A 123713-nucleotide genomic window follows, 5' to 3' on the forward strand; every position below is an offset into this window, starting at 1 on the left:
TTGTCTAGGGTCACACAGCAAAGGCCCTTTTAATGACCTTGCAGAAAGCCTGAGAATTTCTGTCTCTGAGGGAGAGTCTCAGTGTTGCTGGGATGCGGTGAACTCCTGGGCTCCAGGGGGAGATGCGACCCGGGGTGCAGAGGGGCTGAAGGATGCTGAGACGGAGCCTTCGTGGGTCAACACGAATGACCACAATGAGCTCTTCTCGGCCTTGACCCCCCGGCTGATGTCCATGAGCCTCTCAACCCTGGCCTTTCCTCAGATCCTCAGGCCCACTCAGGACCTTGTGGAAGCCCTTCCCTCCGCCTGTGGCCACTCGCTTCATCCCTCTGATCTTGGCTCCCAGGTCACTTCCTCAGCCCCGAGTCACAGCAAGGTCGCCACGCCCCCTCCATCTCCCATCCGGTGGGGCCCTTCCCTGCAACTCGCTGCTCCACAGCCACCCTGGCTCTGCTGAGTATGCAGCTCCCACCAGGTGGGACAGGCTCCCAGCACCCAGGAAGGCCCACAGCAAGGGTGCCACACACATTTGCTGAAGATTGGGTCTCGCTGAAGTTTTCTCCAGCTTCTTGCCACCACACCCTTTCCGGGGGCGACTACGCACTTCCCTCCGGAGGGCCTCCCCCCACCTACTCAGCTGGATTCCAGCGCCTGGAACACTCTAAGCTCATAGCTGACCCCTGCTGGGGACCCTGGCACTCAGCCAGAGTCAAGTTAAACATTGGTGGTTGGGAAGTTCCCGTCATGGCTCAGCGGGTTTATGAACCCGATTAGTAACCATGAGGATGCAGGCTGGGTCCCTGGCTTCACTCAGTGGGCTAAGGATCTGGCATTGCCGTGAGCTGTGGCATAGGCCACAAATGGGGCTCGGATCCCGTGTTGCTGTGGCTGTGGTGTAGGCTGGCAGCTACAGCTCCAACTGGACTTCTAGCCTGGGACCCTCCATATGCTACAAGTGCAGCCCTTAAAAGAGGAAAACAAAAAAATTGGTGGGCCATGCCAAGGATGCCACCCCACCCCCTCACCTCCTCCAGGAAGCCTTCCTGAAGCTGAGTCAGTGTCCCCAAGCACTGAGAGACTGTCTGTTGGCCCTTTTCTGAACTGGATGTGCCTGAGAGCAGGGCCCTCAGGGAAGATGGGGTCCACCTGGGGCTGGATCCCAGCAGACTTCAGATGTTTGCAAAAGAAAGGCATGAATGGATGGCCACTTGTGGCCGAGAGAGGCCAGAGCCATCAGCTCAGGTGGCAGGTGCCTGGTGGGATCTGGTTCCCTTGGACAAAGGCTGGTGCAGGGGGCAGGTGAATAAATCATGAGAGGCCTGGAGCAGGGCGGGGGCAGGACCAGTGACCTCATTCTGGGAGGTGAGGAGCAGGCAGCTGGGCGGTAAGCGGGCCGGGGGCATAACAAAGGGGCATGAGAGGCCTGGAGGCTGCCTGCCCACCCCTTTTCCCTGAGAAGCAGAAGCTGGGTGGGGGGTGCTGGCAGGAGGTGGGGAGGTGAGGAAGGGCAGAGGTACCAGCGGCTCTGGGTGGGGAGGAGAGGAAGAGCTGGGGCAGGGCTGGGGGATGCTCTTCCCAGAATCCAGGAGCCATCGTGGGAGAGGGGATGGTGGGATATTAGGAAGAGCGAAGAGGGACAGACCGACAGACAGTGTGGAAGTCTCACAACAGAGGGAGGGAACCCTCAAAGAGACAGGCAGAGACACAGCTGGACAGAGGGTAGCGGGCGGCGGGGGTAGAGCAAAATTGCAGGTGTGACACACACCGAGGGATCCCCATGGAACAGGGGGCGCAGGAGGGGCAGAGAGAGACACAGAACCAGAGGGGGGCGGGGATGCGAGGCGATGCAGAGCCCATGAACGAGCAGGAGGCCTGGAGGGCTGCATGCTGGTCTGGTTGGTCAGGGAAGGCTAGGATTTCAGGGAGGAGCGTGTGAGCAGCCTGGGGAGCCAGGAAAGACAGGGGTCTCAGAGAGCCCTTGGCCCCATCAGCCTGGGGAGGGAGGCACAGGGAGAAGCGTTGCAGGACCCTCGGGGGCCACACCCACAGCTGCCCACTCAGCCGCCATCCTGCATCCCGCCTCCCGCATCCCACAGGAACAAGGAGAGCGGAGTGGGGCAGTGCCCCTCAGCCAGCAGGAGGTGCCAAGCCCCCATCTCCATGGCCCTGGCCGAGGGCCCGGCCGATGACAGCATCCCCACTGGGGACCCCAACCTCTCTGCGGGGGCTCCAGGGCCTAGCCAGGCCCCTGCCAGCCCAGTGGCCAGGCGGCGGGCCCTCCTGCGGGAGCTTGAGGCCCAGGTGCAGGCCGCCTACGGGCAGGTAAAGGGGGCAGGGGTGGGGGGGTGTCCTCAACTGAGGGGCCACAAGGGGACAGAGGGGACCCCTGCCCCAACCGGGGCCCTGTAGGTCAAACCCAGGGCTGAGCCCAGCGAGGGGACCTCAGACGTGCATGCCGACAGACAGGTCAGCGGATCACTCAGCTGCCAGGAGGGAGGCTGGCATCCTCCCCACCTCCGCCTTCTGAGCCCCGCTTCCAGCCCACAGAGCCCAGAGTCAGCTGCCCCCAAGTACAAGGGTGAGGGGGCAGGTCCAGGCAGGGGTGCCAAGGGCAGGCAGGCTAGGCCGATGCTCCGAGGTGAGGGCAAGGCCACGGGCAGGGAGGGCAGAGGCTTCCTGGGCATCTTCGGTTCTTGGGGGAGACATAGCCCAGCCCACCTGACACACTGGGCACCTGGCTTCCTCTTCCAGGTCCAGGCCCCACTTCTGAAGACCTTAAACCTCTCCTGGTCGGGAGTGATTAGGGGCAGGGGTGGGGGGAGAGGGTGCTGGAGAGGGGGTGGCTGGAAGACCCTCGGGAGTGAGCGTGGGGAAGCTGCGCCTTCCAGGGGGGCCTTGTGCCCCGAGGGGCCCCCCTCACCAGCAGAGATGCTCAGAGATAATCCCGGATTAGGACCCAAGCCCCTGTGCCCAGGGCTCCCCGCCTGCCCACCCGCCCCCAATCTTCCCCACAAAACCCCGGGAAAATCCCCTGCAGTGCTCCTTGCTGGGAGTGGCAGAGGGCTGGTGGGAGCGCACGGCATCTGCTGAGGCCCAGTCCCGGGCCGCCCCTGGGGCTCCAGGCCTGGCATGGTTCCAGGGCCCATGGGAAACTGTGCCAAGCGTCCCCGACAGCGGGCACCTAAGGTAGGAGACTAAGGGGGCAAAGCCAAGGCCAGGAGGCCATGTGGGCCCTGGGAGGGTCTGTTGGGCTTGGCAGAGCCTGGGTGAGGGCTGGGCTGGGCTTCCAGGTCGGCACAGGAGAGGGATCGAGAGGGTGGTACCCACCGCCGCGGACCCAGATTTTCCGGGGACCTATCCTGGTCTCGGCTCCTGCAGACCACTGCCCCCCACCCCCGATGCCTCGCATTGCTCATCAGATCCCCTGGCTGCCTGTCCGGCGGTCCATCCCTGCTGCTGCCCCCGCCCTCTGCCCATCAGTCCTGGCTCGGGAGACTCAGACCATGAGCTCAGGGAGGGTCTCCAGCTGACGCTGGCTTTCTGAGTGACCGTGGCTAGATTTTTGGCCTTTTCTGGGCCTCAGTTTGCCCAACTGAACTGTAAGAGGGTGGAAGCTTCCAGCCTAGTGTGTTGATGGCGAGGATCCACCATCCCGTTCGGGGTTCAAAGACAGAGAGGCGGATGAGCAGGGGTGGAGAGCGGTCACTGCCCCCTCTCATGGCCGGCTCTGCTGCAGGACCGCTGGCAGTGGCCCAGATCCCCCCCAGGGGGCTCCCGCCACAGCCCGGGCCCCGGCCCCGGCCCCAGCCCCAGCCCCAGTCCCGAGGAGCAGGGGGACCCTGGGCCGGGCGTCCAGGGCTACTCGGTGCTCAGCAGCCTGGTGGGGCCAGCCTGCATCTTCCTGCGGCCCAGCATCGCCGCCACCCAGCTCGTATGTACAGTCACCGCCTGCCTGCCGCCCACCCATCACCCCTGCTCTCTCCTTTTGCCTCTCTTTGAGTCGGGGGAGAGGACTCAGTGGGGCTCTCAGAGCAAAGGCACACAGATACGGGGCGGCGGGGGGCAGCGAGGGGAGAAAGAGACACGGGATCAAACACAGGGAAGACCCTGTGAAACACACCAGGAAAGGGAGAAAGGGGGACAGAGTGTGACCCAGAGAAAAGGCAGTGACGGCCACCAAGGGGGTGAACAGGGAGGGGGCAGGGCCCCAGGAGAGGGATGCAGAGAGACCAAGAGAGACTTACAGAGATGCTGAGGGCCCCATGGCCAAGCCCGAGATTCTACCCAAGTCCAGATCCACCTCTGGCAGGTGGAGCCCCAGGCCCCAGAAGCGGGTGGGTGTGGGGGGCTGGGAAGGGGGCCCAAGACCCCCAGGCCATCAGCAGGAATGCGGGGAGGCCCCAAGCCTGAGCAGTGTCAGACCCAGGCCCTATGCCTGCATGTTGTGGGGGACCGAGTGGGCCCCAAAAAACCAGAAGGAAGGGGGGCAGCTACCTGGGTGGCCCAGGGAATTGTCAACCCCTCTGTGTCCCCTCAGGACCGGGAACTGCGGCCAGAAGAGATCGAAGGTAAAGGGTTGGGGAAAGTACCAGAGTTTCTGGAGCGGGGGGCATGGGGTGGGGGCCTGAGCCGTCTCCAGGAGGAACTGGGAGCAAGAAGGTTGCCGGGGATTGTGCGAGGAGATGCAGACAAGACTGAGCAGGGAGGGGCTGAGAGAACCCCCAGCTGTCAGTTCCCTGGTCACATTTGCCAGGAGGGTCATTGAGGGAACACCAGATGCCCACTGTGTGCCCGGCCCTGTGCTGAGCACTGGGTAACGAGAGGACATGACCTGTGTCCCCTTGAGACAGACATCCGTAAGCCAACCACAAGGACAAATGGTGCGAGTGTTCTCACAGAAGTGGGCTGGAGGGAACTGACCTGAGAGGGGAGACCTCCTTGAGCAGGTGACATAGGACCATAGAGGAGGGGAGAGTGTTCCAGAATGCGAGCTCCATACGATCAAGGGTTTGCTTCTCCCTCTCCCTTCCTTCTTCCTTCCTTCTCTCTCTCTCTTTCTCCTTTCTTTCTGCCTTCCTCCCTCCCTCCCCCACTTTGTTCTTTCCTTTCCCCTCCTTTCTTCGGTTCATATTTTTCTTTCTTCACTACTATGTCCCTAGCACCTAGAGCAGAGCTTGGCACAAGTGGATATTCCTTAAATATTTGCAGGAACAGTATGCCCAAAGGCCCCTGAGGCAGCATAGAGAGATGGGTATTTAGGAAGAGAGGATTGGACCAAGGGGAGAAGGTCCAATCCGGGCTGGAGGCCAAGGGATGCGGTGGAAGGACTGACTCCGCCCTGCCTGGCAGAGCTGCAGGCCGCCTTCCAGGAGTTTGACCGAGATCGGGACGGCTACATCGGCTACCGGGAGCTGGGAGCCTGCATGCGCACGCTGGGCTACATGCCCACCGAGATGGAGCTCATCGAGATCTCACAGCAAATCAGTAGGTGCCCGAGTCCTGCCCCACCCCCGGTTCTCCAGTGGCCATGGCCATGGCCAGGGCCGCTGGACAGCCCAGGGCACAGAGGTGTCTACCCAGGTTGGCCCCCGGCATCCGGGACCTTGGTCACTCTCGAGGCAAGCTCTCTGCCCCTAGAGAGTCGCACCATCCCCTACAAGGCGGGTGGCTTAAGGACCATCAAGCCTGGTTTTTTTGGCCACGCCCATGGCCTGCAGAAGTTTCCAGGCCAGGGATCCAACCCGCACCACAGTAGTGACAATGCCAGATCCTTAACCACTAGGCCACCAGGGAACTCCCATCAGGCCCATTTGGTAGATGAGGAAACTGAGTCTGAACGGTTACGTGACTTTCCTAAGGTCACACAGCCAGGTCATCGGAGCCGGGACTTGAACCCAGCTGAACTCTTCGGGAGACGCAGCCTGTGAGACCCAGGGGGCGGGAAAGGCCGTCTAGTGGGGCGTGGAAGAGGGACACAAGCCAGAAGGGAAAGGGGGCGGGCACAGGAGGGCCGGGGCTGGGCAGGGGGCTCTGATGGCCCAGGGTCTCTGACGGGCGGGCCCCTAGGTGGCGGGAAGGTGGACTTTGAAGACTTTGTGGAGCTGATGGGCCCCAAGCTGCTGGCGGAGACCGCGGACATGATTGGCGTCCGGGAGCTGCGGGACGCCTTCCGGGAGGTGCGGCCGCCGCGGGTGGGCGGGGGCGGCGTGGCCGCGGGTGAGCGAGGGGCCGCGTGAATGAGCGCTTCGGGCCCTGACCCGATGCCACAACCCGCCCTGCCACAGTTCGACAGCAACGGGGACGGCTGCATCAGCTTGGGGGAGCTCCGGGCCGCCCTGAAGGCCCTGCTGGGAGAGCGCCTCAGCCAGCGGGAGGTGGATGAGATCCTCCGTGACATTGACCTCAACGGGGATGGCCTGGTGGACTTTGAAGGTACTGCCCACCACTCACCACACTTCGACCACACACCGGGGGAGGGCACTAACAGAGAAAGACCATGATGCGGTTGGTACTGGTGTGTGCCAGGCCCTGTCTAAGCACACCCATGTTCTCTCCCAGGTAATCATCAGGAGAACTCTGGCGGAAGGAATCTTATTATCCCCAGAAAGTCAGTTCTTAGGAAAGGGGGGATACTTAGCAAAAGTGGATAGAGCCAAGCTCTGAATCCAAGCAGCCTATCCATAACCCAGCTCTTCCTCTATGCTTTGTTCCCAACAGAGGGAAAACAAGGATTAAGTAATAATAGGAAGCCAAGGAAAATCAGTATGTAGAAACTCTCCAAGGTAGGCCTCAAAATGTTCCTGAGCTTCCTAGTGGCCAAAGCAAAGAGGGAAATAGATTCAGTTACAAGATTTTTTACTTTTTATTTTTTAATCCATAAGAGAGCCCCTCTTCCTGGCTTATTCTCTACCGGATTCAGCGGACTCCCTTGCAAGCCCTGCCTTTAACCACACTTTCTCCCACCCCAAGGCCAGTATATTAGCCTCACTCCCGAGGGGTCCAGAGAGCAGACCTGAAACACTGGCTTTGTCCTGGCAGAGTTTGTGCGAATGATGTCTCGCTGAGCCTGCACAGAAGCTGGGGGCAGGAGACAGGACCAGAGCCACGGCCTGCCAGTGGATTTCTGGAAGCCCATCACCTCCAGCTGGGATCCTCCTTCTCTCCTCCCCACCCCCGCCTGTGTGCAACTCCTGCCCTCACCCCCGCCCCAACTCCTCCACCAAGCCTCCTTGCCCTTTCTGTTTCTCTGACAATAAAGCATCTTCCGCCCGGGGGAGGTAGCTTCTTCCCAGGGAAACTAAATGACACATCTCATCACTCCAACCCTCCCATGGTCTTCGTTACCCCATTTTCCAGACGGAGGAACCCCAGAGCCCAGAGTCTCAGCAACGTGCTAGAGGTCACACAGCTCCACAGCCATCTCTCCCCTCCAGGCCACACAGCACATGCTGCTAGATTATTCTTCCTCAAATGCCACTTGCACTTTGTCATACTCCTATTTACAAACTGGCCGTGATCCCCTATGGCCTCCAGGCTGATCCAGCCCATTGGCCTGGCACCCGAAGACTCCAGGAGGAACTGGCCTAAAGTCACGCACATTAGGATTAAGATGATGTGGACTTGAGCCAGGCCTGGGGACTATAAAATCACAGTGACAACAAGAAAAGGTGCCTCGGGTCAGTGGATGCAGGACAGACCTCAGCCTCTTGCGGCACTGCCTGACCAGCTCCCATTCCCACCTCCTGGGAGGGAGAATGCGCCTGACCTCCAGGTCAGGAAGGGGTAGGAGATTTCAGTGCTTGTGCCTGGTCCTCTCCATCATTGCCTTGAGACAGAGCGGGTGGGCAGCCACTGGTGCCCTGCCCAGCCTAGAGCTTGGACCCGAGGTGCCAGGGCTGGCTGCAGCAGCCTCAGCACCACTTGCCTGGCAGATCACAATTAATCTCTAATCCTCAATTAAGTGATCTCTCCCGTCAGTCTGGCAGGGCTGGGCATAAGGAGGAGTTGCCCCAGCTTGCCTGGGAGCCATGGTTCACCCTCCCTCCTGCCACCCTCCACGGGCTGGCACAGATGGCATTGCTGCCTGAAAAGAACCTGTCCCCTCTGCAGGAGCCAGGGGGAGTGATGGCCATGTGCCAGGGGAAGAGCAGACCCTACTCAAGGTCAGCCTCCCACCGCCACTGGCCCCAGCTTGGCAGGCTCTGTGGTTGGAGTCAGGGAGGGAGGGTTGGTTGCCGGGGGAGGGGGGGGTCTTACTTGGCTGCAGAGTGTCTGTTGGCCTCAGAAGTGCTCGCAGCTCCCCCAAATCTCATGCATACCCTCCCAGCCCCAAAGGGATGCTAGCCCAGGTACCAGGGCTGGGAAGGAACAGTAAGCAGGCAGCAAGAGGGGCGAGCCAAGAGCCCCTTCCCTGCCTGAAGGGGGAACCTGCCACCCAGCTCCTTTGACTGCTGCCAGCTGGAGCAGGCCAGGGCTACAGGATCTCCTGGTTTTCCCAGAGAAGCTGTCAGTGAGCTTTTTACACAGTCTAACTTACTTGGTTGGAATATCACATACATTCAGTTAACGTGTATAAATCTTATGTGAACACCTCAGTGAATTTTTCACCTGTGCACACCTGGGTAACTGGCAGCCAGATAAGGATATTTTATTTTATTTTTAAGTAGTTTTAGGTTTACACACGTACTTCAAAGACAGGGAGGGAGTTCCTGTGCATCCCACACCCAGCTTCTCCTATGTGTTAGTGGATCAAGGTTCTCCAGAGAAACAGGACCAATAGGAGGGGTGTGTGTGTGTGTGTGAAGATAGTTACTGTAAGGAGTTCCCACTGTGGCTCAGGGTAATGAACCCAGCTAATATCCAAGAGGACACCAGTTGGATCCCTAACCTTGCTCAGTGGGTTAAGGATCCGGCGTTGCCGGGAGCTGTGGTGTAGGTCACAGACGCGGCTCAGATTCTGCGTTGCTGTGGCTGTGGTATAGGCCGGCAGCTGCAACTCCCATTCAACCCCTAGCCTGGGAACCTCCGTATGCCGCAGGTATGACTCTAAAAAACAAAAAGATGAAATTAGATTGAAAAGATATTTACTGTAAAGAATCGGCTCAGACAGTCATGGGCGCTGAGTGGTCCCAAGATCTGCAGTCAGCATGCTGCTATCCTGGAGACCTGGTAATGTAGCTCCAGTCTGGCCCCAAGGCCTGAGAGCCAGAAAAGTCGATGTTGCAAGTTCCAGTCTGGGGACAGGAGAAGCCCGATGGCCCCGCTCAGCAGTCCGGCAGGCAGAATTCCCTCTCCTTCAGCCTCTTTGTTGCATCCAGGTCTTCAGCCCTCACTGGGAAGAGCAGTCTGCTTGACTCAGTCTACAGATTCGACCAACGTTAATCTCATCCAGATGCAACCTCACAGACACACACAGAATCACGTGTGACCAGAGGGCTGGGCCCCCTGCGACCTAGTCTAGATGACACATAAAATTGACCATGATACGCTATTCACCTCTTACATTAGAGAGGTAACTTTGTCACTGTCAATGAACTAATACGGATACGTTGCTATGAACTCAAGTTCACAATTGATGCAGATTTTATCACTTTTCCGCTGCTTGTCCTTCTTCTGTTCCAGAATGCCATCCAGGACACCATCCTACCTTAGGCATCACATCTCCTTAAGGCTTCTCTTGTTTGGGATGGTTTTACAGATTTTCCTTTTTTAAAAAAAGTATTGTTCCTGCTGTGGCGCAATGGGATCCATGGCATCTGGAGCATTGAGACGCAGGTTTGATCCCCAGCCCGGCCCAATGGGTCAAGGATCCAGCATTGCCGCAGCCATGGCATAGGTTGCAACTGTGGTTCGGATCTGATCCCCAGCCAGGGAACTCCATGTGCTGAAGGGTAGTCAAAAAAGAAAATAAAAAGAAAAATTGTCTTTGGAGGAGGACTGGTCGGATATGTTATAGAATGTCCCTAAATTGGGATTTGTCAGATGTTTTTCTCATGACAATTCGTCTTGGATTATGGGTCTGGGGAAGGAAAACTACAGAAGTGAAATCCTCTTCTCAGCCCAGCATATCCAGGGTGACTTCTCTCCACAGGCCAGCACTAATGAGGGGAACTTGATCACCTGGTGGAGTTGGTCAGGTTTCTGTACAGTCAGATTACTCTTTCCTGCTGTGGCTCAGCGGGTTAAGAACCTAACACAGTGCCTGTGAGGATGTGGTTCAATCCCTAGCCTTGCTCAATGGCTTAAGGATCCGGCATTGCCGCAAGCTGTGGTGTAGGTTGCAGGTGTGGCTCAGATCCGGTGTTGCTGTGGCTGTGATGTAAGCCAGCAGCTGCAGCTCTGATTCCACCCCTAGTCCGGGAACTTCTATATGCCGTGAGTGTGGCCGTAAAAAGAAAGAAAAAAATATTTCTGTATGTAACCAACTGTATTTATGTCAAGCTAAACATGAGCTCCTATTGAGAGCTCCAACTCCAATCCATTAGCCCATGGACTATTCTAACCTCCTTCCCTTGCTACCTGTAACTCCTCATTCCAACAGTGAGAAGCCATTCGTTCTACACTTATTTAATTTTGAATTCCAGTGTACGTGTGCAGTGGTTTCAGAATTGTCAACCCATCCCCCATGGGAAACCGCGTCATCAACCAGGGTCCAGTGCTTACGTGCAGATCTTTTTGTCTTTGTTCCTCCAGACTCCACTGATTTCCAGATTAGCACCTGATTCCCCCACCCCCTTCAGTGAGGCTGTTCCTACATTTGCAATACAGCTAGATTCTTTTGTCATATTCTGCTTTCCACCCTCGGATCGCCTGACCTTCTAAATGAAAAAGTTTACTCTTTGGTAACTGTCAAGGTCTTGCATGTACCATTACAGCATCATACATAATCACTTCATGCCCCCCCATCCCCTCTGCTCCCCCTGTTCAATTTTACCCCTCCCCCCTCTACCCAGCACCCCCTCACCCCAGCACCCTTGGCAACCAGTCATTTTTTTTACCTTCTGTATCAATTTGCCTTTTGCGGAATGCCGTACATTTGGGATCATACAGTATGTGGCTTTTTCAGACTGGCTTCTCAGCACTGTGTCTATATCTTTTCAAGGCTATAGATAGATGATTTCCTTTTATTGCTGAATAATAGTTGATTGTATGGCGACTGCTCAGTTTATCTGTCCATTCACCTGTTGAGTGGTGCCTCTCTGGGAAAACTTCTGTGATGTCACACTTCCCCTAAGTTCCAATGCTCCCTGTCCCAGTCTCCACATTGCCTTAGTCCATTGTGTGCTTTTGCTTCCCTGTCTGTCTCTCCTTGAGACTAGGAGCTCCTGGAGGACAGAAGCCATGGCCAGTTCACTTCCATATCAGTGTCCAGCATAAAGCCGAAGATGGGGGATGGAATCAAAATGTTTGCTGAATGAACGAATGAATGAATGTCCTGGACATGACCGGTACACAAAGCCAGAGAGGTTTTGAGAAGTAGCCTGGGAAAAAAGGGTTACGGTTTGGAGGAGAGTCTAAGATCTCAGGTTGTGAGGAATGAGATTTGAGGAGAGGGGTCTGGATAGAGAAATGGATAGGGAAGAGGAGAATGAAACATAAGCATTTTATGACTATTCGTTTAATCCACACAACAATCCTAGGAGATGGTTGTTCCTAGCGTCCCCATTTCACAGATGAGGAAGTTGAGGCCTAGGGAGGTAACTTGCCCAAGGGCAAGTGGGGGTGGGGGCTGAGGGTGCGATTAGACCCATCAGTCTGACCCCAGATGCTGCTGTAGTCCCTGATCCAGGACCGTCCGTGGTACAGAACCCGGGATGCCGTAAGTATTTAAGATTAGCTGTTCCCGCTATTATCATTATGGGGCACCGGCGTGGGGCCTTGGGGGAGGAGGGCAGGTTGAGGTCCAGGTAGTTGGAAGAGGGGCAGGACCCGAGGTCCAGGCAATTGCGAGGAAGAGGCGTGTCAGCAGCATTGGTGAGGGGTCCGTTGCCATGGGAACAAACGAGGCCCTAAGAGGGCGCATGCGCGGGTCGGGGACAGGTTGTTGAACCGGTGAAAGGTGACGTAAAAGCGCACGGGGTGGGGCGCAGGGCTGGGAACGTCAAAGCCCTGCGTCCTCCCGCACTCGGAGCGGCGGAAAGGCGCGCGCGCGCGCGCGGCAGCGGCGGCGACGGCGGCGACGACAGCAGCCCCAGCTGAACCGGGACGGCAGCGGAAAGGTGACGTACAAAGCAACGTGAGTGAGGCGTGAGGACGACAACCGCGCCCGGGAAGCCCCGCCGGGCTCGAACCGCGGCGGACCGGACCCAGGTCCGGCTTCCGAGGCTCCGCCTCTCGCGTTTTGGGACTAATCGGATTGAGAGCGCGCCGGCCCGGGCCGCGAACTCGCCAATTGCGGAGGGCATCGACCACTACCCAATCCGGAGCAGACAGGTGCGAGGTCCGGAAGGCGGAGACCAATCAGAAGCGGTTGCGGCCTGTTGGGGCCGGCCTCGGCCAATGACAAGGCCCGAGTGACGTCTTCGCGCACCAATCAGGAGTGAAGGAGCCTTCGTGCCCGCCCGCCCTTCCGGCCTGAGCTCTATTTACCAGGGGCGTGCTGCCGGCTTGCCAATCAGAGCGCAGCTAAGCGGCCAGGCAGCCAACCCGGGAGGAGCGGCCGGCCGGCGTCTGCCGCACCCAGGAGTTGGGGATGTCCTACAAACCCATCGCCCCCGCCCCCAGCAGCACCCCGGGCTCCAGCACCCCTGGGCCCGGCACCCCGGTCCCTACAGGTGAGGATCCAGCTCCACCCCTGCTCGCCTGTCCGGGCGGTGGAGGTCTCGAAGAGAGGACGGCCTGAGTTCTGCAGTAGTGGGCCTGCCGGCTACCCTCGCTGAGCCTCAGTTTACTGGCCTGTGATGTGGGCGTGGTCACGTAGGGCTTGTTGGTGAAGCACAGGGGGAGGGGTTTGTCCTGAAGTTTAGCAGCGTGAAGCCAAGCATCCCTTTGGAGGTAATCGGGCGAATCTGGTCCGGGGCTTGGAGCGCCGGGACGAGGCGTCCCTACCCCGCGCTGACCTCTCACTCGCGCCTGTTGCAGCTGGAAGTGTCCCATCGCCGTCGGGCTCGGTGCCGGGAGCTGCTGCTCCTTTCAGACCTCTGTTTAACGACTTTGGACCGCCCTCCATGGGCTATGTGCAGGTGAGTGGAGCCTAGGATCTTCCATAGGATTGCCTGTGGAGGAGGACTGGAGCCCCCCTCTTGGCCTGAGCTCACTGCCGTGTTCTCCTTTGACACAGGCAATGAAACCACCTGGCGCCCAGGGCTCCCAGAGCACTTACACGGACCTGCTGTCGGTCATAGAGGAGATGGGCAAAGAGATCCGACCCACCTATGCTGGCAGCAAGAGTGCCATGGAGCGCCTGAAGAGAGGTGAGTGAGGCCAGGCCCACCACCCCTGCCCAGGAGACTTAACACTGGGAAGGAAAGACAGGTGGAGGCCACCTGAGCCAAGCGTAGACTAGGGCCAGTATCACTGTCCACAGAGGCATTTTGCAGTGAATTGCAGCCGAGTCCGTTTCCAGGGAAGGTCCAGAGAATTTGTATTTCACCGGGGCAAATTTGAGCATTAACCGAACCTCTGATCTCATCCAGGCCCCCATTAGGTCATAGTCCCTTTCACTGAAAGGAAAGGGGAGTAGGGAGGGAGGGGGGTCTTCCTCTGGAGGGGGGTGTGGGGCTATGGAGGGTCACTGAGGCCTCATCTGTTCCTTTCCCATCCTCACCCCAGGCATCATCCATGCCCGGGCCCTAGTCAGAGAGTGCCTGGCAGAGACAGAGCGGAACGCCCGCACGTAACAGGACTCGACTCCTCCTCGGCGTCTGGACCTTTCCTGGCCACTGCAGAGCACCTGCTTCTCCCTGGCCTTCACCCCGAGTTGCACTTCCCATCCTGGGCTTCCTGTCCTGTGTCCTTTGGTGGGTGCCCTCCAGGAACCAGTGGGCGGCTCTCACTCCAGTCGGCAGCAGTAACTGGAACCCCCAAAAGAGGGAGCAGTGAGGTCCCTGGGAGTCCCACCCATGACCTGCCAACAGTGTTGATCCAGCTGGGGCTTTCTCCTTTCTGTGGCCCCACCGCTCAGCACTTACCCAGGACTTACCGTTTTCCCAGACCCCTTCTCCCCCCAGCAGAGCCTCAGAAGGCCTGTCGCCTCCCTGCCTCGTCTCCTAGGCCATAACTCTTTTCTCGGTGTGTCTTTTGCTAAATATGCCCTTTTTGTATAAATAAAAGATAATTTGGAGTTGTTCTCTCAGCTTGTAGTCTTTATGAGTCTGCTGCGTCTAGTAAGTCTGGGTGGGCCAGGAAGGAGGGCAAAGAGGAGACTCGGGGTGGTGCACTGGGTGGGAGAGAGGTCCACTGAGCCCAGCTTTGCCTTGCCTCCACTGTCCATTGACCTTGGTGGGACCCTGCCCTTGTCTGCCGCTGCCCCCTGCCTCTTCCACCTGTAAGTAGTAGAGAGGGTTGAGCTCCAGTGGCTGAAAGCCCTGCCCTCCTTCACAGTCATGCCACCAGGGGGCAGCGCAGGGCCTTGGCTGCCTCCACAGCTGAGGGCACTGCCTCCAGCCTGAGCCTAGAGGGTTCTTCCTCTGAATTAGCTGGTAATGGTGAGGCCCGGCAGGATGGAAGTGCCCTTTCACTTAAGCCATGCCCTCACATGCCTTAATGCCCTAAGGTCCTAAACTCCAAATCCGCCCTGGAGGCTCTGAATACACCCCACCTCAGCCCCCAGAGGGGAAGGGCACTGCTGCTTTCCAACACGGGAAGACCCAGCCGGTTCGGTTGGGTGCTGCTGCTGCGTTACTCTGTCCCAGTGCTCTTTAGGTAACTGGGTGTGGTCCCACAAGCCCAACCTTCCGTTATCTCCGCGGTTGCCCCGGGTCTGGCTGTCGTTGGCCAGCCCTGGGGACCCGGAAGGTAGAGGTGAAGAAAGCCACGGGCTCTACTCAGGGACTAGCCTAAAGATTGGGAATGACTGCAGGACCCTTCTTGGGTGTGTCCCTAGAGGTCTGGGCGCTGGAAGCCCAGCAGCTCCGCAGAGGCAAGTCAGAGACCGGTTTCTGCCCAGACTTTGGACATTTCCCCCACCCCGGGTCCCAGGTTTCAAAGGCCTGGAAAGTTGGGGATGGGACGCTGTCACATTTTCTTAACACCAGAGAGGGCTGGACCAGGGCGAAGGTTGGAACCGAGAGTGCTTTGGGGGTGCCAAAGGACACAGCGGGAGCAAAAAGCGCCAGCATTTGGAGAAGGGCCTCCTCCTCCACTGCCTTGGGGAAGGAAGGCTGGGGCCGCCCTCCTCTGCCGCGGGCGGGGCTGCCCGGACCCCGCAGGGGTGGGCAGGGCCGGCCGGGCCCAGGAAGGGGGCGGGGCGGCCGCAGTGACGCGGCGGGCGGCGGGGAGGGACCGCAGGGGCGCCGGCGGGCAGACCGGGAGAAAGGTCGGGGCCATGGGCCCGCGCTGCGCCTCCAGAGGGTCCGGCCACTGCTGGAATCCGAGGCCGGGGCTGGGGGCGCTCCGGCCTCCAATCCACGACACGTCCGCCCCCGCCCGGACCGGGTGACGGGCGCCCGCCCTAAACTAGAGGTGAGCCGGGACGCTGGCGGGAGGGCCAAGAGCACCGCGGGGAACGGGGACGCCGGGGAGCAGAGGGAAGTGGGGACCACGGGGCCTCTCGCTCGCTCAATGGGGGTGGTGGCTGTAGCGAAACCGGGGCGCAGGTGGATGGAGCGGGTCTCTCAGGACGGGGGCCCGTGGGATACTTTTGCCTCAGCCCGAAGAGGGGTCAGCCTCGGGGAAGGATGATGGGCTGCACAGACGAGTGTCCGGGGTCCAGGAAGGATGCTGGGAAGGGGAAAGTTGAGGACCGGTTGCCGGCCAGGGTAGGGAAGATAGATCTAGGGGGCCGAGGTGTTAGGTGTCTGGTCTTTGAAGGTAGGTTCGTGTGCGAGGGGGTGGGGAACACTGATCGAGATGCCGAGAGGAGGGGCGAACAGGGCTGCTCCGCGGAGAGATACCCCCGGGGGACAAGGTTCTAAGCGGACGCCCAAAAGTGGGGGACACGGAACCACACCGACTCGAGGAAAGGGATGCAGGGGGCGGGCCCCGAGGGGCCAGCTGTGGAAAACGGACCCGGAAGGAGGGGCCCGGGGGTGTCCAGGGGGGGATCCCCGAGGGATGCTGTTCCAAGAGGGCTTAGGATGCGGCCCGAGATGTGCTGCTGGCTTGCCAGCCCGCCGGCCTGCGCCCGCGGCTCTGGGGGGCCCGCGTCAGCCCGCGGTTGCCATGGCGATGGGCGGGCGGGGGGCGGGGGCTGCGCGGAAAAAGAGGTCAGCGCTCAGCCTCGCGGCGGCTCCGGGTCCCCCGCGGTGCTGGCTGCAGAGCTGGGCTCGCCGCTGCCTCCCCTGTGGCGGGCCCGGGCATGGGGTCCCCCGGCCCAAGCCCCTCGGCCCGCGCGCAGGGCTCGGGCCCGCGCGCCGCCGCCCCGCACTGACGGCCGCACGGTGCCCTGCGCCAGGAGGAGCGGAGGCCGCGCGCGGCCGGCTGAGCGCCTTCAGGATGCTCATCAAGGAGTACCACATTCTGCTGCCCATGAGCCTGGACGAGTACCAGGTGGCCCAGCTCTACATGATCCAGGTGAGGGCGGTAGGAAGAAGGAGACGAAAGTCGGGGGTCATGCTTGATGTCGGGTAACCGCAGGAGCGGGCAGGCCGCACCTGGGACAAGGGACCAGGCCCAGCTCAATCCCCCTCCAGTCTAGCTCTGGGGTTTGGAAGGACTCAGAGGTGGGAGAAGGAGAGAGAGGTTCCCTAGTTGGATGCAGGGCAAGGGGTGGTAGAGGTTAAGGACTGGGAGAAGAGGGTAGAGGGCCTAGTGGCACCTCCCCCCGCCCCAGTGCCCAGCCCCTGCTGTCCACATCTGATCTCTTTTAATCCTCCTTAGCATCTGTAATCCTTCAGGAGTAGGGAAAGGAGCACAGGAGGAGGCAGGAGTGGGAGGCAGAAAGTGAGGAGGGGTCCCAGGTGGTAGGGAAAGTCTGGGAGGGGGTTCCCAGAGCGTGAAGGATCCTGGCAACCCCAGGCCCCAAAACTGTGACAGAGAGGGGCAGGCCGGAACCCCAGAGGGCGAGGTCTGGGCTAAGATGAAGCCGGTGAGGATCTGGGTTTGGGCCCGGAGGGAATGAGCTGGGCGGCTCTCCGGGAGGGGAGATGGTAGGTGCCTGTTCCAGGTGTGCTCCTGGGAAATGTGGGCCCAGTGTCTGCCCAGGTGAGGGGGCCAGAACCCAGCGGCCCCAGAGGGGTGAGTGGTTCAAACTCCAGAGCTGTAGAAGGGCAAGATCTGAGTGCTCTCAAACTATAAGGGGTGTGGCAGGAGTTGGTGTTGGGGTCCTGGAAAGATGGACCGCTTTTACTCTCCTTGAGTCTTCCAGCCCCTTCACCCCCTTCCACCCCCCCTTGACTACTTCTCCACCTCACCTCTGCTCAGCACCCTCCATCCCCTCAGGTCATGGTCAAGTTATTTTCTCAAAGGGGCCTTCCCTGGCCCTGCTAACAAAATTGCAACCCTCCCTCTATCCCCTTCACTCTTTTTAGCGCTTTTCACCTTCTAATCGACCTTATAATTTGCTTTTGTCTGTTATCTGTCCTGTGTCTCCCTCCCCCCTGGAATGTAAGTCCCACCAGGGCAGGCAGGAGTCTTTGTTCCGTAATCAGCAGATCCCAAATAATAGCATCCGAAACAAAGCCTGGGATGGAGCCGACGATACATACTTGAATGACAGAGTCCTGGCCTGCAGAACCCCCGTAGGGGACTGCACAGCTGGGGACGGGACAGCGGCTGTCATCCTGACCCCAGAGCTGCAGGGGACCAGGATCAGGTTTCAGAGTTAAGAAGGCTGGGACTAGGGCCTTAGAGCTGCACAGGAGGGCAGGCCTGGCCAGGGATCCCTTCCCAGGGGCTGCGCTGGGGCTGAGCTGCCCTTCTGCTCCACCTGGGCTGCAGAAAAAGAGCCGAGAGGAGTCGAGTGGCGAGGGCAGTGGCGTGGAGATCCTGGCCAACCGTCCCTACACAGATGGGCCCGGCGGCAGCGGGCAGTACACGCACAAGGTGTACCACGTGGGCTCCCACATCCCAGGCTGGTTCCGGGCCCTGCTGCCCAAGGCCGCCCTGCAGGTGGAGGAGGAGTCCTGGAACGCTTATCCCTATACTCGGACCCGGTGAGTGGCCGGGGCAGGCCAGGGGCCATGAGAGGAACAGCCCTAGTGGACACAGCATGACCCTCAGCCCTGCCCTCTGCCCAGGTACACCTGCCCCTTTGTGGAGAAATTCTCCATCGAAATAGAGACCTATTATCTGCCTGATGGGGGGCAGCAGCCGAATGTCTTCAACCTGAGCGGGGCTGAGAGGAGACAGCGCATCCTGGGTGAGGCCTAGCGCCTAGACCTAGCAGGAACCCCTGGAGCCCCTCTCGGGCCCCTTGCCACCTCGACAGGTGACAAGTCCCTGGCTCTCTGCGGGCCTAGGCTTCTTGTGCCCTGAGGGAAGGGGTGGCAGGGGCCGGAGGTGGCTGATGTTGCTCAGTGCTGCCGGCATCTCCTCAGATACCATCGACATCGTGCGAGATGCAGTGGCCCCCGGCGAGTACAAAGCAGAAGAGGACCCCCGGCTGTACCGCTCGGCCAAGACGGGCCGAGGACCACTGGCTGATGACTGGGCACGCACGGCGGCCCAGACGGGGCCCCTCATGTGCGCCTATAAGCTGTGCAAGGTTGAGTTCCGCTACTGGGGCATGCAGGCCAAGATTGAGCAGTTCATCCATGATGTCGGTGAGCACCCAGCCACGGCAGGTTCCGTTTACCAGGCAGGCACCAAGTTGGGTGTTTGCGCCAGGGATGCTCCGGTCTAACTGGGGCCTTGGAAACATAAGCATCATTTCTATTTGGTGTGGTGAGCACCGAGGCAGAGGGGAGTGGCACAGCCTAGCCTGGGGTCAGCGGAACCTGGCCTGAGGGCAGGCGAGGGTCCAGAGGGCAAGAAGCTGGCACGTGATCTCTGAGGTCCATGCCAGCTCTGACATTCAGAGATGCTGCTTCTCATTCATTAAGATTCTAAGACTTGGAGTTCCTGCTGTGGCACAGTGAGTTAAGGATCCTGCATCGTAACTGTGTGGGTTTTTTTTGTTTGGTTGGTTTGGTTTAGTTTGGTTTGGTTTGGGTTCTTTTTTTTTAGGGCCGCCCCTGCAGCATGAAGTTCCCAGGCTAGAGGTCAAATCGGAGTTGCAGGAGCCACAGAACTGCAGGATCCAAGCTCTGTCTGGGAGCTACACTGGATCCTTAACCCACTGAGCAAGGCGAGGAATGAACCTGCATCCTCATGGATTCTGGTTGGGTTCTTTACTGCTGAGCCACAGTGGGAACTCCTGGCATGGCAACTGCAGCTCAGATTCCATCCCTGGCCTTGGAGCTTCCATGTGCTGCTGGTGTGGCCAAAAAAGAGAAGAACAACCCCAAAAAGATTCCAAGACTCTCCAATGTCCTGTGGGTCAAAGGACTTAAGACTCGTAGGAGGGTTGCCAGCTCTCCCTGGCAACACGCTAAGGGGTGCAGGCCAAAGTTGTGACGTGTCATTTTCCCAGAGCCCCCCTACTGCCAGCTCCCAGTCCCATTCTCTGGCCCTGGTATCCAGAATGCTCTATTTCATGCCCCCCAAAAACTAACCCCACAGCTCCTATGGCTCTGCTCTGCCCCACCTCCTAGGTCTGAGGGCAGGCTACCTGCAGATAGAAGGACCGGGGGCATCCAGGGACCTGGGTTCCCCTGCACCACAGCTCTCATGGGACCTCCAGTGAGCTACTCCCCAGATATGAAAAGCTGATATTGATCACAATAGGCCAGATCCTCCGCTAATCACTTTCCATGCACGACCTCCTGTAGCGCCCATGTCCCTCAAGGTAAGACTATTAATATTCCCATTTTACAGATGAAGAAATTTAGCTTGGAGAGGGATATAGGTGCCTCGCCTTACATTTGGAAAAAGGCCAAAAAGCACAAATAAGAAAATGAAGTTCACCCGCATAGAACCACCACGAAGATTCTGATGTATTTCCTCCCGGTTTATAGTTATAATGCAGTCATTATGCCTTTATTTCCTAGATAGTGAAGTTTCTAACCTTATTCCCCTGCTTAAGAGGAAAATATCCCAGAATGGGTATCGCCACAACGATACCGTCATTCACTAAGCGCCAGCACTTCCATTAACTATTAACACCTTCATTAACCATCAACAATTTCATTAACTGTTAACGCCTTAATTGCTAACGCCTCTGAAGAAGTCGGCAGGAAGCCAGCTGAAAGAAAGCAAGAACACACATTGGTCCCAGCCTCCCAAGGGTGCTGGGGTGGGCTCAGTGCTCAGAGTTGGGGTGTCTGGAGGGATAAAAGGCAGCGGGCAGGCAGGGAGGTCGGGCAGGCTGACAGAAACCACCGTTTCCCCTCCATCTCCTGGCCAGGGCTCACCCTGCCCTACTCTGTGGCTCTGGGTGGGTGGTGTGCCCAGAGAAGCCATTACCCAAACTCAAGGGCTGGGCATGTGGCTGCAGCAGCCGGGGGATGGCGGGGGAAGGGCATGGTTCTGACGCCTGGGCACCTACAGGTCTGCGTCGGGTGATGCTCCGGGCCCACCGCCAGGCCTGGTGCTGGCAGGACGAGTGGACAGAGCTGAGCATGGCTGACATCCGTGCCCTGGAGGAAGAGACTGCTCGCATGCTGGCACAGCGCATGGCCAAGTGCAACGCGGCCAGCGAGGGGCCTGAGGCCCAGCCCCCGGGGAAGCCAAGCACAGAGCCCCGGGCTGGGGCCAGCCATGCTGGCACCCCCGATGGGCCCGAAGCCCCCCCTGGCCCCGACGCTTCACCCGACGCCAGCTTTGGCAAGCAGTGGTCCTCGTCCTCCCGTTCCTCCTACTCCTCCCAGCACGGAGGTGAGGCTGGGGCTCAGCGACGGGAGGGACCGGCCCTCAGGCGGGACTCCCAGGCTGAGGCGGACGTGGCCCTGCAGGGGGCGTGTCTCCCCAGAGTTTGTCCGAGTGGCGCATGCAGAACATCGCCCGAGACTCCGAGAACAGCTCTGACGAGGAATTCTTCGATGCCCACGGTCAGCCACGGTAGCCCTGTTGGAGTTGGGGGCAGGGGGTGTCTCTGGGAAGCTCCCGCCACCCTGTGACACAGCCCCTGGGCCCTTCAGAAGGCTTCTCGGACAGTGACGAGGTCTTCCCCAAAGAGATGACCAAGTGGAATTCCAACGACTTCATCGATGCCTTCGCCTCCCCAGTGGAGGCTGAGGGGGCCCCAGGTAAAGCTCCTGCATCGCGTTGCCAGCCGCCAGCAGCCTGCCTGCAGTGGGGACCTGGAGAACAACTCATTCCTAAATTTAATGGGGTCCTACGATGAATGTCCATCCAGAAAGGGTGCTCCTTAAATGCACAGACGAATAATGGATGGGTGGATGGATGGAGTGTATTCGGGTTTCAGACACAGCCCAAAGAATGCAGGAATTAATCTGGAGTCCAGGAAGGCTTCACTGGGAGGTGGGGTCTAAGCTGGATTTTGAAGAATGGGACCAGCTCTGTGCAAAAGAACTTTCTGTAATGACGGAAATGTTCTCACCACCGGCCGCATGGGGATATCAAGCACGTGAAAGCTAGTGTGACCGAGGAACTGAATTTTGTATTTTAATTCATTTCAATTTAAATGCGCCCATGTGGTTAATGGCTACCATACTGGACAGAGCAAGCTTAGAATTTTCGAGGCAAACAGGCAACTGGGGGCGAGGCATCCGCATCAGCAGCAGGACCCGCCCAGAAATGTGCAAAGACCTTGGGAGAGTCAGGGGACAGAGGAGGTCAGAGGAGGCTGGGGGGCAGGGTGGGGATGCTCAGGCAGACAGCGAAGCAGGGGCGCCTGGAGGGCCAGGTGGGGGCATCCCCAGAGACTCCCTCCGTCTCTTCCACTGGCTTTCCCCATCCTACAGACCCTAGTACCGAGGCCACCAGAGACATCGGGGATGGGAGCCGAGCACCCAGGGACTCAGAAGTGAGTATGCTTGGCTACCCCACCTCTCTGTTCTGCCCGCCCCCTGGTGACTGCTCTGACATCCCTGGTGCCCCTTTGTGCCCCGCAGGGCCTGGATGGAGCCGGGGACCTCGGGACTGAGACATGCCCAGTCCATGCCCTCTTCCTCATCCTGCACAGCGGCAACATCCTAGACTCGGGTCCCGGAGACACCAACTCCAAGCAGGCGGACGTGCAGACACTGAGCCTAGCCTTTGAGGCCGTCACCCGCGTCCACTTCCCCGAGGCATTGGGCCACGTGGCGCTGCGCCTGGTGCCCTGCCCGCCCATCTGTGCTGCTGCCTATGCCCTTGTCTCCAAGTACTGGTCGGGGAGGAAGGGTGGGGGGGTCACATGGGGTCCCCGAGGTGTGGACAGCCACTTGGAGGCTCCTGGGACCAGAGAGGCCCCATGGGGGGAGGGGGAGGAGGCCAGGAAGCCAGCTGCCTGGGCCAGTCGCCCACTCAGCTGGACCTCAGCTTCTAGTCAATGGCTCCATCACAAAGGCCCCATGGTGCGGGACTTGCCAGCAGGCCAAGGGGATTTCGACAGGGCAGTGGAGGGCCTGGAAGCTCCCCACCCATCCGTTATGTCCCCTCCTTCTACAGCTTGAGCCCCTACAGCCATGATGGTGACAGCCTGTCCCGCTCCCAAGACCACATTCCACTGGCTGCCCTGCCGCTGCTGGCCACCTCATCCTCCCGATACCAGGGTGCCGTGGCCACCGTCATCGCTCGCACCAACCAGGCCTACGCCGCCTTCCTGCGCTCATCTGAGGGCGCCGGCTTCTGCGGGCAGGTCAGGAGTTCTGTTCCTGGGCAGCTGCTGCTGGAGCCCCCCTCCACCTGCCTCCGCTGCTGCCCCTCCTGATGGCACTGCCCTCTCGCCCAGGTGGTGCTGATTGGGGACGGCGTCGGTGGGATCCTGGGCTTTGACGCGCTCTGCCACAGTGCCAGCGTGGGCACTGGGAGCCGGGGTAGCAGCCGCCGAGGAAGCATGGTCAGTGTAGCTGGTGCCCGCCTCCCCAGGAAGGGAGTGTCTCTTCTGCTCTAGGTCTTGAGCTGCCCCTGGAATCTGACCTCTCTCCAGCTGTCCTCTGCTGCCTCCTTCCATCCACTCCGGGGCTTTGGCGCTGGGGCGCTGCTCGCTGGCTTTGTTTGCATCTCTGCCCCACCCCCCATGCTTCTTTCCTCACTTCCAAATAAGTAGAAATCCATTGTCTCCAGTCCTAAGGAGGTTTCTGTCCTCTATTCCAACTAGACCAACGAGCTGCTCTCTCCAGAGGTCGGCCCAGTGCGGGATCCCCTGGCTGACGGGGCGGAGGGGCTGGGCCGCCTCAGCCCAGAACCCTCAGCCCTGCCCGCCCAGCGCAGCCCCAGCGATGTGGCCAGTCCTGAGCCTGAGGGCTCTCAGAACAGGTGACGTTCTGACCCCGTCAACCCTACACTGGGCTTGTGCTGCGCTGCAGAGGCCTTGGCACTGAGTGCCCCACCTCCACCCCCAGCCTGCAGGCAGCCCCCGCAGCCACCTCCTCCGGGGAGCCGAGACGGGCAAGCACAGCCTCCTGTCCACCCACTGCCACCTCTGAGGCTCCTGATGGTCCCACCAGTGCCGCCCGTCTAGACTTCAAGGTCTCCGGCTTCTTCCTCTTTGGCTCCCCTCTGGGCTGGTGCTGGCTCTGCGTAAAACCGTGATGCCCGCCTTGGAGGGTGAGCCCTGGGGTTTCGGGGAGGTGGGGGAGGGGGGCACGACTCATTCTTCATCCGCCCCTCCCCCACCTCCTCCAATCTTCGGCTCCCCTGAAACACCGGCGTTAATGCCACTCCCCACTGTACAGATTAAATGGCCTGGCTAGAGAGGGGACCCTGAGCCCCAGAAAGAAGGGGACTTGCCGGAGTTCCCGTTGTGGTGCAGTGGTTAATGAATCCGACTAGGAATCATAAGGTTGCGAGTTCAATCCCTGGCCTTGCTCAGTGGGTTAAGGATCCCATGTTGCCGTGAGCTGTGGTGTAGGTCGCAGACGCAGCTCGGATCCTGCATTGCTGTGGCTCTGGTGTAGGCCAGCGGCTACAGCTCTGATTAGACCCCTAGCCTGGGAACCTCCATATGCGGCAGGAAGCGGCCCTAGAAAAGGTAAAAAGACCAAAAAAAAAAAAAAAAAAAAAAAAAAAAGGGAACTTGCCAAGGCTATTTCCCAAAATGAACCAGGAGGAATGCATACCCACAGATGCGCTTCCTGAGAAGGGGTCCAACAGGCTGGGAAATGCATCCTCTTGAACTGCTCAGCAAATTGAGGCTCTGATCTGTGTTTAGCCAAGAGACCCGTCTCACTTTGAGCAGGACGTCCAGGGAATGTAGTCCCAGAAGCGCTAGTTAGGGGTCACACAGCATGTCAGGGTACCGCTTTCCACAAGCCCTACCTCCCAGTATGCCCAGCTGAATGCACTGCTCCCTTTATCTTCTGGGTACCAGTGGCCCAGATGCGCCCAGCCTGTGAGCAAATCTACAATCTCTTCCACGCGGCCGACCCCTGCGCCTCCCGCCTTGAGCCTCTGCTGGCCCCCAAGTTCCAGGCCATCGCCCCACTGGCCGTGCCCCGCTACCAGAAGTTCCCCCTGGGAGATGGCTCGTCCCTGCTGCTGGGTATGCCTCCAACCAAAATAAAGGGGAGGAGGAGGAGGGCACCAACACTGAGGGGTGGGCATGGCCCACACACTGGGACTCTGCGTCACCACTCCCAGGACCAGGAAGCCTTCCCCTGGCCCCTTGCACGGTCTGGAGCCCCAAGACCCTCTCACGTTCTCTGCCCAGAAGTGGGAGGCATTGGTGATGACTGGGCTAGAGAGAGGAGGTAGGGACCCTGTTGGAGAGCAGCCACCCTCCACTGGGGGGCGCTTCTGTGTCCACGTGTAGGGGTACATTGTGCCTCCCCGTGCGCTTGTGTTCTGTACTGGTGTGTGCGTGCAAGTGAGTATCTGTTTGGCCCCAAGAGACAAGTGGGCCCTGGGTTGGTGTGGCAGTGGTAGGCATTCTGGCAGGAATGCAGCTGGCCGTTGGGGTGAGCTAAAAGGAGAACCCCCCCTTCATGTCCACCCAGATGTGGACCTGATTGGGGGTGGGGGGGCGAGCTGTCCTGGAACCCTGGGTGGGAAGACGGGAGGGTGACCTGGCCCAGCCAGCCACTGAAGTTGTCTCTCTACCTGCAGCGGACACTCTGCAGACCCACTCAGGCCTCTTTCTGGAGGAGCTGGAGATGTTGGTGCCCTCAACACCCACCTCTGCCAGCGGTGCCTTCTGGAAGGGCAGTGAACTAGGCAGTGATCCGCCAGCCCAGCCAGCTGCCCCCAGCACCACCAGTGAGGTGGTTAAGAGTAAGTCAGCCAGCCCCCCAGCCCCCCCCGGGGGGGGCTGCACTTATTCCGCCCTCAGAGCCCAGCGGAAACCCTTGCCCCCGGCACTTGCTCTGGAACTAGAGAACCCCAGCATCCAACTCCAGACCCAGCAAAGAGCGGGCTTGGTGGAAAAGAGGGAGGGAAGAGCACTAGGGGCCAGACAGGTGGGCACGGAGTCGGAGGCCACCCCTGGCTCACCACCCACCATGGCCGTGCAGTCCTGGAGCGCTGGTGGGGGACCAAGCGGATTGACTACTCACTCTACTGCCCTGAGGCGCTCACCGCCTTCCCCACCGTCACGCTGCCCCACCTCTTCCACGCCAGCTACTGGGAGTCAGCAGATGTGGTGGCCTTCATCCTGCGCCAGGTGGGCCAAGGATGCGGGGTGGGAGAGGAAACTGGACAAGGGTAGGGAGCCGTGGGTGGCGGGAGAGCCTGTCCCAGGCACCCTCCCCCACTTCACGTGGCCTCGCCTGATCCGGTCCCGCACAGGTGATCGAGAAAGAGAGGCCACAGCTGACCGAATGCGAAGAGCCGTCCATTTACAGCCCGGCCTTTCCCCGAGAGAAGTGGCAGCGCAAACGCACCCAAGTCAAGATCCGGGTACGTGCACGGCCCTGCCAGGTCTCCCCAGGATCCCCGCCCCTCAACACCTTCCTGGATCCCGCTCCGCCCACTGTGGTCCTGGCCCCACCTCCTCATGCATTGGCCCCGCCCAGCTCCTCCCGCAGTCCTGTCATCTCCCGGCTGCGGCCGCGGGTTCATGCCTTCTCTTCCCCGCCAGAATGTCACTTCTAACCACCGGGCGAGCGACACGGTGGTGTGCGAAGGCCGTCCCCAGGTGCTGAACGGGCGCTTCATGTACGGGCCCTTGGACGTGGTCACGCTCACCGGAGAGAAGGTCAGGACACAGCGGCCTCGGCCCGGGATAGACCAGCCCGCCTCGGGCCGGCCTCGCCCCAAGCCAAAGCTGCCGTCTTCCCTTCTGTGTACCCGCCCCCCATAGCTCCTGGTCCCGCCAAGGTTGAGCCCCCAACCCCATTCACCCCCGACGACAGACCCGCTGAGCCCTCCACTCAGCATCAGGGGACCCGCTCACGCCCTCTCCCCACCAGGTGGACGTCTATATCATGACGCAGCCTCTGTCGGGCAAGTGGATCCACTTCGGCACCGAGGTCACCAACAGCTCGGGCCGCCTCACCTTCCCTGTGCCCCCAGAGCGTGCGCTGGGCATCGGCGTTTACCCGGTGCGCATGGTGGTCAGGTGAGCGCGGGGCGGGGCGGGCCTCTGCAGGGCGGGGCTCCTCTAGGCCACGCCCCCACGTCGCTCACGCGGCCCTCGGCCAGGGGCGACCACACCTACGCCGAGTGCTGCCTGACGGTGGTGGCCCGTGGCACTGAGGCCGTGGTCTTCAGCATCGACGGCTCCTTCACGGCCAGCGTCTCCATCATGGGCAGCGACCCCAAGGTGCGCGCCGGCGCTGTGGACGTGGTCAGGTAGGAAGGGCTGGCCCCCCCCCAACTCTAGCCGTGATGACCGGTCCCCAGCCCCAGCAGGTGGAGCTGACCACTGCCCCACCGCACAGGCATTGGCAGGACGCGGGGTACCTGATCGTGTACGTAACGGGCCGGCCTGATATGCAGAAGCACCGCGTGGTGGCCTGGCTGTCGCAGCACAACTTTCCCCACGGCGTCGTCTCCTTCTGCGACGGCCTCACCCACGACCCGCTGCGCCAGAAGGCAATGTTTCTGCAGAGCCTGGTGCAGGAGGTGCGGCTGCGGGGGAGGGTCCTGACCCCACCGTTGCTCACCCCCACCTCGAGGAGGCCTATTTGGTGCCACCTCCATCCGGCCAGACCTAACCCATAGGAAAGCCTCCGATAGTCCCGACCTCATGGTCCCAGGAACCCCTAGTCCCTGGTACCAACTAGGGAGCCGCCGATCCCACCCCAGAAGGGGCGGGTGACTAAGACTACGTGGCCCCGCCCTGAAATATTCTGAACCCAGAAGCCCACCAGACTCCACCCCCCCAGCCGCACGACCCCGCCCCCTGGGGCTGCTGACCAGCCTCGCCGCCACAGGTGGAACTCAACATCGTGGCCGGCTACGGGTCCCCCAAAGACGTGGCAGTATATGCGGCGCTGGGCCTGCCCCCGAGTCAGACCTACATCGTGGGCCGCGCTGTGCGGAAGCTGCAGGCACAGTGCCAGGTGAGGGCCACCTGATGGAGGGGACTGCCAGCCAGGAAGGGAGGGGGTGGCTAGGCCTGGGCCGTAAGGGCCACCTGTGTGCTCAGAAGCACCTGGGCCGGCTGCGAGAAGGCCGGCGACTTCCTAGGACAGGCGTCACGGGCAGCTTGGAGCTGCAGGCAGGGCAGGATTGCTAACTTAAACTGGAGTATGCTCCATGCCTTAAGGGGTGGTTGCACTTTGGCATGGCCCTGGGCATGGGCCCTGACCTTTCATAGCCTCAATTTCATCTGTAAAGTGGAAATGAGAACATGGGAGGGGCCTCAACCACTATCATGAAGATCACGTGATTTACCACGTGTCCACATGCACGGGGCTGGGCACAAAGCAAGTGCTTGCTAAATATTTGCTGCTGTTACTTCCCTCCAAACCCCCATTTTACAGATAAGGAAACTCAAGAGAGGGGCAGAGCTAAGGGTAAAGCCGAGGGGTTAACCAAGCCGTGCCAGGCCTGTGATGCAGCCAGCACCGCCCAGGAGCCTGGGGAGGGGGAGGGGAGGGGAGGGCAGCGTGTGGACCAGCCATCCTCTCATCGCTGCCCACCCCGCCCACAGTTCCTGTCGGATGGCTATGTGGCCCACCTGGGCCAACTGGAGGCAGGCTCCCACCCTCACGCCCCCTCTGGACCCTCGAGGGCCGCCCTGGCCAAGAGCAGCTATGGCGGGGCCACCCCTGTGGACTTCCTCCGAAAACAGAGCCAGCTGCTTCGCTCAAGGGGCCCCAGCCAGGCCGAGCGGGAGGGCCCAGGGACGCCGCCCACCACCCTGGCTCGGGGCAAGGCCCGGAGCATCAGCCTCAAGCTGGACAGCGAAGAGTGAGCCCCAAACCGTGGCTGGACTCAGGTTATTTATTCACACACTTGAGGGGCCCAAGTGGCCGCCTGTGGAAGGCTGGGCCCCCAGCCCCACATCCTGCATCTCTGACTGCCCCTCAGCGTAACCTTCCCTTTCATGCTGGGAGACCCGGCCCTGGGGAGGGGAGCAGCAGGGGCCCAGAGGCTTTTCCAATGCGTGTCAATCCTTGGAAATAAACACCTCCTGCATCCCACCCGGTGGCCCACCTGTCTGGCATCACAGGGCAGCCCAGCCCCAGTTTCCAGTCAATGCAGATGCTCAAGGGTAAAGAGGAGCCAGAAGGTGCCCAGGGTCATGCACCGGGTCCGGGGGCAGGGCCAGGATACGGACCTGGAGAGGCAGCCTACCCCACCCCACCATACCCTGCTTTCTCCCTGGGCCAGCCTTTCAGATTGCAGGGGCCCAGACCTGGCTTCTCACTGAAACCTCTGCCCACATTAGCTGAGGCCAGGGGACCATGAGATCTGAAGGGGTAGGGCTGCACTGGGAGGCCCCCTCACCCAGGCACTAAGCCTCCTGACCTGTGCTTGCTCTGTCCTCTTAGGACTGAAAGCGTCCTGGCACCTCAACCCTGGCCAGCAAGAAACTTCCTCTGTGACAGAGACCATCTGGATTTCTCTGTCAGGGACACTGAGACCCAAAGAGGTCTCAGAGCTGGTGAATGGGGAGCTGGGATTAGAACCCCAATGCTCTGCCTCCCCAAACCACCCAAGTACCAGGAAATGAGAGGTGATGACCCCAGCTCTCCCAGTGGATAAGCAGGCAGGCCCAGAGAGAGATAAATAAGGCCTTTATATACAGAGAAGCATGACAGAGTGGGAGCGGGTGGGCTGGTGGCAGCAGCAGTGGCTGGGCAGGGGGGCTGGGCCGGCAGGGCCCTGTCAGTGGGAGAAGATGCCCCGGAAGCGGGCCTTGTCCTCCTCGTCCTTCTGCCGGATCCGCGCCTCGAGAGCCCGCAGCTCGCGACTCACGATGGGCGCCAGGGCCGGGTCCAGCTCCAGCACCTTGGCAAAGTCAGCCTGGGCCTCCTGGGCATTCCACACTGCCGCGTGGGCCTTGCCCCGCTTGAAGTAGGCCTTGACGTTGTCTGCGGGGGGTACCAGTGGGCAGGAGGCCCACAAGGGCATGAGGGGGGGACCAGCCAGCTGCTTCTGGCACCAAGGGCCCATGATGGGACGGAGCCCTCCCGACCTGAGGATGCCATCCCCACCCCGTGATGCCACGCATACCTCGTGGGCACCGCAGGGCCCACGGAGTTCAGAATGGGGGTGGACATTAAAGGCTCGGTTCTGGGCCCCAGTCATGGTGACAGAGCAGGCCACTCCCCTGCCCGCCCTGGCGCCCCAGGGCCCAGCACTCACCATCATACTTATTGAGGATGGAGGAGCAGTGGTCCAGCACTTCGTAATATTCTTCGGCCACCAGCTTACACTGACAGTAGTTGAGCAGCAGTGGCGTGATCTGCTGATCCAGCTGAATCCAGTCAGGGGACCCAGGCTGTTCCTGGGGGTTTGGAGGCAGGAAGACGGCAAAGGATGCTGAAACCTGGGCTCCCTCACCCCCTCCACTCACCCACCACAGCCTCAGGCAGCACCTTCATTTGAAGGTTCTTGAGGCAGGCGATGGCGTCGTAGTACTTGGCGGCGGCCTCCTTCACGTGGCCCTCGCGGTACAACCGGTTGCCCTCCTGGTGGATGACTGGCACTGCCTTTACCTTCTCCTCGTCCGTCATGGCCCACGGGTCCTGCTGGTATGTGCCAGGGTTCTCCACCTGCCAGGGCGGAGGCCAGGTCAGGGCCCGGGGCCAGCCGCGGGGCTGACCGCGTCCAGGACCCTGGATACCGGAAGCAGAATCGCTTGCTCACTCACTCACCAGTCAATAAACATTTATGTGGCATCTCCTACGTGCCCAGCATTGTGCCAGGTTCTAGAAACGAGATGATGGGGATCCCCGCCCTCGCAGAGGCCTGAAGGCAGGGGAGGGGCCCCGGGGGGGGACACCCAAGGGGACTGCCAGGCGTCCCTGTCCCTGCCCTGCCCCAATCCCCCAACTGGCCCTGAGCCTACCCACTGTGGGCCAGCAGCACCCCTGAAGCTGGGCTGTGGGGGTCTGGCGAGGGGCCTCTCACCTTTAGCATCTCGATGTCGAAGATGAGAGGCTGGGGCTTCTGCTGCAGAGCGTCCAGGTCGGCGTGGCCCAGGGAACTGTGCTCGTGCATCTGTGCGATGCCGCAGCAGTGCCGCTGGCCCTCCAGGGGGTCCTTGCCCGCGGCGATGTTCCGCAGACTCTTGGCCACCAGCGGATACAGGACCACATGCTGCAGGAGGATGAGTGGGCACCAGGGGCTCTGTCACCGTGGGCTGGCTACAGATGGGCCCAAGAGGCCCGGTGCCCTGCCCGATCGCTATCCAACAAAGGACTCCTCAGCCTGCCACCTCTACCCCAGTGCAGGTCTCAGGTCCCGCCATGCTTCTTGGCCACCAAACTGAGCCAAGCACCTGCCCCTCCCACTCCCCACAAACACACACTCCCACTGTCCCCAGCTCCCCTGTCCTTCCAGGCCCAGTGGAATTCTTACCTCTTCCTCCCCTCCTTCTCCCGGAGCACTGAGGGTCCCTCCGCATTCTGTTCCCGGCCTCTGTCTCTCCTGCCCACCCCACCCCCTTTTCAGGGTCCATCTCAGAGCTGGGTTCAGGACAGCAAGGTCCAAACCCTCGGCGGAGACCCTCAGGCATAGGGAACATCCACTGGGACGGCGGGAGCCAGGCTACCCCCAGCCCAGTCTAACCAGCTCCTCTCTCCGAGCCTGTTGTCTGCATGGGCCAGACTGCTCAGCTACCGTGCCTCCAGCCAGCAGCCATGCCCTGAGTCTTGGCCCACATTGGGCATCTTGAAGCTAAGGTAACCAGGCCCAATCGCTGACCTCAAGTAGCTTAGACACAGACAGAGGACCAGATCCAGGCCATGCAGAGCACGAGGGGCTGGAGGACCCAGCAGAGGGGTTCGAGTCAACTACCAGTCGTCAAGGAAGGCTTCCTGGAGGTGGTGACCCTGGAACTCAGTTTGAAGCAGGAGGAGGATCTTGGTCAAGAAGAAGATAGAAACACAGGGAGGTGGATGGGAGGGAGAGACAGGCAGGGGCCGGACCCTGCAGGGCCGTGTGGGCATCTATCGCTTACGCAGTAGCTGGCCAGCGACCAGGAGCCAGAGGGGTTTGAAGCAAGGAGCTAGAAGGGTCACGGCATTTGAGAACCGGTCCCAGCTACAGCCTGGCTAATGGGGAGGAAAAGACGGAATAGGGGCCGGGGTGTCTGTGTCCTGGTGCTGTGGGGCCCTGGAGGGGGTCGGGGTGGCCTGGCCAGGGCAAAGGCCCTGGGATGGGGTGTGGGGCGCCCCCGGGCAGCCCGCCGCCGAGCGCGGGAGCTCAGGTACCTTGACGTCGCAGCGGAACTGGGCGATCTCCCCCTCCCGCATGGTGCACACGATGGTCTCCCACACGGGCAGCTTGAACTTCTTGCCCATGATGAGCTCCATGGGCTTGCCGCGCAGCCGGCTGTCGTCCAGCACGGCGCCCTCCTCGTCACTGCGCAGAGTCCGGTAATGGAACGTGGCCTGCAGGTCGCATGTGGGATCAGGCAAGGGCACAGCCCTCCCCGCCACCCAAGGACAAGCGCAGCTCACAGCCTGCGGGTGCCACGGGCGACAGGGCTCACCACCCGACCTCACACCGGGCTTTGCCACCCAGGTGAGGATCCTGTCGCAGAGAAGGAAGCGGGTGGACGGGCCGGGCTGGGGGCCAAGACGCCTGGCTCCGATCGTTCTTTCAACAAATATTCACTGAGCACCTACTACAGGCCTGAGCTCTGTGCTAGGCCCAGCCGTGAACAAAACAGACAATACTGCCCGCCCCCCTGGGGTCACACGGAATTTCTACAGGAAAGAGAGGGTCCACAAGCAAAACACGCCTCACGAGGTGGAGCGAAGTGCTGTGGGCCAGAGAACAAAAGGCAGGAGTTCCCGTCATGGCGCAGCGGAAATGAATCCATGAGGTTGCGGGTTCAATCCCTGGCCTCGCTCAGTGGGTTAAGGATCCGGCATTGCTGTGGCTGTGATGTAGGCCGGCAACTGTAGCTCCAATTTGGCTCCTAACCTGGGAAGCTCCATATGCCACGGGGAAACCCCCCAAAAAAAGAAGAAGAAAAAAAAGAAAATGCAGTGGGGCAAGGCAGGGTGAGCTGGAGTGGGGGTGGGGTCTCTGCCAGGGCAACATTGAAGCAGCGATCTGAAGGGAGGAGTAAGCCAGGCAGATGCAGCTTTAGGAAGCGGGGGGGGGGTGTCACAGGCCAAAAGAGCAGCAGGTGCCAGAGCCCTACAGAGGGGTGGTGTGTGGGCTGTTCAGGAAGCGGGAGGGCAAGGTAGCAGAAGCAGAGTGATCGAGGGGGTGGGGTGATGCATTTCGGGCTCACTGGTGGGTAGGGAGGGCCCCCCACAGGCTGGGTGAGGACTTTGAGAGGGGAGGTGCCCAGGTTGGGGGCTGGACCCAGCAGAGGAGGGACACTCGCTGCCGTGGGTTCTGCTGCTACTGCGGTGAGAACAGGCTGGAGAGGAGGGAGGACAGAAGCAGGAAGGTGAGTTAGGAGGGTCCTGCAATAACCCAGGGGAGAGACGACGGTCTGGACCAGAGCTGTAATGTGAGAAGGGGTCAGACTGTGGGTATGCACCCGAGCATCCGCTGTGGGATGTGAGAGGATGGAGGTTGCCATGGACACTGGGAGGTCTTTGGCCTGAGCACCCAGAAGGTTGGAGGTGCCCTTAACTGAGATGGGGGAGCAGGTTGAGTCTGAGTTGCCAACGAGACATCCAGGTGGAGGTGGTGAGCAGGGAACTGGATAATCAAGTTCAAGGGAGCAGTAAGGCTAGAGATATACCATGGGGAGTGGTCCAGGCATGGAGAGTTTTTTTAAAGACAGGAGCCTGGATGAAATTATCTCAGGGTGAGTGAAGAGAGGTCTAAAGACTGAACCCTCAGAGTTCCCTGTGGCTCCAAGGGTTAAGGAGCCAGCGTTGTCACTGCTGTGGAGTGGGTTTGATCTCTGGCCTGGGAACCTCCCCCATGCCTTGGGCACAGCAGGAAAAAAAAGACAAAAACCAAGCCTCGACAGGATATGGTTAGAGGCGCCCACACTCTTCACCGCCACGCCATGCCACTCCTCTGAACCCCATTTCCGCATCAGTAAAATGCAGTCAACAATAGCACCTACCCTACACTGTGAGAATGAAAGAAAATAAACTTGTCAAGCATTTAGCCTGGTGCTCATGTGAGCCCTCCATCAACACAGGGGGTGGGTTCCTTAATTTACCCAGCCCTCTTCTTTGGTGTCATTGGCGGTAGGGCTTCGCTATTTTTACAGTGTTCTCTCCATGTGGTGTCTGTTCCCTCCAGCAGCTCCCTTGCCAGGACCTCTTTCAAGCCCCAAAGCCCCCAGCTGGTGGGGGAATCCGCCCACATCCACATCCCTTCTTTCCACTCAGGAAGGTCCTTCTTAGTATCACTGATCACTAGAGCTACGCAGCTCTGCCCTCGGAGCACTCACATGGGGACAGGCTGGGATCTTCACCTGCCCGATCCGAGCATAGCTCTGCCCAGGAAACATGCCCTCATTGATGGCAGCTCTTACTTTTGGTGTCCCCAGTATTTTTTAAATGTTAAACCGTTCTAGTCATCAACGAGGTATGTCACTTCAGTTATTTTGGGGGCTGGCATCGTTACGCATTTGCTCAATTTTCATGTCCTGTGTGACGGCTCTGCTGGGCACAGGGCTACCCCCAGGAAGCTCCCTGCTCTACAGACAAGTGGCATCGGAGAAAGGCCCTCCAGGAGGAGGGAACTGCATGACCAGAAGCAAGGAAGCCTGGAGATGTACATTGTTTGAGGGAAGGGGCTGGAGAGGCTGAAGCCGGGGCCCTGGATGTACCAAGGAGGAAGCTAGGAGGTTCTTTACTTCCCAGCCCTTATCTGTCCCTAGCGATGACAGGTAGAGCAGGTGGAAAGCTGCCCAAAGGCTTCTGATTTGGCAGACCTGACCTCTGGGCCTGTTCTCTGGGTTTGTGCGCCCCAGGGCCTCAGTTTTCCCATCTAAGCAATGGGAGCTGGTCTGTGTTTTCAGAAGGGCCTTCCATCTATAAAAGATCTTGAACCTTGCAACCCAGGGGCCCCTCCCAGAGCCTGGGTTTCCTGTTTAGGGTCTTATCCAGCTCTGGGTCTGCGCAATCAACGAGGTCAACCCCCCCCCTCCTACAACCAGTGTGCGATGACGGACGCCTCCCGGACCAATGCGGTACACAGCGAAGCCAGGGGGCGGGGCAGACGCACATCCGAACTCACCCTCTACTTAAATCTAGACCAACCAGCGTCGAGCTCGGCATGTGCGCGGTAGGGTCACCGACCACTGCTATCTGAGCATGCGCAATCTCTCGCCTAAGGCCTCCTCCCGCCTCGCATGCGCAGCGCGCCGCGGTCGGATTGAGGGGAGAAGGGAAGACACGAACCTTGGTTCCATCCTTAAAGTCAGGGAGCTCTCCTCGGCCCTCCTGTATCACACGCTTTTGGATCCCGTCCTCCCGGAGTCTTGCGATGATATCCGCCATCCTCCTTCCCCGCTGCTCTCTTTCGGCAACTTCCGGACTCGCTCGGCAGCTTCCGGACCTGCTTCGGCAACTTCTAGCACTTCGGCAACTTCCGAGCTGGCGCCATTTTGGCTGAGGGCAGACGCCAAAAAGGGCCCGAACGTGGAGGCGGACGGTGATTGGTTCTCTGTGCGGCGCTGAGCGCGCGGGTCCAATCGGGGGCGGGGCCTAAGACGGTCCAAGGGGAGGGCCCGGGCCTGTCAGAAAGGCGGGGTTGGAGTCCGCCCCGCGGGGCGAGGGCGTCCCTAACAATTATGTCATTGAACTGATTTCCAGAGGGCCCTCCCACGTGGCCGTGAGCCACTCCATTTAAAGTAGTAGAAGTATAAGAGCATTAGGGAGCTGGAATGGGGCGAGGGGAGCTCGACCGTAACGCCACCCCCTAAAACTACTATTTTCGGGTATTCCTTTCTAGGCTTTCCTTTCTTTGAGCATATCTAGCACCATAGTCGTGACTTTTGGGTCCTGGATGTTCCTCTTTGACAAAAGAAGTGGATAGGCGTTCCCAGTTGTGGCTCAACGGTAAGGAACCCGCCTAGTATCCATGATGTGGGTTCGGTCCCCGGCCACGCTCTATGGGTTCAGGATCTGGTGCTGCTGCAAGCTGCCGTGTAGATCGCAGACCCGGCTGGGATTTGGAGGCGGTTGTGGGTGGGCCTGCAGCTGCAGCTCTCTTTTGACACCCTAGCCTGGGAACTTCCTTATGGGGGGGCGCCCTAAAATAAACAAAGTAGGCATAAGAAGGAGGGGGAAGGAGGGTTTCAGTAGCCCTGTGAGAATCACTCCCATGCTCCCCAAGAGACAGCTCCTTGAGGGGTCTAGGGTGGGTGTGTCCTCACATAGTAGGTGTCTGACACATAGTAGGTGCCTGGTGAATATCAGAAAGTACATGAATGATAGAAATGAGGTACTGCGGGGCTAAGACAGCATTTTTCTCTCTGGTTCTGTCTTCTCTCTGGCTCTGGTGATTGGCTGTGAAGAATGGCTGCTATAAGAATCTTCTCCCCTCCCCTTTTTTAAAAAATCTTTTTAGGGCCACACCAGAGGCATATGGAGGTTCCCAAGCTAGGGTCGAATCGGAGCTGTAGCTGCCTGCCTACATGACAGCCACAGCAACGCCAGATCTGAGCCGTGTCTGCAACCTACACCACAGCTCATGGCAATGCCGGATCCTTATCCCAGGGATCGAACCTTCGTCCTCATGGATGCTAGTCAGATTCACTTCTGCTGAGCCACGACGGGAACGCCTCTTTTCCCACTTTTGAAGTTTAGGTCACCAAATAAAGGGACCGTTTTAGGGCCTGTCTTCATCCCATCCTCATAACCATGAAAAATCACTGTCCGTCCCCTTTGACCAGCATGCTAAGGGCCTCAGATATTTATAGTGGTTCATTTCCCACAAGAAGTCCCCTGGGAGAGGCAGAACATCTGGGGTGAAAGGGAAACATGCTTTGTTTGTTTTTTGCTTTTGTTTTTTGCCCACACAGGAAGTTCTACAGGCAAGTTCTGCCAAATCTGAAGCAACAAGTAGTTTGTATCTTACACAGATTGTCCCGGAAAATGGAAAAAGAGAGAACGCCAACCAACAAGTTTTATGAGGCTAGTTTCATTTTATTTCCTGAACCAGATAAGGATACCATAAACCAAGAAAAGCATACACTCATTTTGCTCATATAGGTCTGAAAAACCCTAGAGGAATGTTAAGCTGATTGAATCCACTGGTATATATAAAAATGTGTCCATATGCTAAGTGAATGTCATTTGCAAAAAGACACATGCTACGTGATTCCATTTATAGGAGGAACCTAGAGTAGTCGAGTTCATAGACAAAGTTGTAGGGTGAGAGGAGGGAGGGAAATACCAAGTTTTGTCCTGGAATACAAAGAAGTCCTGGAGACCGGCTGTACAATGCTGTGAACATAGCGGGCGCGATGGAACTACGCACTTCAAAATGTTCAAGATAGGAGTTCCTGCCGTGGCTCAGGGGTAAGGAACCCAACCCCAGTGGGTTAAGGATCCAGCGTTGCCATGATCTGTGTGGTAGGCCAGAGACTCTGCTCGGATCTGGCATTGCTGTGGCTTCAGCACAGGCCTGCAACTAGAGCTCCAATTCAACTCCTAGCCTAGGAACGTCCGTATGCCGTGGGTGTGGCCCTTAAAAAAAAAAAAAAAAGTTTGATAGTAAATTTTATGTTATATGTATTTTACCACAAAAATTTCAATTTTTTTTTTCAAAAAAAAAAAAAATCCCCAAATCAAGTAGGACTCATTCCAAGAAAGTAAGAAAGGTTTAACATTAGAAACCTCCAGTACTGTGATTCATCATTTCAGCGAACTAAAGGAGAAAACTCATATGATCATCTCAAAATATGCAGAAAAAGCATTTGACAAAGCTTGTGTTGGTGACTATTCAAAACTCACAGTTAGGAAAAAAGAGGAAGATTCTCAGGTTGACAAAAGCCATCTGCAATTCAGTGTGATAGAAGAAGCATTCACATTCCCTTCAAGAGCAGGAACGAAATAAGGAGGGGTCTCTATGAATGGTGCTCTTTCGAAAAGTATTAGAAGTCCCGGCCAAAGCACTAAACCAAGAAAAAGAAATGAGTCACTGTATCTGCATAGAAAATCCAGCAGAATCTACAGACAATTTTAACAAATCAGGACTTCCCATGTGGCTCAGAACATAATTACTCGGCGTTGCTTCTACCATGGCTGTGGCTCGACCCCTAGCCTGGGAACTTCCATGTGCTGCAGGTGCGGCCACTTGTTAAAAACACAAAAAACAAATCAGAGTTCAGCAATATTAAAGGCGTATAAGCTAAGCTACCCCAAATCAATAACACTCTTAACACTATCCATAGCCCACCCCAAAATGCAGTAGAAAATAAGAGACACTTCAAAGAGCAATAAGGAGTTCCTGCTGTGGCTCAGAGATTTAAGAACCCAACGTAGAGATGAGGTGTGTTCAATCCCCGGCCTGGGAACTTCCATGTGCTGTGGGTGTGGCCCACACACACATTTTAAAAAAGAACAATAAAATTCAAAGTATTTAGGAAATAGAAAACACAGCCCACAACTTTTGGAGAAAAAAAAAATTTTTTTTCTTTTTAGGGCCGCGCCTGAGGCCTATGGAAGTTCCTAAGCTGGGGGTCAAATCCCAGCTGCAGCTGCCGGCCTACCCCACAGCCACGGCAACGCTGGATCTTGAACTCACTCATCGAGGCCAGGGATCAAACCCACATCCTCATGGACACTTGTTGGGTTCATTTCTGCTGGCCACAACAGAAACGCCATAGAAAAAAACTTTTTAAGAACATAAGAGATGCACTGAAGTGACAGACCTTGTTAATAACTAGAACAGTTTAACATTTAAAGCTGCAGTTTATCCTGAAATTAATCTGGAAGTTAAATGAAACCCCAGAGAAAATTAGGAGGATTTTTCTTTTCTTTTTTTTTCTTTCTTTCTTTTTTTTTTTTTTGCTGTGCCTGCAGCATGTAAAATTTCCTGGGCTAGGGACCGAAGCTGAGCCACAGCTGTAACAATGATCCTTAACTGGCTGCACCACCAGGGAACTCCTGGGAAGATTTTTGAAGTATATTTTTGTAATATTTCTGTAGAATAAAGGTCCATGAGAAGCTAGGCTAGATCAAGTTTGAAAAAGATGACCAAAATAGCAGACTTGCCCTGCCATGGGAAACCACACCACAAACCACAGTAAAACAAAACAAAACAAAACAAAAACAGCACATGATACTGGCTGAGAATTAGTGAAGTAGACCAAAGGAACCAAAGGTAAAGCTTAAAACAGATATACATATTGACAACAATATTGGTTTTTGTTTGTTTGTTTTTTGTTTTTGCTTTTTAGGGCCGCACTTGTGGCACATGGAAGTTCCCAGGCTAGGGGTCCAATTGGAGCTACAGCTGCCCGTCTACACCACAGCCACAGCAAGGCGGGATCCGAGCCACGTCTGCGACCTCCACCACAGCTCACGGCAATGCCAGATCCTTAACCCACTGAGCGAGGCCAGGGATGGACCCATGTCCTCGTGGATACCAGTCGGATTCGTTTTCCCCTGAGCCCTGGCGGGAACTTCCAGTAACCCTCTTGATATGTGATAAAAGTGGCCCCACAGTTCAGAGGAAGCTGGTTCACTCTACGCTGAAATAAATCTGGATTTCTTTTTCGCACCACATTCAAAGGTAGACCCCATAGGCTTAAGGATCTTACGAATTGTGATAATACTTAACATTGATCAAGTGCTTAGATGGGCCAGGCACCATGTTATGCCTCTCACCATGCACTGACTTGCTTAATCCTAAATTAATGCCGTGAGGACAACTGTCATTACCTCTATCTGAAAAATGAGGAACGAGGCACCAGGAAGTCATATAACTTGCTCACGGCAAGGCCAGGACTTGAAATGAGTCATGCATGATCAAATCCTGTTTTTATTTGAAATTGGGACATTTCGGACTTCTCTTTGTGGCTCAGCGGTAACGAACCCGACTAGTATCCATGAGGATACGGGTTCGACCCCTGGTCTCGCTCAGTGGATTAAAGGATCCAGCGTGGCTGCGAGTTGCGGCATGGGTTCCAAATGAGGCTCGGATCTGGTGTTGCTGTGGCTGTGGTGTAGGCCCTCGGCTATGGCTCTGATTTGACCCCTACCTTGGGAACCTCCATATGCCATGAAGACCAAAAGTAATAATATTAATAATAATGCATTAAAATCCTTGGCCGGGGAACTTCCATATGCCATGGATTTGGGGGGAAAAAATAAAGGAAAAGCATTAAAATATTATTGATTTTGGAGTTCCCATCATGGCGTAGCAGAAACGAATCCGAGTAGGAACCATGAGGTTTCAGGTTTGATCCCTGGCCTCGCTCAGTGGGTTAAGGATCTGACATTGCCATGAGCTGTGGTGTAGGTCGCAGATGCAGCTCAGATCCTGCGTTGCTGTGGTTGTGGCGTAGGCCGGCAGCTGCATTGTGATTTGACCCCTAACCTGGGAACCTCCATATGCCGCAGGCACGGCCCTGAAAAAGACAAAAAAAAAAAAAAAAAAGACAAAATAAAAATATCCTCTAAAAATATGTATATATATTATTAATTTTTCTTCCTGAGTTTTTGGTGTCCCCTTTCATTTTTCCCCCAAGGGGGATGCCTCATTCCCCTCCCCTAGGCCTGACCTTCCAAGACCCCGAAGCTAGTGAGCAGGAAGCAGGCAGTTCTGCCCAGAGTCAGTGAACTGTCTCATCAACGACACTTCTATACAGTAAAACCATCAGGCTGACAGAGTAAGATGTTGGAGAATATTTTTGTAATCTCAGGATGAGGGAACACTTCAAACAAGGCTCAGAGAGCACAAACCTGATGGATTCGACTATGTAAAAATGAGAGTTTTTCTTTAATTAAGGTCCCCTTGTTTTTTTAACTTTTTTGCTTTTTAGGACCATACCTGCAGCATATGGAGGTTCCCAGGTTAGGGGGCGAATCAGAGCTGCAGCTGCCTGCCACACCACAGCCACAGCAATGCAGGATCCAAGCCACATCTGTGACCTACACCACGGCTCACGGCAACACCAGATCCTTGACCCACTGAGCAAGGCCTCATGGTTCCTAGTCGGATTCATTTCCTCTGCGCCACGACAGGAACTCCTCAGGGGTTCTCTTGTGGTGCAGTGGGTTAAGGATCCTGCATTGTCACTGCAGCGGCTGTGGTTGCTGCTGTGGCGAGGGTTTGATCCCTGGCCGGGGAACCCCCATATGCCGTACGTGTGGCCAAAATTAATTAATTAATCAATGAAGGGCACTTTAGACAAAGTAAGGAGACAAAGACAGGAAGGAGACACGTGCAACAAGAAAACCTAGCGAGAGGTTAAAACTTAAGCATGTACAGGAGTTCCCGCTATGGGGCAGAGGGCTAAGAATCTAACTGTGATGGCTCGGGTGTTGTGGAGGAGCAGGTTCCATTCCTGGCCTGGTCCCGTGGGTTAAAGGATCTGGCGTTGTTGCAGCTGTGGGCAGGCTGCCGCTGTGGCTTCGATCCCTTGCCCAGAAACTTCCATATGCCTCGGGCGAGACCATTCAAAAAAACCACTTAGATGTATGTGTACAGATGTGTGAATCAGCAGGGACAAGGTAGAAACCCAACAGAAAGAAATGGACACAGGCTATGAATAGGCAGTTCGCAGAAAAGGGGCCGCCGTGGCTGACGAGTACATGAAGACCTGTTCATAGTCTCCTGTGGTCAGAGATCCCAGGTGGACAAGAGGCACAGCTCAAGAGTCATCAGGTTGGCAAGCCATTAACAAAGCAGGAACACCAGATGCTTAGAGAAAATCAGAACCCGTGTGGTAGGTGTACAAATTGGCACAACCACTCGAGAGACCACTCATGGGAGCTTGTGATGTCAGGGGCCTGGAAGTCCTAATTCCAGAGGGATTTTTCCACAGTCCTAAGGGGACGGTAAAGATGCTCGCGGCAGCGACGAATGCAATGGGGGTGCTGAGGCCGAGCTGAGTGTGCGTCATGGGGCGGGCACTAAAAGTGAGACGCTCAACACGGAATGCCACGTGCAGCTAGGAGAAGCAGAAATGAGATGCATGTGGAAAATATTAGTGTTGAGTGTAAAAATGTAGAAATGCAAACAGAATGAGTTTTATGCACGGTGCCATGTTTGTAAACTGCAAGCACATCCACATGGGAGCTGGTGAGCGCCATGCAGAACAGAGGGCCAGGCAGCCTCCAAGGAAGCCGGCTGAGCACACAGATCTGGGGTCCGATGGAAAGGAGCAGGGAGAGGGCAGTGGAGGAGAGGAGGGAAAGTGAATGGACATAACTCGAGGGATCTTGCGATGATGTTCGCAAACTGAGAGGCAGGACTGACCCAACTCTGTACGTGAGGCCATAAGATGAAGTGGGGTGGGTGGGTGGAGAAGGATGAGTGCCCCAGAGCTTGGTGGACCTGGGTTCAAATCCCAGTTCTACCACTTGCATGCATTTGGGAGTTGGGCAAAGCACACAGTCTTCCGCAAATATCCACTGAAGATCTACTAGTGCCAAATAACTGTTCTGAGTGTGGCAGATCCAGTAATAAGACAGTGTAAAATCAGCTAATTTTGGAGTTCCCGTTGTGGTTCAGTAGGTTAAGAACCCGACTAGTATCCATGAGAATATGGGTTATATCCCTGGCCTGCCTCAGTGGGTTAGGGACCCAGTATTGCTGCAACCTATGGTGTAGGTCACAGATGCAGCTGGATTCAGCGTTGCTGTGGCCGTGGTATAGCCTGGCAGCTGCGGCTCTGATTCCACTCCTAGCCTGGGAACTTCCATATGCCACAGGTACAGCCCTAAAAACAAAAATAAAATAAATTTCTGGTAAGTGCTGTGTGATATGAAGTTGACTTTATTTACTTTTTTGTCTTTTTAGGGTTGTACCCACAGCATGTGGAAGTTCCCAAGCTAGGGGTCAAACTGGAGCTGTAGCTGCCGGCCACAGCCACAGCCACAGCCACACCAGTCCCAGTCACATATGCGAGCTACACCACAGCTCACCAGGTCCTTAACCCACTAAGTGAGGCCAGGGATTGAACCTGAGTCCTCATGGCTACTAGTCCGTTTAACTGCTGAACCACAAAGGGAACTCCGTGAAACTGACTTTATTTTTGCTTTTTAGGGCCACACCCAGGGTATATGGAGGTTCCCAGGCTAGGGGTCGAATCTGAGCTGTAACTGCTAGCCTATGCCACAGTCACAGCCACACCAGATCCAACCTGCGTCTGCAACCTACACCACAGATCACGGCAACACTGGATCCTTAAACCACTGAGCGATGCCAGGGAGCGAACTTCAACCTCATGGTTCCTAGTCGGCTTCCTTTCCTCTGTGCCACAATGGGACCTCCAAGAGTTCAGATACTATTCTAACCACAGTGAAAAACCAAGGGATGGTTTTATGCAGAGGAGTGACTTGGCAGCATGCTTTAAAAAATAAAAAAAAAAAGTTTTATTTAAGACTAACTAAGGATCCATTATGTCTAAAAGAGCACTTTAGCTGCTGCTGCGTGGAAACTATATTGGAGGAGAGTACAAGCTACATCTGTACGGCGGCGAGAATCATCCCCGGAGCAGGGCCATGGTGAGTAAGTGTGGGGGAACCGTTCCTAAGAGTCGCCTTGGCACTCGAGGAGCGAGCTGGGATGCGGAAGGCTGGAGCGTAGCAGCCCATCCAAGCCCCGCGTACAGGCCCAGGATTGCGTCCGAGCCGTATCCTCGGTCGCTCGCCTAGGCGGCCGCTGGGCGGCGCCGCGAGTCCAGCTCGAGTCCAGTCCGGACGAGAGGCAGCCCTGCGCACTAGTCAGCTCGGCGCTCGGCAGCTCTAGCCTGCCGAGGGCGGGGCCGTTATGGAAGGGCGGGGCCTCGGCCAGGGCGCCGGACCGTCGGGCAACCTAGACGACAGCACGGGGCGGGGTCTGCGCGCGGGGGCGGGGCCTGGGCGACGCGGGGCCGGCGGGAGCAGATGGCGACGGCGCTGGGCGCCTGAGCGGGCTGGGGCCATGAGCGCCGCCCGGCCCCAGTTCTGCATCGATGACGCCTTCGAACTGTCCCTGGAGGACGCGGGCCCCGGCCCCGAGTCCGGCGGAGTCGCCCGCTTCGGGCCGCTGCACTTCGAGCGCCGGGCCCGGTTCGAGGTGGCCGAGGAGGACAAGCAGTCCCGCCTGCGCTACCAGGTGAAGGGCCCGGCCCACCTCACCCCACACCTGGGTCTGGGCGGACCCCAGGCCGGCCCCCGGAGAATCCCAACTCGGGAGGATCTGATTAGAGGCCTCAGCCGGAGTGGGAGATCGCCTCCCGGACGTGGCCACTGATCCAGATCCCTGCCCAAACTTTCGTAGCTATGATTTCAGTGCCCGGCCACCACTGGAGAGCCCAGAACTCAGATTCGGGAGCTGATACCCCACCCCGAGCTAGAGATCCCATCCTGGATGCCCCACCGATCCTGGGTACTGACGCTCCCTCCCCTTACCCTACAGGACTGGAAGCTCTTCTGTACCAGAACCAAACCTTGTCTATACTCAGGAGCAGTCCCCTGAGCCCCAGGCCAGATAATCTAGGGAGCCAGCACCCCCTCTTCTGTTCTGAAAGTCCCCGTGCCTTCCTCTCCTCCAGAGCCGAGGCCCCCACTCACATGATGAGTCCTGGCGGATGCCTTGCCTCCCGCTAAACTGGAAATGCCCGTTTTCCCAGAGACTCTCCACCAGCTCTAGAATGCTTTTCTTGGAAACCTGGACCAGATTGCTGTGCCACAAATCTGGAAACTTTTGGCTTGTCCTGCCCTGGCACCCCACATCCAGAGCAGCCATACTGCACCCCTGAAATACCATCCTGACATCTCCACCGTGACTCACAAGCTTGGGAGATCACTGGGCCCTGGGACCCATGCTGGGAGCCCTCCACCAGCCCCTGCGGGCTCCTCCCTGCCAAACCCCCAGCACCCACCTGCTACCAGGGTTTCAGTTTCTGTGAATCATCAAACCCGTTGTTCTTCTCTGGGGAGGGCAGGGCGGAGGGAGTAGCTGTCAAGCGGCCAGGCAAACAGCTGTGTGGGCTGGCTTCCTTCTTCACCAGAGGGGTGTGAGGAAAGGCCTGAACCTCGTAACCCCACTGGGCCCTGTGTTCTGAAATAGAACCTGGAGAACGATGAGGATGGAGCCCAAGCCTCTCCGGAGCCGGATGGGGGAGTCAGCACCAGGTCAGGGCCAGGTGGGGACCCACCCCGAACTCCTAGCCCAGGCCCCTGGCCCCCGCTCAGTCCTCTTCCTTACCTTACTCAGCTCTCATATCCTGTCCTACAAGAGGGGGGCCCTGTCCTGCACCCTACCCTAATGCCAGCCTCACCCCACCCCAACCAGGCTCTTTATCCTGCAGAAACCCCCAGCCAGGTCTGGCCGCTAGTCAAGTGTCCCACGGGAATCCCTAGCTTGAAATTCCCCAGCCTTCTTCCACCCCCAGTCCTGCAGAAACCCCCAGCCCTTGAATTCCTCTTCACCCCTGATCCCTTAGGGGATCAGTGTCCCCTAATCTTGCAGGAACACCCAGCCCATGTCCCAAAGGGTCCCCTTGCCCCCTCACTGGGCCCACTCGTCCTGCAGAGATTCGGGCCGCACATCCATCCGCAGCTCGCAGTGGTCTTTTAGCACCATCAGCAGCAGCACTCAGCGCTCCTACAATGCCTGCTGCAGGTGAGACCCTGCCCGGTACAGCAGCCGGGCGGGGGAGGGTGGCAGGAGTGGGGGGTGGGAGCAGGGGCTCCTGTCACCTCTTTCACACCCATCCTGCTCTGCTGCCATCCAGCTGGACTCAACACCCTTTGATCCAGAAGAACCGCCGGGTAGTGCTGGCCTCCTTCTTACTCCTCCTGCTGGGGCTGGGTAAGTGGCCCCGAGGGCCCCCTGGGTACCCTGCCTCCCTCCATGAGGGTGCTTTTGTTCAGGTTCTGCATCCCCCTGGTACACCAAGCCTCCCAGAATCCTCAGGAGGCAGCTGGCTGCTGTGACCCCACCCATTTTGCAGGTGAGGAAGCTGAGGCCTTGGGCAGGGCAGGTCAGTCCCTGGTCGCACAGCCAGGAAATTACACATAATTGAAAATGGAACCTGCTTCAGTGCTCCAAACATTTCCGGTTTTTGTTTTGTTTTTTGTTGTGGTTTTTTTTTTTTTTTTTTTGCCTGTTTAATCCATCCGGGAATAGAGAGTAACAGCCACCATTTATTCTGTCTACTTTGAGCCAGGTTCAGGGCTTACAGGGGTCACCAGCAAGTGAGAGGTAAGGACCATGAGCCAGAACCTCCGTATAGAGGCAGGTGCTTAGGGATATGCCCGTCCCTCAGCCAAGGCCGCAGAGTGCCCTGCCAGCCTGATCCACAGGGCACCCCTCGCCACCCTCCTCTGGAGTCCAAGAGCTGACAGTGGGGTGGGACCTCTCTCCTACCCCCTTTACCCAAGTGGGGAAACGGAGGCCCCCAGCAGGCAGAAAACACAGCCAGATGTTTTCTGACTCCCATGCTCCACATTCTGTGGGGCCGAGGAGTCAGGGCCCCCAGAAAGGGCCTCGGGTAGGGATCAGAGGAGGACCCAACCATGGCAGCTGCCCTCCTCCTCCAGGAATGTCAGAACCCTCAGCCAGAAAGCTGGGTAGCATCCTTGCCTCAGCCCTGGGTGTCTGCCTGCAGGGGAGGGAACTGCCACTTCCCTAACTGCACGCTGGACACAGGACTGGCCACCTGCCTCACCTCATTCTGTTCTCAGCCCCCGACAGGGCAGGCATCGTGACATCCCTGTTCAAAAATAAGGACACAGACTCAGCAGGTGAAAGGTCACAGCTGGCAAGGAGATGAGCTGGGACTTAAACCCACATCAGTGACATTTCCAGGCCTTTCTGTAAAGGGTCTTGGTAGAAATTAGAAAAAGATGCCTCCTTTGAGTGGGCAGAGCCTACAGCCCTAAGCCAGGGTACAGGGAGCGAATTTCAACCCCAGTCATACCATGTTTTGAGCCGCTCTGTGCAGAGCACAAACGACACAACAGTGGCCTTTCAACCCTCTGTGCTGTACCGCACCTCACCCCCCCGCCACTGCAGAGCCCAGCCCCCCAGCTCCCCCCATCCCATGCTCTAACTGGGGACCCAGGACTCTCTGGGTCTGAAAAATTGATCCAGCCATGACCCCCCACCCCCAGCTTCCCCAATGGCCGCTGTCCTTGGCCAAAGCCCACATCCTTCCTCAGGCCTCCAGGCCCTGCCAAACTCCTCAAGCCTGGACTCTTGCCTCTCCAACCTCGCCAAAAGCTGGAAGTTCCTAGAAAGCCCCAAGTTCCCTCTAGACTCTGGGCCTTTGCCAGGCTGTTCCCTCCATCTGGAATACTCCCCTCCCTCTCCGCCTGCCCGATGCCCACAGCCAAGCCTCTGGAGTCAGAGCACCTCCACCTTCCAAATGCAGCCCTGGGCGAGATCCTCCCCCTCTGTGCCTCAGTTCCCGCTTCTGCGAAATGGGGATGATACCTTTCGTGTTCAGTCAAGGTGACAAATACGGTGCTGCCTGTAGCATACTTAGCCCAGAGCCTGGCAGCGCCTGGTAAATGGTCACTACATGGTAATTGCTCCTGCTGCTGCCACCCCTGCTCAGCTTAGATGCTACTGCCTCCAAGAAGCCCTCCCTGCTCCCCCAGGCCAATAGGCTGATCTGGGGTTGTACAGGGGAAAGGCCATGGGGGCAGGGACCTCATCTGCCTTTCCCCAAGGGATTCCCAGTTCCAGGCACTCAGCAGTTAAACAAAAATAAATGTTTGCTGACTGAAAGGCCACACCAAGGGGCAGACAAAACTCCTTTCATAGACATCTCCCAGGGCCTGCCAGCTGCCCTGCTCTGAAAACACAGAGCTTGGTGAGCTTCCCCCGGCGGCTTTCTGCCCAGGGGACAGCTCAGGTGGGGGGACACCATTCCTCGGGCCTCAGCCACGCTGGGGGTTGTGGGTGGAGGCCCCCCACCCTGCCACCAGCTCCTGCCCCCGGCACCTGTCCTCACCCTCGCGGCTCCGTCTGTGTGCAGTGCTGATCCTGACCGGCGTGGGACTGGAGGTGGCCCCCTCGCCAGGTGAGCGCCCCCTCCTACCTAGGCAGGCAGTGCTCGCTCCCCGCTTGGGCCCAGGGGTCCTTGGCAAGCCCTTCCGCCTCCCCCGCGCTCAGCACCCTCCGGGCATGAAACGACCCCTTTTACCTCGGAGCGTGGGGCTTGCCCAGGCGGCGAGCCCGCGTCCCGCCCGGGAGCCTCCCGCCCTGACCCGCCCCTCCCGCAGGTGTCTCCAGCGCCATCTTCTTCGTGCCCGGCTTCCTGTTGCTGGTCCCGGGAGGTGAGCGCGCGCCCGGCGGGGGCGGGGCGGGGGCGGGGCCCGGGGCGGGGCCGGGCGCTGACAGACCCCGCCCCGCAGTCTACCACGTGATCTTCATCTACTGCGCTGTCAAGGGCCACCGGGGCTTCCAGTTCTTCTACCTGCCCTACTTCGAGAAGTGAGCTGCCGGCGGACGGCGAGGATCCAGCATCGGTTCCGAGGGGCCCCCTGCGGCCTCCTCGCGTTTCCCTAGCGGGGGCGTTCCTGGGGCCCGCGCCCCGCTCCCATTGCCTCATCTCAAGGGAAAAGCCCCTCCCGGACTCTCGAGTCCAGCAGTCCCCTGGAGAGTTTGCTCAGGGAGTTTGGGGCATGTGGGCCTCAGGCCGTTACCCGTATCTAGGAAAGGCTTCCCTTCCCTGCTGCATGCCTTAACTTATTCTCCGGCCCTGGGGCTGCTGGGTTGGTGGTGTTTTGCACTAATAAAAGGGGTGCTTAGTTCCCACCGACAGTTCCGTTTTACTTCCCACTAGCCCTGACCAACTCACCAGCCTGGCCACAGCCCGGTCCTGGAAAGACTGAGAAAAGGACTGACCCTGGGGGTGAAGGGATCCAGGACTGTCCCTCTCCCCATGGTACACAGGATAGTCCTGATGCTCCAAGACTTGCCCAAGGTCACAGTACAATAGGGGCAGAGCTGCCCTGCAAGCCTGGAGGAGGCCCGGCCAGCCTCTGACTTGCTCAGTCCTCAGTGGAGTCGGTCCCACCTATACCTGCATTTGGAGAGGTAGCATTGGTGCCTGTCCTGGTGGCCCTGGCCAGGGGCACCAGATGACGCAGGCCTGCGGCCTGGAGGCTGGTATCCTGGTTCCAGCCTGGCTCTGGGGCCCTGGGCTGGCACAGCCAGTTCCAAATATGGGCCACCAGGAGGCAGCAGCCCAGCCTCCTCCACCGGCTGCCCTACTTCCCAGCCCCAGAAAGTGGGAGAAGTAGGGGGCAAAGGACACAGGAAGCAGGACCCATATGACAGAAAACCTCAGTGATCAAAGACTCTCAGAACACTGGAAACAGACCGTCTCAGAATCTGGGAATGTTCGAGCATCTCAGGATCTCAATGAGCAGGAAACAGAATCTTTGAGAACCCTGAAATCTGAGATCATAATAGCTGCCATTTATCAGACTCTTAGAAGGCATCAGGTCCCGTGTGAAGCACTCAGCCCAGGTTACGTCCGGTACTCCTCAGAGGAAGCCGAGACCCAGCAAGATGGCTCCACCAAAGGCAAGAGTTAGGAACGTAACCCTGGGCGTCCATGCCTCCGAGGGAGCTGAGGATCAGCTAGCTGGCCCGGCCCCCAGCTGACCGACTGAGGGGCTGGCCGAACGGGTGTGGGCTGAGGAGGCTTTGGGTGCGGGGGGAAAAAAAGATTATATCGGAGTCAGCCAGCTCTACTCCACAGGCCCGATAGAGTCCCAGCTAAGAATGGCTTTCACAATTTAGTAATGCCTGGAGTTCCCGTCATGGCTCAGTGGTTAACTAATCCGACTAGGAACCATGGGGTTGTGGGTTCGATCCCTGGCCTTGCCCAGGGGGTTGGGGATCTGGCGTTGCCTTGAGCTGTGGTGTGGGTTGCAGATGCAGCTGGGATCCCGAGTTGCTGTGGCTCTGGCGGAGGCCGGCGGCTATGGCTCCGATTCGACCCCTAGCCTGGGAACCTCCATATGCAGTGGGAGCGGCCCTAGAAAAAGCAAAAAGACAAAAACAAACAAACAAACAAACAAAAAGTTTATGAAATTCAGAGTTCAGTGTCAATCGAATTTAATTAGTATTTATTAAATTTCCAATGCAGCCCCACTTATAAGCTGACTCTGGCTACTCAGCCATCGAAACTACAACAGCAGAGCAACAGAAACCTTATGGTGCCCAAAGCCTAAAATCTTGACTCTCTGGCCCTTCACAGAAAACGTTTGCCTTCCCTTGGTCTATATGAACACGTTGACGGAACACCGAATCAATCCCAAGATTTAAAGTTTTAATGTAACCAATGTGCTTGATGTTGTTGTTGTTTCTTTGGTGGCCTCCCGGAAGCATATGGAGTTCCAGGCCCGGGATCAGATCTGAGCTGAGCCGCAGTTGGAATCTGCACGGCAGCTGTGGCAACGCTGGATCCTTGACCCACTGGGCTGGGCTGGGGAGCGAACCTGTGTCCCAGTGCTCCAGAGACACTGCTGATCCCATTGCGCCACAGCAAGAACTCCCAACATGCTTGATTTTTGCTGGTTAATTTATGTCAACAGTTGGATAACAGCAACGCTCGCCTCAGGACATAATGAATACCTAAACTCTAAATATGATTTCTTTTTCGTTGGAAAAAGCATCAATAGTTGAAGCCGGGAGTTCCTGTTGTGGCGCAGTGGTTAACGAATCCGACTAGGAACCATGAGGTCGCAGGTTCGGTCCCTGCCCTGGCTCAGTAGGTTAACAATCCGGCGTTGCCGTGAGATGTGGTGTAGGTTGCAGATGCAGCTCGGATCCCTCGACCCCTAGCCTGGGAACCTCCATATGCCGCGGGAGCGGCCCAAAGAAATAGCAAAAAAAAAAAAAAAAAAGCCGGTTGGGAACATTAGATTTCCTTGGCGAATTGCGACTCAGTTTATCCTTAATGGTTTTTGCCCCACAGCCCATTTTTTCTGATATGCCTGCAGTTGTATTAGCTCTTTTGCTTAATTCATTCCAAGCCGTCACTTTCGGCCTTTCAGTTGTCATTACGCTTTGAAGATGTCTCTTAGGTATCCTGCTCTTAGCTGCAAGAGCCTGGTATCTGCCTTTTGGGATCTGGTCTCTGCCCTTGTAGTAGAAGAACCTCTGGTTTCTAGCCGGGCACAAGGCCACCCAAAATAAAGATTGCATTTCCCAGCATCCCTTGCAACCTGGCGAACTAGGGGAGCCCTGCCTAATGGGGTAGAGGTGGTTCAAGCTCCGCTCCCTTTCTTCTTTGCCCCTGCTTCCGTCCTGCCAGCTGGGAAATGAACAAACATGGGTACACCCTCAGAGTGGCGGGGCAGCCAGCACAAGGAGCCTGAGTCCTGAAGCCCACACAATTGGATTTTTACCTAAACCTCTTCCACTGGGGGACATAAACTTCCATCCAATTTAAAGCATTGCTTTTTGGGGGTCTCTGTCACTCACAGGGACCCCAACCTAACATGGACATTTTCTTCTGGGACTGAGACTCTTGACTTTTAACCAAGAAACGTAATCTGCTTATATATATATATAATTTTTGGGGGGTCTTTTTGTCTTTTCTAGGGCCTTACCCGTTGCATATGGAGGTTCCCAGGCTAGGAGTCTAATTGGAGCTGTAGCCGCCAGCCTATGCCAGCCGCATCTGCGACCTACAGCACAGCTCACAGCAACGCCGGATCCCCACCCCACTGAACGAGGTCAGGGATCGAACCCACAACCTCATGGTTCCTGGTCAGATTTGTTAACCACTGAGCCACAACGGGAACTCCAATATGCTTATATTTATTGTAATTTTTGGTGTGTGTCTTTTTAGGGCTCTACCCTTGGTATATGGAAGTTCCCAAGCTAGGGGTCGAATCAGAGCTGTAACTGCCGGCCTACACCACAGCCACAGCAACGCCAGATCTGAGCCGTGCCTGCAGCCTACACCACAGCTCATGGCAACACCGGATCCTTAACCCACTGAGCAAGGCCAGGGATTGAACCCACATCCTCAGGTTCATTAACCACTGAGCCATGACGGGAACTCCTAACTTTTGTTTTTTAAAGGATTATTTCTACCTTCTGTTTTAATGTTTTCTGTAGACTTTGTTTTTCTTTGCTTTTTTCCTCTTTCCCAACCTGCTACTGGCTTAATCAAGAATTTTTCCCTTTTCCTCCTCTATTAATTTTTCTATTGAGGACGGAACATTCTGTCTCTATGGCTGTTATATTAATAATTACCCTTATATGAGTAACAAAGTCTCAAGTTAATCTATCTTCCTCTGGGGAAAACAAGAAAAAGGCTTCAGCATGTCTGAAATAGCCTCTCCTGGAGTGCTCTTGTTGCACAGCAGGTGAAGGGATCCAGCGCTGTCACTGCAGTGGCTGGGGTTGCTGTTGTGGCAAGGGTTCAATCCCTGGCCTAGGAATTTCCACATGCCATGAGCACAGCAAGAAATAAAAATTTAAAAATATACGTCCCTTCCCTTCTTCCATTTTATTTGTGTCTGTTATTTTTTTGTCCCTCCTTGTTTCTATTTTTTAAATTTATTTGATTTTATTTTATTGCTATTTGGGGCCGCAACCGCAGCAGATGGAGGTTCCCAGGCTGGGGGTTGAATCGGACTACAGCTGCCGGCCTACAGCCACAGCCACAGCAACTCGGGATCCGAGCAGCATCTTCGACCTACACCACAGCTCACAGCAATGCCAGATCCTTAACCCACCGAGCAGAGGCCAGGGATCGAACCCACAACCTCATGGTTCCCAGTCAGATTCGTTAACCACTGCGCCCCGACGGGAACTCCTGTCCCTCCTTGTTTTTAAAATCCCCTGAGTTGTTTTTTAAAACTAATGTTTCTTTAGATCTACCAATATGTTTACTGATTTCTTTCCTATTATTTAGTACATACTGGCCTTGAATTTCCCTCTACCTGAAGCCATCCCTTCAACAAGAGTTCATGGAAGGGAAACCCTTTCAGGCTTTGTTTGTAGAAAAAAAGATTGTATTTCATCTTCACTCTTAAATAATATGAGCTTGGTTTAAGGTATGAGCTTCTTGGCTGGCAATTATTTTTCCTCTGCGTGTTAAACAATATATTCCATTTTCTTCTGGCATCTTCTGTTGCCAGTGAAAAAAGCGTTGGAGAGTCTGAGTGCTAATCCTTGGTAAGTAATCCGAACTTTCAATGGACAGGATTTTCCTTTTGTATTCTGCAGTTTCACTAGGATGCATCCGGAAACACTTTTATTTTTATTTTATTGGCATATGGAAGTTCCCAGGCTAAGGACTGGCCTGTGCCACAGTTGCAGCTCACAGAGCAAGGCCAGGGATTGAACCTGCAGCCTCATGGATTTGCTTCCGCTTCACCACAATGGGAACTCCCAAGAAACATTTTATTTCCATTTATCCTTCTCTGGCTCCAATGTGCTCGCTCAGTCTGAGCCCTGTCTTCGCGGAAGTCTTTATGGAAAAATTTCAACTATCATCTCAATATTTCCTCCTGCGCATTCTCCACACTTCCCTCTTCTGAGAGTCCTAAATGACGTTTTTTCCCCTTTTTTTTGGCCACACCCATGGCATGCAGAAGCTCCCCAGCCAGGGATCAACCCCGCACCATAGCAGTGACTACACCAGGTCCTTAACCCACGGAGCCTTCAGGGAACTCCTCCTAATGACTTTTAACTACTTTTTAATATTTTCCCTCTTTCAGCCCTCAGGGCTGCCTTATGGCTGATTTCTCAGATAGAGCTTCCAGTTCGTTCATCTTTTCTTAAATGGTATCGATCTGCTGTTTAAATTATCCCGTGATTTTTCCCATTCTAATGACCACAGCCGTATTTCTAGAAGTTCTACTTTTTTCTTTTTTGTCTTTTGAGGGCCACACCCGCGGCATATGGCGTTTCTTAGGCTAGAGGTCCAATCGGAGCTGTCGCCGCTGGCCTTACACCAGGGTCACAGCAAGGCAGGATCCCAGCCGTGTCTGCAACAAACACCACAGCTCATGGCAACGCCGGATCCTTAACTCACTGAGCGAGGCCAGGGATCAAACCTGCATCCTCATGGATAACTAGTTGGGTTCGTTAACCACTGAGCCATGATGGGAACTCCTGGGTTACTTTTTAAAATTTTTCTATTCTGTGTTCAGTCTATCCTGTTACTAATACTGATTTCCTTCTCTTTTTTTTGTCTTTTCCAGGTCCACACCCGCGGCATATGGAGGCTCCCAGGCTAGGGGTCTAATCGGAGCTGTAGCCGCCAGCCTACGCCACAACCACAGCAACTCGGGATCCAAGCCGCGTCTGCGACCTACACCACAGCTCACGGCAACGCCAGATCCTTAACCCACTGAGCAAGGGCAGGGACCGAACCCGCAACCTCATGGTTCCTAGTCGGATTCGTTAACCACTGCACCACGATGGGAACTCCCCTGATTTGTAATTTTTTGTCGTGAGTTCATTTTCAGAAGTAACAGGGTTGGAGCTCCTCTTGTGGCTCAGCAGAGATGAACCTGACTGGCAGCCACAAGGACACACGTTCAATCTCTGGCCTCGCTCAGTAGATTAAGGATCCAGCATTGCTGTGGCTGTGGTGCAGGCTGGCAGCTGTAGCTCTGATTGGACCCCTAGCCTGGAAACTTCCATATGCGTGGGTGCGGCCCTAAAAAGACCAAAAAAAAAAAAAAAGAAAAAGAAAAGACAGAAGTAACAGGGTTGTTTGGGTTTTTTTTTAAGTCCCACGTGCCCTGGGTTGACAGAGCACCCTTCTCAGCAGTTTTCTCCTGTTTCTTCAGCTTTTCACACACGGATATAAACCACACTCCTGCTTGAGGTGAGGCCTGAGTTTCGGATTCACTGGGGTAATGTTTTCCTCTCAAGATCCGAAATGTCTCCTCTCGCCACTTTCTCAGGCTAATGGGTGCAGGTATGTTTTGGTCCCCTTTTTCCTTTTTTTTTTCTTTTAGGGCCACACCTGCAGCATATAGAGGTTCCCAGCCTAGGGGTCAAATCGGAGCTACAGCTGCCGGCCTACGCCACAGCCACAGCAACGCCAGATCCAAGCCATGCCTGCGACTACACCACAGCTTAGGGCAATGCCGGATCCTTAACCCACTGAGCAGGGCTAAGGATCAAACCCACGTCCTCATGGATACTATTCAGGTTCTTAACCCCCCAGCCACAACGGGAACTCCTGTTCCCCTTTTCAAGAACAGGGTAGCCCGTTGAGACCCTAAAATATACTGGGTGACGTCATGTCTTTTGTCCCCTCCTGGGTGTCAGAGCCCAGGCTCCCAAACCTCTCTGCAGCCCCCGCGGCATCTGCTCCCTCGACCACCCAGCTTTCTGTTCTCTCTTTGTCTTTGGTCCCTGAGGTCATCCTTTTCTTTCAAGTTCAGCTTAAAAAAAAAATTCTACATATAAGTAGTGAGAGGCATCCAGCCACCCTCTCAATTCAGCGTGTTACCAGAATCCCCCACTACACTGCCCCGTCTTCGAATGCCCGCAGTGCCAGGGAGCACCCTACCTCCCAAGGGTTGGAGAGACCCCAAATCTTGCTCACACAGGGAATGATGGGAGCTTAAGGGCTGGTTTCCTCCAGGCAGCTTGAGCAGGAGGGAGGTGAGGACGAGGGCGGGTAGGTGACGTCCGGGGCCAACTCTCCAGCCAGATGTTGCAGGAGCAGAAGAAGCCTGGGGCTGCTGGGTCTCTTTCATCCTGGGACCTCGGGGCCGAGGGTGTGCGGCATGATGCTTGTTGGAGTCTGGGGCCGGAGGGGGCCTCAGTGAGTGCAAAGCATCATCACAAACTCTGCGGGAGAGAAGGGGCGGGGCTTGGGCAGGTCCAGGTCAGGGACACCCCCCCCCCTGCCGCCCCCGAGGCACTGGGCTCAGCCTGGGAGCCAGAGGAATGGGGTGGGGTGGCTGGCAGAATAGGAAACTCACCGTCAAAATCTACAGTGCCGTCCCCATTGAGATCCACTTCTCGGAGCATCTCGTCCAGCTCAGAGCCCGCCAGTGGCTCCCCCAGCAGAGCGGGTGCTGCCTGTCGCAGTTCTGCCACGGTGATTCGTCCATCCCTGTCCCTGTCAAACTGGGATGCCAGCAGGCTCAGCCTCTCCTGCCCAAAGCGGCCTCTGCCAGAACCCACCTCCGCCTTGCCACGTCCTGTGCGTAGATGCTCCAACTTCATCCATCCAAGCCCTCCTCCTCCTCCTCCTCCTCCCAGGCTGAAGGGGGAGCCCCCGCCCCAGGAAGTCTCTCTGGGTGGATCCCCGAGCTGAGAGTGAGCCAAACCCTCTTCCACCCTTCTCTGGCCCTACTCCCACCAACTGCAGGGCTCGAAGCTTCCAGAGACTGAGGGTCCCAGCCTCCCCCGGCCTGGGCCTGGGCCAGTAAGGATGCCACCCCAAAGCCACCCCTCCCCCCAATCTGGACGCTCCACACCTCTCGGAAGGCGATGCGCAGCTCCCGCACACCCAGCATGTGTGCGGTCTCCTCCCTCAGCTTCGGGCCCATCATCTCCACAAACTCCTCGAAGTCCACGCGGCCACCCACTGCGGACCCGGGCACAGGCGGTGAGTGCTGGGGCCCAAGGCAGGAAGCTCGAGGGCCAGCCCCTCCCTGGCCACCACCAGAGGGATGGGAGGCTGCAGCCGCGAGCTCTGTGGGCGGGCAAAGTGCTCACGTCCTGGCCGTGGAACCAGACAGCCCCGAGTTCAAAGCCTGGCTCCGTCACACTCATGGTGTGGCCTCAGGTGACTTACTGAACGCCTCTCCTCATCTGAGGTCAGAGTGCTGTTGGGGTTGCAGTTCAGGGCTACGAAGTGCCACAGTCCCACAGGTGGCAGTAAGTACCCCGTGGAGGCATACCCAGGTAGTTCCTGGATTATAAGTTGCCACCAGTTAAAAAAACACCAGTGATCAATTAACAGCTTGGGGGAAAGAAAGAAGCATGACACTAAATATTCACATCTACGGCTCAGCACCTCCCATTTGGGAAACTGTAAAGAAGAAAACTGGGAGTTCCTGTTGAGGCCCAGTGGTTAACGAATCCAACTAGGAACCATGAGGTTGCGGGTTCGATCCCTGACCTTTCTCAGTGGGTTAAGGATCTGGCGTTGCCGTGAGCTGTGGTGTAGGTTGCGGACGCGGCTCAGATCCCACGTCGCTGTGGCTCTGGCGTAGGCTGGCGGCTACAGCTCCGATTCGACCCCTGGCCTGGGAACCTCCATATGCCGTGGGAGCGGCCCAAGAAATGGCAAAAAAGACAAAAAAAGAAGAAGAAAACCTACGCAATCTGGTATCTGACAAATCAGCTAATGAGAATCACACAAGCGCGGCCCACGAGACCTGTAATTGCAGGAAACGGCCAGGGTTCTGTCACTCCAGGTCTCACCAAACCTCAGGAGACTCTGCCAGAGGCTCGGGAGGGTCAGAGAGAGAGAGACAGAGACAAAGCAGGCTGCTACCAGCACAGACCGCTGTCTCTTAGTCCCAGAAGGAGGTCCTCAGCCTGAGCCCCAGAGCCTCTCTCGGATCACTCGGTGCCTTTCTTGTCCCCACCCACCCACGTGTGCCAGGGCCAGTGTCAAACTGCCCTGGAAACTGCCACCTCTCTTGCTCCACCATCACCCCTGCCGGACTCCCAGTGCACGCCTGGGAGCACCTCCCTACGCCTGTGCCTATTCCCCTGAACCGCGGGGCTGGGAGAGGGCTGGGCCTGCAAAGCGGGTGGCTCCTGTCCCCCCCACCCCCACAGGTGGGGGGTCAAACACTGACTTCGCATCTTGACGTGCTGGGAGACCTCGATGAGCTCCATCTCCGTGGGCATGTAGCCCAGCGTGCGCATGCACTCGCCCAGCTCCCGGTAGCCGATGTGGCCGTCGTGGTCCGTGTCAAACTCCTCGAAGGCGGCCCGAAGCTCTGCAGGGCAGGCATGTCAGGCGCAGGCAGCCAGGCTCTGGGACACCTCCCACCCGCTGCTGTCAGCAGGGGCTACTTACCGTCCAGCTCCTCGGGGCCCAGCTCTCGGTCCTGCAGAGGCATAGTCCAGCTTGTCCCTGGGGCCAGCCAGGGCTCTGGCCATCCTTCCTCCTCCAGCCCCAGCCCGAGCTGGCCTGGGCAGGGTCCATCCCACAAGGGCAGGAGAAGGCGGCTGAAGTCTCGGGGGCCCCAGGAGAGATGACCTCCTTCCTGCTCCTGGAGCCCCAAGCTCCCACAGATCCCTGGGCTTGAGGTCTATCTCTGCCCACCGCCCAGGACCTGCCCAAGACCTGCCCTTCCCCGGACTCAGAAACCCTGCCCCCACTGCCCAGGCTCCTGAGTCTGGAGCAGAAGCCTCTGGAGGCTTGAGTGCTAAGCCCACCCGTGTCCCCACCCCACACCCAGGTCCCCAGCGCTGCCCTGGGCCCACCTGACCTTCCCGAAGATGCGGTTCAGCAGGGGCCCGTACGTCCTCTGAGCAGCATCGTGCTGGGAGGCAGGACGGTGCCGGTGGGACTGGCGACGAGAGGCCAGTGCAGGGGCCACAGGGCCTGGTCCCTCCTGCCCTTCTCTGGTCCTAGATGGGTTCTTGCTGCTCTCCGGGGCCTCAGGGCCCTGTGGCGGGGGCTGTTCCCCAGAGCTGCCGGAGTCCTTCCGGGACCCTCGGAGCCCCTTCTTCTTGCTGCTCCTCCTCCTGGTCAAGGGAAGCCCCTCAGCACCTCTACCAGAAGCTTCGACCCCCCCAGGGGGCTGCTGGGGGGCCCCATGCTGCTCCCCCCGCTGCTCTGTGGCCATGTGGAAAGGGGTGACAGGGCTCAAAGATGCAGCACCAGGGAGCAGCCCTGCCTCTCGGAACCCATAAAGCTGCTTATGCACTGCCACCCTGAACACTGCGGGCCAGGGATCGGGCCCTGAGGGGATTAGGGTAAGTGAGGCAGGCAGCCCAGGCCCTAATCCCAGCCCTCTGCCTGGGGGCGACCAGGACAGAGCCTGATGCGTCAAGGGAACTGGCCTCAGCAACACAGGTGGCTGCCGTGAGTTTTGGACTCCAGCTCTGCCACTTAGGAGCTGGGAGCCCCAGCAAATTCCCCTCTAAGCCTCAGTTGCTTCATCTATAAAATGGGGGCAATCCTGCTGAAAAGTCAAGACTCTGCCCACTTGCATGATGTGGGCAGGACTTAGCTAAGGCAGGGCGAGGACAGTGTCTCGGGCAGAAGAGGACTGTGGGCAAAGGCTGGAGGTGGGTTCCTGTTGTGGCTCAGTGGGTTACGAATCCAGCTGATATCCATGAGGATATGGTTCGATCCCTGGCCTCGCTCAGTGGGTTACGGATCCTGCCTTGCTGTGAGCTGTGGCTGCAGCTCTGATTCAACCCCTAGCCTGGGAATTCTCATATGCCCTAAAAAGGGAAAAAAAAAAAAAAAAAAGCCTGGGAGGCGGGGAGAAGAGGACGAGTTCTCACTGGCGCCCACACGAGTGCCGTCCTGGCTCAAACAGAGGATGTGTGAAGTTGCGGGAGAGAGGCCCTATCCTAGCGGCCTTAAATCACGGATGACTGCATGTCATGGGGGTGACATCAGAGGAGGTGGACCCTGGGGGGACCCAGAGCCTGTCCTGAGCTGAAGGGGCCCAGGATGAGGGGTTCTAGCCACCTGACCCGGCCGGGGATGGGGGTGCCTGGCTGGTCCCTTGGCCCCGTGGGCCGGGGTTAGGGTTTCCCGGAGAGCTGCCCCATGAATGATTGATGTCCCTTCAGCTTGGGTTTCATGCCGCCGCCTGAGTGCCGCCGGGCACCGTGCTGCAGGCCCCGGTGCTGTGCGGGCCTGGGCAGGTAGCTGGACCCCTGGGCGGACAGGCTGGCCCTGCTCCTTCCAGCCGGCAGCTGCACCTCACAGGTAAGCCAGGCCTCCCTGTCAGGACCCAGGGGAGCCCAGGGCTCTGATCCAGTAGGGGCTGGAGCCTGCAGAGTGGGGTCTGCCCGAGTGAGGGCCCTGGGGCTGTGGAGACCTCTGGGTTAAAGGTCAAGTGGCTGGAGCCGTGGGCCTTGGGCAGGATCTGGCCTTTCCAGGGCATCTGGTTTCTCCACCCTCGGAGGGAGACTCCCTCCCCCCAACTAAGGAAAGTAGGGTCAGGGGCAGCAGGCCCCTGGGGACCCAGCCACCCTTATCCTCATCACACTGCCGGGCCCTCTGCCCCATTTTCTTCCTTCCTTTCTTCCTCTTCCTTTCTTTTCTTTTTTCTTTTTTTTCTTTCTTTTTTTTTTTTTTTTTTTGTCTCTTTGCCTTCTCTAGGGCCACACCCACGGCATGTGGAGGTTCCCAGGCTAGGGGTCGAATCGGAGTTGTAGCTGCCAGCCTACGCCAGAGCCACAGCAATTCAGGATCTGAGCCTCATCTGCGACCTACACCACAGCTCACGGCAACGCCAGATCCTTAACCCACTGAGCAAGACCAGGGATCGAACCCACAACCTCATGGTTCCTAGTCGGATTCGTTAACCACTGAGCCACGACAGGAACTCTCTTTCTTTCTTTCTTTCTTTCTTTCTTTCTTTCTTTCTTTCTTTTTCTTCCTTCCTTCCTTCCTTCCTTTCTTCCTTTCTTCCTTTCTCTTTCTTTCTTTCTTTCTTTCTTTCTTTCTTTCTTTCTTTTTTCTTTCTTTTTCTTTCCTTCCTTCCTTCCTTCTTTCTTCCTTCCTTCTTCCTTCCTTCCTTCCTTCCGCTCCGTCTTTCCCTTTCTTTCTTTTTCAATTTTGACTGCCCCGCAGCATATGGAGTTCCCAGGCCAGTGATCAGATCCAAGCCAGAGTCACACCCTAAGCTGCAGCTGTGGCAACGCCAGATCCTTAACCCCCCTTGTTGGCTGGGGCTCGACCCTGAGTCCCAGCGCTTCCAAGATGCCGCTGACCCCATTGCCCCTCAGTGAGAGCTCCAGCCCCCTTTGCTATTCAGTGGCCCCAGGGGACAAATATGGACCACCCTCTTCCCCAGACTCCCAGTCCATCCTGGATTCCTATGGGCTCAGGGGATCCTGAGCCCTCTCTTCTTCATCTCTTAAACACTGGAACCCAGGATACCACATGAAAAGGAGGCGGTGATGCTCTGACCAAGCGGTTGGTTTTTGGTTTTGTTTTGCTTTTTAGAGCTGCATCTGCCGCATATGGAAGTGCCCAGGCTAGGGGTTGAATTGGAGCTGCAGCTGTGGGCCTACACCACAACCACAGCCATGCCGGATCCTTAACCCACTGAGCGAGGCCAGGAATCGAACCTGCATCCTCCTAGATACTAGTCGGATTCATTACCGCTGAGCCACAATGGGAACTCCTGACCAAGTGGTTTTTAAACTGTGTTCCCCCTGCCCCCCAGCCCTAAGGGTGCCCGCCCTCTTCTAATCTAACCTCGTGCCATCGTGGAGTTCTGCTATCATATGTTACTGAGATGTATTTGAAAGCCTCCGGTTTCATCTGCCTGGTCGCAGTGGGGGTCCCTGCAGGAGCATGGTTAGTTTCCTGGGAATAGTTCGTTGCCGAGGAGTGAGTCCTGGTGCCCGCATTCCGTCCTCTGAGCTTGGGCAAGTCATGGAACCTTCCTCTCTTTCCCTGTGGAACGGATCGTAATCTATTGAAAGTCTCTGAACCTTCTTCTCTTTACCTGTAGAGTGGATTGTTATCTATTTCAAGCCCCTGGCAAAGGGGAACGACCTCAAAGGGGACGATGATGGCCCAGAGAGGGACAGTGACTTGCGTGGAGATGCACAGCATCCGCTCTCTCCTATTCAGTGCTTCATGCCGTCATTGATTCACCAGACGCCCACTCCATGTCCGGTGGGACCCTGGGGACCTCAGATGGACACTGCAATGGAAGCCAACCTGGCTGCCGCTGGCCGTGGGCCCCGCACAGAGCTCGAAGACGAGGACTACTACCCCCAGGGTGGCTGGGACACGGTCTTCCTGGTGGCCCTGCTGCTCCTGGGGCTGCCCGCCAACGGGCTCATGGCGTGGCTGGCCGGCTCGCAGGCCCGTCAGGGAGCAGGCACGCGGCTCGCCCTGCTCCTGCTCAGCCTGGCCCTCTCGGACTTTCTCTTCCTGGCGGCGGCCGCCTTCCAAATCCTAGAGATCCGGCACGAAGGGCACTGGCCGCTGGGGACGGCCGCCTGCCGCTTCTACTACTTTCTGTGGGGTGTGTCCTACTCCTCCGGCCTCTTCCTGCTGGCAGCCCTCAGCCTGGACCGCTGCCTGCTGGCGCTGTGCCCTCGCTGGTACCCTGGGCACCGCCCAGCCCGCCTGCCCCTCTGGGTCTGTGCCGGGGTCTGGGTGCTGGCCACGCTCTTCAGCGTGCCCTGGCTGGTCTTCCCCGAGGCCGCCGTCTGGTGGTACGACCTGGTCATCTGCCTGGATTTCTGGGACAGCGAGGAGCTGCCGCTGAGGATGCTGGAGATTCTGGGGGGCTTCCTGCCTTTCCTCCTCTTGCTCGTCTGCCACGTGCTCACCCAGGCCGCCGCCTGCAGGACCTGCCGCTGCCGCCAGCCCAGGCCCACGGCCTGCCGTGGCTTTGCCCGCGTGGCCAAGACCATTCTGTCGGCCTACGTGGTCCTGCGGCTGCCCTACCAGCTGGCGCAGCTGCTGTACCTGGCCTTCCTGTGGGACGTCTACCCCGGCTACCTGCTCTGGGAGGCGCTGGTCTACTCTGACTACCTGATCCTGCTCAACAGCTGCCTCAGTCCCTTCCTCTGCCTCCTGGCCAGCGCCGACCTCCGGGCCCTGCTGCGAGCCGTGCTCTCCTCCTTCGCCGCTGCTCTCAGTGAGGAGCGGCCAGGCAGCTTCGCGCCAGCCGAGCTGCAGACCCAAGTGGACTCTGGGGATCAGACTCTGCCAGGGCCAGTGGCTGAGACCCAGCCACCAGCAAACCCCGGGGCCCAGCCCCAGGTGGACCCCGCAGCCCAGCCACCAGGGAACCCTGTGATGCAGCCCCAGGTGGACCCCACGGCCCGGCCCCCAGTGGACCCCACGGCCCAGCCTCAGTCAGACTCGGTGGCCTCATCTCAGCTGAACCCCAGGGCCCAGCCGCAGGCAAGCCCCGAGGCCCAGCCCCCTGGACCCACTGCCAGCTCAGCCCCCAGCCCCTGTGACGAAGCCTCCTCTGCCCCATCCGTGGATTCCACCCCAGAGGCCCCTGTAGGCCTGGCCACACCGGCTCCCTCTGAGGGAGAAAGACCCAGCCAGGCCCCCGAAGAGGAGCCGCCGGGTGCAGGCCCCACGTGAAGGTCCAGGGAAGCCCAGGGAAGAGCGGGGGAGGCAGAGGAAGCCGCCCGCCAGAGAGGACAGAGACAGTGGAGGAAGGCCCCGAGTCCCCGGGGCCTGGCAGCTGGACTTGGGGGACGTGACCTTGAAGCAGCCAAAAGTTGTGGACAGTTTGTTGTGAGTGTTGCACTCTCGCCTGGGTCCCTGCAAGCTCTCCGTACTGGCCCGCACACGGCAGCCGAACAGCCCCCTGAGCTGTCACTGCTGATGACCTGCCGTGCTCTGCCCTCCAGTGTCCTCAGACCCCACCGATGGTTTCCCCCGAGCCTCGGTCCTGCAGGAGAAAGACAGCGACTTCCCCAGGACTGATCTGACCTCCCCTGGATCTTGCCCCGCCCGCCTCCCTTCCTGTCCCATCCACTAACCTGGCACGAGAAGCCAAAGGAGCAAGTCCCTGCAGAGAAGGGATGCATTCAGGAGCCATCAGGAGCCTGGGGCCTTAAGAGCCCATCAGCTGGCCTGATGTGGCCAAGCCCTCTGCATCAGCCCCCGACTCCCAACAGGCAGTGAGGCCGGGGCAAGACTTCCCTCAGTACGGTGGTGGGTGCAGAGGCAGGAGCTGGCAAGCCCAGGTTCAAATCTGGGTCTGGGTGATTCTGGACAAGCTGACTCACCCTCTGAGCCCCTGTTTCTTCTGGCATGAGGATTAAATGAGAAAGTGTGGAGAGTTCCCATTGCGGCTCAGTGGGTTAAGAACCCAGCTAGTATCCATAAGGGCTCGGGTTCGATCCCTGGCCCAGTGGGTTAAGAATCCGGCATCACCATGAGCTGCAGTGTAAGCTGCAGATGTGGTTGGATCTGGTGTTACAGTGGCTGTGGCATAGGCTGGCAGCTACGGCTCCAATTTGACCCCTAGCCTGGGAACTTCCATGTGCCACAGTACAGCCCTAAAAAGACAAAAAAGAAAGAAAGTGAGTGAGATGCCAGGCAGGAAGTGGCACACAGGAGGGGCTGGGTGAACAGAGGTTCTTCCTTTGTGACATCCAGGGATGTCTCTGCAGGGGCTGGGGATGGATGGATGCGAGCAGGTGCCACCTGGCCTGAGCATCTGGGATCCAGTGAGCTTTGGGGCAGATCAACTGGTGCCCTTGACCAGCGCTGGGCTGCAGACACCCAGGTGGCCTAAGAGAGCAGGGGGCCACCGCTGTGCTTTGGGCAGTTTCAGGGGACTTCAAGGTCTGCTACATTTAAGAGTTCAACTAGTGTTCGCCCGCCTACCCACTCCAACCCTGTGATGGGGGCTGGAGGTACAGAGTGCCCTGATCCTGCTCACCTGAGCCCCTTGCACACTCTCAGCCCAGGTGCAGAGACAGGAAGATGCCCAAGCAGAGAACTGTAGGGAGCAGTGGCTCCAGAGACACCACAGGCCCCTTTGAGGTCACACCGTGCCTCGGGGGGCAGAGCCAACTTCTCCCCTCTCAAGCTGCAGACATTGCTAGAAAAACTAGGAACTGCCGAAGTTCTATTTTCAGAACCCCTTCACCCACTTCCGTTTCCCACACATCACCCGCTGCTGGTCCTCGCCCCTTCCAGCTTTCTCTCAACCCCCAGAGTCCCCAAATCACAAACTCTTCCCCTCCCCCCTCCCCCCCCGCCCATTCTCCTTAGCTCAGCCTCGTGACCTTTAGAAGCTGAGAGATGCCCTTACCAGTAGGTATAAATGACAAGGACCTTTTACATGCTGCCCTTCCCGGGGTGGGGGGCTTGCATTTTTCAAAGGCAGCAGGCTGTCCAGCCAGACCGAAGTGGTGCAATCAGATCCGGGTTCTGGTTCCGAGGTTGCTCTTCGCCTCAGTTTTCTCCTCTGTGAAACAGGGTCAGAATGTTCCCCTTACACATTTGGCTGTTGTGATCTTTAACTTCACCCGGGGACGGGACGGGACGGGGACAGAAGCATGCTGGCGCTGCTGCTGGGGGGTGTGAGACCAGCAGAATAATCGTAGCACTTCCTAGAACCATGGGCACTGAGGCCAGTGGGAGAGTGATCTCTGGACAGACACAGATTTGCTAAATTCATTTACCCAGCCAATATGTAATGAGCACTTGTTGGGCTTGTTGGTGCTTTTCCAGCCAGCCTTCCATTTTGAGGGGGGATTGGGGAGTGGCCCCTAGAGGTTGTTTGCATCCTGGCTCTCTACCACTCACCTGCTGGCTCTTGGCCTCTTTGGGACTCAGTTTCCTCATCTGTGAAATGGGATCTTAACAACGGTTCCGTTTTCTAGGAGTGCTTAATCCCTATGAAAACGCTTGGATCCTTGTCTGGCACAGTGTAAACGCTCAATAATTGTTAGCCATGAATTTGATTGTACCCCTAGACACCCCCAGGCCTCACTCTTGGCCTGGGACCAGCACTGCCCCACCAGAGCCCACGTGGCAGCATCCTGCCCACCAGGCATTGCCCTCACCTCCCACAGCCTCCTCTTCCACTTTCCAAACGCTTCCACACTCCCCACCGCACTGAATGCACCCTTCCTGAGGCCAGGGTCTGGACTTCTGTCCCCCAGGCAGAATGTTCCTCTTCCTTTTCCCAGACAGGGGTCTCAAAGCCTTTTCACATGGCAGGCAGATCAGGCACTAAAACCTCCGTGCCAGCCACCTGTCTACAACTCTGGGGCCTACTCCAAGTCCCACCTCTTGGAGAGTGGGCCAGCTCCCCCTCCGAGGTCCCAGAACCCCACTCCTAATGGGTACTTGCTATCTGGGAGAAAGAGCAGTGCCATGAAGGGTTTTGTGAGATAAAGAGGAGTTCTCCTGCTGACCCACAGAGGAGGGTTTTGTGCTGGAGGAAACATGCACAGCCAGGGCCAGAGGGAGGGAGGGAGGGTTTTCCCTCCACATTCCACATCCCTGCACCTTACCCTAACACACTCCATGGGGCTAGGTGCCTATTGCCTTCTGGAACATCATTCCTCCCCTCCCCTTCACAGGGACCAGACATTGACCCTGAGAGCTGTGAATATGAACATATTTCAATTCCACATTTAGGGCTGTTCGTTCATTCATTCAATGTACATTAACTGAGTGCAAAACGTGGGTTCGGTTGTGTTCCAGGTAGTGGCGTTACGGTGGGAAACAAGGCCAAGTTCAGTCCTCAATGTGCTGACATCCGAGTGGGGCAAGGCAGACAAAAAGCAAATGCACAATTAACTATACAAGGTCACATAGGCTGGTGATCAAGAAAGACACAGGAGAGGGAGTTCCCTTCATGGCTCAGTGGTTAACGAACCCGATTAGGATCCATGAGGATATGGGTTCGAACTCTGGCCTCGCTCAGTGGATTGAGGATCCAGCGTTGCCATGAGCTGTGGTGTAGGTCTCAGACGTGGCTCAGGTCCTGCGTTGCTGTGGCTGTGGCGTGGGCTGGCTACTGTAGCTCCGATTGGACCCCTAGCCTGGGAACCCCTGTATGCCACAGATGCAGCCCCAAAAAGAAAAAAAAAAAAAAAAGAATGAATAACACAGGAGAAACAAGTAAGAGCCAGGGAGTGCTGCGTGAGGAGAGTGTCCTGGGAGGGTCTCAGAGGAGGTGACATTTGGGCAGAGACCTGGAGGGCCTGAGGGATGGGACTTTTCAAGATCTGGGGGTAGAGTTTCCAGATGGAGGGAACGGGGTGCGCGGAGGCCCTGGGCTGGGAGGGCAGGTGGTGTTTTTCAGGGGTAGGAGGGTCGGTGACCCTGAGCCTCATGCCGGGAGAAGGGCGACGGGCAGGGGGCATGGCTGTGGGTCTTACATCGAGTGGTGATGGAGGACAAAGGGAGGTCCAGGGGGAATCTGGTGTGGGCTTTAGACAGACCCTGGGCTGTTGCCTGGAGGACACGATGGGAAGCTGCATTCCCTCTTCCAAGCCACCCACATTCCCGACTGGGGCTGGAAGCATTGGCCTGTCCTAGGGCTTATGGAGCAGCGAGAAAAGCAAGGACTTTGGAATCAAACAGATGAAGCCTGTGGAGGGGCAGACTCTGCCTCCCAGGCACATTTAAGGCTCCCAGCGTGGGACCGGCTGGGATCTGGGAGGCCAGTCTGGACTCCGGTCTCAGGAGCTGGCTAGGAGGAGGGAGACATCCGTGGACGAACCTCCAGGCCTTTGTGGGAGATGGTGAGGAAAGGAGGGTGCGGGGGATCTGGAGGTCTGTTTCTTTTTAATAAGGAGGACAGGCAGGACCCGAGGGTGAGCATCAGGAAGAACGGGACGGCCATGTCTTCCCCTCGCCCCTTAAAACACCGATATTTAATTTACAATGTACCAAGAGCATGAACTCTCTACCTTAAGAAGGGGCAATGAATATATCCACCGTCAGAGCAGAGAACTGTATTTTGGAGCCGGGATTGATTGAGGGACAGGAAAATGTGCCCTGAGGGGGGCGATCAGGAGGGCGAGGTTTCACCAGCCCCCGGCGACTCCAGGCAGGACGCCAACTAGAGGAGCAGCCCCGGGGAGGGGCCCAGGTCTGCAGCCCAGTCTGCAAGACTCCAGTCCCATCTCCATCCCGGTTCCAGCTCCTTTGCCCCAGAAAGTCCCGGGGGCTTGCGGGGCGGGGCTATTCTAGGCCCCGCCCAAGGCCCGCCCCGTGCCCTCCGGACCACACCCCCCGCCAGCTCCGCACTCCTGGCGCTGCGCTCCGCGCTGCCAGGCTCTAATTCGAGGCCTCCCGCCCCGCCCCTCCGCGCGTGACCTCGGCCCCGCCCCCGTGAGCCCCCGCCCCGCCTCCCGCCCCCCCCGCCCCCCAGCTCCTCTGTCATTTCCTGATTCCCGCTTCCTGCTTCCCAGAGACTGGGATCCGGAGCCACCCGAGGACGGTGCTGCAGCCCCCGGGCGTCCCCGGTGAGCGCGACGGGCCGGGGCTGGGGACACAGGCGGAGGGTTGGGCGGGACTTCGGGGGCAGCGCCCCAGGGGGCTGGAGTGGGGGTCGCGAGTCCAAGGAACCCTTCCGCTCCGCGGCGCCCCACCCTCAGACCCAACTCCCCTTGGCCGTTCAGCCTCTCCCCTGCTGGGCCGGGATCCCCTGAAGTTGCGCCCCTGGCTCACCTTGGACCCCGCTCCGAGGGCGCTCTGGGATGCTCTGTGGCCGGAACCTGCGTTCCGACTCCCGACGAGACCTGCCAGGCCCCCTGCGCCGGCCTGGGGCTCCCTGCACATTCCTGCAGGCACTGCACATTCCGTGGGACCCAGAACTGGGGCCTCGCGCGGCCCCACAGCGGAGACCATTCCTGGCTCCTCTGTCCTCCCCATCACCCTGCTTCCAATTCCTGGGCTGCAAAGAGCCCGCTGGGAAACGACTAGGACCCACTGAGGAGCTAAGCTTGCATGGCTTGGGCACCTCCCACCTCCCCCACACGCATACCAGAGCCGGGAGGGGCCCCGGCTAGGGTCCTGCAAAGCCCCTCAGGACTCAGCAGTGCCGGCCTGAGGTCAGTGCATTTCTGCCTTCAGATCCCCGTTTGGGGTGAGGCAGCCAGGGCCACGCGCTGACCCTCCTGTATAACTGGGGAAAGTGAGAGCCAGGCGATCTGCGATGACCCCGCCCCCTGGTGCATCCTCCCCGCTGCCCTGTGCAGCCCTGGGAGGGCTGGGGGCTGTTGGGTGGGCAGGGGCTGACTGGTGCTTCTCTGCCCTGCAGTCATGTTCCGCAAAGTGGTTCGGCAGAGCAAATTCCGACATGTGTTCGGGCAGCCTGTCAAGAACGACCAGTGCTACGAGGACATTCGCGTGTCCCGCGTCACCTGGGACAGCACCTTCTGCGCCGTCAACCCCAAGTTCCTGGCAGTGATTGTGGAGGCCAGCGGCGGGGGCGCCTTCCTGGTGCTCCCCCTAAGCAAGGTGGGCCCCAGCAGAGCTGGGGAAAGACTGGAGGCAGCCGGGTCCCATCGGCCAGGCCCCATCGGCCAGGCCCATCGGCTCGCTTCGCAACCCATAATTTGCCCATCCCCGCGCTGCTGGGCAGGTGTTGTCACAATCCAGATTTACTACCCGGGAGGTGTTAGCTCAGGTGGAGAAAGCGTTTTATTGCCCCAGAGTCAGGGTCAGAGGCAACAAACTTCTCCTGCGCACCTGCTGATGGCTGTGAGGAAGAGGTGGGTCAGGATGAGGCAGGGTGAGAGTCACATCTGGGCCCCCCGTGGGCCAGGCCAACCGCATCATTCCCCCTTCAACGGAGGGACGGACTCAGGCTTTGGGAGGGACCGAATCAGCGGGGTCTCAGGCCCCCCTTGACTGCCCCCTTCATGCCCTCAGACGGGCCGCATTGACAAGGCCTACCCGACAGTGTGTGGACACACGGGACCCGTCCTGGACATCGACTGGTGTCCCCACAATGACGAAGTCATCGCCAGCGGCTCGGAGGACTGCACGGTCATGGTGAGGCTCAGGGCTGGGGTCGCGGGTGCGGCTCCAGGCTCCTGGCGGCTGGGCCGGGCGGGGGCGTCAGCTGACCTCCGTCCCCCGCAGGTGTGGCAGATCCCAGAGCACGGGCTGACCTCCCCGCTGACAGAGCCCGTGGTGGTGCTGGAGGGTCACACCAAGCGCGTGGGCATCATCACGTGGCACCCGACGGCCCGCAACGTGCTGCTCAGCGCAGGTCTGCCCCGCGGCCCCCGCCCCGCCCGGCTGAGGCCCATGCCGGGTCTGGTCCCGGGAGGGTGGTCAAAGCGGGCCTGGTGGGCTGACGGCCCCCCGCCCGGCAGGCTGCGACAACGTGGTGCTCATCTGGAACGTGGGCACCGCGGAGGAGCTGTACCGCCTGGACAGCCTGCACCCCGACCTCATCTACAACATCAGCTGGAACCGCAACGGCAGCCTCTTCTGCTCCGCGTGCAAGGACAAGAGCGTGCGCATCATTGACCCCCGCCGGGGGACCCTGGTGGCGGTACGTGGCCCCGGAGGGTGAGGATGGCCGTGGACAGGCGCAGGGGCTCAACTGGGGCGCAGCACCGACTGCTCCGTCTTCCCCGCAGGAGCGGGAGAAGGCTCACGAGGGGGCCCGGCCCATGCGAGCCATCTTCCTGGCGGACGGCAAGGTGTTCACCACAGGCTTCAGCCGCATGAGCGAGCGGCAGCTGGCGCTCTGGGACCCAGTGAGTGGCTGTGCCGGCCGGAGGGGGCCGGCCTGAGATGCGTTCCGCCCTGGGCGAGGAGGGCAGGGGTCACCCTGGAGAGGCCTGTCGTTTCCCCCCAGGACCCGAAGCCTGCCAGCCTCTCCTCTCCCTGCCCCCTGCTCTACCGAGCCCCGTGTCTGCCCACAATGTTCTTACCAACCCAGGGGGCTTCCCTCCTCTGCTTGTCTGTTTCCCCTCGGCTGCCTTCGAGGCCCAGTGCAGAGGGCCCCTCCTCCAGGAAGCCTTCCAGACCTTCCTCTGAAGCACTCGGTCCCACAGCCTGATCCTTCTGTATAGTGACCCCCAGGGGGCCCTCTGACACAGGGGCTGGTGATGCCTGGCACCGCTGGCTCCCGAGTGGTGGGGACTTCCTCAGCACTTGCCTGGTGGCCTGGAGCAGCAGGGAGAAGTGGGACCAGGAGGGGTGGAGGGGAGCCACGAGCAAAGGGTGAATGTGCTCGGGGCAGTGTCAGCCTGCTTGTGAGGCTGGCTGGGGCCAGTCCCGACGGGGGCTTGGGGGGGTGGGGGCAGGTGGGTTCCAGCATAGCCTGACTGCCCCCCACCCCACTGTCAGGAGAACTTCGGGGAGCCCATGGCCCTGCAGGAGTTGGACTCTAGCAACGGGGCTCTGTTGCCCTTCTACGACCCTGACACCAACGTGGTCTACGTCTGCGGCAAGGTGGGGCTGGCGGGACTGGTGGGGGCCGGGGGGCAGGGAGGCAGGCCCGGGCGCTAACCCCCCACACCCCTTCCCACCTGCAGGGTGACTCCAGCATCCGGTACTTTGAGATCACAGACGAGTCCCCCTACATCCACTTCCTGAACACATTCACCAGCAAAGAGCCTCAGAGGGGCATGGGTAGCATGCCCAAGAGGGGCCTGGAGGTCAGCAAGTGCGAGATTGCCCGGTAAGAGGGGCTGCCGGGGCTGCTGACTGCAGGGGAACGGGATGGCCGGGAGGGGGCCAGGAGCCTGCCTGTCAGCACCCGGAGTGAAAGGTCAGACCATAGGCACTCAGGAACAGGAACTGGCCCACAGGGGCCCCGGGGGTCAGCGGTCAGTGCATGGGAGGGGCCGGGGTCAGGACTGGAAGTAGAGGGAGCCAGGAGAGCGGGTAGGGGGCAGGTTCCATCCATGGGTCCTCCCTCCTGCCCTTCCCCAGGTTCTACAAACTGCATGAGCGCAAGTGTGAGCCCATTGTCATGACTGTGCCAAGAAAGGTGAGGCCACTTGGTTCCCCTGCCCACCCGCTCTCCCTTCTCTGGCAGACAGACCACCCAGGGGTGACCAGAGTGAGGCCGGTGACTAGGATATGGCCAAGTGTGGGTGTGGTCAGCGGGTCTGAGAGATGCCCGGCCAGGGGACTGCAGGCCTGAGACCCAGGATGAGCTGAGGCCTTGCTCCGGACGTGCCCCCGGAGACAGAGGCTGGGCAGCCTTGGAGGTCTCCTTGTAGGAGGCCAGGCAGGGGCATGGCCGGAGCAGGGCCTCCAGAGAGGGGTCATCGTCCAGGCGAAGGCACAGAGGTGGGAACAGAGAGAGGGATCGGGGAGTCTGGCTGCAGTGGACGCTCCGGTGAGGTGGGGATGCGGCCACCTCACGGGACTCAGATCCCCAGCCTTGAACGTGTGTCAGTTCTCTAGCCAGCATGCAGGTTAGCATGCCAGGCATATCCAGGGAGCAGAGCTATGAACCAGCTGACAGGGCCCATCCCCAGGAGCTCACAGTCCCAAGGCACAGAATCCCACAAAGCCACATCACTGGCCCCTGCTTGGGAAGGTTGGGGGGAGTCTTCGGGGGGAGCTGTTGGTGGTGTCCAAAGAGGAAGTGAAAGTTGAGATTCGAGCTCTGGAAAGGTCACTGGGAGCCAGGCCTTTGGGAGGTGCGTTGAGCGGGTGCAAGCCTGGGGGCCAGGGGAGTGATGAGGCGGCGGCCCCTGGAGGGTCCAGCCGAGAGGCCCCTGCTGCCGGGCCCCCAGCTAACCTAGACCTCCCCCACCCCTGCGCAGTCGGACCTCTTCCAGGATGATCTGTACCCCGACACGGCCGGGCCTGAGGCAGCCCTGGAGGCCGAGGAGTGGGTGAGCGGGCGGGACGCCAACCCCATCCTTATCTCCCTGCGGGAAGCCTACGTGCCCAGCAAACAGCGGGACCTGAAGGTCAACCGGCGCAACGTGCTGTCGGACAGCCGGCCGGCCTCGGCCCCTGGCTCCACCCGCCCCGGTGCCTCCACGTCTGCCGCTTCCACCAACATCGCTGCCCCCAGCGGCGGCGGCCTCTCCGGAGCCGGGGTACGTGCCTTGCCGCGCGCTGCTCGGGTGTACTGCGCGTGCCCGAACCATTCCGGCCCGTCTCTGGGCCTCGGGCCCCTGCCTGATGGATTTGGGGAGGGGGGGTCTGAGCCTACCCCCTCAGGCTCTCCCCACGTCCCCCCGTAGGAGGCTAGGAAGCTGGAGGAGGTGATGCAGGAGCTGCGGGCCCTGAGAGCGCTGGTCAAGGAGCAGGGGGAGCGCATCGGCCGCCTGGAGGAGCAGCTGGGCCGCATGGAGAACGGAGACGCCTAGGACCCCGGGCCCAGTGGCCGCCACTGCCCCCCCCACCTCCTCCTCCCCCTTCCTCACTCAGCCTCTGCTGGCAGGTCACCCTGACTCCGGCTGGCTACCCCCTGCCCCCTGCTGAGGGTTTCTGGGGCAGGCTCAGGGGCCAGTCCACACCCTGACCCAGCCTGTGGGCCCAGGCTGAAGCCACCGCCTGGCTTTTGTCATTGTCACTGTGGAGGATTTTTGCACCAAGGAGAACGTCTCCCCGAAGGGACCATCTCCCCCCCCACCCAGCACCCCTGCTCCTTCTGCTTAGGGAGCAGGAGGGGTGAGCTCTGTATTTTCATTCCAAATAAAATTCTCTTTCTAAAAACCAGGTTTGGAGTTCTCTTGTGGTGCAGCAGGTTAAGGATCTGGCATTATCACTGCAGTGGTTCAGGTCCCTGCTGTGGTGCAGGTTCGATCCCTGGCTCAGGAACTTCCACATGCTGCGGGCATGGCCAAAAGAAAAAACTAGACAGAACAAAATAGGTTTGCCCTTTTGCTACAAGGGTGGGGCTGGAAAGGAAAGTCTGGACACCTGGGGACAGATGAGGCTCCCATAGCCAGGAGAAAGGTCTGGGGGCTATGAGCATCCCCCAGAGACATGGCTTTCCCGACTTCTGCCAGGTAGGGAAACTGAGGCAGGAGGCCCGTGGATGCCTCTGGCGCCCTGTCTTGCTTTGAGCCGGGTGCCCAGTTTCCCCTCTTGGAGGCCTGTCACAGGCCCCATAGCCACAGCCTTGCTGGCGAGAGGCCAGTGGGGATCTGGTGTGAAGCAGGGTGGTCCCCAGAGGCCCAAGGGCCCCACCAGGGGGTGGCGGGAGGGCTGAGTGGGGTGCCTTGAGCAGGAAGCGGAAGCACTGAATAACCCCTGGCAGCAGCCGAGAGCTCATTTCTCACTCGACACAGCCGGAGCGGAGGTGGGCGCCCAGCACTGAGAGGCCAGCGGACCAATGGTGAGCCTTGGAACCTGCTGGGTCCCCGGGGCGGGAGCTACAGGTGGTCAGGGCTGGAGTATCTGGGCCCCGGGAGAGAGGAAGGATCCCCCGCCACGGGCCCAGGGGCAAGAACAGCCGGTCAGAGGCAGAGGCGAGAGACTCAGGATGAGTGCAGGGCAGAAGCTAGGCCTTCCTCTTGCCTTGCCTCAGACCCAGGCCTCGTTGGGCCTCGGGGCAGGGGCGGCCCCAGCACCCCATTCTGTGCCTGACTCCCCTTCAGGACCCCAGATAGACTCTCACCTGCTCTGCTCAGGACTTGGGACCAGGCACAGGGCCTGCTTGCTTCCGTGGAGCCCGGGCTGACAGCCTGCTGGTGGGGGGGGGAGGGCATGCTTGCGCCTCAGCACCCCTCCCCCCTCGCACCCCCCACCTGCCTTGTTCCGACCGCAGGCTTCCTCTGGCAGCTGCACCCGCCTCCCCTGGCCCCTGGCCCTGCAAGCCTGAGGCCCCCAGGGACAGAGAGTTGAACGGAAATGCTGCAGCTGGGGAAGCCCCTTGGCTGGGAGGAAAGGGGGTCGACCCCCAGCCTGGGACCTGGCTGGCGGCGGGTAGAGCATTGCTTCGGGGTTGGTCCCTCCATCCGGGGCCTCACCTCGGCAACTGGCCCCAACACCTGCCTCCTTGCAGGCACCTTCCCTCCCCTCCATCACCCCTCCCGGGGGGCAGAGTCTTAACACAGTCAACCAGCATTTATTGGCACCTGCTCCGCGCTAGGAATTGTATAGGTGCTTGAGCCAAATAGATCTCTGCCTTCCTGATGGGGACACAGGACAGTAAGCCTAACAAACAGCCGCCTCCGGTGTTGGGGAGGGGGCAGGAAAGTAGAAAGGGAGCGCCAGGCTGGGCTGCAGGCGAGGAACCCAGGTCAGATTAGGCCCAACTGAGGTGCTTTGAGCCGGGATAAGCAGGTGAGCCTTGTGGCTCCTGGGGATGGAACATTCCGGACAGAAGGACCAGCCAATGCACAGGCCCCAGGCAGGCCTCAGGGGCACAGTGGGCGGGGGGCGGGGGTGAGAGGGGGGAGGAGGCATCCGCGGCCAGTCTCCCTTACTGAGTAAGGACTTGGGCTTTTCTGCCTGACTGTCCCTGCCTCACCTAAGAGGCGACAGAGCACAGGCGATGACCCGTCTCCCCACAGGACCTGCCCTGCGCCCTCGGGCTCTGGACACTGCTGGCCCTGCCGGGGGTCCTGGGCTCAGGTGGCACCAAGGACAGCGAGGGCTCCAGCTTGGTCACGGTCATCCTGCTGCTGCTGCTGCTCCTACTGCTGGCCACTGGCCTGGCACTGGCCTGGCGCCGCCTCAGCCAGGACTCCGGGGGCTACTACCACCCAGCGCGCCTGGGTGCCCAGCTGTGGGGCCGCACGCGCCGCCTGCTCTGGGCCAGCCCACCAGGCCGCTGGCTGCGCACCCGGGTGGAGCTGGGGTCGCCCGACGAGGACCTAGAGCGGCAGGATGAGCAGGACATGGAGGATGACTACGACCTGGGTGGTGGCCGGGTGGAACCCGCATCCCAGGAAGAGGGGCAGCCATGCGGAGAGGGGCCCAGCGCACGGCAGGCCCCAGAGCTGGCCGAGGAAGCACACGACGACGACGACGACACCGAAGGGGGCCTGGGCCTGGGCTCCCAGAGGCTGGCGGGGGGCTCAGGCGGCAGTGCCGAGGCCCTGCTGAGCGACCTACACGCCTTTGCTGGCAGCGCGGCCTGGGACGACAGCACGCGGGCGGCTGGGGGCCAGGGCCTCCACGTCACCGCCCTGTAGGAGCCGGCCCTGGTGCCACAGCCCGGCCACTGTGCCTCCGCTTCCCAAGCTGCCACGGCTGGACAGCCTACCCCGGACTCATCATCTCCCACACCCCTGCTTGGAGAGCCTCAGACTGCCACTCCCCCCACTAGTTCTGTGCCCAAGTGTGTGTATCCCTGCCCCCCGCCCAGGAAGGCCATCCGTCCCCAGGGGCACTGGCATCCGTCTGAAATAAAACCCCTCCAGCCCTGGGGTCTGTGGTCCTGTCGTGACCTCTCGGGACGAGTCGTGACAGGTGCGCCTCCTGACACGACCCCACCCAGCCCCGCTCCAGAAGTGCAAAGGAAGAGCCAGGTCAGTGCCACGATTCAAAACTTTTAATTCTCCAAGGGCATAGCTCAACTGCGGGAGGCCAGGGGGATGCCCTCAGCCACAGCCGGCGGCCCTTGGCGTTCAAGATTCAAGGGCACAGCCGCCCCCAACAGAGACACACGCTCACGCACATGCAATCCTGTACCCTGGACTCAGCCCCAGGTCTCTGGAACTGGCCCAGGGTCCCACCAGAGAGGGAGGGGTCTCCACGCTGCCCGCCTCCCCACCTGTCCTCCTAGCGCCCAGGGCGCCCGCGGCCCCTCTTGGACTTCTTGGTTCCTGAGGGGGGTCGGATGGGGAGGGGGGCAGTGCTTGAGGGCGGCGGGGGAGGCGGCGGGGGCAGGAGAGGAGGCAGAGGGGGCTCCATGGGATCTGGCGGGCCGGGGCTGGGCCGGAATCCCTCGAAGGGCGAGAACTTCAGGGGGCTGCAGGCGACAAGGCAGCAGTCAGCCTCTACTGGCGCAGGGCCGGGGGGCCGACTTCCCACCCTGGTGCTCAGGCTGTGAGGTCAGGTGCCCAGTAGGCAGCCCTGCTGTAAGGTGTCCCCACAAGAGACAGAGAAACAGAGGCTAAGACTGGTTAAGAGATGGCCAGGGCAGCCCGGTTGACAGCAGAGCCAAAGCCAGAAGAGCTGGAGGCCAGTGCCCGCCGCACCTGACGGGGGTCCGGGGGCTGCTGTTGAGGCGCCGGGGAGAGCGCAGCTTGGGCTGGAAGGAGAAGCCCTCCTTGATGCTGTCCAGGACGGAGGGCGCCACGTACGTGAAACCCTGGGGGCAGAGGGGGCGCGGGCGAGGCTCAGGGCCCATGGCTCTTTGGCCACAAGCCCTGCCCGTGTCCCCAAAGGCCTCAGGCCCCCAGGCCTCACCAGGAAGGCCTGGTTGGCACTCTCACTGAGGGCCGTGTCATCTGGACTGTCCACCGGCGTCTGCCTCGTGAAGTGGGTGTCAAACTGGCTCACGTCCTCCTCCGACTGCTGTGGGTCCCCAGGGCAGGTGGGGTGTCAGGGGTGTCCAGGACAGGGGCTTCCACCCACCCCTGGAGCCAGAGGGACCTCCACTCACCAGGCAGGGCCGGAAAGGGGGGTCCACGCGGCGGGCCAGGAGGTCCTCCCAATTAATGTGCCGGAAGAAGGGATGTTTCTGTGCGGAGAGTGCCCCAAACGTGCTGGGACTTCGCCCTCCTTGGCTCCCTCTGAAACTCCCTTGGCCCTGAGGCCCTGCCCCTGCACTTGAGCAGCGTTGGGGGCTCAGCCCTGCCCCCTCATGGTGGTCTCAGACCCACCTGCACGTCGGCGGCGTCCCCTGGGCCACCCCCAATCCGTTGGCTGGGATTCCTCTTCAGAAACTGTAGAACAAGGACAAAGGGTGAGGGTCCCGGGGAGGGGGACCCGTCGTCTGATCCTGAATGCGGGCTGGGGTTGGGGGGAGGCTCTGGAGTGTGGTCTCCACCTCCTGACACCCTCAGGACTTCAAGGTTTGGTCCAATGGCCCTTTCCTTTTTTTAAATTTTTTTTCATGGCCGTACCCGCGGCCTATGGAGGTTCCCAGGCTGGGGGTTGAATTGGAGATGCAGCTTCCTGCCTGTGCTACAGCCACAGCCACGCCAGATCTGAGCTGCGTCTGATGCCAGATCCTTAACCCTCTGAGCGAGGCCAGGGATCGAACCCACATCCTCATGGATCCTAGTTGGGTTCTTGACTTTCTGAGCCACCATGGGAACCCCCCACGGCCCCTTCTCCGCGAAGCCACTGCAAGGCGCCCCCTTGCAGGCATCACCCCGGGGCACTTTCCTGGGGATCCAACTCGCAACCTGGGTTGGGGTGCCCACCCTCCCACTGGGATCCCAGAGATGGCCTTCAGAGGAGACAGCAGCCAGCTCTCCTCGTGCACATTTCACTGAAGAGGACTCGGACCAGGGACTTGTCCTGGGTCAGCAGCTGGTCTGGTCAGAGCTGACGTCACGGACCCCAAAGCCAGAGCTCCGCAGCCCAAAGGCACCCATCTGGGCAGGGGTGGCCCGAGCAGCCCCGGCCCAGGGGGACCCAGGAGCCCAGGCAGGGCCTGCGAGGAGAGGCCGGGGCAGGAGGCAGCGCACCTTTTTGACAAGGTCCCGGGCATCCGGGGTGAGGTAGGGTGGCAGCACCAGCTTCCCTCTGATGATCTTGTCCATGGTTTTCTTCCGGTTCTCTGCAGTGAAGGGTGGCTGGAGAAAGCAGAAGGTGAGAGGGGCTTTGTGGGCCACCCGCCGGCCCTGCCCCGCCAGGGGGCCCGCCGCCCGCCCGCCCTCCCTCCCGCGGGGGCTGGACTTGCCGATCCAGTGAGCATGTCGTACATCAGGGCCCCCAGGCTCCACCAGTCCACCGCCCGGTTGTGGCCACTGCGCACCAGAATCTCAGGGGCCCTGGGGGCCAGGGGACGTCAGTCAGGCCAAGCCCTGCCTGCCTGGGCTCCCGAACCCCTGGGCCCAGCCGACTGCCGCTTACATGTACTCGATGGTGCCACAGAAGGTGTGGGTGACCGTGCCCTCGTGGATAGACTCCTTGCAGAGGCCGAAGTCCGTCAGCTTGATGTGGCCTGAGGATGCACCGGGGGCGGGGGGGTTGGTCGGGACCCCAGCCCGCCGCGCCCACCTCTCCCCAACCCCCCTCCCCGGAGCTCTGCGCCCCCCCCCACCAACACGCATGCACACCCTGGCTGCTGAGCATGACGTTCTCAGGTTTGAGGTCCCGGTAGATGATGCCTTGGGAGTGGAGGTGGCCCAGGGCCAGCGTGATCTCTGACAGGTAGAAGCTGCAGAGACAGGACAGGGTGCAAGCCGGGTGGGGGTGGGGCCAGGCTCTGGCGGCAAGGGGGCCCCTGGACCCCCCCCCGGGAGAGAGGTGGGCGGGGGAGGGGGTTTAACACCCACCAGGCCGTGTCTTCCAGGAAGATGCCCTCTCGCTCCAGCCGCGTGAAGAGCTCGCCGCCTGCGACACAAACACGTCAGCGGCTGTGCACCGAGACCGAGCTCCTCTGCTCACCGAGCCTCGGTTCTTCTTGGGGAGAGTGGGGCTCGCAGTTCCCGCCCTACCTGCCTCACAGGGCTGCCGTGGGGTGCAATTCAATTCAGCAAACATCTACCGACGCCTACTCGGTGCCTGGCCCTGTGCTGGGTGAAGCTGGGGACACAGAGATGAAGAGACCCAGCCACTGCCCTCAGGATGCTCAGTCTAACGGGGAGACAGACAGGCAGACAACCGCTCTGATGTGCCAGGCTGAGGCCACACCTCCGAGAGCCTTACCCGAAAGACCTCACAGAGCAGATGGGGGGACACCATTAACCCCAGCACGAGGGGAGAGAGAAAGTCCGTGGCAGCGGTGACACTTAGAGGGGATGCAGAGATGGAGCACAGGGAATGAAGCTCACAGCTCATCGGGAAGGAGGCGGTCGGTGGGAAAAGCAGGCCCGGACCACTGCACGGTGAGCAGGGGGCACCAGACCAAGGAGGCCAGGCGTGATCCCGGCAGTTACAGGGAGCCCTGGAATTCTGAGTAGGGTGCTGGGGACAACCCCATGCTCTGAGACAATGATCCTGGCAGTTAGTGGAGGAGACACGAGGCAGAGGGTGAGCTGGAGGCTTCGAGACCCATTAAGGAGCAACCGTGGCTCCTCCCCTCCCCCAAGAGACTGGAGAGGACGGAGGGCACCGCAGAGAATGAACCCCCTGGATCTGAGACCCAACTGGATGCAGGGCACACAGGACAGAGGACCAGGACACAAAGGGGTAGTGGACATGGACAAAGCCACCTTCTGGACTTGCATAGGCAGTCCCACCACTCCCAACCACCCCCAACACAGGTGAGGGATACGAGAGGCACTGGACAGACGTTTGCTGAATGAATGAATCAATCAATCAATGGATGAATGGACAGATGGATGAGGTGGGGGCCTCCAGCCATTCTACACACCACACCCCTCCCAGCTCCCCCCAGAGCTCCCTGCACTGGTTCCCTGGACTCACCCACGCCCTTGGCAGGGCCCAAACACATACCACTAAGGCACTCGAGGATGAGGTAGAGTTTGCCACCAGTCTGGAAGGCATAGGCCAGCTCGACAATGAAGGGGTGCTTCACTGACTCTAGAATGTTCCGCTCAGCCCGGGTGTGGGCTGTGTCCTTGGCATTGCGCACGATTTTGGCCTGGAGAGGCAGGGACCGGTTAGAAGGTGGGCGTCCAGGGCTCCTTCAGACCCTCCAGCCATCACCTTTCTGCTATGCTCCATCTCCCGGCTGTGTTTCCCCATCATTCTGCTCCTAGCAGCAACTGTCCTTGCCCAGGGCTGGTTTATCCTAGCAGCAAGGTGTTTCTTAACCTTGGCACTCACGACATTTGGAGCAGGTAATTCTTTGTTGGAGGGGGCTGTCTTTTTGGGGGGCTGCACCTGTGGCATGCAGAAGTTCCCAGGGTAGGGACCGAATCAGAGCTATAGCTGACAGTCTACACCATAGCCACAGCTACACCAGATCCGAGCTGTGTCTGCGACCTACACCACAGCTCATGGTGATGCTGGATCCTTAACCCACTGAGTGAGGCCAGGGATCGGACCCGCATCCTCATGGATACTGGTCGGGTTCGTTTCCACTGAGCCACAGTGGGAACTCTGGAAGCTGTCTTATTCTTGGGACGTACCTGTGGCATTGCGGAAGTTCCTGGGCCAAGGATCAAACCCATGCCACAGCGGTGACAATCCTTAACCCCACTAGGCCACCAGGGTGGGAACTCCTATCTTCTGCACTGTAGGATATTTAGCAGAATTCCTGGCCTCTACCCACTGGATGCCAGTAGCATCCTCTCTATTCATGACTCTGAGATGTACACAGACATTGCCAGATGTCCCTGGGAGGCAGGCAGTGTTGTCCATGGTTGAGAATTACTGCAAAACCATCTCCTCCCCGGGTTCACGGAGCGCACTGGGAATGACAGCCACTCAGTGAGGCTCTGTGGGCTGAAGAAATGACTCACCTTCCTCAAGACTTTCATGGCATAGATTTTGCCCAGGTTGGTGCCCTGCACCTTTCTCACCTGGAACACCTGCAGGGCAGGGGAGACAGGATCAACCTCCCTCTCCACATCCTATCTTCCAAAAGCACCACCCCGAAGCTCTGGCACTGGGACCAGAGGCCTAGGCCCACCCAAGGGTGGGGCAGTAAAGATCCGAAGTCCTGATTGGAGAGGATTTACTCTTCCCTCCTTGACCTGTTTACCTCTGAGTTCAAGCACAGGCTCTGATGCTTTAGAAGTCTAATTTGTTTTGAGACCCTTTGCTCCAGCAACACTGAGGAAGGAGGGCCAGTACCTTGCCGTAGTTGCCCTTGCCCAGCACGCGCAGCAGCTCAAAGCAGTGGGGCCCAATGCGCTCAGGGCCCGGGTTTACACTGGTTTCTGTCAGCTCCACCTCCTCATAGTGTCCCACAGGCCTGTGGACACAAGAAGTCAATGGGGGGAGCTCCAGTGCTCCTAAAGTCCCTTTCCCCAGCCCATTCCCTCCTCCCCCAGCACGACCCTCACTCACTCCAGGCCAGCCGCCCTCGACTCGGCAAGGGGACACGCATCCTGTGAGAAACCGAGGGGTAAGAGCCAAGGGAGGTGCCAGGCCCCCTCCCCCCGAGGCTGGACTGCTTGGCCCAGGAGAGGAGGGGTCAGGACTGGGAGCTGGCATCCGATGGGTCAGGACTGGGGAGCAGAGGCGAGGGCAGGAAAGGGAGACTCAGGGACAGGGCTGGAGTCCTGCCAGACAGGTCGGGGTGAGAGTAGGGTCAGAGCTTAACAGTGCCTGGGATCTGAGACAGACCGAGGTCTGCTGGAGCCGAGCCCCCTCTGGGTCGAGGGAACCCGAGGTATCCCACCGCCTGGGTGAAGGGATCGGGCCGGGATCGAGCCGCGCCCGCGCGTCACTCACCGCCGGGCTGAACTCTGGCTCGCCTTCGCCCTCGCTGCCTTCCTCCGTCTCCAGGTCCAGGTCAAACACCGCCGCCATACCTGCGCGGGCCCGGCGGAGCCCCTCTGCTAGTACCTAGCCACTCTGACTGACAGGCCGGGGCCGAAGCCCTTACGTCATCGCTCCGCGACGGAGGCCTCGCGCGCCGGGGACGCAGGAGGCCATCCCTCCCTCCCGCCTGCGGGGCAAAAGATGGCGTCCGTCGCAAGGCATCTCGGGAATGGTAGTTCCAGGGTGCCGGGATGCCAAAGCCCGCACAACCCTTTCCCGAGGACCCTTCAGTCTTCCCAATACAGCTCCCCTGGGGCAACACCCGACTAGGGCCTCCTGGAGGGCGACCATCTTGGCTCCAGGGAGAGTTTGAGTTTGGATTATGCAGAGTCGGAAGTGCAAGCAGGTGTGCGTGTAAGTGCAATTCCCAGCTCTGTTGGAACCCTGCGTTACCAGGCTGTCTCGGTGGCGAGAGGCAGGTCGAATATATCTCTCTGTTGGTCCCTGAAAGGGAGCCGACCTTTGCATCACGTCTCCCTAACGTGCCTCCCAGCTCAAGGACCTGCAGGTCAGAGCTTTTACTGCTCTGTGCTCAGCTTACTGCTGGGCTTTGTTGCCACATTCCTGCCGGAAAGGGTTTGGATCTCGTAGATCCACCCGTAAACATGGGCTTGTGTTGGAGTTTGCTTCTTTGCCAATTTCAGCACATTTAGTGATCCCGCTACCCGGTACAGAATAGTTGCTTAGTAAAACTTCACTACAGTGAGTGGGTGAACACACCACATCTGGTCTGTAAGTTTAAACCTGGGCACGGGGAGTTCTGTCTTGGCGCAGCGGAACCATGAGGTGGTGGGTTCGATCCGTGGCCTCGCTCAGTGGGTTAAGGATCTGGCGTTGCCTTTGAGCTGTGGTGTACGTCGCAGAAGGGGCTCAGCTCTGGCATGGCTGTGGCTGTGTGTAGACCGGCAGCAACAGCTCCAATTAGACCCTTAGCCTGGGAACATCCATATGCCACAGGTGTGGCCCTTAAAAGACAAAAAAATAAATAAATAAAATAAATTTGGGCATGGATTCTTTTTCTTTCTTTCTTTCTTTTTTTTTTTTTTTTTTTTTTGGCTTGTTAGGGCTGCTCCTGCAGCATATGGAGGTTCCCAGGCTATGGGGTTGAATAGGAGCTGTAGCTGCCAGCCTCTGTCACAGCCACAGCAACATGGGATCTGAAACACGTGTGCCCTACACCACAGCTCATGGCAACGTCAGATCCTTAACCCACTAAGCGAGGCCAGGGATCACACCCGCTTCCTCATGGATCGAACCTGCTTCCATACGGATACTAGTCAGATTTGATTCTGAGCCACGACAGGAACTCCCTCAGGCATGGATTCTTGTCGGGTGGAGTTCTGGGGTTGTGAATTGGGCCAGACCAGGCCTTGGATGAGTTCTGAATTTTGGAAGCTGTCTGAATGTGCATTCCAGTTGGACAAGGGAGGCTAGACGTGAACTCAGAATTCAGGGTCCCAAGCTGGAGGAGGACTGCCCGGCTGGGTGTGGCCCCCTGGTTGTAATGCCACCCTCAGGAAACCCTTAAGTTTGGCTTGGTGTGGGTGTGGGTATCCCTGGCAGGCCTCTCGCCAAAGGTCAACCCAGAGGCCTGGCCTGGGTGGCAGCTTATCCTTAGCGCTGGATGCCACAGATATCCCTTCAATACTGCTCCCTCCTCCTCCCCTCCTCTCTAGCTGAGCCTGACAGGTGTTGTCCAAAGTCGCAAGTGTCTATCCCAGACTCGGGACATTTCAGTAGTGTAAGCCTTTATTCGGAGAAGGACACTCGTGGAGCTGTCCGCAGCTCCCATGCTGCACAGAGACAGGTTTCTCAAAGCAGCCTCCCCCAAATGCAGAGGGAGTGAAGGGTCTTCTCTGCCAATGCTGGTTAGGCGTATCCGAGGCCAAAGCACCAAAGCTTGGTGGATAAGGTACACTGTGCTCGGGTGGGGGTGTTCATATTGTGTCCGGGCCACATATGAATGGGGGCAAAGAGGTGAGTGGGGCCTAGAAGCTGAGTGGCCCCATACAACTTAGGCAAAGCAGAAACCTGGACCTTGCCTCTTGTCCCTCAACACTTCAGCCACTGTAGTATGACATCAACGCAGTGGCTTTTCCTCTCTAAACCTGGTTCCTTATCTGTAGAATGGGACAATAGAGTCCGCCTGGAGGGGAGATGATTACTGCTGACGCCAGGTCAGATGCTTCTGCTGCACAGGCCAAATGAGGCAGGTGGGGCACTGCTGAAAGTTGTCAGCCAGCTCTAGAACGATCTAGAATTTGTTCACAAAGGAGGGACTTAGTCTCAGGTTTTCTTGGGATCTGTCCAAGGCCAGGGGCCAGCCAGGTTCTCTCCTGCAGACAGCAGGAAGACAGACAGACCTGGAGGGGTGGGGGCGGATGGGCTGGGCTTGGGCCCACTTCCACCAACCTGGGGGCAGGATGTGCGTGTGTGTGTGTGTTTTCATCTGTTGTTGCTTCTCCATGGATAGAGTCCTGGGCAGCTGTGGGCTGTACGGGGCCTTCAGGTGGGCAAGAAGGACCAGTGGCCCACCTGATACATTCTTTTGAGGCCCTCAAGTCCAAGACGCCTTGGTGTCGAAACAGCCCTGCCACTCACTCTGGGACAGACCTGGGGTCTTGGAATGGACCAGACCAGGGTTGGGGCAGGGCTATGGGAAGAGAAGCAGGGAGAGCACCAGGGAGCAGAGGGCACCACAGCCACCCACCCCCCATCCAGCACTTTGCCCCTGCCCTCCGGCCCCAGCACTATTTGAAGTGGGATAAGAAGTAAGCAACAGGATAGTGGGGCCCATCAATACCCAAGCCCTGGCAGAGGCCCAGCAGGCGGAGACGGGCCTCTGCCAGGCTGGGCCCAGCACAGGCCACACTGCAATAGGGCTCCTCGTATTCGCCAGGCACCAGGGCCTCCTCCAGCAGATTGAGGCGCAGCAGGCCCTGGTCATGAAGAGCCTTCAGGGTCTCACGGCTGGCAGTGGACCTCAGCGCCTGCAGGTGCTGGGACACCAGGCACATGACACCCACCAGGTGGCCACGGGCGCGGGGGCGAGCAGGCAGGGCAGGCCGCAGGCCGCAGGCCACCATAGCAGCAGCCAGCAGCAGGTCCACACCATAAAGCTCCAGGATCCAGTCTCGCAGGTAGAAGCCGCCCATGCGGGGGTTGATCTCGATGAGCCGAGGCCCCGCCCCGGTCAGCTTGAGCTCCACATTGAAGACCCCATCCAGCAGCCCACAGCCCAGGCAACAGCGGAAGGCTGCCTGCACCAGCTGCGCCTCCTGCTCCGGTGCCAGCCCAGTGGGCATGCAGGCTGCCGTCTCAGTGAAGCCAGGCAGCCGTGTGGGGCCATTGTCGGAGACGAAGGCAGCCAGCAGTTGCCCACCAAACAACACCAGATCCACATCGTGTTCGGTGCCCTCGATGAACTCCATCAGCAGCATGGCATTGCCCCAGCCCAGCCCAATGCCGGGGTGGTCAGCCTCGACCTGCAGGTCTCGGGAGATCCGGGAAAAGTGCTCGTGGCACTGCGACGCATCCTCCACCAGCCGCACACCCACTGCGCCCGCCCCAAACTCCAGCTTCATGACGCCTGGCAGGGGTACCTGGCGGGCAGCCCTGTCCACATCAGCCTCACTCTCCAGTGGACAGCAGGGCACAGCATAGAGGGAGGGTGCGGGCCAGGGTGGGCCATGGCGGGACAACAGGTGCAGCTGGGTACGGCTCTTCTGCTTGGCCAGGTGCATGGCGGCTGGCGGGTTGCTGGGCAGACCCAGCTCCTGGCAGAGCAAGGCTGTGAGCACCAGGCAGTCATCCCAGTAGGAAAAGCAGCCATCTAGTTGCAGGCCACGTGCCCGCACCAACTCCGCCAGCACCCGTGCATTCTCCTCATCCCTCTGGTGCTCCGTTACATTGAAGTGGATGAAGGTCTGCACCAGCTGGGACGCAAAGTGGTTGGGGTCCGAATCCACCAGATGCACCTGCAGAAACCACAGGACGGCAACACACCGAGATCAGCTTGCACTGAGCGCTGGGCAATAGGAGGTGTCTACAACATAGTCCTGGCCCTCAGGGGAGACAGGTTCACCGATGCTAGGTGCTCAAAAAATATTTGTTGATGATTAAGTGGAAGGTACAGAGGTGGGACAGCCCAGAGGGAAGGAAAGGCCACCTAGAGGAGGCAGTGCTTCGGCTGGGAGCTGAATAAGACGAAGGAGGGCTGCAGCAGGCAGGGGGTGTGACGGAGGTGGGAGGGGCTAGCGCAAACGCGGGAGAGGGGGGCGGTGACAGTGAGGCCGGGTGGACTCTTTCCCACAGGCAGCCTCAATCCGGCCAGGGTTTGTAGGCGAACCACCAGGGTTAGGGCTTGGGACTAGTGGTCTGGGGTGCCAAGGGGCCGTTTACACCTGGCGAGGACAGAACTCAGCTAGAGGCCAAAAAGAGTTGAGACTTCCAACCTGGGCTGGGCGACAGGCCCCGCCCCGACGCTTGGGCTCTAGCCCCCAGCCAACCGCTCGCGCAGGTCCCGCCCCCAGGCTAACACCGCCCCAGGCCCCGCCTCCACCACTCAGGCCAGGACTTTGAGCCCCGCCCACGCCCCGCCCACCTTGAGTCCGTAGTCGCGCGCCGCCTCCCACACGAACTTCTTGCTGAAGCCGCCCGCGCCCAGCAGCAGCAACTGCTTGCCCTCCATGAGGTAGCGCGCAGAGCGTCGCAGCATCGTCTCCACCAGCGGCGCGGCCGCCGCCTCCTCGGCCGCCAGCCCCGGGCGCGGCGCTGCCCACAGCCCCTCGAGCGCGCCGCACGCCTCCAGACACAGGCCTCCGTTCAGCTCCAGGGCCACAGGGGTCAGCGCGCGGCCGGCCACCGTCAGGGCAAAGTCCACCCCTGGGCCAGGCAGGTGGCGCAGGCTCAGTGCGGGCCCCCCGCCGGCCTCGCGCCCCCGCGCCCCCGTATCCCCGTCCCCGGCGGCCCGCACTCACCGAGGAAGTCAGTGCGGGCCTGGCGCCCGCCGCGCTGCTCAGCGCTCAGCCCGGCCTCCAGGGCCTGCACAGCGGCTAGAGCGGCCTCGGCCGCAGCCTTGACACGCTGCCGCACGACCGCCACCTGCGAAGCCTCACCCAGACCGCACTGGGCCAGTGCCACCTCCAGCGTTTGTGGCAAGGAGCTCTGGTGCCGCAGAGGCCTGTCCACACGGCCGACGCCGCATACCATCTGGTCAGGGGATCGTCAGGTGGCTGGCTCAGGAGGAGTCCCCCAGGACTACGCCCGTCCCCAGCCCACCTCCCCTTATGTCATGATCCAGGCCACACCCCTCACTGGACATTGAAGAAGTCTTGTTCTCCAGTTTCACCCCACAAACCACCTTCCCCTGCTACTGTTCATCCGGTCCCTAGGCCCCTGGGAGGGGTCTCCCAGGCTTCCAGGCCCAGCTGGGATCTCTGCTCCCTAAGGGCTCCAAGCATGCTTGCTTCCAGTTCTGCAGCCCCGGTGCCTGTGCCTGCCTGGTGGGCCCAGCCCTGGAGCTCCAGGAGGGTTGAACCTCTCCCTCTCTGCTTGAGCTGCCCGAGTTGGAGCCCCCTCCTAAAGGGCTCCCTGCAGTGGGGGTTATCGGGGACCCTGCGTCAGCTTCTTCTGTGGGCAAGAGCTCCCCAGGAAGAGGTTCAGCACTGGGCCCTGGTGCCTGGTACCTTCTGGTACCCAGCATGAGATCCCAGGTCGGGCTCCTGGGGTGGGCAGGGTACCGGCAGGGTTGGAGAGGAGGGGTGTCAGATTCAGGAGTCCTCACCGAGGCAACCGAGACCCCCCCCCACCTCCAAGATTTTGCCCAGGGCCCCCATCAGCTCAGTGGAGCCGGGCTCAGGTGTGGCCGCAGGGTCAGGATCTGAACCAAGCTCACCTTGCTCAGCAGGGGCCTATCACCCTGTGTCCGACACACCACAGCACAGATGCGCAGAGCCAGCTCAGGGCCAGGTGAGGGGCTGCCTGGAGGACGATGCTGAGGCCTGAGCACGGAGCAGCCAGGAGGCTGAGCCAAGCTCCACCCGTGGCCAGCCCAGGTGGCTCTCACCTGGGAAGGGCAGCCGGGCAGGTGGGCACACAGCCTCCACCAGGACACTCTCCTCCTCCTCCAGTTTCTCCAGCAATGCCAGCACTGTGTCCACCACTGGGCCTAGCTCTGCTCGTGGGTACAGACGCAATGCCTGCCGCCCCCGCCAGCGCCAGCCACTGAGCTTCACGGCTACCTGCAGCAGGGAAGGGAAGGGGACCTCCTCACCACCCCAGGCCCCTGCAGGCTGGGACACTCGTACTACGGGAGCTAATGAGTAAACTGAGGTAAGAAGACAGGGGACCAACACAGAGAGGGGGCAGTGGCAGGGCTCAAAGTTGGCACCAGCTTCCCAGCAGGCCTTGGTAACCATCCACCGGTCCCATCCTGCTGGCACCTTCAGAACCTCAGGGGCGGGAGGCCGTTACCTGCAGGGCATCACCCAGGGCCTCGGAGTGCAGAAAGGTCCCTACTTCCTCCTTCACCAGTGCTTCCTGGCCCTCTTTGCCATTCAGCTCCACCAGCCGTAGTCCCGGGCTGGCATCCCCTCCCCGCAGCAGTGCCGGTGGCTTGTAGGTGAAAGCCAGGGTAGCTGGCACGGCCACATCACCCTGCTGAGCCAGCAACCGCCTTGTCAGCAGCCGGTCCTCCAGCAGCCGGGCCAGCTCGGCCGAGGCTCCTGTGGGGCAGGTCAGGTCGCGGGCGAGCTCAGCTGCCTCTCGACCTGGGCCAGGCCCCAGCCCCAGGCCCGCCAGGAAGTAGGTGGCTCGGCGAGGGGGGACAAAGTCATCCAGGAATGTCAGACCCCCTGAGTGGAAGCTCACGGCCTTGGAGACCAGCAGGGTCGACTCCCCTGGCTGCCCTGGTGCTGGCACCTTTGTCAGCCAAGCAGGGGACAGGCAGAGAAGCATGTTTCCTGTGGGCAGAGGGAGGAGGGTTGCTGGCCAGGGCAGGCTTGATGCCCCGTGCCCTCCACCTCCAGCCCGGGCCCCTGGGTAGAAGGGGCAGCTGCTCCCAGAAGCCACCCCCACTCGGAGCAGGGCAGCTGGTCCAGTGGAATGCAGGCAGTTGCCAGGGTCGGCGGGTATTTTGGGATGTGGCCGGGCCAGGGCAGGGCTGCCCTTTCTGCAGGAGGGGGTGGGGACTTGGGCACACACTCACCCGGGCTCTGGACCCCACCCTCCAGCAGCACGGACAGAAAGGTACTGGGGGATCCCAGAACGCACAGGGTCGCCTCCGCCCCGGGGCAGCCTCGAGGAAGACAACATTGCCAAGCTCACCAAGGGCTCCCCTTGGGGTCTTGCAGCCCAACGTTCTCCACCCCATGGCCCTGCCCCCACCCTTGGGCCCCCAGGTCCTTCCAGGGGATCTGAGAAAAGTAAAGGGGAGAGGGGAAGCTGGAGAGGGGTGGGGGCGCTGCCTGCCCAGCCCTGCCCTGCGAGCTGGCTCCCGTCTCTCAGCAGCTGGTCCACAAGGGCCCCGGGGGCTGGGCGACCGGAGCTCTGGGTTCGAAATGAGCTCTGCCACTGACTCTGTGTGACCCTTGGTGCCTGTAGCGGGGGGAGGAGTCTCTGTGCCTCATTTTCCCAGTTGGTACAATGGGGCCAGCTCTGTGACGGCCACGAGCTCTAGCTGTAAACCCTCTGTCTACGCAAACTCTCGTGGCTACCTGATGCCTACAACAGATAAAGCAGAGAGGAGTCTTGGGTCCCGACTGCTAGCTGCCTCCCCAGCAGCTGCCAAGACACTTCTATAGAAGCTTTGGTTCCACAGAACACGGATGGCCAACCCCAGGGCTGGATATTCCAGGGGCAGGAGGGAAAGCTTGATCTCTGACTTTTCCAGTGCCAGATGCCCTTTGAAATGCCTGAAGGTTGGAGGTTGCCTGGCCTTGCCTCCCTGGCTTCAGACCCAGCCAGAGCGTGGGGGAAGGGGCCAACCTTGACAGAGATGGGGAGCAGGCTGGGCTGAGGGTGCCTCCCTCCTCCCGGGGGTACCCCTCCCCCCCAGGGACCCCCCCCATCCCCGGAGCCCTCAGGCACCTGTGCGGGGCACCTGGCTTCGGTCCTGAGTCTCCGGAAGGCCAGCTTGCTGCAGACAGCTCTGCAGGAGGCTATAGTAGTGGACGGTCCAGGCCCGGGCCTCTGCCCCCTCAGGGGAGCCCTTGCAGTCCAGGCCCACGTCGTGGCGCCAGGAACCAGGGAAGCAGCTGGGGGGCGGCAAGCCAGAGCCCCCGCTCCCAGGGCCCTCCTCTTCCTCCAGGTCCTTGGAGCCCAGGGGGCAGTCCCACTCAGGACCCAGTGCATCCAGGGAGAGCTAAAGGGGGCAGAAGCGGTGGGTCTTGGGTAGGAGCGGGGCCACATGAAGTCACTCCAGGGTATCAGCGCCCCACTCTCCTAACCTGGGGCAGACACTTTTGGTTCCAAGGAACCAAAGAGCGTGGGCTTGGATTTGGGGGTGAGGAACCTGCAGGTGGGAACGCTTTGTACAGTGTATGTGCAGTGCCCAGGGGGCGGGGCGGAAAGCAGTGCCCTGCTGGCTGGAGCACTGCCCCCCAGCCCCATGCCCAGGTTGCCCCAGCTTGGTTCACGGGGGCAGAGGTTTTTTGCTAGTTTTGTTTTATCAAGGCAGTCCTGGCACCTAAAACAGTGCCTGGCACACTGTAGCTGCTCAGTGTTAGAAGACTGAGGAATAAATGAACAATGAACCAAGTAATCACTCCTGGGCTTCTCTCTGGCCTCAGTGACCCATCTGTCATCAAGGAGTTCCCCTGAGACCGCAGTTCATCAGTGAAGCCAGTCCATCATCATCCCCAAGTCGGCCTGAGGACCTACTGTGCGCCCTGTCCCAGGTCCGGCATTACTAGGGAAAAAGCAGGTGCCCTTCTTTTCAGATGTCCTGAGTCATGGAAATGCTCTTTGGGTGAAATCTTACACCCTGCCCCTCTCCGAGGCTGGCTGACTCCCGAAGGAGGCGCCCCAGGCTCAGTGGGAACATAGGTAGGAACACAGGTAGGCATGTCCACCCTGGGCCTCCTTGGACAAGCCATGAGGCTTCTTTGGGCCTTGCGGGTGCCCGATGCCTGCCCTGTTGCCCCCGCGAGGTGTCAATGAGGCTGGACCTAGCGTACCACCTCAGTCACTGGGAGCCAGGGTGCTGCAGGCGACCAGGAGGGCACAGGTCTGAGCCACAGACCTGGATTTGAATCCCAGTTTGCCAGTATCAAATTCCGAGCCTCGGTGCCCTTTAGAAGCTGCATTCCCTGAGCCCAGACTGGGTTCACTGCTGTGTCCCCACCCTCAGAATAGGGCAGGGCACAAGGTCATAAATATTGCAGAATGAATGAATGCCAAGGGGACCAAGAGTGCCCGCCTCCCGGGGCTGATGGGGGTGAGAGGAAGTGTCTGGCACCCAGACAGGGAGTCAGTGGGTGTGTGTGCATCTGGTCATGGGTCTGAGCTGTCTGCACGGGGAGCCCCCGGGGCTACGGTGTGTCAGGTGCTGCCCTCTGGGCGGTCCCTCTGGTGAGGGGTTTGGGCTTTTATGGGGAGGGACGAGGAGACTCACCATCTTACAGGTGGAGAGGCTGAGAGACTGTTGGAAGAGACTGAGGAAGAGAGACGGAGGAGGGAGTCAGGGCAGTCCCGTCTCTACCGCAGCGCCAGCCCCTAAGACTTGGGAGGCAGAGAGGTGGCCGCCACGTGCCTCTCTCTGGTCCTGGCCAAGAGGTAGCCCGCTGCCCCACCCCCACACCAAGGAAGCCGAGGGACTGACGACGCCAAGACCTCACAGGGCCCGCACCCCGAGCGCACACATCCCAAGTTGCCCCGAGCAGCGCAGCCCTGGGGGTCCCAGCCCGCAGCCCTTCCAGCGGGGGTGGACGTGGCGCCAGGTCCCCGCGCGTGTGTGCGCGCGCGTCTGGGAAGGGGGTGAGGTTAGTGTCGCGGGTCCCGCTGGGGGGCGCGGGCGGTCAAGGTCCCCATCCCCGCGGCCCCTGCCCCGCAGTCCCCTCCCTGGCTCTCCCCGGGGCGCGGGCAGCAGCCGGGGTACCTGGCGGGCGTAGCGGCTCGGCGGGGTTCGGCGGGCGGCGCGGACCAGCGGGACTCGGGACTTGGGAATCGGGACTCGGCGGCGGCGGCACAGCGCCCAGTCAAGGCGGCGCCGCTTTATATAGAAGCGCCCGGGGCATGCCCAGTGCCGGGCGGGGGCGGCGCGGGGCGGAGGGGCCAGGCCCCACTGTCCGCCCGATGGGGGGGGGACCCGCTCCGCCCCTCCTGCCCAGATCCTGGTCACCCATTCCAAACCTGCTGCCCTGGGGTGGGCGGCCCGAGCTGCCAGAGGCAGGGCGGAGGGGTGGATCAGGGAGAGACGGACAGAAGGACGGACAGGGGACCTTCAGAGACACAGAGTAAGTGGAACAGAGGGCCGGCTCTGACGGAGAGCGATCATCAGAGAGGGTCACAAACGTACTGCCATGTAAAGAAAAGACAGGAGGAGTTGGGAGTGGAGGGGAGAGAGGAGACCCAAAATAAAAAGAAGGATGGAAAGAGGGGAGGGGGAGGGGCAGAGGGGAAAGCTAGAGTGGGCAGAGACTGCTACCAGGGCTTGCCCTCTGGGGAGGGCGGCTGGGGTGCACATTCTGGAGCCCTGGCCTTGGACAGAATCCTGAGCTCCCCGGCACCCTGGCCGCAGCTGTTTGCCAATGAGCGCCCTGCCTTATGGCACAGAGCACCCCCAGAAAGGCCCTCTTGAGCAGGGGTCCCCGTACATCTGTGGGGTCCCCTCCTCACCTCTCCCGGCCCCTACCAGAGTAGTGACCACCAGGTAAGACACCCCTACAAGAGAAGTCCTAGTTCCCTGGGACACCCACTGCCCTGCAGAAGGCCACGAGGCAAGAGGGCACCCCAGCTGGGAGTTCCAGTGGCTGTGAGCCTGGGAAGGTCTGCTCCGCCCATCAACGCCCAGGTCAGCTGGACACCCACAGCTATACCCACCATCTCCCCAGATACACACCCTTACCCCCAGGCACACGCACCTGAACACCCCAGAAGCACACCTCAAGAGACCTGGCTCGGAGTTCCCACTGTGGCTCAGGGCGTTAAGAACCCAGCTGGTGGAGTTCCCATTGTGGCTCAGCGATAACTAACCCAGCTAGTATCCGTGAGGGCACGAGTTCAATCCCTGGCCTCACTCAGTGGGTTAAGGAACCCGAGTTGCCATGAGCTATGGTGTCACAGACATAGCTTGGATCTGGCATTGCTCTGGCTGTGGCCAGCTGCTGCAGCTCTGATTTGACCCCTAGGCTGGAAACTTCCATATGCGGTAGGTGTGACCCTAAAAAAGAAAAAAAAAATGGGGCTAGTTACCATCTCATAGGCCTGGTAAGGATTATCACCGTGTCCTGCACCCTCCTCGCCGCCCCTCCTCTCTCTAGAGCCCCCCGGAGGCTAATGGGCTGAGGGAGAGTACCGAGGGGCGAGAAGCACTTGTGGGACCAAGGGCGGCCACTTTGGGACTTTTGTACTGTATACAGAGCAGCCTGTGAAGACCCAGCCTGTTTACCAAGAGAGGGGCTCAGAGGGGAGAAGTGACTTATCTGAGCCCCCCAGCCCAGCCCAGCCCCCTATGCAGGTTTCCAGGGCTGCTCTGGACTCCTCTGCTCCAGATCTGCCCCAGGCTGTCCCCGTGGCCAGCCCAGCCTCCTGGAATGAGGCATGGCCCCCCTGGAAGATCCATCCTCTTGCTGCGTGGTGGCCTGAGCTCTAGGGAGGTCCCATGGGAGGAGCGGGGGTGGAGCGTGGAGGTCATCAAAGAACACGAGCTTTGACACTTAACAAGTATTAAAATCCAACAGAGTAAACTTTTTTTTTTTTTTTTTTTTTGGTCTTTTTAGGGCCGCACTTGCATCACATGGAGGTTCCCAGGCTAGGGGTCAAATAAGAGTTACAGCTGCCGGCCTACACCACAGCCACAGCAATGCCAGATCCAAGCCCCACCTGGGATCTACCTCACAGCTCAGGGCCACGCTGGATCCTTAACCCACGGAGCAGGGCCAGGGAGCAAACCCACATCCTCATAGATACCACTCAGTTATTACCGCTGAGCCACAACAGGAACTCCAAAGCTTTTTTTTTTTTTGCTTTTTTTTTTCAGCACCCACAGCGTATGGAGGTTCCCAGGCGAGGAGTCTAATTGGAGCTGAAGCTGCTGGCCGCAGCCACAGCAAGCAGGACCTGAGCCTCGTCTGAGACATATGCCACAGCTCACGGCAATGCCAGATCCTTAACCCACTGAGGGAGGCCAGGGATCAAACCTGCAACCTCATGGTTCCTAGTCGGATTCGTTTCTGCTGCACCATGATGGGAATCCCCCAAATCTTTTTCAAGTGTTTTTGGTTTTGTTTCTGGGTGCGGCTGTGGCATGCAGAAGTTCCTGGGCTACGGATCAAACCCGAGCCATAGCAGTGACCAGAGCCACAGCAGTGACAATGCTGGATCCTTCTCCCATGGAGCCATCAGGGAACTCCTCAACAGAGTAAATTTTAAAGATCTTTTTTGTTTTGTCCAGTGGTTTGTGAATCGGGCAGTACCCCGTCTAGCAGATAGAAAGGCGCTCCAAGGAGCTGTGCAAAATGAAAGAGCTTTCCTGGAAGATGGGAGCAGACCTGAAGAAGTTATACTTAGGCAAAAGAGTGGGTTGGTTATTGCAAGGTCACTTTCTTTCAGGCGGCGACAGGGGCCTATCAGGCAGATGACCTCGCTTGTGCTGGTCAGGCGATTTCTGATTGACTGATTTAAGATGCCATTTCTGAGAGAACTGAAACTGTAATTAAGTTGTCTCAGTTTGGTGATGTGGGCCTTACTTAGCCTAAGTGACTCCATTTCTTTTGGACTTCCCATGTGGCTCACAACATTTGGGGCCTATTTTTGTTTGTTTGTTTGTTTGCTTGCTTTTTAGGGCCACACCTGTGGCATATGGAAGTTCCCCAGCTAGGGGTCGATTGGAGCTACAGCCACTGGTCTACGCCACAACCACAGCAACACAGGATCCAAACCACGCCGGTGACCCACACCACAGCTCACGGCAAAGCCAGATCCTTACCCACTGAACTAGACCAGGGATGGAACCTGTGTCCTCATGGATCCTTGTTGGGTTCGTTAACTGCTGAGCCATGAAGGGAACTCCCAAGGTCCTGTTGTTTTTAATGTTTTTGATGCAGCATCTGGGGACTCAGGTTTCTGATCCCAGGCTTGGCTGCGCAGGGGCTCCTGGGAGAAGGTAGCAGTGTCAAGGAAGTTCCCTTGCGGGGCAGTGGGGGTAAAGATCTGGCATTGCTGCAGCTGTGGTGCAGGTCACAACTGCGACATGGGTTCAATCCCTGGCTGGGGAACTTCCACATGCTGTGTGTATGGCCAAAAAAGAAGAACAAGAAGAAGGGGAAGAAGAGGGTAGTGGTGTCAGCAAATCAACCTTTCCTTCCCTCCCCTCCCCTCTCCTCCCCTCTCCTCCCCTCTCCTTTCCTTTCCTTTTGGCAGCAGCTTGCAGCAGTTTGATGTAGGATCTCATTTCCCAAGCCAGGGATTGGACTCCAGCTGCAGCAGTGGAAGCACTGAATCCTAACCACTAGACCACCAGGGACCTCCCAAGTCAGACTTGTCTTGACCTGTCCCAGGCACTGTACCGAGGGCTTTATGTGCCATATCTCACCTAACCCTATTCCAAAGCAGGTCTGATTCTCTGCTTTACAGATGAGGCAATTGAGTCTCAGAGAGGTGACGTGATTTGCCCAAGGCCACACAGCTAGTGAGAGGCAGGGCTCAGATCTTCCCTCTCCCGGAGTGTGTACATATACGCAAACAGAACAGTGTGGTCTGTGCCCACTCCCAGGCTGCCCTGGCTGGGCATCAGCTGTGACGGCGTTTGCCTCGTGGATGCAGGGAGGAAAATCGGGGTTGGGCACCTGCAGCTCAGCACAGGGCCCTGGGACTTGGGGCACATAGGCCGGCAGGTTGCTCTTGGTTTGTCAAAGCCAGGAGAGCCTGGGGGCCACCTGAGACCAAACTGAGCTAGGCAGGGGTGAGGTGAGGAGAAGCAAGGCCTGGGTTCCTGACCAGCTCGACTAAACAGTAATCATTGAGGAGTTCCCAATGTGGCGTAATGGAATTGGCGACATCTCTGCAGCACCAGGACGTGGGATCGATCACCCACCTGGCACAGTGGGTTAAGGATCTGGCATTGCTGCAGCCGTGGCATAGGCCACAACTGTGGCTCGGACCAGATCTCTAGCCCAGGAACTCCATATACCATGGAGCTGACAAAAAAGAAACAAGAAAAAAACAGAACAAAACAAAACAACAATATTGAAAAATGAGACTGATAGAATTCTCTTAGGTCTGGGGTGTGAGCTGTTATTATCCCGTTATCTGTAGGAGGAGACTGAGGTTCAGAGTGAGAGGGACTTCCCTATGCAGGAACTTTGCAGGGAGTCCAGGCCTGGCTTCTGGACAGTGTGGGGTGGGTGGCAGTTGAGACGAAGACCATGCCCGCCCCCAACCAAGGGACGTCCATTTGCCCTCCAGTTCTCTGCCTGCCCCCCACTCCTGTCCCCTGGGCTGACTCAGGCTGATGGACATCACTAGGTACCATCCTAGCTTTGGTCCCCATGGGATGAGCACGCTTAGGTGTGTACCTCGCCTTCTCTGAACCCCTTTCCAGGCAGGGTTTGTTGGGAGCTGGGGCTGCTAGGTTCACTGAGTGTGGTTGTGCAGGTTGCTCACTGCACAAAGGTACCCGGCTGAGTGTTCACTTCTCTTCTGCCCTGCAGTTCTTCAGGTGCCTGGAGGAGGTGCATCTTTTCCCAATTAGTGCACAGGTGCCAGAGGGACTAGCAGGGGGAGTTCCCGTTGGGTTAAGAACCCAATTAGTATCCACAAGGATGCAGGTTTGATCCCTGGCCTCACTCAGTGGGTTAAGGATCCGGCATTGCCATGAGCCTCGGCATAGGTCACAGACACGGCTCAGATCTGGCATTGCTGTGGCTGTGGCGTAGGCTGGCAGCTGTAGCTCCGATTCAACCCCTAGCCTGGGAACTTCCATATGCCATGGGCGTGTCCCTGAAAAACAAACCAAAACAGAAGAATTATCCAGAGGGGCCAGCACAGCCCTGCAGGAGCAGCGTGTATAAAGAAGTGTTGGCACAAGGAGGAAGCTGATTCTTTTCCCGTCTGAGCCCTCGGCTGGGCCCAGGCTTCCCAGGTAGAGGGTTGATAACAGGACTGCCTAGAAAGTGCTTCCCTGAGTAGACAAGGCACTGACTCAGTCCCAGCTGGAGGGGCCCGGCTGGAGACCACCTGCTCCAGGGTCTGTATCCAGGGGTAAGACTGCCACGTAGCCCCCTCCTGACTCAGGATGCTGGACTCTCCACTCCAGCAAGAGAGGCCAAGGCTGCTCTGCTGCTTTCCTGCTTCCCTGCCGTCCTAGCAGAAGAGCTGAGCCAGTGGGGGGCAGGGAGTTCGGGGCCGACTCCATAAAGCCTCTGCTGGCTCCGCACCTACCTGCTTCAATGCCTGAGAATCCATTAGACACCTGCTCTAAGCCTAAGGCCTGGTCTAGCCCACTCGGCCCCTCTGTGTGCTCCTGGGCTGCATCCCCAACCTAGCCGTCCTACCCTTCCTAGAAAGAGATTATCAGTGCCACCAGCAGAGAGAGGGAGAGTAGGTGGGTGGGAAGGGGCTCTGAGAAAGGGGTCTGTGAACTGCAGGGGCGTGTGTTAATTATTAACTGCAAGTACCCTAGTGGGGTGAGGTTGGGGCTCAGGAAGCTCCTCTTTATCTTTAACTCACAGGGGCCCAGTCTTGGGGAGGGTGGGGGGTGAGCAGGAGAGAGAGCACGGCCAGGAAAGCAGACGGAGGTGGCTGCCAGGTTCATGGCCATTGACGTGGGGGCAGGGGGAAGCCTGGTGTCTGCTGCCGTGGGTAGCGAGGCTTTGGCCAAGCTGCCTCCCCTCCTGAGCCTGTTTCCCCAGGCAAACTTCAGATCTGCCTCTGGGTCTCCGGGAGTCCCTCTCCCAGGCCAAAGGCTCCTTGGGACTGGGCTGGTCTGCCCCTGAGCCAGGGCCTGGCCAGTCACATGGTAAGTGCCACAAGCATATATGCAGAGAGAGCCTGCGGCGTGTGGTCCTGGCACTAGACCATTCCAAATCGGGGGTCTGAGGCACTCCCCCAGTCCCAAGTGGGACTCACTTTCTCTAGGCAATGCCCCCACCCTCCCCCCTTCCGGGGAGGGCACCTAGGGAGGTGGGGCACTGGGAATGGGCTCTGCGGGACACAGGCCTGCCCAGGAACCAGGCCCGTTGTCTTGGCGACGGCTCCTGTCCCAGGCACCCCAGGCACCCACGGGGGCAATTAGCCAGTGTGGGAGGGGGTTTCCATGGTGGCAGTTCCCCCGCGGTGTGGCTGGGGCTGAGGGAGGGGACAAGGACCTGTGGGCCCTTTGTCCTGGCACACTAGGCCTCTGTTCTGGCCGGTTCTCTCTGAGGACCATGGGTGGGGGCCAGACTGGGTTAGTGTGCCCCATTCCTGGGAGAGGGTGTCCTGAACCATCAGGGGGAGAGAGGACAATAGGGGACACAGCCCCACTTCTGGGTCCAGCATCCCCCTGGGAGCCCTCCTCCCACAGGCACAGGAGCCTTGCCTGCCCCCAAGAGGCTGGGCACGCCAGGGGCTTACCATTGGTTCCTGTTTCTGGTAAACACCTTCCAGCAGCCAATGGGCAGCCTCGGTGCGTCCTGGGAGCCAGGGCTGGACCAGGAGGGGCGGGGCTGTGAGGGCTGCATTGGGGGGTGGGCAGGGGACGGGCTATTGGTCGAGGGTTGCAGGGTGGGGGATGTTCCATAGAACTCCAGACAGGCTTCTGCTCAGACTTTATTCCAGGCCCCCCAGGAGCCTTTTGGGGTCCCCTAGCCGAGCCTGTGCCCTTACCCCGCACTCCTTCAGCTCCAGCTTGACCTTTGCAAGGGCCCAGGCACCAGGACAGCTCCATGGGTGGGCGGTTTGACCTGGGTCCCTGAAACCTCACTTTCTGGGACCTTCCTTCATCCTTGTGGCTGACACAGCTCATGCGAAGGGAGCTCAGGCCTCATATCCCAGCGGTAAAGTGCGGTGCCCACTCCAGACTGGCATCAACTGTTCAGGCAATTGGGTTGCAGGACATGGAGTCTGTGGTACCCTCAGAAGTGGGGCCTTCAGAATCGGGTGTCCAGGAAGGAGGTGGAGCTTCGATGGGACCTGGTGGGACTCTCGATTGGGGGGCCCCTGGACCGAGTCAGCAGCCCGTGGAAAGTCTTGCCTCGGGTCTGGGGCTTGCGCCGTGGTGGCCTGGGCTCTTCCGGGGGTTGCACCACGATGCGGGGCACCTCGGGCCGGGCGGCTCCCTGAGTTCCTGCCAGCTGCTGGGCCTCAAAGATGGCTTGGGCCCCGGCCAGGCGGGCCTGGGGCCTCGGGGGCGGCAGCTGGGCCAGCTGGGCCTTGATCTCCCGCTGCAGGTCCTGTTCGGACAGGGCCACGCTGTGCACCTGTGGGGAGCAGTTGGGACTGAGTTTGCCTTGCCTGGGGGAGGGCAGGAAACCGTGAGGTCCCGGTGGGGCGGGCAGTGCACAGCCCAGGAAGTGGCTGAGGGCTGAGGGCTGAGGGGCTGACAGACTAAGAGATAGACTAAAAGAGCCACAGAAAGCCATCTGAGGCCTGGGGTTTCCACCTTCTCTGCTGCTCAGAGGACAGGAACAGAGCCCCGGGTTTTTTGTTTTTGTCTTTTTAGGGCCGCACCTGCAGCATATGGAGGTTCCCAGGCTAGGGGTCGCATCAGCTGCTGGCCTACACCACTGCCACAACAGCATGGGATCTGAGCCGCGTCTGTGACCTACGCCACAGCTCACGACAACGCCGGATCCTCAACCCACTGGGTGAGGCCAGGGATCGAACCTGCATCCTCTGGATGCTAGTTAGATTCATATCCACTGTGCCATGACGGGAACTCCAAACCTGGTTCTTACTCTGACTTGCGGCTCTGGGACTCAGTTTCCCAGGCAGTCGGGGGGCACCCACCTGGGGCATGAAGACCTCCTCCTGCAGCTGGGCGGGGGGGATGGCTCGAAGGGCACTGAGCGTCTCCAGGAGCCCCGGACAGGCCAGGCGCTGTTCGGTGGCACCCAGTGCCAGGCGCACCAGCGTCAACCCCACACGGAACAGCACTTTTACACCTGCGGACCCAGGGGTGGGGGGGTTAGCTCAATGAGGGACCAGCCCTGCCATTGCTCAGTCTGCACCTGAACCTGCCCTTGGCCAGACTCCTTCCACCCTCCTGCAGCTCTGCTGCCGCTGACCGGGCCAGGAACAATGACCGAGAGCAGAAGGCCAGTTGGGGGGACCCTGGCAAGTATGTCTGGGGCCACAGACACTTCTGGGCCCAGCAGCCTGCCAGGAACCAAGCTTTCTCATTCTGGTCTCAGCTCCTAGTCCCTCCAAGAAAGGGCTGGGCGGTGATGATCAGCTCAGATCTGTGACCTTCTGATTCTAGAGAATGTCTAGCCAGAGCTTCTCACCCCTAAGCCAAGAACACAGGGCACAGGTGCACGTACACACGCACACACATGGCTGTGACCTTGGGCCTGTTCCTGGAGCCTCAGAATCCCTTCCTGGCAGCCTCGGGTCTGCTGAGAAAAGCAGTCAGGGGACTAGTGAGGCCTAGGGACAACTGTGACTTGTGAAGAGATAACAGCAACGACTACCGTTGTCACCATTATGAAAGGAAACCTGTGGCAGAGGGCAGCGACAGCTCGGCCACCCAGACAGCCCCGCCCCTCCCCGCCCTCGGGGTCTGCAGGGGAGGCCATGGAGATGGCAACTTGGGCACCCGTGGCCAGAGCTCTAGGTCAGCCCGAAGCCAACGGGGCATACAGCAGGTGCTCAATAGGTGTACTGATTGATTCCTACCATTATTTAGGTGCAACCACCAGACAACTCACACAGAACAGCATGCAGGTGGGTTATGGATGGGGGTACCAAAGCAGAACCCCAAAGACCCAAGGAGTCCAGCTCAGCTCTGCCCCGACTACCCCCCTCTTGGCCTGGCCCTGGGATTCACCTCTCCCCATCACCTCCGCACCCCTCGCCCCCCACCGACACACACAAGTGGCCTGGAGCCTGGGTGGCCTCTCAGCCTCCACACTGTCCCTGCACGGTCACCTCTCCCCTGGAGCAGCCACAAGCATCTTTAAACAGCACCCTCCTCCTGCCACTCCCCTGCACTCTGGCTCCTCCTTTGTTGTATTTTCTTCGTGGAACTTATGACAATCTATAAATATCTTGTTAATTTGGTTCCCGTCGCCTCCCATCCCCACCCCCACTAGAATGTGGGTCTCACTCACTCAAGTGGCCCTTGCTTCCAGACCGGTGCCTGGCCTCTAAGAACAGTCACCAAGGGCTGGTGGGCTCGGTCGGCCATGACTGCACGCCATGCCCGGCCCCCAAGCTGTGCCCCTGTTGCGCCCTCTCCGGCTTCTCCTCCATCTACCCGATGCCGGGCCTCTGCCACGTGGATGCTGCCCTCCCCATGGTGGTCACCTTGCCTGGGGGTGTGGCTACCATTCTTTGGCATTGGCCAAGCACCGGGCTGTGTCCTCAGAGTCACGTGGTGCCATCACCCTCAGCACACCCCAGCATCCAGACCCTGAGCCAGGACTGGCGGTGGCGGCGGGGCAGAGCAGCGCTGGCACACTCCTTCCGCCCCGTCCTCCCCCCACCCCCGACCCGACCCACCTGGCCGGCCACCCACTCACCCTCACTAAGGAAAGCATCCCAGACACGCAGCACCGTGGGGAAGGGCAGGGAGCGGGCGAAGAGGCACAGGAACCACTCGGGCAGGTAGAGCAGGGGCCCGACGCCCACCTGCTGCAGGTGCTTGTGCACGCGCGGGAGCAGCCGCCGCAGCAGGGCCATGAACACCTCGGCGTCCAGCCGCACAGCCTCCTGCGGCCACGTCCATCAGCACTGCTGCTCCTGGTCCCCAGGCTCCCACCAGCCCGCCCGGCCCCTCCCCTTGTGCCCTGGGGCCCCAGCCCAGCCTCTCACCATGTGGGGCCCGTAGTAGCCAGGGAGGTAGACCTCGCAGATCTGAACCAGGCACCAGAAGGCCTCCTGAGGGTGGGCACAGGTCTTGAGTGCCCACCGCGGGGGGGACCACGGAGAGGACCACAGGGCTGGGGAAAGGGGCACTGGGAAGGGCCTGGACACCATGTAGGGTGACTCTGGAGCCAGGAGCCTGGATGCAGTGCAGGGGACGGAGGGGGCAGGTCTTGCCAAAAGCTTCCAGTGGCCCAGAGGCCTACCAAGGGGGTATGGGGGTTCAAAGTTGGAAGTCATAGGACACAGGAGGTTGAATTTCAGGGACACAGGGTTGGGGCTCACTGGTTAGGGGAGGAAGGGTCCCAAAGTTCAAGTCCTAGGATCTTGGGGTCACTGGGGTCAGGGATCCTAGACCCAGGGTTCAGAATCAGGAGTCATGAGGTCAAAGCGATGAGGTCGAGACTCCTAGATCACCGGGGCAAAGGTCAGGGGTCAGGGGTCTGTGTTCCTAGACTCAAAGTCACTGGGCTTGAAGGTCCCTGAGGTTGGCAGTCTTGAGGCCCTGGGTCGCTGGGTGTCAAGGATCCCAGGTCCCTGAGGCCAGAGTTCCATGGGTCCAGGGCAAAGGATCACTAGGTCCCTAGCATTAGAGTTTGGGGGTCAAGGGTCTCAGGTCACCGAAGTCAGAGTTCCTGGGGTTCGGGTCATGGCTCCCTGGGCTTAGGGTGTCAGGGTCTTGGGTCCCTGTGGCAGGGCTGAGGGTACTCACCTCTGGGGGCAGGTGCATGAGCAGCACCGCTGCCACGGGGCCCTGGGCCTGGCAGTAGCCCTGCTCTGGCCGATACAGGGTGTAGGCCTTCAGTACCTCCAAGAGGCCCTGCTGCCTGTGCCAGAAGAGACCCTGTCAGGGGCCGGCCCTCCGGGCATCCCTTCCCACCCTCTAGCGTCCCTTGCCCAGGCCTCGGCCCTTCAGGGGCCTTGCTGGGTCTTCTGGGCTGCAAAGACATAGAGCTGGGCTGGCGATTAGGCCAGAGTGCCTGGGGCTTTTGGGGCTGCAGGTCCCTGGGCATGAGTGGCCTCGTACCCATGACCCTGGGGTGACACAAACATCTCATGCAGAGGAAACTGGCGGTGCAGGTCCCTGCCAATGGTCTCCATCCACTGTGGGTCCCCAGGGGCTTCAGCCAGTTTCTGTGGGTGGGCGAGAAGGCAGATGTGAAGGCTCAGAGTGGCAAAGGGCCAGGGCCGGGGCGGTGGAGCCCCTGCCAATCCCCTCACCTGGTAAGTGCCAGGGTTGTTCTTCTGACACACATGGGCCCCGCACAACAGGGGCCAGCACCGGGCCCGCAGGGCTGAGGGAATGCCTTTCCGGCACTGCATCTTTATCTGCGGGTGAAGCAAGGGGCCTCATCAGGCCAGCCAGCTTCCCCTGCTCCTGTTGGCAGGCCCCAGGTACCAGCCGGTCATTGTGAAGGCCACTTTGGGGAGCAGGGAGAAAAGGCAGGCCTGCTGGGACCCAGGAGGGGTCCAGGGTGTGGGCCGAGGCCCAGGGGGATGAGCCTCCCTCCCCTCACCTTCTTGTATCGTCGAGACATGGTTTTCTCCCAGTGCGAGGTCATCTCTACCCATTTCATCTCCCGCTGGCGGATGAGGTCTGCAGGCGGGTGACCTGGCCTGCGGGCACATGGCACAGGCATCCAGGCGCTGGGCACCTGTTCCCTAGAGCCCGTATCTGCTACCCTTCTTGCTACCCAACTCCTGGCCCTGGAGATCTCTGGGAAGCCCTGGCTGGGGGTGACCAGTCACCCAGGAGTTGCCAGTGGTTGTCATGGGGACAGGGAAGGATGTGGCTCCGATGTGGGCGGAAGCAGGAGAGGCTGAAAGGGGTGTGTAGGTGTGTGTTGGGGGAGGGGCTGGTTGGCTGTCCCCCAGGATAGGGACAGAGACAACTCATAGACAGAGCCCTGGACTAGAAGCCAGCAGTCATGAGTTTGAGTCTGATTCTGTCTCTGATCTGCTGTGTGACCTTCCTATCTGTCTCTGAACTTGTCTTCCCATCTGCGTGTTGGGAATGGGGAGGCTTGGCGGAGGAAGAGGTGTGGGTTCCGATTTGGATCTGGGATTCCTGGGCCAGATGAAAAGGGGGAGAATGTTTAGCCCCAACGGTGGGTACAAAGCCTCAGAGACAGAGAGTCAAAGAGACAGTCAGGGACTGACCCCCTGCAGTCCTGCCAGCCTTAGGATTCCACCTGGCACCTGCAGAGCAGTGCCCCTCCCAGGACCCTGGAGGTTGGGCCTCACTCTAGAATTCAGCCCCCAGCGCCCACCCTCATTCCCAGCTCCCCACCACGCCCCCCTCATCCCTTCGCCACTTACCCTGGCTCTGCTGAGCTGCCCCCAATGAAGCCATAGCGGTCAGCCTGGCGATACGGGTCGGGCCCACTCAGCTCTGAGTCAGACCCCAAAGAGCTGGAGTCATCCTGCAGCTCACAAGGCTGCACCAGGTCCTCCCCCAGGGCCTGGGCCATGGTGTCACAGACCCCTGATGCCAACAGGCTGCAAGACGTGGGGAGAGCCAAGGTGAGAGGCAGCCCCTGGCCAGCCAGGTCCCCAGCCCCAGGACCTGACTGTGGTCAGAGGGGACAGACTTCAGGGTATCTCACCAAGCCTCTTCTGTCCCCTCTTCATTGTGGGATAGAGGTGGGGAGTGGGGAAGAACCAGAAGTGGCAGAAAGGCCAGGCTGCTGTGTAGAGACCCAGACCCAGCCCCCGTCCGCACCAGCCCGGCTTACCTCCCTGCCGCACCTCACCTCCTCCGCTCACTTCCTCCTCAGCCACAGCTTCAGCCACCCGCTTCGGGCCCCTCCCAAGAGTGGGGGGGGGTTACCCCTTCCTCTCTCAGGCGCTTCCGGCCTGCCCTAGCGGCCCTGGGCTCCTCCCACCACCCTGGTGGGCTGGGTGGATACAGGTTTGTGTCGTGGGCTGGGTGTGATGGAGCCAGGGCCTGTCAGAGGTAGAGAGGCCAGGCTGCCTCCAGATTTGAGGTTACTGGCATGTAAAACCCTCAATTCAAGGTTCCAATGAGAATTACGTTTTTTTGTTTGTTTGTTTGTTTTAATTTTTTTGTCTTTTTAGGGCCGCACCCTCGGCATATGGAGGTTCCCAGGCTAGGAGTCTAATCGGAGCTCTAGCCCCCAGCCTACGCCATAGCCACAGCAACGCCAGATCTGAGCTGTGTCTGTGACCAACACCACCGCTCACGGCAGCGCCGGATCCTTAACCCACTGAGCAAAGCCAGGGATCAAACCCGCAACCTCATGATTCCTAGTTGGATTCATTTCCGCTGCGCCACAATGGGAACTCTGAGAATTACGGTTTATTGAATGTTTGCTCTTCACGAAATAACATTTTTCACATGCGCACAATGTAGCTTAATTATGCTACTCAAAAGGCAATGATAAAACATAAAAAAAAAAAAAAAAAAACAGGGAGTTCCCCATCGTGGTACAGTGGAAACGAATCGGACTAGGAACCATGGAGTTTCAGGTTTGATCCCTGGCCTCGCTCAGTGGGTTAAGGATCTGGTGTTGCTATGGCTGTGGTGTAGGCTGGCAGCTGTAGCTCTGATTGGACTCCTGGCCTGGGAACCTCCATATGCCGTGGGTGTGGTCCTAAAAAGGACAAAAAGACAATAAATAAATAAATACATAGATAGGAGTTCTTTCTGTGGTGCAGCGGATTAGTGGTATGGCTTGTCTCTGTAGAGGCGCTGGTTCAGCATTGCTGCATCTGTGGCATAGGTCGCAGCTCCAGCCTGGATTCAGTCCCTGGCCCAGGAACTTCCACGTGCAGCTGAGAAAGAAAAAAAAAATTAACCGCTAATTCAGCTTGCATCACAGGCACTGTGGACCAAAATGGGCTTGGAGTTTAGTGACAGGTTTCTAGGTCTGGTCAGTCACCTGGGGGCCACAGAGACTCCGGAGGTAGAGGCCCTTGAATTAGGTCCAGGTCTTGGACCAACCCTTTGCTATCTCTGTGCACTTCAAGGACTTGATCGGCAGTATTTGGGGAGACCCAATGAGTTACCGATGAGCTCACACCAACTTCCCGCCCAGGGCGGAGGTGAGAAGGACTGCGTAGCCCTTAAAAGAGAAAAACAACTTCCACAGCACTTCCTGTCCCATATTCTCTGGAAAGGGGTGGCCAACTTCTCATAGGCAGAACTAGACTCGACCTCGCCCCTCGAAGCCCCGCCCACCAAGAGGCTCCGCCCCAGAGATGGGCGTTCCGTCCGAGTCCCGCCCCGTGACTGAGGCCCCGCCCCCCGGGCCGCTTGGGCCTCTGCGCCCGGCGTCCGGCGGAGGCGCTAGAGCGCTGGGGCAGCGGACGGGGCGGGGCGGGGCGGGGCGACGAGGGGCGGAGCGGGCGGCCGAGGAGGCGGGGCGGCGGGCCGGGGCGGGCCGGGCCGGGCCGGGCGGAAGGAGAGCCAGGCCGGAAGGAGGCAGCGGGAGGGTGGGAGGCAGGAGCGGGCCCGGAGCTGCTGGGCCAGAGCGGCGGCGCCGCCATGTCCGACAGCGAGAAGCTCAACCTGGACTCTATCATCGGGCGCCTGCTGGAAGGTTGGCCGGGGCGGGGGAGGTGGGCGCCCGCCGCGCCCTGGCCCCCTTCCCGGCCCGGAAGTGGCGCGCGGGTGGACCTGCCCCTCCCAGGGCCAGCTTAGACTGGGCGGGGACGGGCCGCGAGGTCCCGTGGCCGTGGCTCTCCCCGCCAAATCGCGGCGCGCCTGGAGGTCTGGGGTTGTTCCCCGCGCTGGAACAGGGCCGGGGCGCATGGGTCGGCCTGGGCTCTTGGGGTGAGGGAGAAACCCGAGAAGCCTAGCCACCCGGGAAGGGGTCCTGCGCTATCAGGCTTTGGGTGGTAGGGCCCCTGCGCACAGCAGTCCCCTCCCAAGTGCCTTGAGGGTAGTTGGGGTCCGGTCCCAGGAGGCTCAGCAGCAACAGCTGCCTCTGGGCAAGGAGGGGCCCAGGCGCCCCAGAAGTGCTCATGAGGGCCTGTGTGTCACCCACCCTCTCCTAGTCTCAGGGACCAGGGTCCTGACGCTCCTTCCACCCTCAGTGCAGGGCTCGCGGCCTGGAAAGAATGTACAGCTGACAGAGAACGAGATCCGTGGTCTGTGCCTCAAATCCCGGGAGATTTTCCTGAGCCAGCCCATCCTTCTGGAGCTGGAGGCACCCCTCAAGATCTGCGGTGAGCCCCCTGCCCAGCCCCTTTGCTTCCTGGAAGTGGTTTTGGCCCCTCTAAAGTCCCTGGATCCCAGCCTTATCCCTGGGTTCAGGTTTAGACTGAACCTAGACCTGACCTGGTTCCCTGGGTCCCAGGTGACATCCACGGCCAGTACTATGACCTTCTGCGGCTGTTCGAGTACGGCGGCTTCCCTCCAGAGAGCAACTACCTGTTCCTGGGGGACTACGTGGACCGGGGCAAGCAGTCTTTGGAGACCATCTGCCTGCTGCTGGCCTATAAGATCAAGTACCCGGAGAACTTCTTCCTGCTCCGTGGGAACCACGAGTGTGCCAGCATCAACCGCATCTATGGCTTCTACGATGAGTGTAAGTGCCATGGGTGTCTGGGGCTGCCCGGGTCCTAAAGGGCTCTCCTGGCCATTCAGAGGGACCCTCGAGTTGGCCTGGCAGCTGGGGTATCAGTGTCTGACAAATACCTGCTAGACTGAGCTCCGTGAAGGCAGGGCCGGGCCAGGCCAGTTCAGGTCTCTCCACCTGCCCTCCTGGCATGGGTCCTGGCACTCAGGAGGGATCTGGTGAATGGGTGCTGGCTGCAGGGCTGCCCGTATTCTAATAAGGGCCTTGCCCAGTGACACTCCCCTCCAGCGCATCCGTTACTTAAGCACTTAGGCTGCCTGTCTGGACTGGACTCTGTTTGCCAGAAGCAGAGATAAACAGACCTGGTCTTGGCCTGGCCCTGCTCATGTGCTGCAGGTGGGTGCCAACCCTGAGGTTGTTCCAGAACTGGAATGCTGGGGTTCCTGGAAAGCTGGTAGGCAGTGGGATGGGTTTCCCTTCCTTGCCCTCTCTGCTTCCCTCCCAGCTGTGTCTGAACAGCACATGATGTGCCCTGCAAGGCCCAGGGACCCCGGCTGAAGGTGGGGCAGCCAGGCCTTCTCACGAGCCACCTCCTTCCTCTGGGCAGGCAAGAGACGCTACAACATCAAGCTGTGGAAAACCTTCACTGACTGCTTCAACTGCCTGCCTATCGCTGCCATTGTGGACGAGAAGATCTTTTGCTGCCACGGAGGTGAGAGCAGCTCTGGGGCCCGCGCTGGAGGAGTGCTTGGGAGGGACGAGCCTGGCCCCATCCCGGGGGGCTTGGGGACAAAGGCATCAGCTGCAACAGTTCTCCCCCGAGTCGTTTCTTCCATGAAGTCCCCCCGCACCCTCATGTCAGGCTGTGCTGTCAGGTCGTGGCCACAGCTTCACACGTGGAGTTTGTCTCCTTTCTCCAAGGAGCCCTGTGCTCCTTGAAGAAACAGGGGCTACGAGAGGCAGAAGGTGGCGAGGTCTGCCTGTCATGGCTCCCAGGAGACCACGGAGGGGTGGGGACAGAGGCTGATCGGCAAGGCTTCCCGGAGGAGGCAGGGGCCTCGTTTTGAGGCTCAAGGAAGTGATCTACCTCCTGTGCTCCCCAGGCCTGTCCCCCGACCTGCAGTCCATGGAGCAGATTCGGCGTATCATGCGGCCCACAGACGTGCCTGACCAGGGCTTACTGTGTGACCTGCTGTGGTCTGACCCCGACAAGGACGTGCAGGGCTGGGGCGAGAATGACCGCGGCGTCTCCTTTACCTTTGGAGCGGAGGTGGTGGCCAAGTTCCTGCACAAGCACGACTTGGATCTCATCTGCCGGGCACACCAGGTGGGCTGGCGGCGCTGGGCTGGGCTGGGCTGGGGCGGGGCAGCCGGCACCTGCTGAACTAACTGCCCCCACCCTCACCCAGGTGGTAGAAGATGGCTACGAGTTCTTTGCCAAGAGGCAGCTGGTGACACTCTTCTCAGCTCCTAACTACTGCGGCGAGTTTGACAACGCAGGCGCCATGATGAGCGTGGACGAGACGCTCATGTGCTCCTTCCAGGTGGGCAGGGGGCCGGAAGGGGCCGGAAGGGGCCGGGGGCCTTTGGCCTGGCCCCATGAACCTGACTGGCTTGTTTCTTGTAGATCCTCAAGCCCGCCGACAAGAACAAGGGGAAATATGGGCAGTTCAGTGGCCTGAATCCTGGAGGCCGGCCCATCACCCCACCCCGCAACTCCGCCAAAGCCAAGAAATAGCCTCCATGTGCCCGCCCTCTATCCCAGATGGTGGATTGTACAGAAATCACATGGCCACAGGGGGGGTCACACTGGCCCCCAGGCCCACTTGTCATGGGGAACACGGAGCCTTGGTGTATTTTTCTTTCTTCCTTTTTTTTTTTTTTTTTTTTTTTTTTATGAATCAATAGCAGCTCCCAACCCCCCAGGGCTCCCTCCGCCCGCCCCTCAGTGGCTGCAGGCAGGATCCTGGGGCTGAGGCTGCAGCTCAGGGCAAAGCAGGGCCAGATTGTGGGTCTCCAGCCTTGCTTGGCCTCAGGGCTGGCAGCCGGATCCTGGGGCAACCCATCTGGTCTCTTGAATAAAGGTCAAAGCTGGATTCTCGCCACGGCCTCTGTCTCCCTTGTCCCAAACATTGAGCCTGGCAACCCTTCTGCCCAGAGCCACTTGGGAGGCCTACTGGGCACGGGCCCCGGCCAGGGAAACCCCAGCCACATGCTCAGGTCCATAGGGTCCCTTGGGATTCCAGGCCAGCACCAGAGAGTATTAGGAAAGTAAGCAAAACTACATGTCCGCCACAGGGCATCTCAGAGGTGTGCCCACAATTCGAGGGCAGGACAGGTCATGATTGGCAGCAGGGGTGGATCAGCAGAGGCCAGCAGCCCCACTATGATTTTTTTTCTTAGGGAGGTGGGTGTGGAGAAGGCAGGCCCCAGCCTGGGCCACAAGCGTGGATGAGGTGGTTAGGGACCTCTCCTGCAGGTGGCAGCTCAGCACCAAGCCTGGAACAGACATGATTGGCAGGGCGTGGGGAGTGCGGTGCTGGAGGAAGATGACAGGACCCAGGCGGGTCAGATACCCAGGAAAGGCCCGCGGGACAGTAGCAGGACCAGCCAGCTCAGCTCCAGCAGGGCCCACCTTTACCACCTGCCAAGGAGAAGAGCCGTCCCCACCCACGGCTGGCGCTGGGAGAGGGGGTGGCTGGGGCTTCATCTGGTCCAGTCTTCCCAACGCCGGACTTCGGGGCTCAGCCTTCACCCTCACTATCTTCAGCCAGCACAGGGCTGGGGCCCTGGGGAGAGTGTGTGGGGGCCAGGATGGAGCCGAAGAACAGCGAGCGGAACTGGCGGGAGAGCAGGAAGCCGAGTGAGCTCCGGAGGCTGCTCCCTGGCCTCCCATCCCTGCCCATCCCCGCCTCCGCCTCCAGCCCCTACCTTCTTGGGTGGAGGTGTCCCAGGCACTGTGCTGGGCTCAGTGTCGTCCTCTTCCTCCTCTGAGTCAGGGCCAGGGCTGCAGAGGGCTTGGAGGCCAGGAGAAAGGGAGTCGGAGGGCAGGGCCCGGGAAGCCTCACTGCCCACAGTGGTCTCCATGGCGATCATATAAGAGTCAATGTCGTCCGCGGCAAAGTCATCCAGGTGGGGTGTGCTGGGGGCAGAGACGGTATCAGCAAAGGAACAGGGAGGGAAGAGGGGGAACAGGCGGGGCCCCACCTTGGAGGGACGGCGGGGAGCTGCAGGAGCCCTGTAACCTCCCGCTTTTATTCCTTCCTGACTTGGTGGGAGGGGAGAGGATGCAGGGGTTAAGTGGCTGCTTCCTGGAGGGGGCGGACCTGGAATCCTTTCATCAGAGTTGAGGTAGAGGCCCGAGGGAGGCGTCCTGGGGGCCAGTTTAGCTCAGCTGGGGGAGGGAAGCGGCAAGTCCTGTGAGCCGGGCCACCTGGGGCCCAAGCCCCCACCTTCCCAGGGGAACAGGAACTGGAGAGCACAGGGGCCCAGGGATATGCTGGGCGGGGGGCCAGGCCAAACTTCCTCCGCTTAGACTACACTGGGCCCATCCTCCCCAACCCACCTGCCCTTCCAGCCACCTGCTTCCCCAACCCCAGGCAGCCCCCTGCCTCCCGGCAGCCCTCTCCCTCCCTGGCCCGGGAGGAGGTTCAGAGGAGGCCTCAGCCAGAGAAGGAAGCCAGCCCGACCTTGGGGACACTTCCCTGGGTGGGAGGGATCTCTGAGTGGGAGGGATCTCTGAGCCCAGCTGATCTGCAGGGCTGGAAGCTGTGAGCACCGCAGGGGCTGGAGCCTGATGGGAAGTGTGTGTGGGGGCTAGAAGCAGGCTCTGGCCAGGGTGCACGGTGTAGGGGAGGGGGAGAGTGGGTGGGTGCGCTTACCTGTGAGCCTGAAGCTGAGGTGCTGGCCTCTGGAGCTCTGAGGAACGCAGATCCTGGGAGTGCGGGTCCGGCTCCGAGAGCGTGGCCAGAACAAAGTGGCCATCCAGCAGAGTGTCCTCGATGGCAAAGATAGCTGGCCTAGGCAAGGGGTGGATCCGGACAAGGTCAAGGCCTTTGGTGCCTGGCTTCCCAGAGCCCTCCCCTCCCTGTCCTGAGGTTGGGAATCACCTGCCAGGAGCATCGAAGTAAACGCTAAGAGACAAGTTTGCTGACTCTGCGAAGCTCAGGAGCCCCTGGGAAGGGAGAGGCAGGGCCGTGAGGTGCGGAGGAAGCAAGGAGGGAGAGGGCGGGGCGAGGGCCGAGGGTGGGGCGGGGCGGAGAGCGCAGGGGGCGGAGCCTCACCCGGAACTCCTTGAGGCAGAAGGTGATGGCCACCCCTTCCTGGGCCTGCAACTGCTGGAAATCCTCCTCCCCGATGCTCATCTCAGTCACCATGGCTTTGGCGGTGCTGTCTGTGGGGGCAGGAACAGGAGGAAGCTGGGCCCCACCCCCGCCCAGCCCACCTCTGCTCCCAGTCCCAGGCCACGTCTGGCTCCCTCACCTGCCTCCTCCTCCTGGTAGCTCCGCAGGATGACCCTGCGGCCACGGCCAATGCCCAGCGTCACTTCAGCCAGCGCGGGGGGGAAGGGCAGAACAGCCTCCCCCAGGACCCTGGAAGGAGCGCACAGCGTGACACCCAAGGCTCGGCCCCACCCAGCGGCTCTGAGAGAACCTGGGGCAGGACAGTGACACACACCAACATCCAAGGAGAACCAGGCCAGCCCTAGCGTGCCCCAGGAAGGACAGGAGGAGCGGGACAGGCTCCCTGCCCTGTCAAAAGCTCCCAGGCGGCTGTGGGACAGAAGTCTGCTTGCAAGAAGAGCTGGGGCAGACAAGAGCAGAGCCCAGAGAAGGCAGCAGGAAGGACGGGCTGTTGGCAGTGAACCGAACCTGGCAGGCAGCATCTGCCCACCCTGTCCCTGAGAACCCAGCAAGAGCTTGTCTAGAAGGGACGCCCACTGGTAACCATTTACAGGAGAAATAACACCTGGAATTTGCATGAATTTGAAATTGAAGAAAAAGAAACAGCTGCTCATTTAAAAACAGGGTGAGGAGTTCCCGTTGTGGTGCAGCGGAAATGAATCCAACTAGGAACCATGAGGTTGAGGGTCCTATCCCTGGCCTCGCTCAGTGGGTTAGGGATCTGGCGTTGCCATGAGCTGGGTGCAGGTCTCAGACGCAGCTCAGATCTGGCATTGCTGTGGCTCTGGCGGAGGCCAGTGGCTACAGCTCTGGTTGGACCCCTAGACTGGGAACCTCCATATGCCGTGGGTGAGGTCCTAAAAAAAGACAAAAATAAATAAATAAATAAATAATAAAATAAAATAAAAACAGGGTGAAAGAAAAAGCCTCAAAATCCAGACCAGAGATTGATTCTTTCTTTCTTTACCCAAAAGGATCCTGGGCCTCACTATTTCAATAGAGCTCAGAAAAACAGCAAGTCAGGACCCAAAGAGACCTTCGAGTTGCCCTGTCCCACAGCTACCAAAAGAAAAGAAACACCAGACCCTGGGTTTCTCGAATGCAAGCAGCATCCAGTGTGCAGAGGCTGTGGAGGGGAGCTGCTCCTCCCTGCTCTGGTCTGTGCCAGGAACCTTTGCATCCACAGAGTTCCCGTCTCCCGGGCCCCTTGGCACCCAGAATGCCCAGAACAGCTCCACCCCTACAGCTGCTTACTCAGGCAGCCTTCCCCCACCCAGCCTCCTGCCTGGGCCTGGGGACCCCTCAAGGCTAGAGCCCCACCAGGCAGAAAGAGAGACTGCCCTTCAAAGGGGAACATCCCAGAAGGATGACCAGGCCAGAGAAAGGTGAGGAGTCCCTGAGCCACAAAAACGTAGTGATGTTCCATGGTGCTCAGACCAGAGACCTGCTCTCTCAACAGGAGTCAGAATGGGTCTGAGTGGTCAGAAAGCCAAGCCAGACCTTTGAGGTGGAGAATACAGACTCCAGAGAACAGTGAGGAACGTGGAACAAGAGCACACCCGGCCCCTCCTCACTCCAGCCTCTGCCTTCAAAGAGCCAGATAAGGACCTGAAAGCAAACAGAGCTGGATGACCTCTCTGAAGTTCACAGAGACCCTGTAGGAAAAAGAAGGAGGTGCCCCCTTTTTTTTGCTAGGTTTGTGGCATGCAGAAGTTCCTGGGCCAGGGATCAAACCCACTCCACAGCAGCAACCTGAGCCACAGCAGTGCCAGTGCCAGTGCTAGCTCCTTAACCCTCTGAGTCACCAGGGAACTCCCTAAGGAGGTGCCTTCTTAAACTGACCCTTGAGGCCCAAAGGAGGAAGAGAAAAACCTAGGGCTCAGCCTGCAACTAGGGGGCGTGCTCACCTTGCTGGAGCACGGAGCACGTGGGGGCACAAGGCTGGGTCGAAGACGGCCTGCAGGGACTCGCAGTCCTGGAAGGACAAGTTGTGAGTCTTCCTCACCCCTGGATGGGCAGACAGGGTCTCAGTGGGCCTCGCCGACCTCCACCTCCACACCGCAGAGACGCCTGGGCCGGCCAGCTGCTCACTCACCATATCTGCAGTGCAGCTGAACCACCAGGCGGCTGCTCCTGCCACTCAGGGAGATGCAGCACTTCTCCACCGTCTTCTCCAGCATCGCCAGTGAGCGGAAGACGGACAGGAACGACTGGGTGAGGCACACACACCTAATGTTTCTACCAACCAGCTCTCAAGGCCCCTTACCCCCGCCCCCGGCCCTCTCACTGTCACACCAGGAAAAGACCTTCCACGCACACACAGGCAGACACATCCACCCTTCTGGGCCTTTGTTCATGCTGTTCTCCTTATCTGGGAGACCTCGAAAGATCTGCTTAGCTTTCAAGAACCAACTTGAATGACCTCACTCCCTCCAGGACCCTGGCTGAATCAATCACTCTCCACATCTCCATCACCCACTGTGGCCGTCTTTTTTTTTTTTTTTTGTCTTTTTGCCATTTCTTGGCCGTTCCTGCGGCATATGGAGGTTCCCAGGCTAGGGGTCAAATCGGAGCTGTAGCCACCAGCCTACGCCAGTGCTACAGCAACGTGGGATCCGAGCCACATCTGCAACCTACACCACAGCTCACGGCAACGCCAGATCCTTTAACCCACTGAGCAAGGCCAGGGACCGAACCCGCAACCTCATGGTTCCTAGTCGGATTCGTTAACCACTGCGCCACGACGGGAACTCCCAGTGGCCATCTTTTTTTTTTTGCTTTGCTTTCTAGGGGCGCACCCACGGTATATGGAGGTTCCCAGGCTAGGGGTTGAATCGGAGCGGCAGCTGCCGGCCTACACCACAGCCACAGCCATGCCAGATCCGAGCCTCATCTGCGACCTACACCACAGCTCACAGCAACGCCGGATCCTTAACCCACTGAGAGAGGCCAGGGATCGAACCTGTGTCCTCATGGATACTAGTCAGATTTGTTTCCAATGTGCCACGACAGGAACTCCTCCCCTCCGTGGCTGTCTTTACTACACCCTTGCTGCATTTTGAAGGGGATCCCTCCTGCTCCTGCATACATATCTCCCCCTAGCTGCCACCTACTAGCTGCCCCAGAGCAAGCACACTGCTGGCAGAGTTCCTGGGGGAGTCATGACCACGGCTGAGGAATGGGCCTCACCTTCATCAGGATCTTACAGCGCAATGGGTCCTGACCAGGGGTGGCCGCCTGGTACTGCTGGAAGAAGAGCGGGGCAAAGAGGAAGCAGGCATAGGCGGAGCGGGAGGAGTTCACAGTCCGGAGGGAGAGCTGGACCAGGAAAAGCAGGGAGAGGGATGCGGTCACCAGCAGTGACAGGCCCAGCCCTCTGGCCGGCTTTTGCTCCCTCTTGCCCTGCTATCCTCCGTTTCCATCAGCTGTTGAAAACCCTCCCTCTCCTGGCGGTCAGCGGATACCTTCACCATGACGCCTTCCCGGAGTCGGCCTCAGCACCTACGCATTTTACCTTGTCACCCACCCGCCACCAGACACTTGAGTGAGGACAGATGCTCTCAGCTCACACATCGGCCTGGGAAGAGGACCGGGCCCAAGCCGACACCTCAACAACAGGGGAGGAAACTGTAACTCAGCAGACAAATCTGCATAACAGCATCCTGCCTGATGGGAACGAGACTCCGAGCCCAGTTTAGGGTTCCCTGTTGGAAACCCACCCTCCCCCAATACCCTGGCCCCTCACCCCATCTTCCAGGGGCTCCAGGTAGAGTTCGTCCCCGATACGGGACAGGGAGTGGACAGCCTTGCCGAGCACTGCGGGAACGAGAGGAGAAACCCGGGTTGGGCTCGAGCCTTGGGCCGTCCCACGTGTCCCGGCCCCCGGCCGGCCTCAACTCACCCTTCACGTTGCCGCCCGTGACCAAACACTTCATGTTGCTCCCCGCGACCAGGCTGAGACTGGCGGCGGGCCCCACCCCGTACCCCGGCTCCCGGCCGCCCTCCCTCCGGGTCTCCCCCGCAGCCGCGGAGGCCCCGGGTTTCCTTCCCGCGCACCGCCCCCGGCAGCCCCGCCCCCGCCTCCTCATTGGGCCACACGCTGGCGCCTCGTCACGTGAGAAAACGCTCGCCGGCTGGGCCGTCACGTGACTGGGTCCGCAGTGGGCGGGGGGCGGTCACGTGAGCCGGGAGCGCTGGGCGCCTGCCTTGCTGGCGGCTTCTCGCCGTCCAGGCCCCTCTTGTCCCCTCCAGCCCCCCTGGGGAGCCCGGCTGGTCAGCGGGGCCCACTGCGGCTGCGCACCCGAACGCGAGGCGCTCAGAGGGTGCGGAGGAGCGAGCCCTGACCTAAGAATCTGCAGATGCACGGGGGAGCCCGCCTGGGTCACAAACGTAGTACCGATTTCCTGGGCGTCTGTTGGGATTCCGGATCGAAACAACACCGTCGCACCCATTCCGGGGCCGCGGGACACTGACAGATGCAGCAACCACCATCCGAAAAGAGATGGAAGCGGGATCTCGGGGTGGGAAGTGGCTGTTGGCTATGGCATGGAGACTCCTTCAGTGATCCCGGAGAACATAAGACTCTCCAGGCAGAAAGGAGTAGAAGGGTGTGGCTGGCAGGGGAAGCCGAGAGTAAAGACTTAGCGGTGCATGGGGCTTTGCCCCTTCAGAGGAAGATGGGTCTATGAGAGGAGAGATGGGGGGGCGCCAAATGCTGAGGGTTGCTAATGAGAAACTGGAAATATTTTACGAGGGTGGACTCCTGTGTGTGGCCATTCATTAATTTGACCGTGGCTCGCAGCAGCTTGATGTAGAATCTCAGTTCCCAGACCAGGGATTGAACCTTGGCCTGAGTGCAGCGGTGAAAGCATGGAGTCCTAACCACTAGACCACCAAGGAACTCCCCCATGTGGCCACTTTAAAAAGGCCAAGGAGTTCCCACTGGGGTGCAATGGCATCTTCCCCGTTTCTGGCCTGCGGGTATGCCGGTATGCAGGTTTGATCCCCAGCCCAGCACGGGGAGCGGTAGGGTGGGGGTTGGGGGTTAAGGATTTGATATTGCCATGGGTTGCAACTGCAACTGGGATCTGATCCCTGGTCAGGGCATTCCATATGCCACAGCACAGCAAAAAAAGAAAAAAAAGACCGAGGGACTGTGCCAAAGGCGGGGGGTTCATCAACGTAACAGGTCTACCTGTTGCCGGGGGCCTAAATCCTCTGGTGTGTCACATGAAGGAGGTCCTGGAGGGACTCCTTGACCTCTGGTTCCCTGCAGCACTCCGCGTTCTTTGAAGGGCACCCCCCCCCAACACCCAGCCTTGCCCCTCTGGTACTGTCTGCAGTGAGTAGGCCAGGTTTGTCTGCAGGTCACTGCCCTCCTGCTCCTGGCCTGCAGGGTTTTTTTTTTTTCTTTTTTTTTCTTTTTTTGGCTTTTTAGGGCCATACCTGTAGCTTATGGAGATTCCCAGGCTAGGGGTCTATCAGAGCTGTAGCCACTGGCCTACACCACAGCCACAGCAACACAGGATCCGAGCCATGTCTGTGACCTACACCACAGCTCATGGCAACACCAGATCCTTAACCCACTGAGTGAGGTCGGGAATCAAACCTGCAACCTCTTGGTGCCTAGTGGGATTCGTTTCCGCTGCACCACGATGGGAGCTCCCTGGCCTGCGATTCTGACCCCACTCTGTTTCTTCCTCTCCTTGCCCTCCACTCCTGTTCTTCACCAAGGGTTCCAAAACTTCGGAGGAGGTTATTCTTGCCTTTTAGGAGTGGTCAGTATAAATGGTAGCATCCCTACCCAGGGGCTTAGGTCAGTAAATCAACCTTGACCTTGTCCCCTCCTGCACTCTGCATGCTACTATCCTTCAGCAAGCCCTGAATCCTCTGCCTGCCAGATGAGACAGCTTCACCCTCCTCTCTCATGTCCACGGACATCAACCTGGCTCAGGCCACCCTCATCTCTCACCTGAATGACTGTTGGAGCTCTCTGACTAGTTTCCTGCCTCCAGCCGGTTTCCTCTAGCCCACTGTCCACACAGCACAACGTGGCTGTCCTAAAATGTCAGTTGTGTCACACCTCTCCCTTGTTTAGACCCAGTGGTTCCCAATTACTACACTTGCTGTAAAATATAAACTTACCCAGAGTTCCCCAGTAGCTCGGTGGGTTAAGGTTTTGGTGGTGTCACTGCTGTGGCTCTGGTTATTTCTGTGGCATGGGTTCAGTCCCTGGCCTGGGAATTTCCACATGCTATAGGCACAGCCAAAAAAAAAAAAAAAAATGTGTGTGTGTGTGTAAATTTACCCCACCCATCTCTCCACCTGCCTCTGGCCTTCCTCTGCAGCTGTGTGGGCCTTATCAGTTCTTTGAACCAGCCACATCCTTTTCCACCTCGGGATCTCAGCACATGCTGTTCCCATCACTTGGAAGGCTCTTCTCCTTCTCACGCTGGCTCCTCCTCCTTCTAGGGCTCATGGTCCGTTGCTGATCTTCAGAGAGGCCTTCTCTGTCTCCTCCAATTATTTCCTGCGCATCTACTTTAATGCCTGTCTTCCCCACTGGTACCTCAGCCCCATGAGGGCAGGGACGGAGTCTGCTTTGTGTTGCTGTAACCCTGGACCTCCCACAGGGCCTGGTCCTCTGTAGGTGATCGGGAAGTATACATTCAATGAATAGGTTTGTGACCCAAGTGGAGCTGGGCTGCCTGTGGTTCTCTCTTAGCACGCTGCTTTGTGTGTGTCTGTCTGTCTCTTTTATTGGGCATGTGGAGGCTCCCAGGCTAGGGGTCTAATCGGAGCTACAGCTGCCTATGCCGCAGCCACAGCAACGCTAGATCCTAGACGCATCTGCAGCCTACACCATAGCTTGTGGCAACGCGGGATCCTTGACCCACTGAGGGAGGCCAGGGATGGAACCCACATCCTTATGGATACTAGTCAGGTTCTTAATCTGATGAGCCACAACAGGAACCTCTGTTTATTGTTTTGGCAGCGCCCGCAGCATGTGGAAGTTCCCAGGCCAGGGACCGAACCTGTGTCATAGCAGCAACAGCGCTGGATCCTTAACCCACTGTGCACAAGGGAACTCCCATTAGCACAGCACTGTGATGAAAGAAATTCAACTTCCTGCCTCTGCCCACAGCTCCCCTGGACAGTGCAGCCCCTCATATCCTGTCCAAGGGGAAAAACACAAAGAACCCAACATTCATTATTCTCTTCCTTACTTTCCTTCTCTCTGGATCTCACTCTCTCTCTCTCTCTTTTTTTTTTTTCACCCTGCTTTTTAGGGCTGCACCCACGGCATATGGAGATTCCCAGGCTAGGGGTCGAGTCAGAGCTGTAGCCGCTGGCCTACACCACAGCCACAGCAATGCAGGATCCGAGCCGTGTCTGTGATCTACACCACAGCTCATGGCAACGCCGGATCCTTTAACCCACTGAGCAAGGGCCAGGGATCGAACTGGTGTCCTCATGGATACCAGTTGGGTTCATTACCGCTGACCACGGCAGGAGTTCCAGCTTCAGGACTTTTGATGAGTCTTTCTTCAGCTGCATACTTGCGCACACGCACCTGCCCAAAGCTGGGACTCACTTGGCCCTTCTTTCTGAAGGGATCAGACGTGGGAAAGGAGCCGAGAGCTGGCAACCCGGAGTCCCAGGTTTCCACTGACTTGCTGTGTGACCTCATGTCCCTCCTCTCTCTGAGGCCGTAAGATGTGGTTGGTGGCACAAGATGCTCCCTGAGGTTCCTTCCGACCTTCATGTGCTGTGATCGCGGGCGGGGGAGGGGGTGCCCTCCCACTTCCCTGGGCCCCCCACCCAGCCATAGCTCTGGAGAGAAGCTGGGATTGGCAGCCTCCTCCACCCCTGCCCTGGCTGTGAGGCCGGAAGGGAGCTCTCCAGTCAGAGGCCAATCAGCCTCTCCAGGCCTGCCGTTGTCATAGCCAAGGGTGCCCTTCAGATCCAGAAGGGAGGTCGCACAGTGGGGGACAAGGACCTTGGGACTCCAGCCTTGCTCACGGATAGACTTGAGCAAGTCAGGGCCCTTCTCCGGGCCTGTTTCCTCCTTGATAAAATGAGGGGGTTGGATGAGATGCTTTAAGCTCCTTTCAAACCCCACATTCTTACACCTCCCGCACTCCGTGGTGGAGGTGGCCTCCTACAAGTTCAAAAGTGGTAAATACGTGGAATTGTGGGGGTGGGGGGGGCAGATACGGAATGGAGGAAAGTGGTTACCGTTTCCAACTTTTAAACTAATTATCTGTGGGAGTTCCCGCTGTGGCTCAGTGGGTTAAGAACCCGATGTAGTCTCCCCGAGGATTCGGATTTGATCCCTGGCCTTGCTCAGTGGGTTAAGGATCCGGCATTACTGCAAACTGCGGCGTCAGTGGCAGATGCGGCGCTGATCCAGCATTGCTGTGGCTGTGGTGTGGGCCGGCAGCGGTAGCTCCGATTCAACCCCTCGCCTGGGAGCCTCCATATGCCGCAGGTGAGGCTGTAAAAAGAAAAAATAGTAATAATGATTATAATTATCTGTCTGGAAATTTCTTCCCTTCAGCCATCACTTCCCATCCAACTGGTTAGATTTGAAATTGCAGACTCCTCAGAGCTCAGTAGTTCATTCATTCCACACACATTAGACACCCTTTTCTAAGTGTGGGAAAGAGCCCTCGCAGGCTTCTGCTAGAGAGAGACAGACCAGAGGGCATGCGTGTGCCGAGGCTCCGCTGGAGTCGGCTGGACTGTGCACACACAGAAGATGGGACTTGCCTGGTGGCTCTGGAGCAAAGACACTCTGAGTCACTGGGGGCGCTGAGCTGATGGAGTGTGACTTGCCCACCTGTAATGTGTGTGGCACACAGATGCCTCCAGCCTCCGAGGCAAGCCCTGGGCTTCTTGTTCCTGTACATTTCTCCACAGCAACCAGGACCAGCCTGGCACATCGGAGTGGTTTATTAAACACTTGTCGGAGGACAGAAGGGTTTGGGACTCAGGGTATGAGACTTGAAGCCAGGTTGTCTGCTGAGGTGGACAGTAGGGTTCAGGGCACCAGCCTGCCTAGGTCCGAGTCGTGGCTCTATGTCTTTCAGGTTCTGTGCAAATGGATGCATCGCTTGTGTTCTCTGGGCCTCAGTTTCCTCATCTGTAAATTGGGGCGAGAAGTAATAGTCCCTAATTCAAAGGGTTCTTGTGAGGATCAACCTATTGGTGACAAAGCCCTTAGTACACAGCGTCGGCGATGCTGTTACTGTGATCGCTGGGTCCTAGCGCCTCGCCTCAGAGGCGTCTCTCGAGGTGTTCTAGGGTCAGGACCCTGGACAAAATAAATTATCATTGCCAGGCAAATCTACACTGGGACCCGGGGCGGTAAGTCCCCCACAGAAACATTACAGAAAAAAGGGTCTGGAGGGGAGTTCCCATCACGGCTCAGAGGGTTAAGAACCCAACTAGCATCCATGGGGACGTGGGTTCGATCCCTGGCCTGCATCAGTCGGTCAAGGATCCGGCATTGCCGTGAGCTGCCGTGTAGGTCACAGACGCCGCTAGGATCTGGTGTGGCTGTGGCTGTGGCGGGGGCCAGGAAGAACTGGAGGCCAGGAGAATTACGGCGGGGGTGGGAGAATGAGGGTGGGGGGGTCCCTGCGTGCGGCCCCTGGATGCTGGACCCTCCGTGGGTCACCCTGCCAGGCCCCAGGCACAGACGAGAGACCAGGTCCCTTGGTCTGCAGGGCCTGAGGTGGAGGGGGGATGGGATGGAATGTTTTAAACCCACAGATGGGAAGTGGGAAGCTCAGGCTTGTTCGCCGCCACCTGGCATGCTGGAGTTACAGGGCCCCCTTGGAGCACAGGCGAGGTAAGTTTAGGACAAATCAAAGACAGCCTGCTTCCCCAGCAGGGGACGGCTCCGATGGAACTCATTACCCCGAGATGTGGTCTCGGCTGGAAGTATAAATAGCTTCACAAAAGGTTTAGATAAATCTGTGGATGACAGCTCCATTCATGAGTTAGAGGGGAAGGAGGCTGTTTGGGGCCTGCTGGCCTGCGGGGAGGGCCTCCGGGAGGCGACCTGGCTTCCCTCAGTGCCCCCTCGGGGCCCCCGTTGGAGGCTGGTTTTGGCCTTGGGGACCCAGAAGGCAGTGTTGGCGTCTCTGCAGCCTGGAGCCCAGCCTGAGTCCCCAGGCCCTTGCCTCAGTGTCCTGGGATGCTCGCCATCCACTGTCCCCAGACCCGAGACACGGGGCACCAAGCACCCGCTCTGGGGTTGCATCCTGGCCCGGCTGTCCCCTAAGGGACCAGCAGAGGGAGACAGACACCATGTCCAGTCCCAGCTTCCAGCCCAGAGACCAGGCTCTTCTGCCCTGGGGAGGGCAAGCAAGTGCCCGTGGGCCCCCGCTCAGTGCCCTGCGCTGTGCTAGGCACCTAGGGAGAGAGGGGGGTCCTCCCTGCCCCGACCCGGGCAGCTTATTACACTGTAAGGGGGGGCATCCAGAGAACTGGAGGCAGGGTGGCTCTTGAGCCGTGTTGCCCTCTGTCTCCGCAGACCCCGGGCCCTGGGCAGGCAGGGATCTGGTCTCTGTTGGCCCTGGCTGTTCTGAAGGCCACATACACGAAGTGCTTCAGAAAGCCTGGGGGTGACTGGCCCCTAGAGGCCCGAGCCAGCCCCTCCTGGCCCAGAGCCAGGCCAGGTGTGCATCCCCCGTGGGCTGCTCATCGCCCCGGTGCCCGCTCTGCTGACCTCCCCCTTCTGGGCACCACAGCCCTGGTCACACTTCTCCAGGCTCTTGAGTCCCGCTTTCGTTGAACAAATTTTGCAGCAGTCAGTGGCTGGACCTGCCCCAAGGTCAGGGTGCTCTGCCAAGAATCACGAGGTGGGCCGCCGAAAGGTGCCCGCAGGAGCCGGCGAGGGGTGAGGTCCTCACAGACCCAAGCCACCGCTGATTTGCTGGTGCCCTGGCACCCGGCACAGCCTTTCGCTTCAGAGCTGACTGTGCTCTGGGTCCATCCTTCCCATCCAGCCCTCCTCCTCCGGGGGGAGGCTGTCCAGGATGCCAGGGCAAAGGCTCATGGTCATTTGTCGCTGGAGGAAAGCTGAGCAGCGGCCTAACTCATGAACTCTCTAGGGTTCGAAGTCTGAGCCCAGTGTCGAGGGTCAGAGAGGAGATGAAGGAGGCAGAACAGAAAGAACAGGGCAGGTGCAGATGTGTAGACGGGGGGCCCTTGCAAGAGTGGGGGGCATGGTTAGCAGAGACTAACCATGGGGGATAGAGCATGAACAGCAGATAGCAATAATATTTAGGAGTTCCCGTTGTGGCTCAGTGGGTTAAGAACCTGACGAGTAGCCATGAGGATGCAGATTAGTTCCCTGGCCTCGCTCAGTGGGTTGGGGATCCTGCGTTGCTGTGAGCTGTGGTGTGGGTTGCAGACGTGGCTCGGATCCCGTGTTGCTGTAATTGTGTCATAGGCAGCTGCAGCTCCGATTCGACCCCTAGCCTGGGAACTTCCATGTGC

General features: G+C 59.1%; 14 protein-coding genes and 1 long non-coding RNA gene across 40 annotated transcripts; 9 read left to right on the top strand and 6 right to left on the bottom strand.

Annotated features, from left to right (window-relative positions):
• On the top strand, nt 1415–7232 carry CABP2 (calcium binding protein 2). The gene is made up of 9 exons (XM_021083295.1): nt 1415–1497; nt 2097–2322; nt 3038–3186; nt 3784–3931; nt 4538–4568; nt 5350–5484; nt 6067–6176; nt 6285–6432; nt 7039–7232. Exons 1-9 carry the CDS (start codon nt 1415–1417, stop codon nt 7062–7064), a joined length of 1056 nt encoding a protein of 351 aa, XP_020938954.1. The 3' UTR covers nt 7065–7232.
• CDK2AP2 (cyclin dependent kinase 2 associated protein 2) lies at nt 11783–14293 on the top strand. 2 transcript variants are annotated; one of them, XM_005660628.2, is made up of 4 exons: nt 11783–12993; nt 13081–13181; nt 13280–13412; nt 13771–14293. In XM_005660628.2, the coding sequence occupies exons 2-4, from the start codon at nt 13167–13169 to the stop codon at nt 13836–13838; spliced, it is 216 nt and encodes a 71-aa protein (XP_005660685.1). In that variant the 5' UTR covers nt 11783–12993; nt 13081–13166; the 3' UTR covers nt 13839–14293. The 2 variants fall into 2 exon arrangements, with proteins under 2 accessions (XP_005660685.1, XP_003122502.1); XM_003122454.3 differs by having other exon boundaries at nt 11783–12773.
• PITPNM1 (phosphatidylinositol transfer protein membrane associated 1) lies at nt 15416–28829 on the top strand. Its single transcript, XM_003122455.5, is given in 25 exon segments — nt 15416–15621; nt 16553–16671; nt 18037–18251; nt 18336–18457; nt 18636–18860; nt 20686–21012; nt 21090–21185; nt 21276–21383; nt 22062–22123; nt 22212–22462; nt 22750–22939; nt 23033–23140; nt 23402–23559; nt 23646–23800; nt 23803–23850; nt 24614–24784; nt 25348–25512; nt 25752–25900; nt 26026–26136; nt 26318–26434; nt 26649–26797; nt 26881–27030; nt 27120–27303; nt 27615–27743; nt 28337–28829. Coding segments are annotated over 24 exon segments (3732 nt in total). The 5' UTR covers nt 15416–15621; nt 16553–16593; the 3' UTR covers nt 28601–28829.
• AIP (aryl hydrocarbon receptor interacting protein) lies at nt 29410–35412 on the bottom strand. Of its 2 annotated transcripts, none has more exons than XM_003122456.3 (6): nt 35187–35412; nt 32070–32249; nt 30766–30954; nt 30231–30407; nt 29998–30139; nt 29410–29723 (listed from the first exon to the last, which is right to left on the bottom strand). In XM_003122456.3, the coding sequence occupies exons 1-6, from the start codon at nt 35283–35285 to the stop codon at nt 29518–29520; spliced, it is 993 nt and encodes a 330-aa protein (XP_003122504.1). In that variant the 5' UTR covers nt 35286–35412; the 3' UTR covers nt 29410–29517. The 2 variants fall into 2 exon arrangements, with proteins under 2 accessions (XP_003122504.1, XP_013849480.1); XM_013994026.2 differs by having other exon boundaries at nt 29517–29723; nt 30006–30139.
• On the top strand, nt 34370–38969 carry LOC102167294. Of its 2 annotated transcripts, XR_301565.3 has the most exons (3): nt 34373–35439; nt 35740–35846; nt 36812–38969. It is a non-coding gene; the product is annotated as an uncharacterized LOC102167294 (long non-coding RNA). The 2 variants fall into 2 exon arrangements; XR_002341427.1 differs by having other exon boundaries at nt 34370–35846.
• On the top strand, nt 43771–49793 carry TMEM134 (transmembrane protein 134). 11 transcript variants are annotated; one of them, XM_021082749.1, is made up of 7 exons: nt 43771–44061; nt 45019–45083; nt 45421–45573; nt 45686–45762; nt 47866–47980; nt 48183–48236; nt 48746–48910. In XM_021082749.1, exons 1-7 carry the CDS (start codon nt 43888–43890, stop codon nt 48792–48794), a joined length of 687 nt encoding a protein of 228 aa, XP_020938408.1. In that variant the 5' UTR covers nt 43771–43887; the 3' UTR covers nt 48795–48910. The 11 variants fall into 11 exon arrangements, with proteins under 11 accessions (XP_020938408.1, XP_020938405.1, XP_020938407.1 ...); XM_021082746.1 differs by having other exon boundaries at nt 43780–44061; nt 47936–47980; nt 48746–49789; XM_021082748.1 differs by having other exon boundaries at nt 43791–44061; nt 45484–45573; nt 47936–47980; nt 48746–49787.
• Nucleotides 55062–66009, bottom strand: CABP4 (calcium binding protein 4). 2 transcript variants are annotated; one of them, XM_021082755.1, is made up of 8 exons: nt 64866–66009; nt 61316–61516; nt 58356–58614; nt 57941–57971; nt 57717–57860; nt 56382–56491; nt 55881–56028; nt 55062–55746 (listed from the first exon to the last, which is right to left on the bottom strand). In XM_021082755.1, exons 2-8 carry the CDS (start codon nt 61342–61344, stop codon nt 55718–55720), a joined length of 750 nt encoding a protein of 249 aa, XP_020938414.1. In that variant the 5' UTR covers nt 61345–61516; nt 64866–66009; the 3' UTR covers nt 55062–55717. The 2 variants fall into 2 exon arrangements, with proteins under 2 accessions (XP_020938414.1, XP_020938413.1); XM_021082754.1 differs by lacking the exons at nt 61316–61516; nt 64866–66009 and having other exon boundaries at nt 58356–59224.
• GPR152 (G protein-coupled receptor 152) lies at nt 60606–64030 on the top strand. Its single transcript, XM_021082753.1, has one exon. The coding sequence runs from the start codon at nt 61703–61705 to the stop codon at nt 63176–63178; it is 1476 nt and encodes a 491-aa protein (XP_020938412.1). The 5' UTR covers nt 60606–61702; the 3' UTR covers nt 63179–64030.
• On the top strand, nt 67821–73225 carry CORO1B (coronin 1B). Its single transcript, XM_021082756.1, has 11 exons — nt 67821–68040; nt 68838–69037; nt 69452–69574; nt 69665–69794; nt 69901–70082; nt 70171–70290; nt 70886–70990; nt 71074–71219; nt 71474–71531; nt 72319–72600; nt 72748–73225. The coding sequence occupies exons 2-11, from the start codon at nt 68840–68842 to the stop codon at nt 72871–72873; spliced, it is 1470 nt and encodes a 489-aa protein (XP_020938415.1). The 5' UTR covers nt 67821–68040; nt 68838–68839; the 3' UTR covers nt 72874–73225.
• Nucleotides 73730–75886, top strand: PTPRCAP (protein tyrosine phosphatase, receptor type C associated protein). Its single transcript, XM_003122461.3, has 2 exons — nt 73730–73847; nt 75028–75886. Exons 1-2 carry the CDS (start codon nt 73845–73847, stop codon nt 75649–75651), a joined length of 627 nt encoding a protein of 208 aa, XP_003122509.1. The 5' UTR covers nt 73730–73844; the 3' UTR covers nt 75652–75886.
• On the bottom strand, nt 75993–82118 carry RPS6KB2 (ribosomal protein S6 kinase B2). Of its 4 annotated transcripts, XR_002341428.1 has the most exons (16): nt 81944–82083; nt 81557–81597; nt 81341–81461; nt 81007–81075; nt 80036–80183; nt 79075–79213; nt 78913–78970; nt 78694–78794; nt 78488–78578; nt 78337–78405; nt 78100–78207; nt 77287–77349; nt 77067–77144; nt 76871–76978; nt 76660–76772; nt 75993–76537 (listed from the first exon to the last, which is right to left on the bottom strand). XR_002341428.1 is itself a non-coding variant. In XM_003122462.4 (15 exons), the coding sequence occupies exons 1-15, from the start codon at nt 82019–82021 to the stop codon at nt 76241–76243; spliced, it is 1458 nt and encodes a 485-aa protein (XP_003122510.2). In that variant the 5' UTR covers nt 82022–82118; the 3' UTR covers nt 75993–76240. The 4 variants fall into 4 exon arrangements, 3 of the variants coding, with proteins under 3 accessions (XP_003122510.2, XP_005660687.1, XP_020938416.1); XM_003122462.4 differs by lacking the exon at nt 79075–79213 and having other exon boundaries at nt 75993–76430; nt 78315–78405; nt 81944–82118; XM_005660630.3 differs by lacking the exon at nt 79075–79213 and having other exon boundaries at nt 78315–78405; nt 81944–82117.
• CARNS1 (carnosine synthase 1) lies at nt 83765–92224 on the bottom strand. Of its 2 annotated transcripts, XM_005660632.3 has the most exons (10): nt 92130–92224; nt 91647–91686; nt 90122–90395; nt 89241–89330; nt 88508–88995; nt 88101–88275; nt 87930–88015; nt 87013–87244; nt 86637–86917; nt 83765–86010 (listed from the first exon to the last, which is right to left on the bottom strand). In XM_005660632.3, exons 2-10 carry the CDS (start codon nt 91647–91649, stop codon nt 84784–84786), a joined length of 2856 nt encoding a protein of 951 aa, XP_005660689.2. In that variant the 5' UTR covers nt 91650–91686; nt 92130–92224; the 3' UTR covers nt 83765–84783. The 2 variants fall into 2 exon arrangements, with proteins under 2 accessions (XP_005660689.2, XP_020938417.1); XM_021082758.1 differs by lacking the exon at nt 89241–89330.
• On the bottom strand, nt 98989–105356 carry TBC1D10C (TBC1 domain family member 10C). Of its 7 annotated transcripts, none has more exons than XM_013994034.2 (10): nt 105010–105354; nt 104576–104755; nt 103774–103873; nt 103478–103585; nt 103284–103390; nt 102969–103083; nt 102206–102271; nt 101914–102103; nt 100181–100335; nt 98989–99651 (listed from the first exon to the last, which is right to left on the bottom strand). In XM_013994034.2, the coding sequence occupies exons 2-10, from the start codon at nt 104725–104727 to the stop codon at nt 99322–99324; spliced, it is 1323 nt and encodes a 440-aa protein (XP_013849488.1). In that variant the 5' UTR covers nt 104728–104755; nt 105010–105354; the 3' UTR covers nt 98989–99321. The 7 variants fall into 7 exon arrangements, with proteins under 7 accessions (XP_013849488.1, XP_005660690.1, XP_005660691.1 ...); XM_005660633.3 differs by having other exon boundaries at nt 104992–105354; XM_005660634.3 differs by lacking the exon at nt 105010–105354 and adding an exon at nt 104863–104985.
• Nucleotides 106729–109695, top strand: PPP1CA (protein phosphatase 1 catalytic subunit alpha; the record flags this gene model as incomplete). The annotated part of the gene is given in 7 exon segments (NM_001044559.1): nt 106729–106818; nt 107315–107446; nt 107578–107808; nt 108407–108511; nt 108903–109126; nt 109209–109343; nt 109427–109695. Coding segments are annotated over 7 exon segments (993 nt in total). The 3' UTR covers nt 109538–109695.
• On the bottom strand, nt 109669–116267 carry RAD9A (RAD9 checkpoint clamp component A). Of its 2 annotated transcripts, XM_003122463.5 has the most exons (11): nt 116104–116267; nt 115948–116018; nt 115392–115520; nt 114298–114412; nt 114110–114209; nt 112282–112391; nt 112083–112192; nt 111909–111973; nt 111681–111818; nt 110731–110941; nt 109669–110639 (listed from the first exon to the last, which is right to left on the bottom strand). In XM_003122463.5, the coding sequence occupies exons 1-11, from the start codon at nt 116135–116137 to the stop codon at nt 110544–110546; spliced, it is 1179 nt and encodes a 392-aa protein (XP_003122511.1). In that variant the 5' UTR covers nt 116138–116267; the 3' UTR covers nt 109669–110543. The 2 variants fall into 2 exon arrangements, with proteins under 2 accessions (XP_003122511.1, XP_013849492.1); XM_013994038.2 differs by lacking the exons at nt 112282–112391; nt 114110–114209 and having other exon boundaries at nt 109670–110639.

Source organism: Sus scrofa, chromosome 2 (assembly GCF_000003025.6).
Source record: "Sus scrofa isolate TJ Tabasco breed Duroc chromosome 2, Sscrofa11.1, whole genome shotgun sequence".
NCBI classification, from domain to species: Eukaryota; Metazoa; Chordata; class Mammalia; order Artiodactyla; family Suidae; genus Sus; species Sus scrofa.

Bases quoted from the DNA above. Each gene is read 5' to 3' on its own strand.
- CORO1B (XM_021082756.1), top strand. From the start codon at position 68,840: ATGTTCCGCAAAGTGGTTCGGCAGAGCAAATTCCGACATGTGTTCGGG. The intron at 69,038-69,451 runs GTGGGCCCCAGC...TCATGCCCTCAG, and splicing joins TGGTGCTCCCCCTAAGCAAG to ACGGGCCGCATTGACAAGGC. The intron at 72,601-72,747 runs GTACGTGCCTTG...GTCCCCCCGTAG, and splicing joins GCGGCCTCTCCGGAGCCGGG to GAGGCTAGGAAGCTGGAGGA.
- RAD9A (XM_003122463.5), bottom strand. From the start codon at position 116,137: ATGAAGTGTTTGGTCACGGGCGGCAACGTGAAGG. The intron at 114,210-114,297 runs GTGAGTGAGCAG...CTGCCCATCCAG, and splicing joins TCAGCTGCACTGCAGATATG to GGGTGAGGAAGACTCACAAC. The intron at 110,640-110,730 runs GTAGGGGCTGGA...CTCTCCCGCCAG, and splicing joins GGACACCTCCACCCAAGAAG to TTCCGCTCGCTGTTCTTCGG.
- CABP4 (XM_021082754.1), bottom strand. From the start codon at position 58,715: ATGGCCACAGAGCAGCGGGGGGAGCAGCATGGGGCCCCCCAGCAGCCC. The intron at 57,972-58,355 runs GTCAGGTGGGCC...ATGCCTCTGCAG, and splicing joins TGAACCGCATCTTCGGGAAG to GACCGAGAGCTGGGCCCCGA. The intron at 56,492-57,716 runs GTCAGTGTTTGA...CCGGGTCCGCAG, and splicing joins CCAGCACGTCAAGATGCGAA to TGGGTGGCCGCGTGGACTTC.
- GPR152 (XM_021082753.1), top strand. From the start codon at position 61,703: ATGCCGTCATTGATTCACCAGACGCCCACTCCATGTCCGGTGGGACCC.
- CDK2AP2 (XM_003122454.3), top strand. From the start codon at position 12,692: ATGTCCTACAAACCCATCGCCCCCGCCCCCAGCAGCACCCCGGGCTCC. The intron at 13,182-13,279 runs GTGAGTGGAGCC...CCTTTGACACAG, and splicing joins CCTCCATGGGCTATGTGCAG to GCAATGAAACCACCTGGCGC. The intron at 13,413-13,770 runs GTGAGTGAGGCC...TCCTCACCCCAG, and splicing joins CATGGAGCGCCTGAAGAGAG to GCATCATCCATGCCCGGGCC.
- CABP2 (XM_021083295.1), top strand. From the start codon at position 1,415: ATGAGAGGCCTGGAGGCTGCCTGCCCACCCCTTTTCCCTGAGAAGCAG. The intron at 5,485-6,066 runs GTAGGTGCCCGA...GCGGGCCCCTAG, and splicing joins CGAGATCTCACAGCAAATCA to GTGGCGGGAAGGTGGACTTT. The intron at 6,433-7,038 runs GTACTGCCCACC...TTGTCCTGGCAG, and splicing joins TGGCCTGGTGGACTTTGAAG to AGTTTGTGCGAATGATGTCT.
- TBC1D10C (XM_013994034.2), bottom strand. From the start codon at position 104,727: ATGGCCCAGGCCCTGGGGGAGGACCTGGTGCAGCCTTGTGAGCTGCAG. The intron at 103,874-104,575 runs GTAAGTGGCGAA...ATGTGCCCGCAG, and splicing joins GGCAGCTCAGCAGAGCCAGG to GCCAGGTCACCCGCCTGCAG. The intron at 103,391-103,477 runs GTGAGGGGATTG...GCCCACCCACAG, and splicing joins ACAACCCTGGCACTTACCAG to AAACTGGCTGAAGCCCCTGG.
- RPS6KB2 (XM_003122462.4), bottom strand. From the start codon at position 82,021: ATGGCGGCGGTGTTTGACCTGGACCTGGAGACGGAGGAAGGCAGCGAG. The intron at 80,184-81,006 runs GTGAGTCATTTC...CTGCCTCTCCAG, and splicing joins CCATGAAAGTCTTGAGGAAG to GCCAAAATCGTGCGCAATGC. The intron at 76,431-76,659 runs GTGCGGCGGGCA...TGTCGCCTGCAG, and splicing joins AGCCCCCGGACCCCCGTCAG to CCCCCTGAAGTTCTCGCCCT.
- AIP (XM_003122456.3), bottom strand. From the start codon at position 35,285: ATGGCGGATATCATCGCAAGACTCCGGGAGGACGGGATCCAAAAGCGT. The intron at 30,408-30,765 runs GTGAGAGGCCCC...CCGCCCTGGCAG, and splicing joins TCGACATCGAGATGCTAAAG to GTGGAGAACCCTGGCACATA. The intron at 29,724-29,997 runs GTGAGTGCTGGG...TACCCCCCGCAG, and splicing joins CATCCTCAATAAGTATGATG to ACAACGTCAAGGCCTACTTC.
- CARNS1 (XM_005660632.3), bottom strand. The intron at 88,996-89,240 runs GTGAGTGTGTGC...CTCTGCCCACAG, and splicing joins GGGTGGGGTCCAGAGCCCGG to GAAACATGCTTCTCTGCCTG. The intron at 86,918-87,012 runs GTGAGTGCGGGC...TGCCTGGCCCAG, and splicing joins GGCCCGCACTGACTTCCTCG to GGGTGGACTTTGCCCTGACG.
- TMEM134 (XM_013994027.2), top strand. From the start codon at position 43,888: ATGAGCGCCGCCCGGCCCCAGTTCTGCATCGATGACGCCTTCGAACTG. The intron at 44,062-45,018 runs GTGAAGGGCCCG...GTTCTGAAATAG, and splicing joins AGTCCCGCCTGCGCTACCAG to AACCTGGAGAACGATGAGGA. The intron at 48,237-48,314 runs GTGAGCGCGCGC...CCCGCCCCGCAG, and splicing joins CCTGTTGCTGGTCCCGGGAG to TCTACCACGTGATCTTCATC.